We start from the raw sequence: 121425 nt of genomic DNA on the forward strand, positions 1-121425 counted from the left end.
GAGCCTCATGCACAGCAAGCACTCAGGAAGCGGCTGACTTGGTAACTGAAGAGAGCTGTAAACTGGTTTGGTTTGTATTCTGCTTCTCTCCTGCTATTTTCTATCCACACTAGCAGCCCTCACATATTTCAATATATTTTAATATGGAACTCCTTGTGAATTTGCATTTCATCCTTGCACAGGGATTATTTTAAAATTTTTAATTAAATCTGTGCATATGTGGTATATATGTGGATACAGGAGTACTACAACATGTGTGTGGAGGTCAGGGAACTTTCTGGGGCTAGTTCTTTCCCTCAACCATATGGTGAACTTATGTGGTACACGCCTTTAATCCCAGCAACTCGGGAGGCAGAGGCAGGCAGAGCACTGTGAGTTTGAGGCCAGCCTGGTCTACAAAGCAAGTTCTAGGACCGTCAAAGAAAAGAAAAAATTGTCATGTTCAAGGGCAAGCACCATCAGCGACTGAGCTCTCTTGCTGGCCCCTCATTCTTTCTAATGCCAAGTTTATTTTCATATATCAGAGCTGGGGATGGAATCCAGGGATGTACACACACTTGGTATGTGCTTGTCAACAGTCCTGGAACTCACTCTGTACACCAGGCTGGCCTTGAACTCACAGAGATCCACCTGCCTCTGCCTCCTGAGTACTGGAATTAAAGGTGTGTGCCACCACCACCTGGCTTGGAATGGACTGTTTTTAAGATTTATTTTTATTCTATTGTATGAGTGTTTTGTTTGTATGTACATATGTGTTTAAGTGTTACAGCTCAGAAAGGTATCCTGGCAGTTAGGAGCCAGGGAACACCACAAAGCAACACAGCACAACAAACCTCACACCAGAGATTTATTGGAGGAGAAGAACCCAGAAGGGTGGCTGCCTCTGGTTGGGTGTGAAGCAGCAGAGAACTGAGCAGAAGACAGGGCTTATAGCGTTTCCTGGGGGTAAGTGAGCTTTTCAGGGTGATTTTCAGGGCGGGGATTGGTGGGATCTCAAGTCCTTGACTCTGTAGGGTGAAAGCTGGATCCAGTCGTTTGGACAGTAGTGTTCTGTGGGTGGCAGGTCCTGGCCACTGGAGTGCCTTGAGGAGCCCACAGTGTGTACCACATGTGACCTGATGACAAAAGAGGTGAAGAGGGTGTGGGACCCCCTGCAACTCAAATTACAGATGGTTGTGAGTGGCCACTGGTGCTGGGCACAGAACTCAGGTCCTTTGTAAGATCAGTTAACCATCTTTCCAGCCCATTTGACTTTGGAGACGGTCCCACTACACAGCCCAGCTTTGCTCAGAATACGCTGTGGAGGCCAACATGGCCTGGAACTCTAGGATCCTGCCTCAGTCTCTGAAACACCTGCTTTAAGTAGCTTTAAAAAACAAGTAACAAAACCCACCCAGCTTCTAGTGGAGGACAACAGAATGAACCAGAGACAAGTCAGGTTTCCTAGGGATGTAAGTAAGAAAGGCAAGGAGGAGTAGACCTAGAGCTGTAGCAAGGGCCCAGGAGGAGAAGGGTTCAAAAGCTGGCAAGAAGGTAAGTCAACAAGGTGTGCGATTAATGAGGAAGCAGTAGCTATGCCTACCAGGTCCTCCCCTTGCTCTGCAGTCCTTGCCCTCCCTGTGGCTAGAGCCAGCAGCTTCCCTCTACATGTCAGATGCCACAATGGCTGCTGGTGCAACCACCTAGCAAGGCATGTCTGACGGTGCCAGCCCAGAGCTTCCTATTGTACTGGACTGCCTGCTCACCAGTCCTGTGCAGAAGGATCCTTGCTCCTGCCCTAGGGCTTTTGAAAAGAAACCTATCAAGTTGATTCATAGCCAGACTCCAGACCAGTGAGCCCTGAAGCCCTCTTGCCACCTGAGGTGACCTCACTAGCCTGGCTGTCCAGCCAGGATGGGACTGCTACTAGGAACAAGGCTGGGAACAGACACTGTGTAGGCGACTTTATTTGCTTCTTCTATGTACACATATGTACACCTGGTATGAGCCAATGGTACACTATGTCACAGATTATGTTATACACGCACGCTCCCAGGCAGGAATCGGGAGGTTCTGTTCTGAAAATCCCACTGCTGGTAAAGGAAAAGGACCCTAATGGAAGCTGCCTACCCCATTCCCAGACACTGACTCCCTCCCACGGACAATCTGTGCCTCCCCTGCCATGGGCACATGATGGCGGGATCTGGGTGGTGGTAGTGGCAGCAGCTGCTTCCAGTTTTCTCCTCTCTCACACTTGTGCAAAGGCCAGAAAGCAGCAGTGGCCACGCTCACTGACAGTAGCAGCCTGATGCCCGGGGCCTAACTGGATGGCCAGTCCTAGAATGCCCACAACCTCCTAAGTCAAGCAGCTTGGTTTCACGGGGCACTGGCATGCATCTTCTCCAGGCAGTTTGTCCAGAACATAACCAGACGGTTGTCACGGTTGATGCAGAAGTCTGTGAAGTCCTTCAGCAGCCGATCGGCAAACTTCTCATCCCCCGTGGCACTAGAGCGCCATGTCTTGGTCAGCATGGTGTTATAGGCCCAGTTGTAGCCAACCCGCTCCTCGCAGAACATGTTTTGGTTGGTGGAGCTAGTGGAGTTCCGTCGCCGACGCTGCTGCCCGGAAAACTTGCGCTTGGAGTAAGGCAGTTGAAGAAACACTGTTCCTGAAGGGAGAGAGCAGGCCTGAGTAGAAGCCACTGGTGAACACCTGCAGTTGGTTGGGGTGGTCCGGCGTGGGCAGGCGTGGGCAGGGCTCATGCGCCTGAGGCAGGGACTCGTGCACCCACCCAATTTTTTTGCCCACTGTTCCTCACCTGTAACATGGATATACTGAGGCTTATTCTCAGCAGGGAAGTTAAAAGCAGAGGCAGAATATTTATCTTGTACAAATCCAAACCTATAGTAACGACAGAAACACATGCATGGTCTCATTAGCTGGAGAAACAGGGCAGTGTGCAGCTAAGATTCCGACAGCCCGATGCTGGAATATGGAAAAGCCTCCTGTGTGGAACATGCAGGCTGCTTACTTTTTCCTCAGCACTTCTCAACACCTGCCTTCCAGCCCTGAGGATCCTGGCTCTCCTGTCACTGCAGACTGCAGCCCTCTACCCAGCCTCCGTCCCACCCAGCACCTTCCTTCCCCACATGCCCTCCCCACTCTAAACCTTCACTTTGCCTGCTGTGGCATCTGTCCTAGCAGGCTGCTCACCAATCCACAGCTGCCCCTTGTCTTATGTTTTCTTAGCCACATCTGTCTCCACGGTCATCATGCTAAGCATTTAATGGCCTTTGCTGAAACGGAACGAGGCATCTTAACTAAACTTTCCTTAAAGGTGAGGATCAGCAACCAAAGGCCCTTGGCTGTGCTGTGCTCCAGATGGGAAACGAGCAGAAGCCATTTCTCATCTGTGACTTGTCCTGTCCTACTTCTTATCTATAGCTTGTTCTATTCCTGGTTTTTCTATTTCCATAAAGCACACTCATCCTAGCCCCACCTGCTAAGAGCTGTAAAGGACGTGCTAACAGATGTGCCCAGTTCTGCCCTCGGTGTCTGCGGGCTTTATGTAATGAAGGCAGTGACGGAGGAGGTAAAATGAGTCTTCTTTCCTGGACTGAGCTCACTGGGGAAGCGCTGTGCTGGATCCAAGCTGCCAGCTCTATGCTGGCGCCCTACATTGTCTACAGGACACTTCTGGATTCCCTCCGTGCTTTCCAACCAAGCCAACTGATTTACTTAGCATGATCATCTGGACTGGAGGCTTCTTGCCTCATTTTCCCTTACCATCAGTAAAGACCCTTTCTATTCATCTATTATTTACTTTTGAGACAGGGTCTTAGGTATCCCAGGCTGACCTCAAAATCATAATTTAGCAGAGGACAACCTTCAACCACTGACCTTCCGTCTCTACCTCTTGAGTTTTAGCTCACAGCCGTGCACTAGTGTACCTGGCTTAACATGGTGATTGGTGCACACTAGGTAAGCATTCTACCAACTGACCCACATATCCAACCTAAGACAAAATTTTAATTTAAAAATTTTTATCATACAGACATACTTGCTTGTCTGTATGTGTGCACATGAGTAGACGCGCCTCTGGAGGCCAGAAAAGGGAGCTGGATCCTCTGGAGCTGGAGTTACAGGCAGTTGTGAGCTGCCTAAGGCGGGTGCTGGAAACCAAATCTGAGTCTTCTACAAGGGGCAGCCATCACTAAATCAAACCCAAAGGCCCCAAATCCTCAGAAAACCTACAATTCATCCAAGTGATTTTCCATTTGGGGCAGGCTGGGATTGCAGTGCAGACAAGGGGTATCCACTGCAGAGTTGTTGTACTGTCTCACCCCAACTACCCAGAATGAGTAGAAGGAACCCTTAGGTGTCACTGCAGAGGGTCTATGGGAGGAAGGAGAGCATTCCCAGCCTTTCTGAGATGGGCCTTTTTGGGCAGGGTGTCATTTCGGAGTCACATCTCCACCTGGATTCCACTCCACACACAACCACAGCAGGACCAGGGATGCAGCCCAGTGGATGGACGACTGCTTGCCTAGCACCCTCAAGGCTCTGGGCTCAGTCCCAGCACTGCACAGAAGCTATGTGTAGAACAAATACTCTGGAAAAGGCATTTTGCTGGCTCTATGAATGGGAATTAAATTTCTGCCCTCCAAGGGCCTACAAACTTGTCTAGTTTATAGTTTTTTGGTTGTTGTCTTATTTTATTTTATTTTTGTTTGTTTTGTTTTTTCGAGACAAGGTTTCTCTGTGGTTTTGGAGCCTTCCTGCAACTAGCTCTTGTAGACCAGGCCAGAAGATTGGGAGTTCATGGCCAGCCTGAGCCACACAGTAAAGCCTTATGAGGAAAAAAAGAGAAAGAGAGAGAGGAATTCAAAATAGAGGGAGCAGAAAGTCTCTGGTGGATAGTCGCTGACAGGGGCTTAGGCAAAGGGTCACACACAGCAATCCGCTGCGTCACACACAGGGCAGCTTTGGAGACACGGGAGAAGTCGGAGTTAGAAAAGATGCTGAAGGACAAAGGGCAGCGGTTTAGAAAATATGTCCAGGACCTGGGTTGAGGAGGAGTAGGAGAACAAGATACTGAGAAGAAAAATGCTGATTTGGCAACTAAGGTCACATCCAGGAGACACCTAGTCAAGAAGTATAGTGACCGGCCAAGGAAATGCTTACCAGCTGTGAGCAGCTGCGACATCCAAGCTACTGTCTCTTGAAGATTTACCAGCTGAGCCCAGAAACACCCAGGGGGAGAGAAAAGCAAGACTATAAGCTCTAAGACTTCCACTGTTCTTTGGCAGTGTGAGTGGGGGTGAACCAGACCTGTCTACTTCCTGCAGGAAGGCGTCCCTCTGCTCAGATCTATACCCCTTTAGTTACCACTGCATCCATTCCATACCCTTTACCCAACACATAGGTAAGGTCCAGATCTCAGGGCAGGGTCTAAGGTGGGAGCGGTTAGAGACCCGAGGCCTTGTGAAAGACCCGAGGCCTTGTGAAAGACCCGAGGCCTTGTGAATAAATGGTGAGTGCAGGGTCAAGCAGAGGGTCACTGAAACAACAGCGGCTTTGTTTCACCATGAGGAACAAACATGAAGTAGCAAGTGGACGTCAGCTGAGAGATGCTTGGAAACAATGTGGTTTGTCGCACTGGTGGAGGAGACAGCTAATCAGAGCAGCCAGGAAAGGCTTCTCCTGGGCCACAGAGCCAATGCTAAGAAAGAATGACTCTCATCCATGCTTTTAAACATCCATTGTCTTTCTAACACGTGGGGAAGGTTTACTGACAAAATTTACAATGTTTGGCTTTACCATCTCCTTCCCAGCAGAGCTCTCCCTTCACAGCCTAACAGAGCAATGAGGTCTGGAAGGCAACAGCCACAGGACTGGCAGTGCAGTGTCCATCTCCAAGGCTAAGTGGAGGCGAGCAGTGAGTCTGTCACTAGAAGGACAGATCCTTCGGGATCAGGAACAGAATGAACTGGGTTTCATTTTGGTAACCGCTATTGGAAAAAATACTGATTTGGTCACTGTTCCTTCTTGCTAACGGACAAACCTGTGAGCAATGGCTTCCTGGAAAAGGTGCATTCGATCCCAATACGTTTCCGGTTCAAAGCCTGAAAGGAATAAGGAATAAATGCTGAGCTGTGATCACAAGTTTTGTAATACACTCACACTGCTCTCTTCATTGCTCCTGACAATTCTTGTCTCTCGTTTCTGAACAAGTTATAGGAAGGACAGAAAGGTGTAGTTCTCGGAAGCCACTGTAAGCATCAGAATGAGGCTTATGTAATGTCTTATTCAAAAGCTGACAAGAAGCTGGACAGTGGTGGTGCACACCTTTAATCCCAGCACTTGGGAGGCAGAGGCAGGCGGATCTCTGTGAGTTTGAGACCAGCCTGATCTACAAAGTGAGTTCTAGGACAGTCGGACCTGTAACACAAAAAAACCTGTCTCAAGAAACAAACAAAACTAAAGCTGAAAAGACTCCAGTATTTTTATTTGTTTCTGAGACAGGTCTCGCATAGCCCAGGCTGGCCTCAAACTCTAGGCAGCCAGAGATCACTTTGAACTCTCGATACTCCTGCCTCTATGTACAGGTATTCACCACTATATCTGGCTTTGAAAGTATACTGAACACAAACCTGGAGTGTAAATTAGCTACTTCTGAAAATGTTTCTAATATCACTAATCTTCCATTTCCCTGTAAAGAAAGACAATATTACAAGCTCCATTTTAAAGGTAGGGAAATTGAAGTAAATAAATATAAAACAAATTCTTGAGAAGTCATGAGCTGCCGAGGGGAGAACAGAGCAGAATTTGCTCCTCCATCACTGACTGAATTGCTCCAGTCTCCTCTTCCACACGGCAGCTGCTGAGGACCAAATGCAGAGAGGAGGGAAGTTTGAGCACTCTGTCATACAGCAACAGGAAGCAGAGCTGGATTGCTCTCTGGATGGAGGTTTTGAGTCTCCCCAAAACAGTATAGACAACCCAGAGACTAGGGATGCAGTGGCTTTGTTACTTTGTCCATAATTAGAACTTTATTTCAAATAAATTGGAGAGACAGTCCCCCCCCCACAACTACAGATACATACACATGCATACACATACCCCACAGACACCCAGACATACACACATACAATCACACAAATACAGGTATAGGCACACAGACACAAACACACATGTAGCCAGCGCGCACACACACACACACATCACAATTGTGCCAGATTTTAAGATTTAGACTCAACTGCTACAGGAAGTGGAGATAAGAAGAAAAGAGGAGACACAGAATCTAGAAAATTGAGTTTTAGATCTGGGTCCTTATTCCTTTAAACTAGGACTTTTCTCTGTTACCATAGTAACCAACTGACGTTGATGACTTAGAAGACCAGGTCAGAATTGGCAGGGAAACCATCAGTTCTATGCCAGCCCTGTGAGTAATCCTGTTACAACGAGGAGAGCATCTCTGGACGCTGTAAGGTGACTGTAGCCCCTCAAGGTACTGACAATAATACAAGGAGCTGCCTGGCTTAAAACTTTGGAAGGATCATAACCAATCCCATTTCGGGACTGCACAAATGGTCCTCCTCAGCCACGCTGTGAGGCAGACAGAATGTTATGTGTGCAAAGGATTTTGTAAGCTCTGTGCAGCTCAGAATCTCTGGCCGCCGATGCAGAGGGACTGCAGGGCGCAGGTAAAAAAATGCCTTCTGCATTGTAAGCGGAGAGTACAGACTGTTGGAACTAGAAACCACAGGATTACTAAACTTAGCCTGCCCTACCTAGAAGCCCTCCTCACCCTCTGCCGTCTAGTGTAACACAAACTTACAAGCAAGTGGGAAGAAAATATTTCTCTTACACCCAAGCTGTGTCTTTCACATTTATAATCTCTCTGTCGGATAACTCCTGGCACATGAGCATCAGCTGCAGCCTTTTGCGTTTGAAAATGTCATCCCGAATGCATAGAGAGCTTTTTAGGAGATATTCATGCATTCATCTGCAGGAGTGCTTGGTGATAGCAATGGCAGGTGTGGATGGGGAACAGCGCTCAACATCCAGGTGGGTAAAGGGCACATCAGGGTGGTCCCTGTGCTCCCTTCCTCACAGAAGGACGGGGTCTAATCTGAGTCCTCAAGATCCAGTGCTGGAGATACACGCAGGAAACCTGGGACTTACAAAGCTGGTCCCAGCTTTGCACAGTAGAGCAATGCTTCCTGTTTGGTTTTTGATGGCCTCTCTAGGGCATTTTTTCATGGACTAGCATACCAAAGGCTCTCCTCAAATTCAAACGATCATTGCGGGTGATGAGGTGAATGGGAACACACAGGACATGGCAGAGCAATGGGGTGGAGATGGACAGTGCACAAACCTCTCTCCACTGCCGGCTTCACTCTGGCCTTCCAGAGCTGGCAGATAGGCTCCAGCCAGCATACACAAGAAAAAACATCAAAGCTCAGAAGCATTAGGGAATCTGTCCCAGGTTACCCAGTCACTGCCCAGTGGTTCAGAGTCTTGGTTGCTCTTGCAGAAGACTTAAGTTTGGTTCCCAGCACCCTCGAGGTGGCTCACAACCATCCAGAACTGCAGTTCTCGGAGATCCAACTCCTTTTTCTGGCCTCTGTGGGCACCAGGTGCACATGCGGCGCACAGACATAAATGCAGGCAAAACATTCACACACATAAAATAAAACGAAATTGAAAAATTTAAAAAAAAAATCCAGGGCAAAAGCCCAGTGCTGTGGGATAATACTTCTGTACACTGTGAATATATATTGCTCTCATTAGTTGATAACAAAAACTGCTTTGGCCTATAGCAAGGTGGAAAAGCCAAACTGGGTTAAAAGAAGGGCAGAGTTGAGGGAGACACAAGCAGCTGTTCAAAAGACATGCTGTCAGTAGACTGGTAAAAGCCACGTCCATGTGGCAATACTTAAATTAATAGAAATGGGTTAAGTTCAATGTAAGATCTAGTTAGTAATAAGCCTGAACTATAGGCAAACTCCTGTAATTAGTATTAAGCCTCTGAGTGATTATTTAGAAGTAGCTACAGGACGGGGTGGGACAGAGAAACCTCTGTTTACAATCCAGATTATTTCACCCTTTGTCGATGGCTCTCTTAACCAGCCTGTGGTTTCTGTGGTTTGCTTTCCTCAGGCATGTGTTCACTGACAGTGATGGGCTTCATTATGGCATTTCATACAAGTATCCTCATTCCTCTCTCTCATCCCACTTCCCACTCATCCTTTTTCTCTTTCTAGATGGTCAGTCTCCTTCTGCTTTCTGTTTCTTACTAACCTCTCCATTTTCCATCTAGATTCTACTTATGAGAGAGCACAGGGGGCTGTTCTTGGGATGGGGGTCGGAATCAGGGAGACAGCCCCTTCAGAAGGGAGTAGCTCTTACTGTCGAACAGGTGCTCGCTGCCGTCCTTGAGCAAGCAGCTGAGGTTGAGTGGGATGAAGAGCTGGGCCCGCAGAGGATCGCCATAGAGGTAACTGGGCAGTGCAAAAGGACCCTCCAAAACTGGGACTAACAAGAAGCCGCAGGAGGTAGCTTTTCGATGCCAACCTTGGACCTGGAAGGAAGCACAAAAACAGCATCATCTCCAGGTTCCTTTAGATCAGAGAAAATGCCTCCAAAGAGCACCCCTGCTGGAGTGGCAGCATCCGCACCAGCAGGCATGCTCGCTCACTCACAATCTCTGGCTCTAGCCAGCCCTGTCAGGAACAAGCACAGTTCGCTTCCTGGTGAGTGCTAGAGAAACTGAATGAGCACACAGCTGCTCTTCCAGGCCCCAGCTTCTCACCTTCAGTTTCTTTTGCAAGGAACTAACTTATGATAGCTAACACCCTCCTTATTCTGTGGAATGTCAGAAGCAAGGTCACAGGACAAAGGCTGAATCTTCCTATTTTGTTGCATAGCAAGTTCAGTGTATGCAATAAGAAAATAACCCACAGATATTTGATGTAGTGTGGGAGATGACTGTGGCAGCTTCTTGCCAAGTGACCAGCTCTTGCATACAGGAGAGTATACTCTGGGGAGCTCTCAAAACTATCTTCCTGAAAACCAGAGTTCCTGTAAATAACAACCAATGTTTCCTCAGGGGACTTTGTAAGGTTTTTTAAAATATGGTTTAAAAAACATAAAATGGATATTTAAAACAAACTAACTAAACCAGTGGGCTGGTGAGATGGCTCAGTGTTTCATAAAAGCACTTGCCATCAATGCTGATGACCTAAGCTTTATATCTCTGGAAGCCATATAGTGGAAAGCCAGAACCACTCCCTCGACTTGTCCCCTGTCCTCCACATCGTGACCATATGGTCCATACACACACAGGTAAATTAAAAACCTCCTGAACCTCACGATAGAAACCCCAGGCTAAAGGTGTGTGCTAGTGATGGGAGTGCCCGTCCAGAGCGAGGTCCTGGCTATCCTCCTGAGAATGCACGCTCCACACCACAAACAAAAGAAACAAGAATTCATGGATGTGGCTCTGGCATACAGGTGCCATCTGATGAGAACGACATCCATTTTTTTTTCTCAGATAGGGTGTCAGAATGCTGCCCAGGCTTGTCTGAACTCTGGGCTCCTCTTCTTCAGTCAAGCGTTGAGAGATACAGGCTGAGGGTGGTGGCACATATTCATAGTCCCAATTACTTGGGTGGCTAAGGCAGGATGACCACTTATGCCAGGGTTCTAGGCACTATATCAAGATTCCCATCCGTAAAAAAGATACAGTTTAGCCGTAGCTTGACTTAAACAAACAATTCTTTAAAAACTTAAAAGGTGCTGTGTAAAGGGTTCAGTTGGTAAAGTATCTAATATACAAGCATGAGAATCTGATTTTAAATACCCAGAGCACATACCAAAGACTCTTTTTATTTTTATGTGTGTGTGTGGAACTGGGGTTATAGGCAGTTCAGATCTGCCACATGGGTGCTAGGAATGGAGCCTCCAGTGCTAACCTCTGAGCTATCATCTCCCCAGGCCCTGGGACCCACTTTTACAAAGGCTGGGGCGGAAGCATGGGTCTGCAATCCTGTGCTCCTGCATGTGGTTGTTGCACATGCATGCATGCACCAGAAAACACTTAGACATACATCATACGTAAATGTTGCATACATGCAAAAACAGAAGACAACTACTCTTAGTTCCTTCAGAGGCACGAATACAAACGCAATAGTCAGGAGCTGCAGGGATGGCTCCGTGGCTAAACGCACTAACCGCTCTTCCAGAGGACCTGCATTTGATTCCCAGCACTCCAGTTTCAGGGAATCCAACATCTTCTTTCAGGCATGCATGCAGGCAAAATACCCATACACACAAAATGACAAAGTAAAATTTTTAAAAAATTAAAAAAAAAAAAAAACACAAGTAAAGCCAAAATCTCTAGTTTGGAAGGCTGAATTTGTGAGCATCAAGGGAGTAGCAGACTGTGGTGACTGCTAAGGAGGGCTCTGAGAAGACACTGACAGCTAAGGAGTGCCTTGGCTGGGGATGGGCAGTGGTTTGCGTTGGCTTCACAGCACAGCATACACAGGTGACCAAGATAGACTAGCAGAAAGAAGACAGGCAAGGCCAGCTAACACTTGGGACACTGTGGGTCAGTTACTTCTTTGAGGGACTCCATTGAGGGACACTCTGGTTGCTGTCCATTAAATGCTAATAATACATCCAACTCTTCCCCTGTTGTGGGATTGACAAAGATATCTGTAAATACTGCCAAATGCCCCAGAAGACAAACTCACCTTTGTTCGAGGAACAGCAAGTTAAAATGTGATATTTGCCAACTAGGAATTGGTGAGGCAAACTATGGAATAAATAAATACTAGAATATTCTGTAGCCATTAAAAACAATGAGGTAAAAAAAATTTAAATCCAACAAGTAAAAAAAGGCAGATTTATTTCTTTTGGTATAGAAGATACACAAGTAACAGAAAAAACCCAATGTAAATACTATGCATCCAGCATGTGAGCATAAGTGTGTCCTCAGCATGAATTCTAGGCTGATCTGAGATGTGAGAATGTAGCTGAGTGGCCTTGAATTTGTGGTGATCCTTCACCTCAGCATCCCAAGTGATGAGACATTTTTTCTTTAGGGGTGAGCCACCATGGTCAGCTTACCACCTGTCTTGTATATACACACAGAAACCCTGTAGTGTTTTAAACATGGATATAGTGATGGTTGCTTTTAGATGGAAGTCCCAGGACACAAGGGAGAGACAGAGATTTGCTCTTCATTCTGGACCAGTGGTTCCAAGTTTTGGAAAATGTTTGGTTAGCACAGCCAGTGGTGTGCTACTGGTGTTTAACAACCTACAGTGGGCACGACATCACTCACAACAGATAATTATTTGGCCCCAAGTCAGTAATGCCAAGGCGAAGAAACACCAATCTAAACTCTGCACTCCTATGTTTAATGTTCTAAGGTCAAAGGTTATGTGAAAACAACAGGAGCCTCTACAGAGCACCCCCTTGCCTTAAAGTAGGTGATGGTCTCACCATCTCAAAGAGTACTGTGGCAGTCACCGCCATCCAGTGTAGCTTGATCTCAAAGGCTGCATTGAGAGAGAAGTTTCCGTGGTAGTAACAGCTGCACCACTCCAGCCGGTCGGTTCGGTTGTTCACATCGACATCCAGGGTCACAGTCCTCTGCTCTGGGACAGTGGCAGCTGTGTGAGCACGCAGCAGGGGGTGGGGACACAGAGAGAGAGGCATAGGAGTGGGACAATGTAGAAGAATGAATAAGCACCATAAATATGAAACTGCACAAGTGTTCAATAGAGCTTCCTATCTCTGAAAATCACTAGTTAACAATCCAGGAGTCCACAAAAATCTTGTTCTGCTTGCTGTTAGATAATATGAGAATGGGTTCAGATATGTTTCAATAAAACTTTATAAAAAACACATGAAATTCTAGGGTGATAAGCTACTCTGTATATTATACCACCTTAAATGTATACACATCCACAGAATATACAATACCAAGAGTAAATAGTGGATTTTGGGTGATGATAGTGCATCCATGTAGGTTTGTGGATCAGAACAAATGTCATTCTGGTGGGGACTGACAGTGAAGGAGGCTGGGTGCGAGAGGAGCAGGGGACCTATGGGGAGTCTTTGTTCAGCTGTACTGGAGAGCTAAAAATCCTTTTAAGAAAATTAATTATAGCCACACATTGTAGTTTAAACCTATAATGCTAGCATTCAGAAGGCTGAGGCAGGAAAATATGTTAGAGGACATCTTGCTACATAGTCAAACCTCATCTCAAAAAAACACAATCTGGGGGTTGGAGAAACGGCTTATCACTTAAGAGTGTTTGCTGCGGGGGGTGGGGGGGTGGGGGGGTGGAGAGATGGCTCAGTCGTTGAGAGCACTGCCTGCTCTTCCAAAGATCCTGAGTTCAATTCCCAGCAACCACATGGTGGCTCACAACCATCTGTAATGGGATCTGGTGCCCTCTTCTGGCCTGCAGGCATACATGCAGACAGAATACTGAGAATACTGTATACATAATAAATAAATAAATAAATAAAATCTTTTTTTTTTTTAAAAGAGTGTGCTGCATAATCAGTGAAGCCTGGAGTTCAGATCCCAGTGCCCCCACATACTTGTAACCAGCTCCAAAGGAGACAGAGACATTGAGGCTTGCTGGCTTGCAGCCTAGCTGAGAAAACACAAGCCCCAGGGAGAGATCCTGCCTCAAAGGACTGGAGAGTCACACAGTGATACATAAGATACCCAGTGTCCTCTTGTAGCATCCATGTATGCACACACACACACGAAAATCAAGAGCAGTGTAGAAGGGTCAGTTATAAACAAACCATAAGCCAGATTTAGCCAATTATAAAGCAGTTTGACTCCTTAGTCAAGCCATCCCTTCTTGTAAAAGGGAGAGATGTCATCTTAACTAGGATCATAAACTCAGATACCCAACCAGGATGTACCTAAGATGTTCAGGATCAGTGACCCACAAACAGAACAAGGGAAAAACAGCCTAGACCACAACGAGGAGGAAGTATGACTTCTTTTTTTTTTTTTTAGTTTTTCAAGACAAGGTTTCTTGTAGCTTTGGAGCCTGTCCTGGCACTAGCTCTTGTAGACCAGGCTGGCCTAGAACTCACAAGAGATCCGCCTGCCTCTGCCTCCCGAGTTCTGGGATTAAAGGCATGCGCCACCACCGCCCGGCTAAGCATGACTTTTCTGCTTTTATCCTAGGAAGGCCTTAGTCCTACAGTATTTTCTCAGTAAATGGGAGCTCACAATGAAGCCTATCCCACTGCAGACATGTCAGTCAGGGCTCTGACCTCAGTGGACACTAACCACACTCAGCACACCAGGTTTTCTATAAATCAGGATCTGCTCTTATATCCCTACTCCTCACAAATGTTCTTTCTCTGAGTCAGTTAGGCTCTGGGTTTTGCTCCTAAGTCAACAAATTTAATGAGCTTCTGTTGGAAGGCAGGAGAGCATGAGGAAGGGCACTGAATGATACTCTCCCGATACTAGAACAGGCAGAATGGGCAACATTCTTGATTTGGAGCTGGAAGGGCCAAGCGCCTGCGATTCCAGCCACACTCGCATGTTTCTGAAAACCTTGCTTCCTTGTCTGCAAACTGATATGGCAGCCCAGGCAGGAAACATGTGGCTGAGAAAGGGTTATAGACTCTCTTAATTGCCTTCTCCTCTGGTCACTTTGTGTCTCCTCTTTTCTCTGTTCCCATTAAGCCTGCCTTCCAGCTTATGACATGAGGTTCACTAATGCTCAAAGTGAGGCCTATCCGTGGCTTGAGGGACACTTGAGGCACATTTGGTTCCCTTACTGGTCACTCTGATACTAAAATGTTCATTAAAGCTAGGTTCTGTCTGGACTTCATGTTCCTGATTTATGACACTCTCAGGAACCCTTTACTCAACAGTCCACATCAAAGAAAGCTGTGTTCTCTGGACTTGCACACTATATATTTATTCCTCCAGGTAAAAAGACCTGTCACAAAACCAAAGGCATGTGATAAACCTCAGCAGTGACTTGGAACATCTTCTATTATCAGGTTTGTTAAGTGCAGAATAGGTGAGTCTAGGGGACACCCAAGTGGAAATCACTCTATCACTGGCTTTGTGTTTCCAGGGTAAGATTTGATAATGCAGATGTGTCTAGCAGGCTTTTAGTATGGACAAAGGTAGAGCCAGCTCCGTGGGAAGTCTAATCAATATGCAGAGGCCCAGAAGAGAAACAAGCTCAGCATTTTAGGGGGCTATTAATGACCTAGGAGAGCAGATCAGTATCACTAGAGGAGAAGGAACACTGAAGCTGAGCCCTCACAATGAAGCAAGTCTCAACAGCGAGTGCCAAGTTGAAGGAATTTTTCAAAAAGAAGCTAGCTCCATGTTCATCAGGGCTTTGGAAAAAGTTCAGGGGTCAGTCTGGATAGAGGAATGCAACAGTCTCTCGTGACTCTGAGATCTAACAGACTGCCATAACAGACCTGAGAAGAAGGCCCGAGCATGAGCCTGAGCGGAAGGCATGTGGTACTGCATCTGCAGGACTCTCAGGTGGCTTTGTAGCTTCCCAGCTCAGTGACACAGGATAAGGATAGGAAGTGGGAGCCACAACAGGCCAAGGCAAATGTCTATGTATAACATTAGACATTTCAAAACAGCTTTCTGCTGCTACCTCCAAAGGAGAATCACAAGTTTTAAAAAAAGAGAACAAGCAAACAAACAAAAAGCCACCCCCAAACAACAGTAAAACACACAAATAAAACCCAACCGAATCACAGGCAATGGTGAAACTCAGGTGTTTCTCTTCCATAAGTCATCTTAGTTTTTTTCTGAGGAAGAATTCAAATGTTGAGGTTATGACCTGTTTGTTTATTTATTTAGCAAATAAATAAAATTGGTTAGTTATTTGAGATAGGGCCTTACTATGCAGCCTGGGATGGCCTCAAACTCACAATCCCTTCAATAAAAAAAAAAAAAAAGGAAAAAAAAACCTCACAATCCCTGCTTCTGCCTCTTAAATGCTAGAATTACTGATCTGTACCACCAACTACACCTGGCCAGAAAGATTATCTTTGTGTGTGTGTGTGTGTGTGTGTGTGTGTGTGTGTGTGTTGAGCCAGATCTCTCTTTTCAGTCCTGGCTGTCCTTGAACTCACAGAGATCCACCGCCTCTGCTTCCCAAGTACTAGGATTAAAAGCAAGCCCACCACACCCAATCATAAGCTACCTTAATTTACTCTTGTTTTTTACTTAGAAACATATTTTTTCTTGCTAGGCATGGTGGTACATGCATGCCTTTAAGCCATACAGTTCCTCATGCTGTGGTGACCCCAACCATAAACTAGTTTTGTCGCTACTTCATAACTGTAATTTTGCTACGGTTATAAATCTTAATGTAAGTATCTGTATTTTCTGGTGGTCTTAGGTGACCCCTATAAAAGGGGTCACAATCCACAGGTTAAGAGCCTCTGCTTTAAATCCAGCAGAGGCTAGTAGACAGGCCAGTCAGGACCGCACAGTAAGACCCTCTCTCAAATAAACAATTTTCCAGTGGTTTTAAGTAGGTCCTTGTACATGCTAGATGTCTAGTGACTACCCTTCCCCAACCACCTGCTATTCCCAGACTCCAACCTGGTCGAGAACTTACCCAACAGTGCAGCTGCCTGGCTCCGTCCTCCAAAACTTCGGCTGAAGGAGCTGTGCCTGCTCGCGTAAGAGGCTGGCCGACTGGGTAGCCAGGGCAGGAGGAAGGCAGGAATCTCAGAGTGCACAAGCTCTTCGGCCACAAAGGCCACTTCAAACCACTTGCGCTGGAAGCTGGCAAAGTCGTCCACTCCTGTTGTGTGCCAGGGAGCAGTGGGCTGCTGCATAGCCACTGGGAAAAAGCAGGGGGAGTAAAGGATCTCCTGTAACAACGCTGCTCTTCTGACACATGGCGCAATACAGATAGACCATAAAACACTATGCTAAGGGAAAGGAAGCGGTATAAAGCCTGCCTATTATGTAACCACACATATGACATTTGTAGAACGAAACACAAAACCTGTAACTGCTTGTTCAGGGAGTGTTTGGAAAGGGAGGAGTTGGGCAGTAAAAGCTAACAAGAAAGAGGTGGTGGTTGCACAATACTGTGAATGGCTTTTGTTATGTAGGCTAATTTTATGTTATATAAGATTTAATTCAATTTAAAAAATCTTATCAGTTTTATAATATTTCAGAAAATAAAAAGTTGTGGGCTTTTAGTTTTCTTTTTTCTAATAGAAGGTAAAAATCGATACTAAACTAACAAAAGTACACAGTGAATGTCACTAACTATACCACATCATGTATGGACCCAGAGATGAAGAAGTGATTTACCACAATATGGCAGTCTCTTCCAACCAGTTCAAGCACCTGAAATTCACACACTATGAAGGCTGCTTTGAATCCTTGGTGCCTCCAGAGCCATGGCAGCCAGAAATTATGTTAGAAATTGCTCCCCATGGGAGAATTCCCTTTTTTCATTAAAAGGGGATGGAATTACAGTATTGCTAAGTAGCAGAATGTTTGCCTAATGTGCAGAGGCCTTGAGTTCGATCCCAGAACCACAGTAAAAAAAAAAAAAAAAAAAAAAAAACACATGCAGTTAGCTTCCTGAACTCATGAGCTATATATACAGTTACAGACTTGATCACACACACAAAACTATTGCAGGGGGGCAGGAGAGTATTTATACTGAATATGACCAAAAGTTTTCTTGCTTCTTGAACAATATAGTACAATACAGCAGTGTCTTACTATCAGTTACTATAAATAATTTGGGGATGATTTAAAGAATATAAGAGAAGAGGCTAGAGAGATGGGCTTAGTGGTTAAGAGCACTGGCTGTTCTTGCAGAGGACCTGGGTTCAGTTCCTAGCATCTACATGGTAGCTCACAACTGCCTGTAACTCTAGTTCCAGGGTATCTAACACCTTCTTTTGGTCTCTGCTGGCACCTTCACACACATGGGGTACACATATAAACACACACACACCATACACACACACAAAGAAAAGCAAATCATTAAAAGTAATATGAGGGTATATGTGAAACCATGCCAAAGAATGACTATTTAAAACATGTCTTGGAAAACAAGGTAGACTTGGTAGTCTTCTTGAAGGAGTATGTGGGAACTGGAAGCCCAGTAAGTATGAAGCACTATTGGAGGCATCGCACTGTCATCAAAGCCAACTCAGAAGAAGGGAGGCAAGGTGCAAGTTACAGCACCAATATAGGATCCATAGAAAATTGTGCTGGGCGGTGGTGGTGCACGCCTTTCACCCGCACTTGGAGGCAGAGGAAGGTGAATTAGTTCAGGCCAGCCTGGCCTACAGAGAGAATTCCAGGACAGGCTCTAAAGCTACACAAAGAAACTCTGTCTCAATTTTTTTTTTTTTTTTTTTTTTGCTGGGCAGTGGTGGTCATGCCTTTAATCCCAGCACTTGGGAGGCAGAGGTAGGCAGATCTATGTGAGTTCAAGGTCAACCTGACCTACAAAGCGAGTTCCAGGACAGCCAGGGCTGTTACATAGAGAAACCCTGTTTTGGGGGAAAAAAAAACCCACAATAAACAAAAAAAGAAAAAAAAAACCCAAGTAACTTGGCCTCTTTTTTAAAAAATATTTTAAAAACATGTATGTATGTATGTATGTATGTATGTATGTATGTATGTATGTATACAGTGTTCTGTCTATATGCTTGCTGGCCAGAAGAAGGCACCATATCTCATTACAGATGGCTGTGAGCCACCATGTGGCTGCTGGGAATTGATCTCAGGAACTCTGGAAAAGCAGTCAGTGCTCTTAACCTCTGAGCCATCTCTCTAGCCCCTACCTTGGCCTCTTTTAGGTTTATTTCCACCAACACTGTCCTCAGTAAAAACATCGCCTGGACTAGAGAGATGGTTGTGTGGTTAAAAGTGCATGCTGCTCTTAGAGAAGACTAGTTTGGTTCCCAGCACCCAAATCAGAGGTCTTACAACTGTCTATAACTCCAGCTCCAGGAAGATCCAACACCTCTAGCCTCTGAAGGTACCTGAATTCATACACTCACACGCGCGCGCGCACACACACACACACTCTCTCTCTCTCTCTCTCTCTCTCTCTCTAAAATAGCTAAATAAATCATCTTTTTAAATAAACAGCATTGTCTTCAGTCGTGCGTAAACATGTAGAGATGCTGCAAGAGGCTGTCGGTGTCAACTGAAAACACAAAGCCACACATGGAGCTCAAGATGCATGGAGATGTGAGAGATTAGGAAAAGTACTCGCCCCTGCATGTGCTTTGGCTCTGACCTCGATCGGGCTCTTTGTCCATTACTATCTTGTAGAAATAGAAGCCATAGATGAAGGTCCGCCAGGCTTCACCAGATGCATGTGTTATGAGCTGCTCTTCCAGCATTTTCTAGGAGAGACAAGGAAAACCTGAAATTCCTACAGGTAACATCTCAAAGAGGCAACCCTTGCTTGTGCACAGCAGTCAAGGCAGTAAGTGACCAGAGAACTGAGGTCACACCGCTGGTCCCCATTAGACATTGAGAATATGCTATATGAAAATGAACCTGTTCCAAGTTATAAACTAATGTATTTCATCAAACATTTCAAACATACAGAAAGTAGAGAAAAACTCCAAGTACATAACCATCTAACTTCAATAAATTTAACATTCTGCTAGGCAGTCTGTTCCTCTTCATCTGAGGGAATGTCTCCCGAGACACCTAAAGGAAAGTGAGTTGTGGTACACACCCCTATAATCCCACTGGGAAGGTAGAGGCAGGAGGATGAGGGCTCAAGGTCATCTTGACTCACTGACGACTTACCAGACCTTTGAAGAACTAATACCAGTGTGCCTGCTCCCTTCCACCTCCCCGTCCCCTTTTCGAGACAGGGTTTCTCTGTAGCTCTGGAGCCTGTCCTAGAACTAGCTCTTGTAGACCAGGCTGGCCTTGAACTCATAGAGATCCATCTGCCTCTGCCTCCTGAGTGCTGGGATTAAAGGCATGTGCCACCACAGCCCAGGACCAGTGAGTCTTAAACCATTCCTAAAAACAAAAAAGGAAATATGTCACCAAATTCTTCTTATAAATTTTAATCCTATGCTCATGGATTACAAGAATTAATATGAAAAGTGCCTACCTTACCAAAAGCAATTTATAGACTCAATGCAATCCCCATTAAATTCCAATGAGATTCTTCACAGAATTAGGAAATATGGAAGCACAGACAGTCAATGGAATCCTGAGCAAAAAGAATAATGCTACAGGGATCTCCACACCTGGCTTCAAGTTATACTGTCATACCTCACTGGCACAAGAAAACACCGACCGGTGGGATACAATAAAAGGTCCAAATAGAAACCCACACAGTTACAGTCATCTGATTTTTGCAAAGATGGCAAAACAAACAAACAAAATGCACTGAAGACAGTCTTCAACAAATAGTGCGGGACAACTGTATCTCCACATGTAGATTCCTATCTCACTCTGCACAAAACTCTCAATGGGTCAGAGCTTTAAAGCAAGACTTGGAATTCTGAAACTCTTAGAGGAAAAGGCAGGGAAAATCCTAAGATCTAGCTAGGCATAGGTGAGGACTTCCTGAAACAGACTCAGTAAATAACGCCAACAACTGACACCAGAACCTCAGGAAACTACAAACAGCACTAGAAAGCCTCTGCACAGCACAGGGCAGGTAGTGAAGGGGCGGCCCACAGACAGAAGAAAGCCTTTGTTGTCACACATCCGACTGAGAACTAACGTCTAAAATTTGAAAGGAACTAAAGGTAAAAAATAGACAACAACAAATAAAACAACCCCATCAATAAATAATAATGAAATGAACAGAGAATTCTCAAAAAATGAAATACAAATGGCCAATAAATGTCAAAAGATGTTTAGAGAAATATGAATTAAAACTACATGGGGAGTGGCTGGAGAGACCAATGGCTCTTGTTAAGAATGGTTAAGTGTAGCCGGGCGGTGGTGGTCAGCCTGGTCTACAAGAGCTAGTTCCAGGACAGGCTCCAAAGCCACAGAAAAACCCTGTCTCGAAAAACAAAAACAAAACAAAACAAACAAACAACAACAAAAAAACCATCAAAACCAAACCAAACCAAAATGGCTGTTTTTTTTTTTCCCCAGAAGACTGGGGTTCGGTTCCCAGCACCCACATGGCAGTTCACAACTGCCTGTAACTCCAGTTGCAGGGGATCTGACTTCCTCTTCTGGCCTCCACTGACACTAGGTGCATATGGGGTGCACAGACATACAGTAAGGAAAACACCCAGACACATAAAATGTTTTACATTAAAAAACAAACAACAAAAACTACATATAGAGTCTACCTTGCCCTGGTGAGCAGGCAGTCTTTATGAGTAGGTCTGGTGCACGCCCCTGCCATCCAGTGTTTGGGGAGGCAGAGGCAGGAGGTAATGAGCTGAAGAAACCCACGCTCAGCCCTAGCACTCATGTCAGGTGACCTAACATCCTCTTCTGGCCTCTGTGAGTACCTGCATCCATCTGCCTACAGACAGACACACAAAGAAGAATAAATAAATCTTAAGAAAAAAATCACAAGTATAAGGAAAAACAGGCAAAGGTTCTCTAAAGATGGCTCAGTGGTTAAGGTGGCTTTTGCAGAAGACCTGGGTTTGAATCCCAGCACCCACATGGCAGTTCACAACTACCTGTAACCCCAATTCCAGATGTGACACCCTCTTCTGGCATCTGCACACATGTGGCACACATACATATATTAACTCACACACACACACATACACACACACAAAACACAGATTAAAATTTGATAAAAACAAGTAACAAACGCTGACAAAGATGAGGGCAAAGGGGACCCTATACACTGCTGGGAGAAGGAAACCTACTCCAGCCACTGTGGAAATCCGTATGGAGGGTCTACCATATGACCCAGCTACACCACTTGTGGAGATTTACCCAAAGGACCCCAAGGCAGCACAGCATAGCACAGCATAGCACCTGCACAGCAATGATTACTGCAGCGCCATTCACAGAAGCTGAGTTAAAGACACATGAAGTGTCCACCAGTGGAGAACTACATAAAGAAATGTGGTATGTATACACAACGGAACTAATACAAGCAATATTCTCAAGCATATTTTTAATATTTAAGTTTTTCTGTTTTATTTGTTTTAAAGATTTATTTATATGTATTGGATCCTCTCGAGCTGGAGTCATAGGTAGTTGCAAGCCCCCTGATGTGGATGCTGGGAACCAAATTTTGGTCCTCTGGAAGAGCAACAAGAACTCTGAACCAATGAGCCATCTCTCTTCAGTCCCAAGATTTGTTTATTTTATGTTACTGTTACTTTATGTATCTAAATACTTTTAAAAAGGTTTTATATAGATATGTGTTGACATGAGAATGAGGTGTTTTACAGTATTTTAAATTTAAATAATCCTTATATTTTACCAACTTGTTATTGATAGCATGCTTCTGACATTTTTATCCATGTTGGTCTATGTACTTCCAGCTTACTTCACTTTATCAATAAGAAGATTATGTTCTCAAGGAGACGGGGTTTACCAGGGGAAAGCTATGAAAAATAGCGTGTCAAGGCCTATAAAGAGCGAAACAACAGCCACATTCTTATTCAGATAGTTATTAAGTTTCCAGTGCAATGATGACAAGACAGCTGGCCAACAAACTATCCGGCTTTCTACTATAAACCTCAGTATGGACAGGACACCTAGAACCAGCTCAGTCAACCTGACCTAATTCATTCCTCTGCTTAGTTCACTCAACAGTGAATTGAACAGTGGCAATAATATCCTAAGTGTCTACTATGTGTATATGGAAATGAGCAGTTAGGGGAGACCCATCCAGGCATAAAACACACAAGATGAAGTGACTCCTAAGTCTGGTGCCTTGTACTACTTACTATGTGAAGAAGCCTCTGATGCAGACAGAACCTGGAATTTAGCCTTGGGACTTGGACACACAGGCATAATCAGGACAAAACTGGGCTTGGGTAGCCAGGTGGTGGTGGCGCACGCCTTTAATCCCAGCACTTGGAAGGCAGAGGCAGGCGGATCTCTGTGAGTTCAAGACCAGCCTGGTCTACAAGAGCTAGTTCCAGGACAGGCTCCAAAACCACAGAGAAACCCTGTCTTGAAAAAAATCAAAAAACAAAACAAAACAAAAACAAAAACAAAACTGGGCTTGGGGTTGGGGAGCACACCTTTAATCCCAGCACTTGGGAGGCAGAGGCAGAGGCGGATCTCTGTGAGTTTGAGGTCAGCCTGGTCTACAGAGTGGGTTCCAGGACAGGCTCCAAAGCTACAGACAAACCCTGTCCCGAAAAATCAATAAAGAAAGAGAGAGAGAGAGGGAGGGAGGGAGGAATGGAGGGAGGAGGGAAGGAAGGAGGGAAGAAAAGAAGGAAGGAAGTCCTTCATAGATATTTATCTGAGAGACAAGAACATAGAGACTCTGTCCAGAATTTGTCAATGCAGACAATAAATCCTAGCAGATTTTAAAGTCAAAACACGTGTGCATGCACGTGACCTGTTTATACATTTCTAAGACAGAGTCTTACCATGTAGACTAGGATGGCTTCTAGCTTATGATCCTCCTGCCTCCACTTCCTCAGTGCTGTAGGGGGCTTGTGCTACCGCGGCTAACCCTAAGGTCTTCAAAGTATCTCTGCAAGGAGACTTGTCCTTTCCTTAGCTCCAGACAGGCCTCAGCCCAACCTGAAAGCCTCTTTACTGTCATGGCTGAATACTTCCATGACAGACCCTCATTACAATGATCTGGGCAGATGAGCCCTCCCCGCTGTCTCACCTGCATGATGTCGATGGCCATCGCCTGCGTCTGGACCCCCTCCACATTGTTCATCAGCCAATGCACCACCTCAGCACTGATGAAGCAGCAGGGTGCAAGGCCTTTCTGCTCAGAGAGCAGCTGGACTCCTGTCCTGAATTCCATGAGCAAGCAGGAAATACGTGCCCAGCGGCAATAAGGAAAAAGAAAAGATGAGACGTAAGGGCTCTCCACAAGAGCATGTACTGTCTGAAAGGAGGATTCTCCATAGAACTCCTAGGCTGAGGGAAATCTCCATGATCTGTCAGGCATTATACTAGGTACTTCATGTAAGAATTTAATCATTTCATTAATCATGTGTGTAAAAACTCATGGTAAGGACTGGCAAAATAATCAGTACATAAAGGTGCCTGCCACCAAACCTGACAACTTAAGTTCAATTTCCGGTAGCCACATCTGGATGGAAAGGATCAACTCCTGCAAGTTGTGCTCTGACTTCCATATATACTGTGGCATACAGCTCCTCACAAATCAGTACATAACATGTAACTTAAAAAAAAAATCTCATTTTACACCTTTAATCCCAGCACTGGGGAGGCAGACACAGGCAGATCTCTGTGAGTTCGAGGGCAGTCTGGTCTACAGAGCGATCTCCAGGACAGCCAGGGCTGTTTCACAGAGTAAACCCTGTCTTGAAAAACAAAAACAAAAACCAACCAAACAAAATCTCATTGTATAACCAAGGTAGCAGAGGCTCAGGGAAGTCAGGTGACTTGTCCAAATCTCACAGATGGTAAGTGGCAGAGTAAGGTGTAATCTACCCACCCACACCATCATGGCAACCCTTCCCTCAGGTACCTTCTGCCCTTGCTTCATAAATGTGCTTAGTCACTTACGAGGGGTGCTTCATGGCTTCCAGAATCTCCACCAGGGTAGAGGATGATGTCAGAGAGCTTGCTGCGTGCTGCTGAGAGCTGTGACACAGAATGTAACAAAGCAACAAGAGTGGGTTTTGGTTTCAGTGCTGTGGGCTGTGGTGAACAAGTGTTCTTCCTCTACATGAAACTAGCCCACATTACCTCTGCTTCTTCTGGAGTCAGATACCAGGACAGTATTGAAACTGAAGACAGTCAGGGAAAATTCTGGATTGTTGTATCCAGAGGCTAGTTCACAATGCATTCCTATTTCCAAGTATGTATACACATTTTAAAAAGGCAAAAGTGATTTTGTATCTAAACACAGCACCCTTTTAAAAAAAAGCATCTCCCTCTCAATCAATTTCTCTTTCATTTTTATTCTTTTATTTATATTCTTGCCTGTGGAAGTCAGAGGAAGGCTCTGGATCCCCTGAAACTGAGTTACAGGCAGCCCTGGGCCACCTATCTGGGTACTGGGACTCAGCTTATGTCCTCTGAAGAGCATCACAGCTCCTAAGCAGAGACACATCTTTACCTCCGTTAATATTGCTTCCTAGAAGGCTTAGGCTGCTCTGATTTTGCCTGCAGCCTCTCACATGTTACTTAGCCTAGGCCAATCAAAGAGTTTCAGCATGATAATTTAATTGAGAATTTATAGGAAAGAACCTAAGAATTATCACTAATCAGCTGTAGGACCCCTGGATTTTCTTGATTTTTATTTCTTTACCTGAAAACAGGGACAGTGTTGTTCATGTCTTTCAGGATAGTGTAGGGCTACCATATGTAAAACAAGGCACAAGACTGATATACGTGGTGCCTAAAATGTAGTCAACACTGAAGCGAGTCAGATTAGCTAACCGAACTAGTGAAGGTCCAAGAGTTGGGAAGCACTGGAATCCAGATTTCATTCAAGTGAGTCACACCAAAGTCCTGCTCTTTGCATCACCTGCTGCCCAAGTTCTGTCTTGATGGTGACAGTGCTTAAAACATGCTTAAGCCAGCTGTGGTGGCGCCTGCCTATAATCCCAGCACTCCAGAGGTTGGGCTGGGAGAATCATGAGTTTGAGATCAACTTAGGCTACGTGGGAAGATCTATTATATCAATGGGGGTGAAGAGGTAAGAGATTAATATTCAGCAGCTGAATGGCCCCACCAACCTAACTAGTTAGTTCTGGGTCTCAATCAGAAACTCCTCAAACTCCTCCCTTTCTTCTCTTCCTCAGTCTTCTGGATGCTTATTTTGGGAGGCAGGGGGTTCAGCAGCATTTCAGATTCTCAGACCCTGTGTTAATCCCCAGCATGACAATAAAAACCTAAAAGCAAAATCTCAGGGCTAGAAAGCCTTCAAAAGCCTTTGAAGAGAATTTCCTTCAAATCCTGCATCTGAGTTCAAGTGTCTAGTCAAGAGAAGGCCTTCCATTTGCGAACACCTTCAAAGGCAGGGAACTCAGCTTCTCCCAATGCAGCTGAATCCACTGCTACTAAGTTCCTACCATGACAAGGAGTGTACACAGTATCACTTTCGGTCAGGGGTCCTGCTTTTGCAGGTTTTCTCACCTCTAGCCTACACTCCAGGCCTTCTTTTCTTCCAAAAGCAGACAAAAGCCTCCCTCTCTACCCTCCTGAGCAGTGAGGAAGCACACAGCTATACTCTCCTCACGCACACTGAGCAACCACTCCAATCTCCTTCATGGCCAGGACTAAAGGCAGCCGGGAGAGACCTAGAGCAGGAAAGTCAGGACTGAGCAGGCATCACCTCTCCTAGCCAGAATGACCACTCAGTGGTGGATGCAGTGGCGGCAGAAGCAGTCCAGAGCTTACGGCATAAGGAAAATCAGAGATTGCCGATTAGGGACCAACTTGAGGGTATCCATCCAAGAGCACTGGCTGCTCTCAGGGAAAGCGGTGTAAAAGTCAAGTTTCTCAGATTATATAGCTAAATTTGCTCAGTCAGTACAGAGAGGCACGAAGAACAGAGTAAGTAGACCTGCCACCCACAGCCAAGAAAGAAAGAACGTTTCTCAAAACTGACAATGGCAGCTGGGCGATGGTGGCGCACGCCTTTAATCCCAGCACTTGGGAGGCAGAGGCAGGCGGTTTTCTGTGAGTTCGAGACCAGCCTGGTCTACAATAGCTAGTTCTAGGACAGGCTCCAAAACCACAGAGAAACCCTGTCTCGAAAAACCAAAAAAAAAAAAACAAAAAAAAAACCTGACAATGGCATCAAAACCTAGGGCCATAAACATGTACAATTACCCTGTGGGTGGGTGTCTTTTTTGTTTTTTTGGTTTTTTTTTTTTCATTTTTTTTTCCCTTGAGACAAGTCTCATACACCCCATGTTGACCTTAAACGCACTATGCAGCCAGGAATGATCCTGAACTGCCCCTCCTGCTTTTGTTTGACAAGTGCAGGAATTATAGCTACGTGACACCATGCCTAATTTAAGAAAACACAGGGGCTAGAACTCAGAGCTTCATGTGTGCTAGGAAAGCACTCTACCAAATGAGGTGTATTCCCAAGACCCTGACTGAAAAAAAAAAAAAAAAAAACAACTGTGGGGTGGAGGAGGATCTCAAGACAGAATTTCTCTGTATAGCCCAGGCTATCCTGAAACTCACTCTGTAGACTAGGCTGGCCTTTGAACTCAGAGATCCATAAACCTCTGCCTTCTAAATCCTGAAACTAAAGGTGTGCACTACATGCCTAGATCCTGATTAAAAATTTAAAAAATTCTTTTACCTTAAAAAAAAAATCACAAAATCACTCTGTGTGTGTGTGTGTGTGTATGTGTGTAGAGTTTGAGGTCAGCCTGGTCTATGTAGTGAGTGACTTCTAGGACAGCCAGAGCTACATAATAAAGAGACCCTGACTTAAAAAAAAAAAAAAAAGCCAGAACATTTACTAAGCAAATGAGGAACAGGCAGTACCCTTCCCCTATGGATTCTTAGGAACAGGAAGAGAAAGGCCTCGTTCACGCACAGCATGTGACTCACCCGGTGTTAGTGCATTTCCTTGCTGACTGCGTGCCATCCTGTGCAAAGAGCCATGCTTTGGGCACCATCATGACTAGGACTGACATCGTGTCTGACACTTTCTGCATCGCTCAGAGAACACAGATCTCCCGCCTTGCCACTTGGCTGTAAAGACTGACCCCTTCAGGGTCCCACATATTATCTGTGGCAGCTAGAACATGACCCAGAGCTCTGGACTCGCAACCTCTGCGCTCTTGGTTGAACTTGCCCCAACCAACAGTACAGTCAGTCTGTCGTTCTGAAGCTCACCTGCAGTCAGAGTTTGCAGAGGGAAAGGCCAGTTCTCCTATGTTCTGGGAGTTCCCAAGGGTCTGGTTGCTACCTCTATCCAGGGACTGGCATGTGCTGACCCCCAAACTGGCACCGTCTGATACCAGAGCAGCTGTTTGGTCCACAGATGCCTGCAAAAGGGTAAAAAATTAGCAGATAGATCTAAAATTAATCAAAAGTAACAGTAAATAAACTATCCTGGTTTATTAAGTCAACAGACATTAGCTAGATATTCATTCCCATACTTTAAAGCTATTTCACATATGGTTTGTCCCACTCCTCCCATTCTCAGTCCCCATTGGTCCCTGCTGGGAAAGTCAAAGGAGTCTAGGGACCAAACCCAGTCCTGGTGCATTGCCTTGTCAGAGAAATTAAGGATTTACACCCTCTAAACCAAGGCAGACAGAGGCCAGGCAATCACAATAATCCTAAAACCAAAGCAACCACTTCAGTACCAGATTCAAACCAAAAAACTGGCAGACACCAAAGGAAATTCCCCATAAAAAGAACACAGAAGGCTAGGCAAAGCAGTGCACCCCTTTAATCCCAGCATTTGTTGGCAGGCATTTTAAGGTGGAACACCCACTGAGATGAGGTTTTAGCCAGTGAGATAAGGAGCCACAGGACAACAGAACTCACAGTGCTATACAGATAAGGTTATTTGATTGGAAGGTAGACTTGATGAACAGTTGGTGTTGTGTTGAGATCACAAGTCAGCTATATGTTCTGTTGAGTTCACAGCGTGATAGTGCAGAGATGTTCAAGATTTCAGAGTAGCAGGTTAGCAAGGTTGGAACTGTTTTTTAGGAAGATGCAAATGGGCGTGGCTCATAGGTGGTTTTCAGGAAAAGGGATGCTCTTGTAGTGCCAGTTAGGATCCTGTCCAGCCTTCTCAGATGGAGGGGGAACCTGGCCTAGTGCATGGAATTTCCCAAGAGGAGGACAGAGGACTAGGCCTCTCAGGATGAAGCTAGAGGAGAGAACTTACAGATGCCTCTGAGGTTTGAACCTGGGCTGTCAGAAAGCTGAATGCACCACTGACAGATCCAGGAAAGGGGTGGGAAGGCTGAGTCCCTTTCATGGGACTGATTGGGGAGCAGAGGTGTGGCTAAGCAGTCATCACTAAATCTTCCAGATAATAAGCACATAGGATTTTGTGAGCTGGTGTGGGACAATTGTCTATATTCTGCCAATTCTGTTTTAAATAAATGCTGATTGGCCAGTAGTCAGGCAGGAAGTATAGGTGGGGACAACCAGACAGGAAGTAGAGGCGGGTCAATGAAAACAGGAGATTTCTGGGAAGGAGGAAGCCCATTCCTCTTGAGTCCTGTCTCAACCACAGAAGGAAGATGTGACTACCCTGCTGAAAAAGGTACTGAGCCATGTGGCTAACATAGACAAGAATAATGGGTTAATATAAGTTATATGAGTTAATAAGAAGCCTGAGCTAATGGGCCAATCAGTTTATGATTAAGGTAGACCTCTGAGTGATTTCTTTGGGGCAAAACAGCTGTGGGACCTGGTGGGAGGACAGAAACCTCAGACAACAGTGAGCAACATCTCTGTTGTCACTACTACTCAGCCCTTCACAAGAACACTGAAGCAGCCATATGTGAACAAAAAACCAACCAACCTTAGAAAACAAAAAGTGCTGGGCACGGTGATGAACACATGTAATTCCATCACTCAGGAAGCAGAGACGGGAGATCAATCGGTCAGTACCATCCTCTGCTACATGGTAAGCAAGCTCTAGGCCAGACTGGATGTGCTATGTCAGACCATGTCTTAAGAAAAAAAAAAAAGAGGGCAGGGTAGGAGGAGGCTCTTTTCCAATAAAACTTTACTTAAAAAGCAAATGGTGGGCCAGATTCCCGCTCTGTATTACACAGTCTATCTTTCGTGGATGCACATTTTGCTCAGAGTGTAATACCAAAAAAAGTTGTTTTCCTGTCATTTTTGTCTGACTACTCCGAGTCTTAGAAAGATGGTTCCCATATTCTTCGGCTACTGGAGGCTTAGAGTTGAATTTAGTACAACGTTCTAGCTGCTTTACAAGGTCTTACCCTATAATGCTTTTTCTTTTCTTGAATTTCCCTCATCTAGGCACATTTTTATGTGGGGAGGGAGGAAGCACTAATTGGATTTGATAGGTTATTTTAAAAAAGGACTTTGACATGAAAGTTACAAGGGGGATGAAGAGGGAAGGGGAGAATGAATGGCTATGACCTAAATATACTATATTCATATATGAAATTACCAACGAGTAATAAACAAATACACATTAACTTGACATAATTCAGCTTCAATACTAATAGTTATCCTTTGGTGCCAAGTCACCAATATCCCTGGAAATAAAATCCCATGGATGGCCGGAAGGTGGTGGCACACACCTTTAATTCCAGCACTTGGGAGGCAGAGGCAGGTGGATCTCTTGAGTTTGAAGCCAGCCTGGTCTACAGAGTGTGTTTCAGCCCAGCCTGGGCGACAAAGAGAAACCATGTCTCAAAAAACCAAAACCAAAACCAAACCAAACAAATCCCGTGATGATCATAGTATTTGCATACCTTTGCAAATCATCCTGCATGAGTTACATGTCAACCTTCTGATATTTCAATATAGCACTGTCGTCCTCAAAGCCACACTCTAGACTCACACAGCACAGTTACAAAACAAAACACAGAATTTTAAAAAATTAAAAATCTCCTAATGCTTCAGGTTTCTGACTTTGTGTCGGATGGAACTCATCCACAGCTGTCCTGCAGCATAGGCAGCCACGGGCTGCAGGCTGGACACACATGCATGAGTTTACATCATCTCTAATGACGGAGAGTACCTATACAGAAAACAGCTATAACAGCGGCTGCTGCACTACACTTAGAGGTCTGTACGTGTTCAGAATAGACATAATTTTTCTCCCAGTATTTTTGATCCATAGTTGATTGATTGTGGGTGGATGTAGAGGGTCAATTATACAAATTCTAATAATGGCTGCTGATGACCGTATACTGACCCCCTGCCCAGCACCATGCTGCTTATTTACATATGCCAATTACATATGCAAGATTAGAAGTATGCTCATTTCTAAGCATATAGGTATTTTCCTTCTATAATTTCTTTAACTTTATTTCATGTGCATTGGTGTGCGGGTGTCAGATTCCCTGGAACTAGAGTTACAGACAGTTGTGAGCTGCCAAGTGCTCTGGAAGAGCAGCCACTGCTCTTAACCACTGAGTCATCTAGCCAGCCCACATATAGGTATTTTCTATTGTTTTTAATGACTGGCGAAAAACTTACTTGCACTATTATCAAAAATGTGTTCATTATGATTTCTTTCCCTTATAATTTGTTAAAAACATTTGTTATTTCTAACATTCAAATAACTAATAAAACATTTTAAATTAATATTAAAATAAATTACAATTTCCTCTTACAATGAAGAACTAGGTTCTAAAGCATAATTAGTTCTAAGCATAGTCAGTTCCAAACACCTCCTTGGCATTGAAGCCAAGATTTGAAAGCAGGTCTCTCTCCGCTGTATGTTGGAAAATTAACATAAAATGTGTTTTTATATTTTATAATAATAAAAATAACAAAGGCGCCGGGGGTGATGGCGCATACCTTTAATCCCAACACTTGGGAGGCAGAGGCAGGCGGATCTTTGTGAGTTCGAGACCAGTCTGGTCTACAAGAGCTAGTTCCAGGACAGGCTCCAAGCTACAGAGAAACTCTGTCTCGAAAACCAAACCAAACCAAACAAACAAACAAAAAAGGCATGCAATTTAATTGTGTGTATATACAGGAAGATCCCTTAGTGCCTCTGGTAAGATAAGAATTTTTAAAAAATATGTAATTTATTTTATTTTATATTCACTGGTGTATGTGTGAGGGTGTTGGATCCCCTGAAACTGGAGTTACAGGCAGGTGTGAGCTGTCATGTGGGTGCTGGGAATGGAAACTGGGTCCCCTGGAAGAACAGCCAGTGCTCTTAACCTCTGAATCTTTACAGACCAAGAGTTGAATTTTTAACTTACATATTTTTTTTGTTGTTGCTTGTTTTTTGAGACAGTGTCCCTCTCTATAGCTCTGGCTGCTCTAGAACTCATTCTATAGACCAGGCTATCTCGAACTCAGAGGAGATCTACCTGCTTCTGCCTCAAATGTAAGCCGCCACGCACGGCTTACTTTATATGTATCTTTACAACACCAGGAGAGACATTCATTCCTATGCACTCTCTATGGAATTGTCCTCTATTTACTATTTCTAGTTGTAGAACTTGTCCACCTTTGTTTTATAGGTAAATTTCACCACACAAAATAGACCTATTCGACTCTGTTGACTTTTCTTATATTAAATTCTAAGTCTAACTCTAAGACTCATCAATGAAGAGTCTCCTTAGTCCAAAGTAAAAGACTTTGGGACTAGAGAGATGGCGGCTCAGTGGTTAGGAGCACTTGCTGTCCTTCCTAAGGATGTGGGTTGTATTCCTATCATCCTCATGTAGTCCACAACTGTCTGTAACTCCAGTTCTGCAAGATCCAGAGCATTCTTCTGGCCTCCAAGGCCACTGGGCACACATGCGGTACACAGCATACACACAGGCAAAACAACACCCACAGACATAAAATAAAATTAAAAGTTAAAAAATATATATATTATGGGCTGGAGATATGGCTCAGTGGTTAAGAGCACTTGTTGCTCTTACAGAGCCCAAGTTCAAATACCAGCATTCACACAGTGGTTCACAACCACCTGCAATTCCAGTTCCAAGGGACCCAATGCCCTCTGACAGGCATGCATGTGGTGCACAGATACACACTCAGTCAAAACACTCAATACACATAACTCAATACACATAAAACAGTCAATACATATAAAATAATAAAATTAAAAAATTAAAGAAAAAAAGAAAGTAATCCGACTAACGAAATCAGCCGAGTCTGATTTTAATTCAAAATACAGTGTACCTACTACACTCGGATGAGAAATGCTTGGTTGACGGAAACCGCGCATGGCTATTTGAGTCACAGGTAAGGGCTGTAGACAGGTATGGCAATGTCCATTCTTGGAAAACCAAGATTCCAAAGAGGCAAAGTGGGAGCTCAGGGAGCTGCTTTTCTGACTCCCACTAAATAAAGACTCTTTAACTCCTCCCACCTCACAAGTCCCCTCCTCTTAGCCAGACCCACTCTGTATAACCCTGGTTCATCAGATCTCTGTAGCTAGTTCTCTACAGCTAGTCAATTTCACACAGTCCTTAGAAGCCTCCATAAACACCAGGGAGCCCTGTCTGCCTCCAAAGACCAGTCAAAACAGTAATTACTAATGCTAATTACAGAGCGGGTTTTGAGTCAAGCCTTGAAGGTCATGAATGTAAATCCCAGTTCTACTCTGTACTCTAGAAAGCAACTTCTCTGTTCTTTATTTCTCCACATACAGAACTGAATAAAGCTTTTAACTTAACTGACAGGCTATACTACAAGGTGCAATGAGATAATGTGGTAAGTGAAGAATTGTAAGGCCTGGAAGGCCCTCCGTGACCTCGCCCAAACCTTTCATCTGACAAATAACTGGAGCCCAGAAGGTAAGGGAGCTGCCCAGGGCCACACACCATTAGCCTCAACATAGGCTCAGGCCTACTTACAGATGCTGGTTGTTTTTTTTTCCCTACCACTTCCAGTCATGCTTTTTTAAAAAAAAGATTTATTTATTATATATACAGTGTTCCGTCTGCATGCATGCCTGCATGCCAGAAGAGGGCGCCAGATCACTTTACAGATGGTTATGAGCCACCATGTGGTTGCAGGGAACTGAACTCAGGACCTCTGGAAGAGCTCTTAACCTCTGAGCCATCTCTCCAGGCCCCCTGCCATACTGTTATAAACTTATCTTGGCTTTACAAGGAGGAGAAAAATAAGTGTTCAATCCTTAAATATACACATTTCAAGATGCTTGTAAAATTTAAAAGGACAGACGCTGCAATGTAGTGATAATGAGATTTGTGGCAATCAGGTGAACCACACAAGCAGCAATGAAAACTGGTTCAGCATTGGTGTGTTAGGCTGCCCTCTTACACGAATCTCTCCCATTCCCCTTTGCTGCTCTGAACACCAAGGCACCTAAAGCCAAATTCAATTTCAGCTGTCCCTCAAATCCAGATTCAGTCCAATTTCATCTGCCTAGAGGTAAACAGAAGCCAGTTTGTGCCAATGGGATGGGCATGCACAGGCTGGAGTTTGGACTAACCTGAGGGTAGAAGGCAGATGATGCCGTGCGTGGGCTGCGAACAAACTCCATAAAGAAGGCCCCGTCCTGAAGTCAGAGGAGGAGGAAGCAGCAGCAGCAGCAGCAGGTGTAAGGTAGCCAAGAAATGGATTGTGTATGAGAATAGGAGAAGGGGATCAAAAATAAGCAAATAATAAATGAAAACAAGGAGGCAAGGAGAAAACCAGGACATGAGGGAATGGGGTGGGGGCGGAATAGGGAGCCCAGAAAGACAATCTCCAAATGCAAAGCACGAGCAAGAAATCACACTTCAATTCGCAGAACACCATCTACGTGGGCGAAAGAAAGGTACAGCCAAGCTCCTTGTGTGTACCTATGTCTTGGTGCTTTTAACTTCCTTCAGACCTACGGCAAGAAGAGGGAATGGCCCCAGAGCAGTGTTGGGAACAGCACGGTAAAGGCAGCAGTGAAATCTTGTCCTTCAGTCTGTCTGGGAACAAACAGCTCTCTGAGAGAGAGACACTGAAGCCTAAGATTTCTTCTGCCTGATAGTTATTAAATGTGGCAGCAAAGAATCAAGGAGGAGTCTTGCTTAATCTTCTGTGAACATGGGGGTGCAGAGGCAGCAGTATCTGCTCCTCTACTGTTTGTGTAACAAAATCAAGAAACAAAGACATTTATAAAGTCAGGCACATTAGCACCAATGCAGCGGGCTTCCTGAAGAACACCCTGCTCACATTTATAAAGTCAGGCACTAGCACCAATGCAGCGGGCTTCCTGAAGAACACCCTGCTCACATTTATAAAGTCAGGCACTAGCACCAATGCAGCAGGCTTCCTGAAGAACACCCTGCTCTACTTGTGGCTATGTATTTGTGGCTGCCCATGTACTTGAAGCAAAGATGACAAAGAGGACATTTCGAAGAGCTTGTGATCCTTCAGAGCCTTTTCATTCTGCATGCATGATTATTGCTGCAATGCAGGAGTGGCAACAGCGCAATCAAGGCATCTGCTCTCCTTCAGATCTAAAAGTAAAACAGTGAGATATCTGGATGTTCACTGTATCACCATTGCCAGCATCTTCCAGGAGCCACCGCAAACTCATGCAGCACACCCTGGAAGGGCATGACTGAAGATGCAGACGCATCACACCCTCCGTAAGAGGCACTGCCTCCAGACATGCCAGCTGAACATCTCATAGCAGTTTTGCTTCCCACTCCCTAAACCTGGAGTTCACAGCCAGCACCATAGCTTTCAGAAGTCAGAGGAGTACAGGGTGCATCCAGAACAGCAACTAGTGTGTGGTCTCTAGGGTATTTCAACTTCCTATAATTTTTCTGCTTGTCCATCTTGCCTTTGGCACCATCCCTAATGCTGAGAAATGACAATGTAGAAAGGTCAGGAAAGGGCTGGGAGGCGTTAGCCCATCCCAGACCGTGACTGCTAAGGCACTGATGATACTGAGAGAGCTATGCCAAAGAACTGAGACCAAGTTGTTGTTGTTTGGCCAACAGAACTTCTGTTTTGTACACAGACTCCCTTTGGGACCCACAGCTCTCCCCTTGGGCAGGAGTCAGCAAACTACAGTTTGTAAAGTAAGTAATCTGGCCACTCCCCTGATCTGCACAGGCTATGAGCAAATAATGGCTTTTTATTTTAAATGGATATAGAAGAACTTAGGAAGGACCCTTATTTTTCCCATGAAGCCTGAACTCCACACACAGGGTTGTTGATCTCTGGTTCACAGTCTCCAAACTGCCTATAGCTTTGGTTGATACTTTTCTCATATTTTAATCCCTAGAGTATAATCCTAGTGATTTATACCAAGGTAATTAATCATACCTGTAGTCAAATAACTGCCACAAGGAAATCCATGAGCATCATTTACAACTTCATGATATAGATTAAATTCTATAGTACTGGTAAGAAAGTTTCCTTCCAAGACAGTTGTTGTTATGTCACCCTGGCTGTCCTGGAACCCTGTAGAGCATCTAACACACAGAGATCTGCCTGTCTCTCTCCTCAGTGCTGGGATTAAAGGTGTGTCCTGTAACATTCAGCTAAAATTTATCTTGAAAATGAGAAACCATTTACATTTTAAATAAACTTTCTGTGTGAATGTAGTATTGGAATCAAACCCAAGGCCTTAAGTATGTAAACTAAACTCTCTACTTCTGAGCCAGACTTCCAGCCCATAGCTACTTTAAATACATTTTAGGGATTGAGAGTTTAGTGCAGTTGTTCTAGAGTACCTACCTGCCTACCATGTTAAAGGCCTTGGTTGAATTCCTAAAACTTAAAACAGAAAAAAAAAACCCACAAAATCCCATGTAGTAATATTTCATTTGCATTTTAATAAATAAAGCTTGCCTGGAGATCAGAGAAAATAGCCACAGTGGTGACACAAACCTTTAATCCCAGCAGCCACAGTGACAGACACCTTTAATCCCAGCACTAGAGAGGACTATAAAACGAGAGAAGACAGCTCTCAGACACAGTCTCATTCTGAGACTCCTGGAGGCAGGATCACCATTTTGGACTGAGGCAGAGGTTTAAGAGTCAGTGGCTGGCTTTTTTGCTTTTCTAATCTTCAGGCTGAACCTCAATTTCTGTCTCTGGGTTTTTATTAATCCTGCTACAAACCTAAACATAACTTTTAAAACATGACATGGGAAACCTTTATAATATGAGTAAAATTAATAAATACAAAGTTAGATTTGCTTGCATTTTTTTCTTTCCCAATATGTCTCAGGAGCCTTAAAGAAAAAAAAAAAGTAGGAATTCCATTATCAAAAAAGAACAGGCTTGTGTGGGCACTGCTTCAGGAATTTCCAATTCCCCTCTGGTCGAGTGACGGTGGCCCTGAAGGGAAACTAGATGGCAAATTCCACAGCTGAGAGTGAGATCTCAGGCCTGGAGCAATAGCACTCTACGTGGCTGTTCCCAGGCTGCACCTGAGCAGAAATCCACGTATCACTACCATCAACAGGGAGATTCCTCAACGAGGGATAAGAGAACCTTAAGATAGTTTGTGGTAGAACTTCTCTACAGTTTCAGTACAATTGATTCTGCATTCGTGGCGATAGATCATGCTTTCATTTGGGCTCCTGGGACTACACAGCAACAGTCCCCGACTGGTGAGCCCCTTTTACCTTTCGTGGGCTGTCCACATAGGTGGGAGTCATAGCAACACTGCTGCTCTCAGCTGCCTGAGTGGAACTTTTTCCATGCACAGTTGCCTGCTGCTCTCCTAGGCACCTGAAGGAAAGAAAACACATGACTGCAGCTTGCTGGAAGATCTCTAGGGAAGGACCAAGTTAGTCTACACGAAGACAGCACAGCTGTTTCCACCTGTGAAATACGCTTCTGCCTTGCTTTTCCTTCAGGCCCTACATGGCACTCTTAACATCATTAAATTGTCCTAAACAGCCATTGTCCCCCACAGTATTTCAGAAAACACCCTAGGGCTGGTGAGAGGGCTCATTGGGTAAGGGAGCTTGCCACTAAACCTACCAGCCTGAGTTTGATCACTGAATGCACACGGTGGAAGAAAAGAACTCACTTGTATAAGTTGTCCTCTGATCTCCCCACACACTGTGCCATCCCACACAAACAAACATGGTAAAAATAAAAAGCATTCCCAGAAGCAGGGTGCAGTGTCACACATCTTTAATTCCAGGTGGCGCTCCGTGAGTCTGAGGACAGCCTGGTCTACACAGAGTTCCAGGACAGCCAGAGCTGCATATTAGAGAGCTTGTCTCAAAAACAACAAAAAATAAAAAACAAGCAGTCCAAGAAAGACAAAATATTATGTTTCCACTCATACACAGACCCTAGATTTTAAAGCACATGCACACACACACATCTATATATACACGGCACAGAAGCAGAAAGAGCACAACGAAGGAAAAAAGAGGACCAGAGGAAGGGAAGGGGGAGGAGGGAGGGCAGGGAGTGGAGAGATAGGCAAGGGATAACGACACATATATTATTATTTCCTAATAAAACCCATGTTTCTCTCTCTCTCTCTCTCTCTCTCTCTCTCTCTCTCTCTCTCTCTCTCTCAATTCATTTTACAAACCAACCAGAGCTCCCCCTCTTTCTCCTCCTCCCACTCCTCCCCACCTGGCCCCCATACACTCCTCAGAGAGGGTAAGGCCTCTCACATGCAGTCAACTAAGCCTGGCACGTCGAGTTGAGGCAGGACTACAGCAAGGCTGAGCAAGATATCCCACCACAGGGAATGGGCTCCAAAAACTCAGTTCATGCACCAGGGATAAATCCTGGTCCCACTGCCAGGGGTCCCACAAACAGACCAAGCCATACAACTGTCACCCACATTCAGAGGGCCTAGTTCAGTCCGATGCAGGCTTCTCAGCTGTCAAAAACTCATGTTTTTTTTTTTTTAAACCATTGTTTTGACTACTAAAAGTTTAGTTTAAAAAGAAAATCACTGGTTGGGAATGTTGCTAGCCGGTAGTGACTGTATAACTTTAATCCCAGAACTCAGGAGGCAGAGGCAGGCTGGTCTCTGTGAGTTCGAGGCCGAGCTACAGAGTGAGTGAGATCCAGGACAGGATCCAAAGCTACATAGGGAAAACCTATCTTGAAAAACCAAAAAAAAAAAAAAAAAAAAAAAAAAAAAAAAAAAAAAAAAAAAAAGAGAGAAAAAAGAAGAAAGACAATCAGCTGGAAGAATGACTCATTGATTAAGAGCACCGAATGCTCTTCCAGAAGACGTGTGTGGATTTGATACCTAGCACTCACATGGTGACTTAACTTCAGTTCCACAGGATACAAAGCCCTCTTCTTACCTCCTTGAACACCAGGCATGCATGAGGTACACAGACATGTAGGCAAAATACCCATATACATTAAAAAAATATGTCATTGTGGGCTGGCATGTGCTTACAGTCCCAGCTCTTTGAAAGGCTAACCAAGATGATCATTTGAGCCTAGGAATTTCAGGACAGTCTAAGGAACAGAATAAGACCTCATTCGCTCAACAAAAACACATTCTGGAAATCAATATTGTAGTAGCATGCAGCATCAACTAACTAGGGGGATATGTATTAGTTCTATATACTTTAAAGGGATTGATGTCAGTTTTTGTGACATAATTATATTCCTTCCTTTCCAAGCCATTAGGTAAGACAAGAAAGATTTCCTTAGAATATATCATCTTATCTCAGTTCTGATGTATATTTAATGCACAGCTTTGTGTTCATTTTCCAATCTTTCCCCAACTACGACAAATGGAATGCAGTGTATCCTAGGTAATATAAAGGTGGTCTAAAGTATATGAAAGATAAAAAAACCCAGCTTTAACCCTCTTTATACTATATATGATATCCAATATAAATATTTATCGCACAGCACAGTTTAGGGGATAAGAAAAAAGTCTATACATTTAGTACAGACTTTATTTAAAAGAAAAAACATTACATTTATTTATTTGGGGTGGGGTGTGACTCATGCCACAACACCCATGGAAATCAAAGTTAGAAGACAACTCACAAGAGTTGGTTCTCTTCTTCTATCATGCTGGTTCTGGGGAACACAGTATATCAGGCTTGGCAGCAAAAGCCTTTACCCACAGAGCCATCTTGCCAGCCACAGGCTCAATTTTAGATCAGTGGGAGATGAATCCACAAATACATCACCCACAGACAAGGAGGACCAATTCCACTGCTGCTACTCGATACTTCAAAGCCAAATCCTTAGTTCTGGCCTATTTTCTTCAGCAGCTGGGAGCAATATTTAAGGGGGTGGGGCAGCTCCAACAGCAGAGCAGGTTGGTCTAAGTCAGTGAACGGTTTGTGTGCTGTCAAAACCCAGATTACCTCTGAAAACTGCCCCACCTAGCTCTAGTGCTCCTGTAGGGCCCTGGAGGCTGTCACTGGGCATGTGATAGTACTCCCTCCCACAGGTGTTGAGCCCAAGAACACTCCTTAATAAACAGTTTACATACGAAATTCTTTTTTTTTTGTTGTTGTTGTTGTTGTTGTTTTTGTTTTTCGAGACAGGGTTTCTCTGTGGTTTTGGAGCCTGTCCTGACACTAGCTCTTGTAGACCAGGCTGGGATTAAAGGCGTGCGCCACCACCGCCCGGCTTTACATACGAAATTCTATCTTGGTCTGTTTCCCTGGCAACCTAATCTGTTATGTTTCTCTTATTCTGACTCTGTGTGTGTGGTACGCATGTGCTGCAGAGATCAAACCCATTCTCTCACCACTTTTGTTACTTGACTGTGAGATAAACAAATATAAGTAAGTAAAAGATAAACTAAAACAAAGAGAACAAAGAGGTTAATTTATATTAAATGCAGAGACCCTGCATATTTAGCCAGGAAATATCCACACTCAGAGACAGTTCTGTTTTCTCTAGCTCCCTGTCTACTCACACCACTTACCTTGGAACAACGCTCATGCATCATTTTATCTGTAACAGCAGTATCTCTAAAAGAAAATACCTTTTTTTTTTTTTTTTTTTTTGGATTTTTGAGACAAGGTTTCTTTATGTAGCCCTGGCTATCCTGGAACTCACTCTGTAGACGAGGCTGGCCTAGAACTCAAGAGATCCGCCTGCCTCTGCCTCCCAAGTGCTGGGATTAAAGGCGTGTGCCATCACTGCCTGGCTGAAAATAACTTTTAAAAAAACATAATCACAATCTAAGATTACTCCATGTGTTTAAAAAATATTAGTGTGTCCAAAATAAGATTCTCTGAAGGCCTCTGTTTTGCTGTAAATAATCTCTTAGGTCTCCTTTAAGGTCTACACACCTCTTCTTTCTCCTTATCCTTGTAGCTCATCTATCCCATAAATGTATATAATCTATATGTGCTGAGTTCATTCCTTTATTATTCCATGTTTTCCTCTCTGTGCCCTGTACTTCCTGAGAACTTTAAGCTTTACCTAAAAGTTTAGTCGGATTTAGGTTGAACTGGGAACACAGATTCCTCTGCGGTGCTGTGTACTGCTATCTGGGGTCCGTGGCAGGCTGCCGATGCTGACCATTCCTAGTTCCTTTAATGCTTTAGTGACCACACAGAGTAATAGTCCATCATCCCTTGTTACTTATTAGCGAGAATATTTTAGAAAGAAAAAATCTTGAACTGCTTGGTTATTCTGGGGTATAATTTATAGAGGAAAAGCAAAAAGCACACTTGCTTTTCTTCTTTGTCCACCAATATCAAACTGTCTTTCTCTTATTACACTGTAACACATTCTGCTTTCAGTGTTCTTCTGAGTTACAACCATAAACAACACTATGACTTTCTCTGGCACGTCTTTACGGCTGCAGCAACTGTACATGCACACACAGTATGTGTTCCCTCATATGCACATAGCCATCCACTTTCACTGAACTGCCTTCCAGCTGCTAGCCCCCACATCAGGAACAGGCATTCGTATCTGGGTGAGACTACTCCTGTCTACTCCTGTCTAATAGCTCAGAACCTTCTACAGCAAACACATCTGGATGTGAGACCATAAACAGGGCACACTGTATTCTAAGGAAGGAGGGAGCAGCCAATCCCACACAAAAGCTGATTGGTAGGCCTTAAAGGGATGGCAGGAGCAAGTCAGCTTACACTAACAGCAAGACACAAATAGGCAAACATCTTTTGACATATCTGTAGGATGGGGCACTATCACACCGTTAGCCTGCTTTTTAGCATGGAGCCATCCTGCATGGGACATAAGAACATCTGTCTAATGTCTGCTTTTACTCCAATTTGGATACACTGGATTATTCTCATCTAATAAAAGCAGAAGAGCCTGCAGGTCAACATCTGTGTTAGTCAACACAGAGCTAACTCCACAGAGCCTGATAAAGGGTGTGTGCCTATAGATAAAGACCAGCAGGGAACTGGAGGAAATGGTGACAGTAAGATAAGACTATAACAACGTACGGCCCTTTCTCAAGTTGCTGTAACCTTGGTTTCCACAACAAATACAACTGAATCTATTTAGTATAATAGAAAAAAAAATAAAGCAAACAAGCTGAGCAGTGGTGGTGCATGCCTTTAATTCCAGCACTTGGGAGAGAGAGGTGGGCAGATTTCTTTGGGTTCGAGGCCAGGCTAGTCTACAGAGCGAATTCCAGGATAGCTAAGACTACACAAAGTAACCCTGTCTTGGAAAAACCCAACAAACAAAACAAAACAAACAAACAAAAAGCACTGTGTAAATAAATACTATATTAACGTCTAGCTCTATAACCTCTAATAATCTACCTTGGGCCTCTTCAAAACTAGCACAACAGCCAGGAGCAGTCACCTGGGGCATGGAAAGGCCTCAGGTCCCTGACCTGGCTCTTGTCCCAGGCTAACGGAAAGCCTCATCATTCATACTGAGGAAGGCTACAAGCACAAGATGGCTTTCTTTTCCCAGCAGAAAGAGGCTCACTGGTGCATACTAAACAGTGACTCACTGACAAATTAAAATAAGATCTTTTTACCTCCATCTTCACACCACTCCCAGAAACATATGTTCCTTGTTCTTTTCTGCAGTCAAGGAGAACCTGCTGGCAGAATCCTGAGGCCTTCCCTACAAGAACCCAGCCCTCTCAGGAGAGCTCTGTCTACAGTCCTTCCTTTCCACCCAAACTCTAGCTCCTGGTACTCACCAACCAAGCCATTCTAGGCATGGGACTCATCTCTGAAAACACACTGTGCTAGATAGTTTGATGTTGATAACACAGGCTAGAGATCTCTGAGAAGAAGGAACTGCGATTGAGAAAATGCTCCATAAAATGGGGCTGTAGGCATGTCTGTAGGGCATTTCCTTAATTAGTGATCGATGTGGGAGGGCCCAACATATTGTGAATTGTGAGTGATACCATCACTGGGCTGCTGGTCCCGGGTTCTATAAGAAAGCAGGCTGAGCAAGCCATGATGAGCAAGCCAGTAAGCAATACCCTTCCATGGCCTGTGCATCAGCTCTTGACCTGCTTGAGTTTCCATTCGGACTCCCTTTAATAATAAACAGTGATGTGGAAGCATAAGCCAAGTAAATCTCCCCATGTTGCTTTCAATCATGGTATTTCACCACAGCAATAGTAGCCATAACTAAGACACACATTTTCACCAAAGACACTAAAAATATATTTCATGATATTAAGGAACTGTAACAACATTATGATTAAATTGTTTTAAAGTTACCCTAAATGGGGAGCACACATGCCACAGTCCAAGTGTAGAAGTCAGAGGACAACCTCCATGGTCAATTCTCTTCTTCCACAAAGTGGGTCCTGGGGCTCACACTCAGACTGTCAGTCTTGGTAGCAAATACTTTCATACATTGAGCCATCCCGCCAGTCTTATTTGGTATTTTTTTTTAAAAGAAGACTAATTTTTCAGAGACACATGATGAAATGTTACAGATAACAAGAGTACAATGTCTGGGTTTTGAGAAATAAAATAAAAGATAACACCTATGGACTATGAATCAAACACAAGTAGCTAAGAACCGACGATCACTGAAAATCAGATGACTGTAGAGAGGGTCTTACTACCTTACTACACTGGTCAGTCCACATCTTGTCATCTGTTTGAAAATTTCCATTATAACAAAACCAAATCAAATGACTACCAAGCGATTCCTCCTGCTAGGAGACCATGTGAGGGTGGCCTGGCTTCCCGCTCTCCACACTGTCCCCAAAGGCATTTGCCCCACACCTCATGCTTTCTTGCCCACTCAACTTTACTTTCTTTTTTTTCCCCCCCATTTTTTGAGATAGGGTTTCTCTGTGTAGCCTTGGTTGTCCTGGAACTACCTCTTCATGCGATGCTGGCCTCTAACTCTGGGGTGCTGGGATTAAAGGTGTGTGTCACCAGGGCCAAGCCAGACTATTTTCTAATTGCAGGCCTATTTTGTTATGTGACAGTCACCAGGTGTGAGCTTCACCTTTTTGTCATGTAAATGTCTTCTTTAAAAAAATTTAGTTTTATTAAATGTATATGCCTGTTTGCCTGCATGTGAGTCTGTACTCTATGTGTGTGTAGTATCAACAGAGGCCACAAGAGGGAGCTGGAACCCTTGGAACTGCAATTACAGACAGCTGGGTGCCATCATGGGCGCTGCTCTTAATGGTGAGATGTCTCTCCAGCCCTGTAATATCTTCTTAATTGCATACAGAAACCCCTTCCAGCTTACAGGGTGGGGAGGAGTCTCTTAACCAGGCACTTACTTCTGACTAGCTTCCATCTCCAACAGGGCAGACAGAGCTGAGGTTCCTTTCTTCCCAACAGGGGGCCCAGTTGACTCGAGGGAGTGTGCAGAGATGGGCCCGGTCATCTGCAAGCCTTTCATGGCAGTCCCTTTCTAAATCACAGGAGAGGAGACAGCTCATTAGCCCAGGCAGACCCTGAGATGGCACTCACTCTGGCATCTTTGGGCCCGGGAACCCAATTAACCCAGCAGAGGAACACAGGTTCTCCGTGTTTACCAAATGATGGAAGAAGCTAAGACGCAGAGAGGTTGGTTAACTAAGTAACTCCAAATCCCTGGAGCTGGAATTCAAACTGAAGTTGGCTCTTTTCACATAAGCATTCTAAATGCTCTAATCACAAGTGATCTTGTACACAGGAGGTAGCTGGTGTGAGAAAAAGAGCCTAAGGTTAAAAACAGGGCCAAAGAAGAAACACTATCAGGAAATTAAAAATAATGAACTACTAATACAATATCTTGAATGAATCCTAAGGCATAATGCTATGTGGAATAAGCAAGCCTCAAGTGGATTTGTATCATATGATAGCATTTTAAAACACCTGGAAAAGACTAGCAGTTGCTAGAAGATAAAGATGGAAGAATGGGACTGCCAAGGGTAGCATGATGTTTTTGTGTTTTTCCTTTTAGTTCTGGGGATCAAACTCAGAGTTTCTCAAATGTTAGCCAGAAGGTCTACCTCTGAGGAACCTTTTGATTGTGGTGGTTGGTAACATAAGTCCCTGTATTTTATATATACCTGTATATAAGCACACACACACACACACACAGATAGATAGAGAGAGAGACAGAGAGAGAGAGAGTCAATTATATTATATGTTAATTTAAGCAAAACAATGCTGAATCACATGTGTGCCCTTCATGGCCTGGGTAGCCTCAGATAGATCCTATAACCTTCATAAGCCTCAGTTTCTCCACTGAGTGGCAGTGTATGACCAAAATGAAAGAGCTGGAAACTCTAAAAGGAAGGCCTGCTGCTGTCAACCTCTTAAGAGCTTTTACTTAGCAATTCAGTGACATAAAACACAACAGCTGTGCCCAACTGGTCCCACTTGGAGAGTGCACAATAGGTGCTATGTCCTCAGCTAGAAGGGGCAGCTCAAGCCATAAGGCAAAGTTCAGCCATTGCTGAACGCCCTCTCCTTCATCCTACAATAGACAAGAGCACATTGATTGGAATTTCAGACATGTTGGGTAGTCATGGGATAAATCATCTGGCTGAAGACAGGCCTCTGAGAGAACAGGAGGTACAGCCTGCATTCCAGGCTAGGTACAGTCCCTGGGAGCTCTAAGAGCCCTCATCCCAGTGGTTCTCAACCTTCCTAATGCTGCAACCCTTTAATACAGTTCCTCGGGTTGTGGTGACCCCCAACCATAAATTATTTTCATTGCTACTTCAAACTATAATTTTATAGGGGAGCAGTGTCTCGGTTTCAAAGACCACTAGAAACGTGTGTTTTCCGAAGGTCCTGACCCACAGGTTGAGAACTGATGCCTTACCCGAATCATGCGGTCTGAGCGATGGCGCCTGCGGATGCGGTTTAAGCCTTCCACAAAGCGGATGAAGCCATCTAAGAGCTGCCACTCATCTTCATCTGCACGGGGTCTGTCCCCATAGATGTCACAGTGCACCTCCCCTTCTGTGATGCGCTTAGTGGCAGTGACACAGGCTGGGAGAAGTAGGAATCGGGTTCTCCAGAACTTCAGAGACTCAATTAAACTACAGAGGACCAAGGAAATCAGAGTGGTGGTGAGAAAAAGTAGGTTATAAAAGCCTTCCTGGAGAGCTCTCTCTGAAGCTCATGCAAGACAAGACATCCTGTTCTGCTGCCCCAGATGGCTTTGCTTAAGACACAACACAAAACTGAAGACAACAAGGTGGCTTCTGCTTTAATCCCAGCATCAAGACAATACTTCTGTGAACCCAGTGAAGCAATTGTCCACCATCAATTACAAAGCAGACAGGAAAGCTAAAACATTATAAATGAGACACCACAGCCACGAGGCTACTAAGCAGCAAGGGAATCCTAAGATGCTGAAAGCACATGTTAACAGGAAGCCTTGCATTTGCTAAAACCCATATAGACCTGTATATAATCATACATGTGAACACACACACACACAAAGGCAATTCTACTACTTATTAACTTAAATAAAACAATACTGAATGTATTCCATACAATACTGATGTGTTCCATACAATACATACAATACTGAATGTATTCCATACAATACTGATGTGTTCCATATTAGCTGGCAGCCTCAGGTGCAACCTCTGTGATCCTGAGGTTCCTCCACTGAGTTCGTGCTCAGGGCTGACCCTTGCACCAAAAGGAGCACTGTGCCTGAGTTCTGCTTTATTTTTCCATAAAATACACATGATAAAATATATCACTTTAGCCCATTTTAAGTGTATGTCACATGGCACTGAATGCATTCACACTGCTACATAACCTCCAGCCAGAGTTTTAACCCGTGCAGGTGTGCTCTGTTCTTCCAATTTTAGAGAAAACAGAACAGACACCAGACAAAAGCACAGATGTGGTCAAAGATGAGGTATCTACCCAAGGCAGACGGGTGGGGAGTTAAGGCCTCTCTCTAACCTGAAATCTTCAGAGCCAGCAGAACAAATATACTGATCTAAGTAATTCCACTTGTACTCCTCCAGCCGTTCGTGGCAGAATTCCACCCAGCAGGAGACAAACTCTGAGTCGGAGTGGGAGGGGCAGAGGCTGTAGGTGTAATGAATCTGGGCAGACTCGTAAGGGTACCTGAAAAACAAGGGAGATGCCTGGTATTTAAAAGCAGTCTGTACCCACCACCACCACCACCCTCTCTCTGTCTCCGCGTATTTGGCACTATCCTGGTTCAGTTCCCAACTACAGTAATTAGCTCATCCTAGAAAACTATAATGGAAATTTCTCATATCTTCTTAAACTTTTCATTCTTTTCTACATTTATCCTCTGATTTTTAATATGCTTGATGTGAATCACGCTAAGCTTTATAAGCTGAATCAACTCCTTTTTGGAAGTAGCGAGCTGTAAACCTAAAGCTATTTTAAAGCAAGCCAAAAGTCTAAAGGAATCATTCAACTTCTTATACATATATTATATTATACACAAAATTTAGTGTATGACAAAATTTAAGATGGCCACCAAAGTCTGTGAACACCCAAGGACTCACTTGGGAAGGTATCGGGTTACTGTGATCATCTTGTCCTTGAGTGTCACCTTATGGAAAGTTCTGCCCATACTCAGCCAATACTGGCCTTCCTCCTCAGGGCGGTTTCTGGACACAAGGCCTAGTAGAAAAAATAATGATTGCATTTATCTGGTAAAGGCTCATTTTTTACCACCGTCTTGCTTTTTATAAACGGAGATACAGATAAAGAGAAAAAAAGAAACAATGTTTTGAGAGGCTGTTCACAGAAGCATTATTCTTGGTTAAAAAACAAAATTCCAGAAACGGTCAGATTTTTAAGCCAACTAGCAGCAAATGAGAGAGTAGGGACTGGCAGCATCTGGATGCTGCACTCCAACCCTGACGCCCAGTCCTCTGGATAAACATTAACAGGTCAGGGAATACGTGTGGGATCACAATAAAGCTCCGGCCTACCCGAGTCCGTCTAAGTCCTCGTGCCGACTGGCAGCCAACACAGCCTCCGTCTGAAAGGAGCACTGACTTGTTTTATGCAGTTTCTGCCCCTACATATCTGCTTGTGATACTGCTTCCGCCTTCTCTTCCCGAGCCACTAACTAAAATCTTACAGATTAAAAAAATGAAGTGTTTCCATTTATTTACTTTGTGTGTATGTATACGCACACAAGCACAAGTACACATGCATATTATAGCACACATGTGTGGGAGTCGGACAACAGTTTGCAGGATTAGGCCTCTCCATGTGGATTCTAGGGGGTCAAGCTTAGGTCATCAGGCATGGCAGTAAGTGCCCTTATCAGCTGAGTCACCTCTCCAGCCCATTTATAGATCACTTAATACCACCACCAAAGGTTACTTCCTCGGGAAAGCTGTCAGACACCATCAGTCATACGAACATCTTATATGTACCCCTTAGGTATGCATCTCTCCAAATATAAACTCTTATAAAAAGTTCCAAGGACTCAGGTACAGCAGTGATTGATTAACTATGGCTCCAGCCACACAAAGTCACTAAGACAGGCAGATCCATTGAGTCTTTAAGTTTGATGCAAGACTAGGAAACATAGTGAATCCTTGCCTCAAGACCAAATTAAATTAAAATTTAAAGTAAAATTCCAAGAGGGCAGAGCTAAATACTGTTTATGTTTTCAATTAGCTCCTGATAAAAGGGCCATGCCCAGAATAGTGTTCAAAAACTTAATTTAGCTAAATTAAATACAGCAAAGGGGGAATAATGAAAATCGGGAAGATTCTCTAAAGAGAAAAATTGTGCCATAAAAAAACAAAAGAGCCTAAGCAAGATCCTCATGACCTAGAAACAAAGTGTGCTGCTCTTTTGTTCAGCTCAGGGAGATGGTCACATGGTGGCAGGTGGCCTGGAGGCTCTCAGGAGGAGAAAGGACAGTAGTCTGAGAGGCTCTTCACTGTGAATGGGATAATCTCCCAGGGCAGCCCTGCAGCATATACAAAGAGGCTTCAATTTGGGACCCTGCATTCAACCCCAACCTCTTTACCAGCCAGGGCATGATCTCTAGCAGCAAGTTTCTCCAGGTCTTGCTTTCTGCAAAAAGTGAGAAGCATGCCCAGTGAGGTGCTCCTTCATTTCACTATAAGTACCCTGCTGGTTGTCAGGAAGAGTGTCAGGGGACAAGGTTCATGAGCATCCAGCTTTGTTGCCCAAGTCATTCTAAACTAGGTGTACCCCAGTACTCAAACTTGTATCTGTGGTTAAGTTAATGTGTGCCTCTCCTAGTGTACAATAAACTCCAAGAGTCTGCTGGAACAAGTCCTACCTTACCTTTATAATCAATAAATCTGAAACAAGGGAGCAGCATGAGCTTGGCTATGAAAGCAATTTTGCCAATAACAATAGTAAGAGGATACCAGGGAATTCAGCATGTCCCTCTGACAACTAGTTAGAAAGAATAAGGCTCACGATTTCATCAGGACCAGCACGCGACACTAGAATTACAGACTCACAATGGACATTCACCATCCATTCAAGAGCAGACTATGCAGGCTAGATGTGGCCAGTGCCATCTAAAGGTAAATTCATCACTGTTCCCTGGGTTAAAGAAGTAAATAAACTTCCTGCAGCCTCATGAGACCTAACGTCGTCTCTGGCCACACCCCCAGTTCATTCTGTGCTCTGTAACACTAGCTTTCTTTTTGGTCTGCAAAAATTATCAGTGTCTCCTGCTAAAGGCTTTTGCACACACCAGTTCCTCTGCCTGCATGGTCTTCCCTTCAACTTGGCCTCCTTTTTTGTTCCTAATGACTGCTACTTATTTTAGATCTAAGGTCAAACATCACCGCCCCAAGGAAGCCATACCTGACCCTCCAAACCAGATCAAACCCAAATTAAAGAGGTGTTGTGGGCCTTTAATTAGCTTTTCCTTCCCACTCTGTATCACAGCAGATCCATTTTTCATAGTTTGACAAAAGCTGTTTTCTCTCTTTGAGCTATAAATTTCTTCTTTAGACTAGGAGTGTCAAAAACATTGAGTGAATGAGTGAATAAGCACATATATTTATTTAATGTTTGCTATATGCCCAGGCACTGCAGCTCCACTGTGGAGATACTAAGCAGGTGTGACAGTACATACCTTTAACCCTAACCCTTAGGGTTAGGAGGTGAAGCAAGAAGAACGCTTGAGTTCAAGAACCTCTCCCAAAAAACAATAATAAAAAGTAGGATGTACAATAAGAACAGAAGGCAACAAGCAACAACCCTCACACGGAGCTTCCTAAGGAAACACGGAAGAGACCCACAGCTTCATCTATTCGGCCTGGACTGGCTGACAACTAAGCCCACCCAATAGATGCACACTTCTTTAAATTCTCTGCCCAGAGGAGCTTTACTAGAACCAACAGCGATCTCAAGTTTTGCAGCAGACAAATAGGGAAGTAGAGTAGCAAGAAGCTCACTGGCTGCTTCAGGAAATGATTACTGCTTTCCAATTCCAGGCACCCACACTTAACTCCCTCCACCACACTCATTCTAGAAGAGTTCTCTACAGCTTGGCTCTTCCCCAATTAGTGTCACTTATTAGTCTCTGCCACCAATGGGTGACTCATTCTTGAATTAGGTCACTAAACTTCAGGGACTAGGGAGAAAGAGGAACACAGACTAAGGGAACAAGAACAAATGTACAAATGAGATGTAGTTCCGTGGTAAAGGTCCTGGGTTTGATCCCCAGCGACAAAAAGGAAAAAAGACAAATAGACACACATAAAAAAATGTAAACTTGGCTAGGCGGTGGTGGCACAAGCCTTTAATCCCAGTGCCTGGGAGGCAGAGGCAAGCGGCTGAGTTTGAAGTCAGCCTGGTCTACACAATGAGTTCCAGGATGGTCAGGGATACACAGAGAAGCCCTGTCTTGAAAAACCATGTAGCCCAGGCTGGCCTCAAAAAAACAAAACAAAACAAAAAACAATAACAAAAAAAAGAAGGTTTAAAAAACTATTTTATGTTTATTTGTATGAGTGCTTGCTTGAATGTATTGATGGACCAGACTGACTCCATCTTAATGATGGAGACTATTTTGTTATAAGGTCAGAATAAGTTCATTCCTGTTTGCTTCAAAATTCAAGTTGACCTAAACACTTTAACCTGTTTCTGGAATTTGACATGCTCCTACACCATGGAGTTTGACTCACACTTTGAATATACCCTGATTAAGATGTTCTATCAAATACTTTTGAAATATTCAGCCCATTTGGTTCCTTTGTAGCCAAAATTCCTTCAGAAATCCCCCAATCCTTGAAACCCCACTAGTCTTGCCGTTTTTTGGACTATATAAACCCTACCTCCTCCTGTGATGCTATTTTTTTTTTAACTCTGCTTTAGGGAGATAGTCCCGTCTCACAGAAAATAAAGTTGGCTTAATTTGACCAAAAAATTTGGGGACTAATCTTTATTCTGGCTCTGTGGGATTAACAGTATGTGTACCATTGGGAGGGAGCCACTAGCTGAGTGCTAAGAACCAGACCAGTGTTCTCTGCAAGAACAACTGGTGCCCTTAACCACTGAGTCATCTCTCCAGGTCCTAGAGTAGGGTTGTTTTGTTTTTTATTTTTAAAGCGGGAATTACTTTGTAGCAGAGGCTGACCTAGAACTCACCATGTAGTCCAGGCTGGCCTCAAACTCATTATAATCCTCCTACCTCAAGCTACTAAGTACTGGATCATAGGTTTGGGCCACCGAGCCTGGCTTACATGGTTTTCCTTACCATCGCTGTTTCTCTGTGTTTGGGTGCTAGTGATGGACCAGAGGGCTAGATAAGCACTCTGCCACTAGGCTGCACCACTCTCAAAAGGGTTGAAGATAAATTTGTACCTGTGCCAGCTGGGTTTTATGTCACCCTAACAAAAGCTACCTACAGTTGTCAGAGAGGAAGCGCCTCCAGTGAGGAAATGGCTCCATAAGACCTGGCTGTAAGCAAGCCTATTAAAATCTTAATTAGTGACCGATGTGGGAGGCCCAGCCCATTGTGGGTGTGCTGCCTTTGGGTTGGTGGTCCTGGATTCTAAAGTAAGCAGCACTCTTCCATGGCCTCTGCATCAGCTCCTGCCTCCAGGTTCCTACCCTCTGTGAGTTCCTGTCCTGATTTCCTTCAGTGATGAGCAGTGACTTGGAAGTGTTAGGCAAACAAACCCTTTCCTCCCCAGTTGCTTTGGTCATGGTGTGTCATCACAGCAACAGTAACTCTAAAACAATAACATAACAAAAAAAAAAAACCTACCCTCACAGACTTATTAGAAAAGAAGACACATCATTTTAAGAAGAATCACTTACCTCTGCTATAGAGTGGGCTACTGCTCAGCGGGGGTGGGACCGTGGTACTAGGTTTCTGAGCCTTTGGCTGTACTATGATTTGGTAGCCCTGCATGAGACGCTGGCAAATGAACTCTTCAAACACTTGCTGGGCTGTCATTTGAACACCCTCCTCATCTCTCCTGGAAAGAAATGACTGAGCATGTGAATATGCTTGGCCTTGGGCAGTGACACCTAACGGTCACTCCGACTCTTCTCTTTTGCTTCATCCCAGATTATCATTCTACAACAGCTCATAAAATCCATAATATGTACGCCAGCTTTAGAAGATGATCAATTCAACAAGGCAGGAAAAAAGAATAGAAATTAGAAATCAGGTTCAGTGTGCCAAAATCATTGCACTAGCAAATATGTTATCAATGGAGACAACTGTTAATGTCAACAAAACCTGAAAGTAACAGCTCTTGCATCATCAGATTTCCCAAATACTTAAGGAGGACATGAAAGGTTTAAAAGTTCAATGCTCTTCTATACATGTGATCCAAAATACCCAAACCCTCATATACAAAACTAACTGCTTTTCTCTTCGGCACTGACCTGTCCATGTCTGCTTCTGGGAGGAGATCATAGCAGCCCTCTGTGTAGTCATTCTGCAGGCCCTGACGGTCCGGGAAGTAGTCAGTGGTGAGGGGAAGGCATGCAGGAGTAGTAAGAGACTTCCAGTCCACTCCAACTGTGCAACAGAAGCCTGGCACTACAGGGGGAGCAGACAGTGTCAGAACTGCCTCGCATAATGGGGAAAAGGTATATGTGGTCACCATGGCAGGTTTGGGATATGGAGGGGGAGGAGTTTGTGGTAAAAGGTGATAGAAATTGCCAGGATAGAGAAGGAGCAGAAGGAAAGGGATGGGGGAGGGAGAAAGAGAGAGAAACAGAGTTTGTTAGATAATGCAACTCATGCTTATCCAATCCCATCATGCAAATGGGATTCACAGCCGCTATTTTTCATTTTCTGCTGATCATGAGCTACAGCTGAAATGCCAGTGAGGTTACTGCAGGGCAGGCAAGGTTACATATCAAAGCAAATTAATATTCTGAGAGCAGAAGAGAGGCTCAGGCCAGAGCTTCTCCTTTTGAGGACTGCAGAGTGTCTGGGTAGGAAAGGAAGAAAGCTCAGTCTAATTGGGAGCAAAATAGCATATAGCAGCAGAAACAGGAACACTTTCAGAATCACAACAAGTAACAGATTCAAGAATAGGAGGGAAAACCAAAGGAGGATGTCTGGGACAGTTACAAGGCTGGGATTTTGGAGACATGAGTTTGATACCTGCTTCTTGTGTAAAGCAGACTTTCAATACCAGTAAGTCCTGACATTTTCAAAATGTTACAGAGGGCTGTGCTGGGCTCTGAGAGATGCTGAGGAGTGACACCGGACTCTTATCACAAGATGCCAATGGTTCACTCTACTGTGCAAATTGCTGTGTCTACAGATATTGCTGTGTCTGCTTGGGTGTTTGCCCCTTCCCGCTAACTTAAAATGCTAAGGCAGCACTATGGTCTGGCTGCTGTTTGTTTCACGAGACTCAGGCACATGGGGCTTGGTCCCCAGTGTGGAAATATGAGAAATATGGAGCCTAAAGAAAGGTCCTTGGAGGTGTGTCCTCAGGAAGGTCGGGTTGTTCTGGAACTTGAGGCAGTTCTTGCCCCAGCCTGCTCTCTAGCCTCCATTTTTCTTTGCACGTGATCTCTCTGCTTCACTCTAGAAAATCACGATGCCATCCACCATGTGATGCAGTTGGTGAGCTCTTGCCAGAGCCAGCACCACAGTAACCTCTCTCTCTCTCTCTCTCTCTCTCTCTCTCTCTCTCTCTCTCTCTCTCTCTCTCTCTCTCTAATCCTTTCTTCTCTCATAGCCTTGCTATGAATCCCAGGTTAGCCTTGAATTTGTAGTCTTTCTCCTTTAGCTTCCAGAAGACTGAGATTACAATGTACACTGTACACTGGCCTTTAAACTACCTTTTCTTATAGTCTTATCCCCCCTCTGGTATTCCATTTAGATAGCTATCTCCCAAAGTAAAACTTAATCTGTAAGACCTTTAAGGTAAAGACTACCTTTTTAAAATCTCTGTAAGAGGAAACAACAACAAAAGACTCTATACTTTGCCTTTGAGTATTGATGGGATGCTTATACCCTATATATGGTAAATGCACGTGTATGAGCAGTAACAAATTTACAACACAATGTATCCCCTGTGGTTTTTTCAGCCTCACATCATCCTCACAGGGGTAAAAAAGTCTTATGTGCTAAATATGGGGACCCACCATGAGAAAGTCAGAAATGGAAGCCAACTACCTCTTTATGTTGTCTTAGATCGTCACGCTAGACCTCACTACCTTTCTGACTCTTATATCAGTGATTTCCACTGGGCATGATAGCATATGTCTGTAGTCCCAGCACTGGGCAAGCAGAGACAGGAGAATTGCTACAAGTTCACAATAGCTGGGCTACAGAGAGAAACCTTGTTAAAAAAAAAAAATCAAAATACTCTTCCCCGAGAAAAATATGGAAACTATACAAATGGTCACTAATAAAAAATGATTACTAAAACCTCAGATATAATCATATGTTTGATGATATGATTAAAAATAACTTCAGACACTTTTGGTTAGTTTGTTTGTTTGGAGACTGTGTCTCACTATGTAGCTCTGGCTGGCCTGGAACTTCTACTTATACCAGTGTTGGGATTAAAGCCATGTGTTACCATACTCAGCTTAATAAAACTTTAAAAAAAAAAATTTTTTTTTTGGGTTGGCATGATGGCTTAATAGGTAAAAGCACTTGCCACCAAACCTGATAACTTGAGTTTGATCCCCGATCCGCCCAGCAGGACAGAGCCAACTCCCTCTGGGTGTCCTCTGGCGCCCGCGCACATGTGCTATGGCATATGTGTGTCATCACACAAACACATATATTTTTTTAATTTTTGAGAGTAATAGAGGGGCCAGGCAGTGTGGTGCATGCTTTTAAACCCAGCATTTGGGAGGCAGAGGCAGGTGAATCTCATTTTGAGTTCAAGGCCAGCCTGGTCTACAAAGCTTTAGGACAGTCAGGACTATTACACAGAGTAACCCTGTCTTGAAAAACAAACAAGCAAACAAACAAAACAAAACAAAAGAGTAATAGAGGGGCTGGAGAGATGACTCAGAAGTCCTCTTCCGGGACACAGGTCAATTCCTGGGACCCACGTAGCAGCTTACCCCAGTTCCAGGGCATCTGACACCCTCACACCAATGCACGTAACATTAACATAAATAAATAATTTTTAAAAAGAACAGGGACGTGAAACCTAGGAAGAGGACTAAGCTGGCCATCAGCTACACACCGCAGCCACATAATGAAGCATGTGCAGTGGCAGGACTGCGCCCCTGCCACCGTGTTGGTACAGATGCTAAGGTTAGCTGTTTAAATAGACAAACGAAATGTGACCAGAACAAATGCTAACTAGCCAAACGGTCTCACTATGGGTGTCTGGAGGGCTCTAATAATAGCCCCTTATTTCTGGTTCCCTCCCCCCAGAGGCTTCTGCCTGGCACGAGGGTCTTTCGCACGTGTCCTGAATCACACATTCTGGAGCGGGTCATCCGGCCATACTTCTCTCCCTGGCATCGGAGAGACTCGAGTCCCTCCCATCACCTGTCTATACCACAACACAAGTGTATTTCTAGACTGTTCTCTTCCCACAGGGCATCCTCACCATCCCATACTGCCTATCCTTGTCCCCTACTAGTCAGCTGTCTCCTCTTACTTGGGTCTGGAGAGGTAGAAACACCATCCTCTGGCGAATCCTTATTCTGGGTCCTAGGATTCAGACCTAGAGAAAGAAAAAGTAGCTTGTCTAAATCAAAAATTACGATACAAAAAAGTGCTGACAGTTGTGGTTGAAAAAGCTCAAAAGCAAAGCTAAAAATAAAACACAAACCAGGATCGGCAGTGGTGGCACACTCCTTTAATCCCAGCACTCGGGAGGCAGAGGCAGGCGGATCTCTGTGAGTTCGAGGCCAGCCTGGTCTACAAGAGCTAGTTCTAGGATAGTCTCCAAAGCTACAGACTTTGGTTTTCCTGTCTCAAAAAAAAAAAAAACAAAAAAACAAAAAACAAAAAACAAACAAACAAACAAAAAAACCCCACAAACCAAGTGCCAGTTCTGAACTGGATATTTCAAACAGCACAAAATAATCAACTAAAGAAAAATATGAATAACCTAAAATTTGGGAATGAACCAGAACTTCAAAGTTTTCAATACCACTCTCTTTGTCTGATAAAATATTTTTTGCAAAGAAAACTGCTACTTATTTTAAGAAAACTAACACATCTTAAAGTCATTTCAACTAATTAATTTTTAGCAAACATAAAATAACCTAATTACATTTTGTACAGTTATTATTTAACCTTACCTTCTAGAATGCTTTCCAAATCATAGCTTTCAAGAATATAACATAAGGATTAGTGAGACGGCTCATGGTTAAGAGCACTGACTGTTCTTACAGAGGATCTGGGTTCAATTCCCAGCACCTACATGGCAGTTCACAACTGTCTGTAATTCCATGATCTGACATCCTCACTCAGACATACATGTAGGCAAAACACCAATGCACATAAAATTAAAAATAAAAAAAATTTAAAAAGAAAAAGTATATAACATAAAGTCAGGAATTGGTGGAATATGCCTTTGATCCCAGCACTCGGGATCAAAGAGCAGTCTTGTCTACAAAGCGAGTTCCAAGACAGCCAGAGTTGTTACACAGACAAACCCTGCCTTGGAAAGAAAGAAAAAGAATACAGCATAAGACATCAAAGTTTACTATGTTTAACAAAATAACAAAGAATCTACCTAGATATTATTAGTCTGAAAAAGATTCAAAATGAAACTTGAATATGAAATGACAGAGCTAATTGGAAAACATGCATAACTAAACATCACTTGGAAAATATACATATTTATTAGAAAATCATACTATAGGAAGGATTGGAAAGAGCCTCCAAAGATTAACTGTCTCCGAATACAAAGCTAAGGGAGGAGGTAGGTGAGAAACAGAACTTCGTTGTCGTTTTTAGAGACATATTTTATGTGTATGAGTGTCTACTCATATCTATGTGCATCTGTGTGCACCTGGTGCACGTGGAGGCCAGCAGAGGACACCAGATCGTGAGCTACCATGTGGTCCAGGGAATGGAGCCCAGGTCCTCTGGAGGAGCATCACATGCTCCTAACTGCTGACACATCTCTCTAGCCCCAGAACTTGTACCTTCTACTCTATATGTATCTGCACCACTTGAATCTAATTTAAGGATAACAAATATTTATAAATTCCTTGTGAAATCTTTGAAAAAAACAAAAGCAATGACCTGGGGATAAAATGCTGGAAATCACATAATCTGGGATAAGGAGAGTTCTCTCAAAACTCAAAAGGAAGAAAATTAACAACCAATAAATAAGTGAACAAAATATTTGAACACCACCTACAGAAGGCAAGTGAGGGCATGAAGAGATCCCACGCCCGTATCATTAGGGAACAGTGAATGGAGGAGCGAAAGGCCCCAAAGCCGGTTTTTGTTCATCTGTCGTTTCAGGACACGGTCTCACATATTCTACGCTGGCCTCAGACTTGGTACATAGCAGAGGATGATCTCCAATTTATGACCCTCCTTCCTCTATCCCAGTGCCAAAATTATAGGTCTGTACCACCAAGCCCAGTTTTTGCTTGCGTGTTTACTGATTCAAGTTTATAAATGTTCTGCCGACATGTATGTCTGTGCTGTGCACATTTGTGCCTGGTACCCACATAAATCAGAAGAGGGCACTAGAACCAGAGTTACAAATGGTTATGAGCTACTATATGGGTGCCCTAGTCCACTGTAAAAGCAACAAGTACTCCTAAATGCTGAGCCAACTCTATCCCCCAAACCCAGTTTTTCCTTCTTCTGTCTTTTGTTTTTGCTTCTGCTTGGATTTTTTTTTCTTTTTTATTGAAAATAAAACCCGGGGGCAGGCAATGGTGCTGCATGCCTTTAATCCCAGCATCGGGAGGCAGAGGCAGGTGGATCTCTTTGAGTTCAAGTCCAGGCTGTCTACAGAGTGAGTTACAGGACAGGCTCCAAACTACAGATAAACCCTATCTCGAACTCCCACCCCCCCTCAAAAAAAAAAAAAAAAAAAGAAAGAAAGAAAGAAAAGAAGGGGCTGGAGAGATGGCTCAGTGGTTAAGAGCACTGGCTGCTCTTCCAGAGGTCCTGAGTTCAATTCCCAGCAACCACATGGTGGCTCACAACCATCTGTAATGAGATCTGGAGCCCTCTTCTGGCATGAAAACATACATGGAGGCAGAATGTAGTATACATAATAAATAAATAAATCTTTTTAAAAAGAAAAAAGGAAAGAAAAGAAAAAAGAAAAGTCAGGCATGGTAGAGCATGTCTTTAATCTTAGCACTTGGGGAAAAGGCAGGTAGATCTCAGAGATCAGAGCCAGCTGGTCACAGAGACAAAAAGAGAAACCCTGCCTCTCACCCCAAAACAGCCCCTCCCCCATATAATATACCTTGATTATGGTTTCCCCTCCTTCCCATCTGGATCTGTATCTTTTTTGTCTCTCATTAGAAAACACACATGCCCCAGGCAGTGGTGGCACACACCTTTAATCCCAACACTCAGGAGGCAGAGGCAGGCGGATCTCTGTGAGCCTGAGGCCAGCCTGGTCTACAGAGAGAATTCCAGGATGGTCACGGTACACAGAAAAACCCTGTCCTGAAAAACCAAAAACGAAAAAGAACAAAAACAAAAAACAAACAAAATGCTTCTAAGGAATAATATAACAAGATAAAACAAAAACTAACACATCAAAATAGGACAAAACAAACAGAGGGAAAGAGCCTAAGAAAAGGCGTAAGAAACAGAAAGAGCTGCAGAGACCGCTCATTCACATACTCAGGAATCTCATGAAAACACTAAACTGGAGTAATAATATATACAAAGGACCTACAGGGTAAAAAGAAAGAAAATATTTATATTTATTTAGATATTTATATAGAAATATTTATATAGAAACATCATATGTAATAAATTAATATAACATTAATATAAAACTTTTTAAAGTCCTGACATGACAAAGATGTAATTGGGTTCCTTTTCTATCTAACTGTTGGTCATCTACTACAGCCAAGCCCAGTTTTTCATGCAGTGCTAGGGACGGGACCCAGGACCCAGCACTCTAACAGCTGAGCTACACTGCGATCCTGCTTATTGTCTAAATAGACTACCAATAAGTAATTCAGGTAGATATGTGCTTGGTACACACAAAGTTCTAGCTTCAGTCTACTGTACCAAAAAGCAAAAAGGCAGAAGGATAAAAAGGTGATCTGCCAAGACCCCTAGCTGCCATGACACTGCCGGAAAACAGAGAGAAGTGAACAATACAGCTACAAAGTCTTACAACTGTGCTTAAAACAAAATCCTGCAGAGGCGAAGGGAAACCCACAGAGACATTATTCCTGAGAAGCATGACTCATGTATGAATCAGGTCCAAAGGCAGGAAGTCTGAGTCACACTTGGGTACCTGCAGATGGCAGAAGCTTCAAGCCAAGAGAGGTAGAGGTAGGGCCACAGAAGTGTTTTTCTTGCCTTTTCTGTTGTTTTTTAATAAGTGAAATGTTGATTAGCTATGTATTTCAACTCTATCTTGTACCAAAACAAGGATAATTTGTTTTTTGTGTTTTTTGAGAAAGGGTTTCTCTGTGTTAACAGTCCTGGCTGTCCTGGAACTTGATTTGTAGATCTGCCTGCCTCTGCCTAATTGCTGGGACTAAAGAATGCAAAATGATGCCCAGCTCCAAAACAAGGATTCTAAGTTTTATTCTTAACAAGCGCAACCTACTTTTGACCATCATGCTGGGGGGACACCAAACCAGGTTGGTGGGTTTTGTTTATTTTGGTTCACGTTATACTTTAACAGGAAAGAAAATGTATTACATCAAATTGATAAAATACCTTTGATCATATAATTTCTTTAGAAGCTTCATATATTCTTGATTTGTTTCCAAAAGTCAATTTTAGTAGAACCTAAGGCAGATTTCTGTAAGACTCATATACAAACTCAGATACAGCACTCTAATTCTCTGGTAATACTTTTTGAGAGTCCTGAGGCTAAACTTTTGCCTAGCAGGAAGGAGTGTTATAAAATGTTACATGGTTATGGCGATGCGGAGAGAGCTGTGGGTACATGGCACTGGCTACATGGCATCCTCTTTCTCCCCACATGAGTGGTGTTCTTGACTGCCTTGACCTTTGGCAGTAACTGCTGCAGTGGTGGCTGTGGGGCACCCCTAGGAGGTAAGGAACTGCAGGAGGTGGAGAGATGCATTCGGCCCTAGCCTGAGGTATATCTTCATGTTGTGGCCCACACCTAATACTCTTCCTCAGTTATATTCTTTGCATATGCTTCCATCGGTACTGGGAAAAGGCTCTCTGATGACAATCAGAGCAGTCAGCAATCATTACAGGGGAAGGCCAGCTCAGGCACCCTCTCCACTATTGCTAGGAGTCTTATCTGGGGTCATCCTTGTGGATTCCTGGTAGTTTCCCTGGCACTTGGTTCTCCCTAACTTCAAAATGCCCCCCCATCAAGACATCTCTTTTGTTACTCTCCCTTCAGTCCTGCCCCTAACCTGCCTCTGGCACCCCACCTGCCCAACCAGCTTCCTCAAGTTCCCATCCACCAACCCCAACCTCTCACTAGGGAGAAACAAATGGGTAAACAGATGAGATCTGAAGCTAACCTGGGAAGCCTGACCCTAGGGCTCTGTTGCAACTGCAATGCCTTAGCTACTAAATGTTAGTTGAGACGCCCTTAGAGGGCTCTATATAAGCTTCCTGATCTGATGTCCACGTTAGAATATTTACCCTGAATCAACCTGTTATTGTCACATAAATAATATAAAGGGCTGGAGAGATGGCTCAGCACGTAAGAACACTGTTCTGCAATCACGAGAGCTGGAGTTCAGATTCCAGCACCGCATAAAGCCAGACATTCCTTCCTGCAAATAAATACCTATAACCCCAGCTCCAAGAGGGGCTTCTAACCTAGCTGAAAAGGCCCAGGTTCAAGGACAGATCCAGCTACAAAGATACAGACGGACAAAGAGAACAGAGGAGGACACCTGATGCCCTTTCCTTCCTCTGATTGCACACAATCGTGTGCATGTCCCCCAACATATGCTCATATGCTCACACAGACACAGATACACACAAACACAAATGACAAACACATCTTTAAAAAAAAATAAGCACTGGGTGGTGGTGGCGCACGCCTTTAACCCCAGCACTCAGGAGGTAGAGGCAGGCGGATCTCTGTGAGTTTGAGGCCAGCCTGGTCTACAAAGTGAGTTCTAGGAGAGTCAGGGCTGTTACACAGAAAAACCCTGTAAAGAAAGGAAAGAAAGAAAGAAAGAAAGAAAGAAAGAAAGAAAGGAAGGAAGGAAGGAAGGAAGGAAGGAAGGAAGGAAGGAAGGAAGGAAGGAAGGAAGGAAGGAAGGAGCAGGGGGAAAGAGCAAAAGAAAGAGCTAAGACTAGTTAACAGACTACTATGCCCAAGTAAAACAAAACACCTTAGACTAGGCTAGGACAACAAAGATAAGATTCTAACTGGAAAGTGGTAGCACATGCCTTTAATCCCAGCACTCGGAAGGAAGAGACAGGAGGATCTCTGTGAGTTTGAGGCCAGCCTGGTCTACAAGAGCTAGTTCTAGGGAGCTGGAGAGATGGCTCAGAGGTTAAGAGCATTGCCTGCTCTTCCAAAAGTCCTGAGTTCAATTCCCAGCAACCACATGGTGGCTCACAGCCATCTGTAATGGAGTCTGGTGCCCTCTTCTGGCCTGCAGACATACAGACAGACAGAGTATTGTATACATAATAAATAAATGTTTAAAAAAAAGTTATTAAAAAAAAAAGAGCTAGTTCTAGGACAGGCTCCAAAGCAACATAGAAACCCTGCTTCAAAATACAAAAAAAAAAAAAAAAAAAAAAACCTAGACATACCCTAAGAGAGACTAGACTCTAACTGATTATTGTATATGAGAATAAAAATTCAAAAGATTTAATCTAATTTCCTTCTGTGCTCATTAATATAATTTATCAGGTAGCCTAGGTTCAAAAATGAAACTTAATTCCCATGTGGTTATAGACTACTTCCTTACGACCTCCGGCCCTTTTCAAAACTTCTGTTACAGGTCATAAGGGAATAGGCAAGAAAAGAGTAACCCCATATAACTGTATCACCCCAACTAGAAAAATAACCCAAGGAACCTATTGTTTCTAAGAAGCTAAATACTGTAGAATACACATGAATACACACACACACACACACACACACAAACATTTAAAGATGAATTAAACAATTTTGTAAGTTATTCTAAAGCTTCTCACGTGACAGTATATTCTTTGAAATAAAACTTCATTTGTCAATGAGCACGCCAAACACTGGAGAGACAAGTACTTTAAGTCCGTGGAGAGAGGGAGATGGAAACAGTGGGTCATGATGGGCCACGGTGTGCGAATGGGATCGGGTAGGAGCTGTGTGGGAGCATGACGAGCATCTCTTAGGGAAGCACGGCATGGGAAGGAAAAGCTTCAAACAAGGAGGCACCCTTGGAGCTGGACCAACATGGAGAGTGGATGTTTTCAGGCAGAATGGGGCTTGCAGACAGCATGTTCTAAATGGCGAGGACGAGATGACACAGAGAAATATGAAGACCATAGCTGGGGTATAAGAAAAACCCATGTGCTGGGTGGTGGCGCACGCCTTTAATCCCAGCATTCAGGAGGCAGAGGCAGGCGGATCTCTGTGAGTTTGAGGTCAGCCTGGTCTACAGAGTGAGTTCCAGGAAAACCCTGTCTCAAAAAAACAACACAAAACAACAACAAAAAAAAAAAAAAAAAGAAAAGAAAAACCCATGTATTATTAACACCACCCCCCATCTGTTGACCACCCATGTCTGACTGGCATTATTCTAAGAATTCATATGAGTTATCACATTTATTTTTAGTTTTTGTTTACATTTTCATAATATTCCCTTCACAATGAAGAAAGTGAGGTATAAGAAGTTAGTGGTGGCGCATCCCTTTAATACCAGCACTCGTAAGACAGAGGTAGGCAAATCTCTGAGTTCAGGCCAGCCTGGTCTACAGAGTGAGTTCCAGGACAGGCTCCAAAGCTACACAGAGAAACCCTGCCTCAGAAAAACAAAAGAAAAAAAAAAGTAGTAACTGGCCCAAAGGACTCACTACTCATTAGAGGTGGAGCGAGTCTCATGTCCTAAGATTCTAAGCTTGTACTCTTTCCATACTCAACATCTTGTTAAAGTGGAGTCACGTGAAGACACAAAGGGACACAGGAGACAGGTGATTGGTGTCAAAAGCCATGAGGAGTCACTGAAGGCTGTGCACACGGACAGGAGCTGGTCAGACCTGCATTTTGAAACACCTTACTGGAGACAGCATGGGTAGTTCCCTAAAGGAGAAAGGGACAGAGCAGCAAGAGCTATTGTGATGATCCTAAACACAGACAGCAAAGGATGAACAAAAGCCTCAAGGGGCCAGCATTAGAACAAAAGGGCAGCAGAGAAGGAAGGGCAGGCTAACAGTTAAGCACAAGTCCAGATGATATCACAGCCACAGTGGGTCAGTCAGCCAAGCAGTTAGGCAAACAACTTAGTCCAAGAGGAAAAGGTGGGCTAGAAAGCTGGGCTCCAAGCAAGTGTCTTTCCAATGCCTGCCTGTCTGTGTGCACACGTGCACAGGAAACTCGCAGTAAGATATGACAATGTCACCTAAAGATCTTGCACACGCATCCTCAAATCAACTCCCTTTGAAAGCTCACTCCTTTCTCAACTGGAAACTAAAATTCCAAAACCTACATGTAGGGAGTCATGTGGTATCATCTCTGGGATACTCCAGGTCACTGGGCTCTTCTGGGTAGATCCTGGGGCTGGCTGCTACCATCTGGGTTCAATTAAATCTTCCTACTTCAGGTCACTGGTCAAGCTAGCTCAGGGAACAACGGTCCAGGGAACCCCGGAGTAGTACTCCTTAGTAACCTTCTTACCCCCCCCCCCCCACCGCCAAAGCCTGGAAACTCAAATTTTGGTGCCTAAAAACAAACATCCTAATTTAGCAAAGTGATAAAAATGTTGCCTTTGTAACACTCTGTAGGCAACTTTAGGAAATCTTGCAGAACGTAAAATTTAAGCACCCTGAATATATGACATAAAAATACCTCCTCCACAGCCCTAAACTTTTATTTGTTTCTCATTTAAAATGAATGACTTGAATAAGAATGAAAATCATTTGGGGATTCTTTCACTGCCAACTCACTCTCCAGGTCTCATCACTTATCCATGCGCTACAGGAATTTGGTCAGTCATCTACTAGTGACCAAAGAAGAGTATCATTAACCACCCGCCTTTCTTCTTCTTTTTCTTTTATGTGCATTGGCATTTTGCCATGGATGTTGAGTTCCCTGAAACTGGAGTTACGGCAGTGATGAGCTGCCACGTGGGTGCTAGGATTTGAACCCAGGTCCTATGGAAGAGCAGCCAATTGTTCTTAATCACTGAGTCATCTCTCCAGTCCCCATTAGCCCTCTTTACATAGCTTTAGTTTACAAATCTTAAGCCAAGTTCTAGAAATGCAAGTCACTTTGTAGGTCACAGACATGATAAAGAAACCCTATTTTGTTGTTTAGGTCTTTCCACACTTATCTTGTAAAATACTTGCTTTGCAGAAGGTATTCCCCTAACACCCTTAAAAGGCACTCTGAGGAGAGCTGAAAGGAGAACTCCTGCACTGTCTCTGACCTCTCGCCATTCAACTGACCACGTGATCTGTAGCTAGTAATATATGCCTTATTGAGATTATTAGATAATTAAAGTGTTTTCAGAGAGTAAAAGCCAAGCTTGGCTCCATCCATCCATCACCTGCATTTGGAATCTGTACCTTCTAACTTTCTGTCCAATCAGTTTCTATCCCTGTAAGCCTGAAATACTACTCAACGAAACTACATCACCTTCCTCCATCCTCTCTTTTTTGATAGTATCTTATTATATAGCTTTGGTTGGCCTAGTACTCACTATGTAGACCAGGCTGGCCTCAGACTCACAGGGCTCTACCTGGCTTTGCCTCTGGAGTGCTGGGATTAAAGGTGTGGGCCACCACGCACAGGCATCTCTCTTTGTGATGTTATGATGGTTTCTACAGGAGGGTGCATTATTTCCAGGCCTGGCAGTCCAAAGCCTTAAACCAGACTCCTCCTAGCTGGTCTCTGGTGCTGCCCTCAACACCTCACAGCTCAGTCAGGACTCCCTGACGAAACAATGATAAATCTGTCCTCAGCTAAAAACGTAATGGGCAGTCCATTTATAATTCCATGCATTATACAGTATTGCTTCTAAATAGGTCACTCCAAATTGTGGCTGAAATGATCCCAAAATGGACATGGTCTGCTTTTCTGGCCTTTGTGTCATTTCTAGATGTGTTCCTACTCTGAGCTTCCCAACTCTATTACTTCTTGGATGAGTTACCTGCACCACTGTTGCTAAGCAGGCTGGCAGAAAGCTCTTCAGTTGCACCGAAGTTCAAGGACATGCTGTCACTAGGGTGGCGGGAAGTGCTGTGCCTGCAGAGAACAAAGCCGGGTCACCTGCTTAATTAATGTAGATCATCACGATTTTTCCTGCTCACCTGTACCCTAGTGTGTAGGGGAGAGGGTAAGAAGAGAGGGAAGGACTCATGAAAAACAGGCTGGATATTCAGTCACACAGGCTGGCAGCCCTTAGGATCCATACCTCAAACCACCCTGTGGTAGTTTTATTTGTGTGCCAAGCCCCAGACACCCTGACTGCTCACCTACCACCATTAGACCACTTCCCCTTTCTGCACTATGCCTCTCCCTTAAAAACAAAGGAAGGACATAAAATGCTTGAATGGATGGACAGAGCTAACCTAATGAAGAGGCCCATACCCTGTCTAGACCTCACATGAACACCCCCCCCCCCGCCAGCAAAGAGGACATCCAGTGCCCAAAGAATGGGGCCAAGGCTGCTTTTTGAAAAGTGCTTCCTGAAGCAATTTCGGACCAGTGAGTCCAGGTTTAAAGCAGGGTCACACTCATCAAGGCTTAAATGGCTTTCTGCCTATACTGACTCTTCAGATACTCTGTAAGACATTCAGAGCTTCTGTTCAAAAACGAGTATGCCAAGTCACAGAGAAGCTGTTAAGAGAACAGCATGTACCACCTGTCCCGGCATCCCATAGGCAAACCCTAAGACAAAAAAGAGATATCTCATTTTTATCCTTGACCAGTTCGGAAGAATATTAAGAAGTTTACAAAATGTGAGTTCAAAACAAACCTAAAGCAGGGTCTTGGTAATGTTACAGGCGCACTATCAGGCTACCTGCATTCACCCTTTGCCCAGGGATGCAGGACCTGATGGGAGTGTTCTAAGTCACAAATGTGTCATTTCATCAGCTGTTCAGCGCTGTCTTGGGCTACCTTCCAGAGCCCTGTGCAAACCCTCACCTTCCAGCAGCTTCATGATACGCCAACTCCAACAGCTCTGCAGAGGAGTGGGTGGGGTCCCTCTGCCTGCTGCCCTGAAGCTCTGCCATGTTCTGCCGCGTTTGATGATGGATCTGAATGGCCTCTCCAGATGGTCCTACCCAGACAAAGAACCACTGAATGTTATTCCAACCTGAACAAAAACATACTCTTCCTTCTCTCCAACTGCTGGGACAATGGAGAGGCCCGACAATGAGCACAGCAGGAGGAATATTATACAAGGCTTCTGCCCACACTGTATCTGGGACTATATGCTGGAACTCTCGGTTTCAGAAATACTATGGAGATGCCATACAGAAATAGACAAGTATAAGAGGATAAAAAGATGAAAAGAGAAGGAAAATAAAAGTGAAATAACAAGCCAGGTGGTGGTGGTGCACACCTTCAATCCCAGCACTCAGGAGGCAGAGGCAGGCAGATCTCTGTGGGCTCCAAGGAAAAGAAAGAAAGAAAGAAAGAAAGAAAGAAAGAAAGAAAGAAAGAAAGAAAGAAAGAAAGAGACAGACAGACAACAATCTTGGTAAGGTGGTGTACACTCTAGCTCTAGTACTTGGGAGGCAGAGGCTGGCAGATCTCTGTGCTACAGGGTACAGAGTGAGTTCCAGGATAGTCAGAGCTACACAGAGAAAACCTGTCTCAAAAAAAGAAAAAAGTCAGAAAGTAACAGTGTCACTCTAAAAATCTAGGGTGCTCATGCACAAAAAAGACAGAGCACGAGAGGCTAGATTAGTCTTGTCTATTAAAATGCGCTTCCTGAAAACATATGCGTTAAAGGGTTAAATAAGGTTACCAAGAAGGAAAATTTATCTGGGTAGAAGAAATATCCACGAAACCCAAATGTGAAAGAGGTAGAAGTGTGTGTGGAGATCAAGAGACTGGGTAAGAAGGGAAAGACCCTCTGAAGGGAGTGAGGAGTCAGAAGGGCAGGCTGCCTGGTGAAGAAGGGTCTTAGTGACCAGAGGATCAGTGCTCAAGAGGACAAACGAGGGAGCAGTGTCTGCAGACCAGCTGCAGCTGCTGCTGTTCTTCAGTAATGTGGGCATGAAGGGTGCGTTAGGAAAACAGAAGAGCTGAAGGCCGTAAGAGAAAGTTCTCTTAGGAGGTTTTAGCCTAGGAGCTAGTGAGATGGCTCAATCAGTAAAACGCCTGCAAAGCAAGCACAAGGCCCTGAGTTCAGATCCCCAGCACCCATGAGCTAGGCACGACATAATGTACCTATAATTCCAGTGCTGGGAAGACAGAACAGGAGAATTCTTGGGGCTTGTTGGGAAGCTAGTGAGCTCTAGTGAGCATCAGTGAGATCTAGGTTCAATAAGAGGGCCTGTCCCCAAAACTAGAGTAGTAGAAGACACTCTGGCCTCTATATGCATGTACATGCATGAGCATACAAAAGCACACATACACAGAGAGAGAGAGAGAGAGAGAGAGAGAGAGAGAGAGAGAGAGAGAGAGAGGATTGATTGATTGATTGATTGATTGATTTCAGCCTGGTCTGGAGCTGGAGATGAACAAGCAGTGGTTGTAGTGATCCTAAATTCAAGGTCATCCTCCTTACAGGGCAAGTTCAATGCTACTCTGGGCTATATGAGACCCTGTCTCAAAAATAAATAAAAAGCAAGAGCAAGTACAAAAGTGAGAAACAGAGATACCTCAAAATAAAACTGGTAGGAATAACAAAAAAAGAGAACAAAACCAGAAAGAAATAATTTGTGTGATTCTAACAGAAATAAGGGACAAAAGAGGTTTGGAATGGCCTCCAGTTACAGCCAAATAAACCAGATTTATTTCACATTTTTTAATTTAACTTTAAACAGTAAAATCAAATGTAAAAGAAAACAACTAGGCATTTCTAATCATTCAGTAAGATCATTCCTAGTTAAAAAAAAATAAAACAAACAAACAAACAAAAAAAACACATCTGTTCCTTCCTGGCCCTGCAAGAACCCATTAAGCTGAAGGTTCATTTTATCTAAGCTTTATAAACCCTTACTGCCATCTTCTTGAGGCCAGAACAGAGTAAAAAGATTGGCTAGGAAAAATAGTGAAGTAAAAGTAATTATTTTTTTTTCCTTCACCCCTCAGAGACTCCTGAGAAATGACAAAGTAGCACAGATGCAGCTTGGAGGAGCAATGGTGAAAATGAGGGACAGGAAAGCACAGTCCCTTTCAAAGGGACAAACAAAAAAGGAAAACCCATTAGTTAACACAGCTGGTTACTTACAAAGTTTGTTCTCAAGTGTGTCTTCAAAGATCCTCCTGAAGACCCCGTAAAAAGCCCAGCAGGCATGTCCCCCTCACTGATGGGGCCAAGAGGTTCACAAACGTTGAGGCACTTGACCCACGGCTGATCAGTGCTAAGGACCAGAGCTCGGAACTCAGAGTCCAAGGCTCTTTCCTGAGCAGCCAACTTACCTACAGGAAAAGTGTGCATCCAGCGCCTTCTATTGGATGTGAGCTTCATGGGCATTCTTGAGGGGGCAAAGGGGTTAATCAGTGCTCTCTGAGGTGTGTATCCACCAGGCCGAACATGTAGCATAGACTCTGCACTGCCCACATGGAATCTTCCTGGTGCACTGGAGTCCCGCTGTGGGGGTTCTATCATGTTCTCCAGGACATCTGCTGCAAATCATGGGGTTGAAAGCAAAGACAAAGCACAAATCCACAATGAAATCAGAGTTAAGAAGACCGATGAGTCAAGACTAGCAAAAATCTAGGACGTCATAATTATCAGGAAGTAAGAGTAATGAATAAAACATGCTTAGATTTGTTGTTGTTTTTTTTTCTCAAATATTTTGGAGACAAGACCCAATGAAGAAACACACAAACTTAATACAGTCCCATATTTTGCAGGGGGACCATGAACACTGAGCTGAATGCAATGAGTAAGGACTATAATAGGAATGGGGTGAATATATTCTCTCTGAGGGCAAGACAGCAAAAATAAATGTTTGAGCCAGCTGTGACAGCCACACGCTTTAGTCAGAGCACTTGAGAGGCACAGACAGGCAGATCTGAGCTCAAGGCCAGGCTGATCTACAGAGAGTTACAGGTCAGCCAAGGCTGCATAACAAGACACTGCATGACAAATAAGTAAGTGAAAGGTATGTCTGGTGAACAGACTAGCTCACTACACCCATTAGGTTCTGAGTACACAAGGCTAGAATCCCTCTCTATCTGCACTGAAAGCAAATGACACGAGTTCCAGCAAAAAGAATAGTTAGCTTATTTAAGGACTATACAACAGCTATTGATAAGCATTGATGGAGGAAGGTCATTGGTTAATTATAATAAAGAAACTGCTTGGCCTCACAGGTTAAAATATAGGTGGGAGGAGTAAACAGAACAGAATACTGGGAGGAAGAGGAAGTGAGCTCAGAGACGTCATGCTCCCCTCTCCTGGGTAGACGTGATAGCTCTGCTCTCTGAGTCACTTGCGATGAAGCTCCAACCCAGGATGGACGTAGGCTAGAATCTTTCCCGGTAGGACTGATGCTACACAGATTATTAGAGATGGGTTGATCGGGATATGAGAATTAGCCTGTAAGGGCTAAAGCTAATGGGCCAAGCAGTGTTTAAAAGAATATAGTTTGTGTGTTGTTATTTCGGGGCATAAGCTAGCCGGCAGCCGGGGTGCTGGGGACGCAGCCCGCCGTTCCTATTACAACAAAGCATCATCTTCATTATCTTTTCCTCTTTTGTGGCAATTCTGGAAATCAATGTTGAAGATGATGGCATCATAGGATAAGAGGAATCAAGTTCCTCAATGATTAAGAAGATTCCCCCCATTGAGTCTGTGTACTGAGAGAAGTGTAAGCAATCATGTCATTGTGTTCAATTGAAGAAATGTTCTTAAGAAAAAAGAATAAAGAATGTGTTCATGCTTGGCTAGGCCAGGAAAAGCAATATTTAGATTCAACTTGTCCTGTGCAATGGCCTAGAAGAGCAATGAAGGCAGCAAGTTATGTAACCCAATCTAAGGACCTAAAAACTGAAACCCATGGGAACAAAGTCCGTTTCTGTGCATGTTCAGAAAACAACTATGTTGATTAGAAAGTGGCATCAAGGGAGGCTGGAGAGAAGGCTTAGCAATTAAGAGCACTGTCTACTGTTCCATGGAACCAGGATTCAATTCCCAGCACCCAAATGGCAGCTCACAACTGTCTATAATTCAGTTCCATGGAACCTGACACCCTCACATAGACATACATGCAGGAAAAATACCAATGTGCATAGGATAAATAAACAACTTTAAAAATGTGGCATCGAGTAATATCTGGCATGGTGGCTTCCATCTGTAATCTCAACACCTGGTAGGCTGAGGCAGAAGGACCCTCATGAATTTGAGGCTACAGTGTGACCCTGTCTTAAAACGGATGAGAACAACAAGGATTCCTAAGAACATGGCTCAGTGCTTGCCCCACAAGTATTCAGATCTGAATTTGGATCTCTGTGCCAACAGGTTCAGTGGTACATGCTTGCAATCCTAGCAATGGTGAGATGGGAAATGGAGACAGATACCTGGAGCTACTGGCCAACTAGCCTAGCTTGTTTGGCAAAGTTCAAGCTAATCAAAAGCCATACTGTTTTTTAATTTTATTTATTATTATAGTGTGTGAGGGCATGAGTGTCAGAGTACACACGCAGAGAATCAAAGGTAAATTCTGTGGAGTTGGTTCTCTCCTTTAATCTTTATCTGAGCTCTAGGAATAGAATTCAGGGCATCAGAAAAATCCCTTTACTAGCTGGCCATCTTGCCAGCTCCAAAAAACACGTTTAGGGCCTGGAGAGATGGCTCAGTGGTTAAGAACTCTAACTGTTCTTCCAGAGGACCTGGGTTCAATTCCCAGCAACCACACGGCAGCTTACAACTGTCTGAAAATCCAGTTCCAGGGGATCTGACACCTTCACACTGATTCACATAAAAGAAAGTTAAATAAATCATAAAATTTATTTAAAAAAAAACAAGTTTAAACAAAAAGTAGAAGGTACATTAAAAACAAAATTCAAGGTTGTCTTCTGACCTCCACACGTGAACACGCACATACCCACAAAGGTGTCCTCTAAACATACATACTCATTCACACATAATTTTTAAATAAATGGTTCGATCACCATTATCTAATATCTAGCATGAAACCTTCTATATCATTGTAATATTTCACCTTTGAACCTGATTTGTAATTTGCATACAATTATGGAATAATCAAATCACCATCAAATAACCACAAAAATCCTGTCACTAGACATAGTGGTGTATTTCCAACATCAGGAGTGTAGCAGGCAGAAAAATAGCCAATTAAAAGACCAGTCTTTTAATTAAAAGGCAGTGGTGGTGCACACCTTGAATCCCAGCACTCTGGAGGAAGAGGCAGGTGGATCTTAGTGAGTTTGAGGCCAGCCTGGTCTACAAAGTGAGTTCCAGGGCAGTCAGGGCTACACTGAGAAACCCTGCCTCAAACAAACAAACAAACAAAAATCTGTAGCAGGAACAGAAAACCAAAAGCTCATCTATAGACTGAACTGGGAATTCCCACTGATTGCCTCAACTTCCCCAGCTGATTTCTGCTGGATGTGTGCAAACCTTTGATGATGGTATCCTTGTTTGTTCTCTTAATCAGGTTACTCCCATGGTTTGCTGGATGTTGCAAACTGATTTGAAAATATTTTGCTGTCTGTCTGGTGCTTCTATCTACTTGTTATTTACTCTTTTACTTTTCCAGCTTACTTAATAAACTCACTCATAACTGAAAGTACAGCTGCCACAGATCACTCTCTCAACCACACAGAATGAATACACTGTAAATTAACAAACTGGTGCTGGGATTTAGCAAATAAGAAAGAATATGGCCTAACTAATTACTATAGAAATGAAAGAAGACACTCAGCTGGGTAGGATGGTACACATCTATAATCCCAGCGCTGAAGAGGTGAAGGCAGGAGGAGATTGCAGTAAGCTCAAGGCTAACCTGGGGGATAGTAAAATGAGACTGTCTCAAAAAGGGGCCAGCAAGATGGCTCAGCAAAGGTACTTGCCACTAAGTTTGAGTTTGAGGCACAAAACACAAAGCGTGGCACATACTGAGATGAAAAAATAACAAACCCCTTTGACCCTAGGCCTAAAAAAGACTGTAGATAACGTACAAAAGGTTAGAGATGACAGAATAGTATAGTACACATCCAACACCTCATATGATTTGCACTCGTTCACTGGCATGAAAGTAACAAAAATATGAAACTTACACCCCACTCCATCTGGCCCTGTCACTCCCACGCCTCCCCAGCCGTCTGTGCTCTAGCACTCTGACCTCGGGTGCTGGTGTAGCCCAATGAGCTGCTGACTTCATACTGGTGCAGGTGGGGGTTAGGGATCATCAGGATGTTGGTGCTCTTGCCCAGGGAGCTGTCATCAGAAGCCTGGCTCCTCACTTCCTCAGTGGGCAGTGCACGGCTTGGTAGGGAAGGGCTGGATGAGACATCACAGGAGCTGGCACTTTTGCGACTATGATTCTCCTGCTCCCTCACAGACCTAATATGCAGGAGACAAATTACTACCATGAAAACGACACTTCAACTTTGAGTTAAAATATCAGTGATGATCAACAGCTACATATACTCGAGAAACCAATATTAAAACTCTCAATATGGGAAATAACGCTGGCCTGAACAACGAAGATTTCATCTCAAGAGCAGGGGGGGAAGAAAAGGGCATGGTGATTTACATTTAGTCCTGGCAGTTGAGAGGCTGAAGCTGGAGGATCACTAGGAGTTCAAGGCCATTCTAGGCTACGGTGAATCCCTGAGCTATAGAATGAGACCCTGTATCAAAACAAGATTTTTTTTTTTTTTCTGAGACAGGGTTTCTCTGTGTAACAGTTCTGGCTGTCCTGGAACTCTCTTTGTAGATGAGGCTGGCCTCAAACTCACAGAGATCTGCCTGCCTCTGCTCCTGAATGCTGGGATTACAGGAGTGCACCACCACTGCCCAGCAAAAAAAAAAAAATAAGAAAACCACATTAGATCCAAAGGTGGTTAAATGTATCACAATTAGAAACTTATTTGGCCAAAACAACACAGAGCAAATTTATTTATTTATTTTTTTTATTTTCAAGACAGGGTTTCTCTGTAGTTTTTGCCTCTGCCTCCCGAGTGTTGGGATTAAAGGCGTGTGCCACCACTGCCCTGCTCACAGAGCAAATTTAAATAGTGAGAGTTAAAGAAAGAAAAATTCTGTCCTTGGAATAGTAAACCTAAAAGATCAGTATTAGTGCCAGCCAAGGAAGAGCCTGTGCTTTGTGAATTGCATTTCTTGGCTGCAATGTCTGAGAACCTTCCTGTATCTTGAGACAATACTTCACGACAAACAAAATAGGTAGACCCAAGAGTCTGAGAATGGAATCACCAACAATCTCTACAACATAGCTTTCCTGAGGGTAATTTTAATTTAAAACTCCTTTAAATTTTTTATAATTTTTTTTATGTAAGTAAATATTCTGCCTGCATGTACGTAGGTGCATGCAGTGTACCCCTAGTGCCCAAGGACATCAGAAGAAAGCTTTGGAGCTCCTAGAACCTGGAATTCTAAATGGATGTATACCACCATATATGCTAAGAACTGAATTGAACCTGGGCCCTCTGAAAGAGTAACAAGTGCTCTTAACCACTGAGCTATCCCTTCAGCCCCAATTTAAATATTTTTAAGGTTGCTCTCATAAAGGTCCCTCAGGTTTTCTTTTGCTTTCTAATACTCTGTTTTAATATAAACAAATGCTGTAATTAAAAAAATATATATGGAAGCCTTCATGAATTTGTGTGTTACCCCTGCACAGAGGCTATGCTAACCTCTGTGCTGTTCCAATGCAGTGAATGTGCTGAAGCATGCACCTCTCAGGTTTTCTGAACTGCTCTTTCTTCCTAAAATATAGCCTCACTATATAGTTGAGGCTGGCTTTGAATTTGGAATCCCTCCATCTTTGCCTCCTGAGTGTCAGGTTATTGACTTGTGGCACAGGCCTTGGGTCCCTAAATCATTTTATATGCACCCCCAGAGGAATATGACAGAAAACCTGCAGGTGGCAAGGCGCTGAGCCCGGGATGGACCAGGCAGCCTGAATACTTGAGCATCGTAGGCATCATAATCTACTTGGATGGGCAGGGTGTTCTCAGATTCCTTTGGAGTCCCAAGAGCTGTAAAACACAAATAATACAATTAAAACACAGTTCTAACAGAGACACCTATAGAGGATCATCAAAATCTGCAAGGCATTTGGGCTATCTACCAAGGATAAGATGGAATAACCCAACCATCAGGTTAAGACTGAATGACATAAATGTCAAAGTGACACTAAAATAGTACAGCAGTAGCCGGGCAGCGTTCAGCGCTAGTCTTACTGGTCCTGCTTGAAAGACTACCTGAGCATCCCCAGTTCTTTCCACCTGACCCATGCACTGCAGCTGACAAGGCACAGCTGCAAGGTGGCTAAGCACCCTTCCTAGGGTGACACAGGAATGTGGGTTACTGACTTTAATATGAACCTTCTTACAATACTTCCCATTATTTTGTGACCACGAATTACCTATTCCTAAAAGTGATGAGAAAGCATCTCAAAAATACTCACATGTGGCCAGACGGTGGTGGCACATGCCTTTGATCCCATCACTCAGGAGGCAGAGGCAGGGGGATCTCTGTGAGTTCAAGGGTAGCCTGATCTACAGAGCAAGTTCCAGGACAGCCAGGGCTACACTGAGAAACCCTGTCTTAAAAAACAAATGAAAAAAACAAAAAACTCACATGTATCTCGGCCATTTTTGGTTTTCTCAGAAGCAGGCTGAAAAATTAAATAGATACTTTATCACTCCTCTGACAGAAGCAAATGGAACACAGTATGTTATGTACTACTCCTTAGGGCAAAGACCGCGTCCTGGCTATCTAGTAACTGGGTGTTAACACTTGACACCGGCCTACTGCAGTGGCAAGCTCTGCTAAGTCTTTAGTTTCCACTTTACATCTTTTTCTCAGAAGCTTATCCAGTGGGGCATGGACCCCAGTTCCTGCCGGGGACTGAATCCCAGGCGTGAATCCCAGGCATGCGTATGCTCTACACTGGGCTACAGCCCCAGCTTCTCCATGAAGTTTCAACACAAAAATGTTGAAACCCTATTATGACCCTAGAGATGGGAGAAGGGAGCTGACAGTACACACAGCTGTGTGCAGCCCCTGAACGCTGTTCAGACTGGGGAAACATACCTTCTTTCCTGCCAGTTTGATCCGTGGGGTGAAACTGTTGCAAAACAGCTGGCTTTTGGATGTGTAGAAACTATTAAAAAAAAAGTTATTAATCTATAATTTACTTTTTTATTTTTATGTACATTTGGTGTTTGGCCTACATATATGTCGGTGTGAGGGTATCAGATCCCCTAGAACTGGAGTTACAAAAAGTTGGACAGTTATAAACTGCCACGTGGGTGCTAAGAATTGAACCCAGGTCCTCTGGAAGAACAACCAATATTTGGTTTTTTGAGAAAGGGTTTCTCTGTAGCTTTGGAGCCTGTCCTGGAACTAGCGTATAGACCAGGCTGGCCTTGAACTCACAGAGATCCACCTGCCTCTGCCTGCTAGTACTGGGATTAAAGGCACGTGCCACCACTGCCCAGCTACAATCAATATTCTTAACTGCTGAGGCATCTCTCCAGTAACAATTTTTTTGTTTTTGTTTTTTTGTTTTTCAAGACAGGGTTTCTCTGTATAATCCTAGTTGTTCTTAAACTCAGATTCGCCTACCTCTTCCTCCAAAGTGCTGGAATAAAAGGTGAGCTCGACTAAGCCCAGATTCTTTAATCTAAACCTTAAAACAAACTGCAGGTGCTGGAGAGATGGCTCAGAGGTTAAGAGCACAGGCTGTTCTTCCAGAGGTCCTGAGTTCATTCCCAGCAACCACGTCTTTACAAGTCTTTAATCCTAGCACTTGAGAGACAGGGGCAGGCGGATATCTGTGAGTTCAAGGCCAGCCTGGCCTACTAGAGCTAGCTCCAAGACAGGCCCCAAAGAGAAATCCTGTCTTAAAAAAAAAAAAAAACGAAAGAGGGGCTGGAGAGATGGCTCAGAGGTTAAGAGCATTGCCTGCTCTTCCAAAGGTCCTGAGTTCAATTCCTAGCAACCACATGGTGGCTTACAACCCTCTGTAATGAGGTCTGGTGCCCTCTTCTGGCCTGCAGGCATACATACAGAGAGATATTATATACATAATAAATAAATATTTTAAAAAAAAAACGAAAGGAAGGAAGGAAGGAAGGAAGGAAGGAAGGAAGGAAGGAAGGAAGGAAGGAAGGAAAATTCCCCCAAAATATCATGATGGAGAAGGAAAGGCTGCCAGTGTGGGACTTGTCCCCTGGGAAGAAATTTCTAACAGTTCTAACAATCCATCAAACCACCTGACAGGATGAGACTAAACCCCAGATGGTGATGGGTCACTGGTGGGCAGGACCACACCTTGACTAGCATAGCTTAGGTGTGGACATCCTTGATCCTCTATTTAAATTTTGATCTTGCTTTAGGAACTGGAAAAGAGTGGAGGGGTTTGCTGGATCTCTTTATCCATCTTGCCAATGCTGCTACACCGAATCAATCTTTTTCTGCTTTCTACTGTTTTGCCCCTCAGAGCTACAGATCAAAATGGGGGCTGGACAGATGGCTCCAGGATTAAGAGTACTGGCTACTTTTCCAGAGGACCAGGTTTGATTCCTAGCTCCCACACGATGGCTCACAATCTCTAACTCCAGTTTCAGGGGACCCAATGCCGTCTTCTGACCTCTGGGGACACATGGCAAGCATGTAGTGCACATACAGGCAAAAGACCCAGGTAAATAAAGCTTTTTTTTAAGTATGATATCTGTGCTAAATGTGATAGCTTATAGTTTTAATATTAGCCTTGCTGAGGCAGAACAACCAACAGTTTTTAGCTTGGCTACATAACAAGACCTCAAAAAAAAGTACAAATTTTCTTTTCTTTCTTTCTTTTTTTTTTTTTCTTTCTCTTTTCTTTCTTAAGGCTGGGTTTCTCTGTGTAGCCTTGGCTGTCTTGGAACTCACTCTGTAGACCAGGCTGGCCTTGAACCCAAAGAGATCTGCCTGTCTCTGCTTCCCAAGTATGGGCATTAAAGGCATGTACCACCATTGCCTATCTCCCAGCTTACAATTTTTCATAAAAAACCATCCATACAAAATTTTATGGGTTCTGAGAGAAGTAAGGGACATTCACTGAACAGAATAATTGTAATGGGACCATAATATCCTTACAGGTGGCTAAACAAGTAATCCTTGCTCACTTCTGGTTCTTCATCTATGAATATAGGTGACCAGCAACAATCACTGCACCAATAGGAACACAGCTTGTGACAAAGATAAAGGACACATACACAAGGCTAACATCTGTATTTGTTGTGAGTTTCCAAGCTGGTCTCTAGTATATATTTGAAACTTAAATACTGTAGAAGCCAGACCAGCAAGACTGCTCTGTAAAATTGCTTGCGATGATCTGAGTTGGCTCCCCAGGAACTACATGGAGGAAGGAAGGAAAAAGCAAACCTTACAAATGGTCCTCTGACCTACACAAGTGTGCCATGGCATGAGCAGGCATATGAGCATGCACACAGACACATAAATAAATAAGGATAATATTACTTTTTTAAAAAAAATATGCTTGAGCTAGAGGTATAAGCCAAGTAGTCTGCCCCTCATGGAGCCCAGCCCATGACAAACAACACAAAGAACAGAAAGCACCAAAGGAAAAGCATCTACTGCCACTGGGGAGGAGTCACAGGGGAGAAGAGTTGGAGCTGGGTCTTGAAGAAAAGCACCTGCAAGAAAATAACTGGCAAAGGCCCTCTATGTCAACAACAAAAACAACAAAAAAGCGCAGACCTGAGGTAAGTTGAGAGTGTCTGCCACCCATAGCAAGAAAAAGAAATAGTAGCAGGAGAGGAGGCTGCAGGAGTCAGCCACGTTAGCCCTTATTAAGCTCTTTTGAAGAGCTGGACCAAACACACAGAGCAGTATTTTAAAGACCACTGTCTCCAGATCCCAAGGATTCTGACATATCATACCTGCCCTGTGAGGGCAGAGAAGAACACTAATACTTTTTTACTTCTTGAGAGTCAAACTAAGACTAAAAAAACCATCTTGTTACTCAGGAATAAAATGAAAAATGAAAGAAAGAAGAAAATAATTGAGAGCTGTGCTGAGCAATTGCGTACTATGTATAAAGCCCTGGGTGTGGACTGGAGAGACTGTTCAATGCTTGAGAGAACTTGAGCTTGGTTCCCAGCACCCACATCAGGCAGCTCTGTAACTCCAGCTCCAGATGATCCAACACTTTCACCTGGTCTTTGTGTGCATCCATATACAGATGACATGTGCATACATAGAAATAAAAGTAAATATTAAAACAATAACAACCAAATAGAACCAAGCCCTTGGTACAACTCCCAGTACAACCAACTAGCCAAGAAATAAATAAGCAAGTAAATAAGACAGGTTTGGATGGCTCACAATATGATCCCAGCATTCAGGAAGCTGAGGCAGGTCTGCCAGGAATCTGTGCCCAGGCCACACAGAGAAACCATCTCAAAAAAAAAAAAAAAAAATAAAGAGCCAATACCAAGGAAACTATTTAAAACATTCATCTTCCACTCGTGATGACACCCACCTGTGGTTTATCCAGTGAGGGATATTATAATCATCACCCAGCCGAGAGTCCCTCGGAACACTCCGGTTATGCAGCTGCAAGGAAAAAGCCGGAGCACAAATAAGCTAGAAACTTCCAATCTTTCTATTTTTAATTATTGTTCAACTGGTCTTTCAGAAGGAAGCCGAAATTCTATTACCTTGAATAATGGCACAGCATGTAAAGGCTGCTCTCCCATACATACTAGGTCCACCCCGATTCCTAAAAAGGGAAGGACAAAAAAGGCAGGTCAAGAGGACAACAGCAGAGGTGAGTATTCTAATCTGTTAGTATTACTGAACATTGTACGAGGTAAAACTGACTTGCTGTGCTGCAGTTTATAAACTCATCATTGCTACCTACACTGAAAGGAAATACATGCATTTTCTTTTTTCTCTAATGTGCTTTAGGTTAGACATTAACCCAGATCTGTAAAAAGAGAAACAAGACCTCCACAATTCAATTCTAGTGACACTCCTGATCACCATGTAAAGCCCTTTATCATTGTAAAGAGACAATGAGAGCACCACACTTACAGGACAAGGGAGGGTATTAACACAGGGAGACAGGAGAAACCAAGGACTGTTACCATTATCAATCATGCGCTGCTTGGTCAGTATCATGAGTAGGCGGTCCACTTCAAAGACACCCACCCCGGGTGTGATCACCACAGACATCTGTCCAGTTCGGTCAAAGTTGCGGTTGATGTAGTGTTTGTCAAACACTTTAGAGAAAACAAAAATCCCCCAGAGACGATGTCACAGCTTTTCAGAAACCAGACACAGGCAAACAACACAGCTTTTGGTGCACTTTGCACTCATTCCAGTCATACCAAGTGACTCGTTCTGACCTGAATTTTACCATGTCATACACACATGTACCTTTCCCTTTTACTTTAGCACTGTCTTAAAAACATTCACTTTACCCTTTAGAAATCATGCTCACTGGTGCCCAATAGTGGCCCACAGTTTAATTTTTATGAGATAATCTTACATCATCCATCAATGAGTCTATACTTAAAGTTCCAAGAATCAAATAAGATACATATGCCATACTTATTTATGTATTGTGTACACTCAAGTGCCACAGTGCACACGTAAAAGTCAGAGAACAACTTGCAGGAGTTTTCTCCTTCTAAGATCTCAGGGATCAAACCCAGGTCCTCAACTTGGTATCAGGTGCCTTTACCCACTAAGTCATTTCATTGCCGTGTGTTTGTGTTTGTGCTTTGATGGACAGAGTCTCTAATAGCTCACTTTCTCTATATCCCTCATGCTTCTTATTCTCCTATCTCAGGCTCTACACTCAAGAATATATGTATTTTCTTTTAAAAAGCAGAATGGAGCCAGGTGGTGGCAAACACCTTTAATCCCAGCACTCAGGAGGCAGAGGCAGGTGGATCTCTGTGAGTTGTGGCCAGCCTGGTCTACTGAGTGAGTTTCAAGACAAGCTCCAAAGTTACACAGAGAAACCATGTCTCAACCCCCTGCTCCCCCCAAAAAAAAGAAAGAAAGAAAGAAAAAAGTAGAATCTAAAATTTAAAAAATTAGCTAAAATCAGCTGAGGGATGAAATGAGAAATAAACAGTCTACCAGGCAGGAGCCCTGTCAGCTCCTTACCACAGGAGGCTGATTGCCAACAGAAGGCCCACGGGCCAAAGAACAGTCATTATGACCATTCAATTAGAATGGACTACTTTGAGTTAATTTGAAGTGTAGATGGGAAGAAGGCCTCCAAGTCTGGGGCTTTGGGCATCAGCATCGAGCTGTCTATGGCCACATGGGAAGCAAGAGGTCGGCTTACTGCGGTCTTACTCACCGTTGAAGGACAAATTGATGGCCTCTAGGTAGTTTCCTTGTGCTGAGGTAGAATTGTCTCCTTGAGGAAAGCCCCCTAAAGCAAAAATACAAAACAAGGAAAAACATTTCATGAAAAACGAACTCTTAAAAACTAACAGGAAGGTGCCAGGTGGTGGTGGTGGTGGCACATGCCTTTAATCCCAGGACTCAGGAGGCAGAGGTGGGTGGATAGCTGAGTTTCAGGCCTCTTGGTCTACAGAGCGAACTCCAGGACAGCCAGGCTTACACAGAGAAACTCTGTCTAGAGACATATCCCACCCCTCAAGAAAACTCCAAAAAAACAAAATCAAACCAGGAAGGCATCTGGCTCACACTGTGTTAGTTGGGAACATTGTAGGAGCTGGTAGCATATATAACAAACAACTGGCTCCAACTGACCAGACCTGACCAGAAGCAGAAACTATCTACAGCAACACAAGGGAATGGAGCATGAGCTGCTTCTCTGTCTCCAGCCTCCATTCTACATGCCATTTCCCCACTGCACCTCTGACACATGGATGCAGTACCTGCCTGTTCCAGTCGCACCAACACTGGATACTGGATGAAGAGTTTTTTAATGGTCACAAGGAGCGATGTCCACTCTTCCCTCCTCTCATTCTGAGCCACCACTCTGAAAGGAATATGATCATGAAAGAGAAATCGAGCACCTATTGTAGTAGGAGCTATGGGCTGCATTCCCACCCAGCTCCTGCACGGCTAGCTTAGCCCCGGAAATAACAACACACAAACTGTATTCTTTTAAACACTGCCTGGTCCATTAGTTTCAGCCTCTTATTGGCTAATTATTACATCTTGCTTTAACCCATACTTAATAATGTGTGTAGCACCACGAGATGGTGGCTTATCAGGAAGGATCTTAACCTGCGTCCATCTTGGAGAGGAGAGCTATATCGTCTCACTCACGTCCCTTCTTCCCAGCATTCTGTTCTGTCTACTCCGCCTATCTAAATTCTGCCCTATCAGGCCAAGCAGTTTTCTTTATTAATTAACCAATGAAAGTAACAGATAGATAGAAAACACTCCCGCATCAACCGAATATCCCATTCATTACAAAGTTTCAAGGAGGGAGGAAAACGTGGCTCGTAGTAGTAATAAGCAGGGGATAAAAGATAAAGGGATAAACATGCCTACAATTCAAGGACTGAAGACTAAGGTAGGTAGACCCACAAGTTCAAGGCTAGGCTAGGAACATGGTAAGGTTCAGAAAAGCCAGGGTCAAAACAACAAGCGAGTTGTGGTGTCGCAAGACTTTGATTCCAGCATTCTTGAGGCAGAGGCAGAAGGATCTCTGTGAGTTATGGGCCAACCTGGTCTATAGAGGGAATTCTAGGCCAGCCTAGGCTACAGAGAAAGACCCTGTCTCAAAACAAAAAAACAAATGAACAAAGATGGCTCATCAGATAAAGGCATCAGCCACAGACCCTGATACATTGTTCATATTAGGGATCCACAAGGTACAAAGAGGGAACAGACACTCACAAGCTGTCCTCCAACCGCCACAAATAGTGTTCCCCTGAGTACATCATATGCCATAAATAAATAAGTAAATCAGGGCTAGAGAGATGGTTCAGTGGTCAAGAGCACTGGCTAATTTCCAAGAGGACCCAGGTTCAATTCTAAACACCCACATGGCAGCTCACAGCTCTCTGTAACTCCAGTTCCAGGGGATTTGACATACTCACACAGACAAAACGGTTTACTGAAACACCTGCATGGTTATGCGGTGGCCTTTAATAACGGACAAACTGGAGGCTTTTAGAAGAGCTGGTACAGGAGCAACTAGATGCTCAGCATATTGAAGAATCACCCATCCCTTGGAATTCTCCTGTATTTGTTGTTAAAAAGAAATCTAGAAAATGGAGAATGGTAACAGATCTAAGAGTTATAATAAGGTGATTCAGCCAATGGGCTCTCTACAGTCTCACATTCCTTTGCCTTCCCTATTACCTAAAGGATGGCCTCCTATAGTTATTGGTTTAAAAGACTGTCTCTTCACTGTACCTTTACAAGAAAAAGACAGAGAAAAATTTGTTTTCATACATGGTTGTGAGCCACCACGTGATTACTGGAAATTGAACTCAGGACCTCTGGAAGAGCAGCCAATGCTCTTAATTGCTGAGCCATCTCTCCAGTTCCCGCCCACAGGAATTTTAATGTAGAAGGATTATCTTAGAATGAATCTTTTCACCACATAAACTGAGTAAAAAATGAAAAACTTATGTGGAAAAGGTTTCTGAGTTAATTCTAAAAGGAAAATTGAGACTTTGTCAATAAGCAGAAATAGACCCAGCAAAAATTATAGTACCTTTAAATAATGACGAAATTGAAAAATTGTGGGTGAACCCTGGCAAAGAGCTTGTGGCAAATTTTTGGGAGAGATTAATAACTACCTCATAAGCAAGATAATTCAACTGGATTCTTCTTCACATTGTACGGGGGAGCCCTTACATTCTTTTTTATTTTTTTAAGCCAGTGGCTGGCTGCTTTGCTTTAGGAATCTTCAGGCTGAACCCCAATTTCTCTCTCTGAATTTTGTTAATTGTTCTTCAGGCATCAGATCCCATTACAGATGGTTGTGAACCATCATATGGGCGCTGGGAATTGAACTCGGGACTTCTGGAAAAGCAGTCAGTGCTCTTAACCACTGAGCCATCACTCCAGCCCCAAACCCTTACATTCTACTCTGATGCAAAAAAATTCAAGGAAGGCAGGTTACAAATCAGAAAATTTAAGTAAAGTAGAAATTAAAGCCCTTATGATTCTGTCCAAAAGTCAGAATTATATGCTTTTCTTGTGGGACTAAGGGATTCCAAAGAACCCCTAGTTACGAATTCACAATATGCAGAAAGGGTTGTTCTGCATAATGAAACAAATTACTTTATACCAGATGGTACAGAATTGACTTTATTATTTATTCAGTTACAAGATACAACCAGGAAAAGGCATCATCCCATATGCATAACACATCTGACCCCATACGAGTCTGCCAAGCCCTCTGGCACAAGATAATGCAGAAATCAATCAATTATTGTGAGGCAATTTCATTAAAAAGAATCATGTCAATAGCAAAGGATTCAAAAGAGACTTTTCTAATACATGGCAACAAGCCAAGGAAATTATAAGGAAATGTCCTACTTGTTCTTTATACAACCAAACACCACTACCTACAGGAAGTAACCCAAAGGGTACTCAAAGGGATGAAATCTGGCAGACAGACGTATTTCATTTTGTAGAATTTGGAAATTCTAAAATATATAAACCACACCACTGATAACTACTCAGGTTTTCAAGGGGCAACTGCTTGGAGTTCAAAAAAGGCTCACTGGGTAACCACACATTTGCTAAAGGTTATGGCCATCATGGGTATACCTGTACACATGAAGACAGGCAATGCTCCAGCACAATCCTACAGGCCAGGCAGTTATAGAAACAGCAATCAAACTCTAAAGGATATGTTAAATAAACAGAAAGGAATGAAGATAAAGGCTCCCAGAAATAGACTGCATAATGCCTTATTAACTTTGAATTTTCAAAATATTAATGAGATAGGAACAACAGCAGTGTAGAGACATTGGATAGCAGGAAAAACTTCGAAACTGAATCAGTGAATATACTTTAAAGATGCACTGACCTCAGAATGGAAACCAGGACATGTGTTACACTGGGGAAGGGGTTTTGCTTTTGTTTCCATAGGAGAAGAAAAGCTATGAATGCCATCAAAACTGATAAAGACTAATTTGAACAAGAGACACCTCTTAATGGGAAGAGGTGATAATTCATTAAGCACCAATGCCATTTAATTTAAACTAACCTATAAAACTAACTAATGCTTTTCATTTGATCAGATACAACTTGCCAAAAAGAGAATCTCCCCAAAATTAGGTTTTGTTTCTGTCTTTTCAGGAGAATAAAGGTATCCAGCTTAAGAATCTGAAGGCCACTGGACAAATGAGACATCTGAAGGAAAAGACCAGTCTTTCAGAAAGAAAAATATCTCAAGAAAAAAAGTAAGTTGGCCAATATTATATCACATTTCCAACAGGATAAAATTTCATAATTTTTCATATAATGCAAATGGTCTTTTTGTAATTCCAGTCCAATTAAAGATTAATGCTGAGCCGGGTGATGGTGGCGCATGCCTTTAATCCCAGCACTCGGGAAGCAGAGGCAGGCGGATCTCTGTGATCTCTGTGAGTTCGAGACCAGCCTGGTCTACAGAGCTAGTGCCAGTACAGGCCTTAAAGCCACAGAGAAACCCTGTCTCGAAAAACAAAACAAAAAAAAAAAAGGGCTGGAGAGATGGCTCAGAGGTTAAGAGCATTGCCTGCTCTTCCAAAGGTCCTGAGTTCAATTCCCAGCAACCACATGGTGGCTCACAACCATCTGTAATGGGATCTGGTGCCCTCTTCTGGCCTGCAGTCATACACACAGAATATTGTATACATAATAAATAAATAAATATTAAAAAAAAAAGATTAAAGCTGGTTTTGGAGTTGGAGTATGGTTCTCTTCTTCTCTAAACCCACGCATGCTAGTTAAAGTAAAATCCAAAATCTCTGTCTCATGTCAGAAGAGACACCTGATATGACACAGAAGAAAAACAAATATTTAAAGACTACTTTATTGCTACTAATCTAATAACCCTTTGGTTTTATATTGACTCTTTAACAGCTTTCCTTAAGGTTTAAGATTTATAAGATTTATATATTTTTCTTAAGCTTTTTGTAAGATATTAATGGTCATATAGAGTATTAACTAATTTTTTAAAAAGTTTCATCTACCTTTCTGAACATAATTTCAGGTTTGAGTTTCTATCAGTTTTCTGCAGTGAATCATGAACACACCTAACAGCAACCTTTAAGGTCTCCAAAAGTAGGAGGGGTCCCACAACGCGATTCCTCCAGGACTATGATAACACCACCAAGCTGAAAAACACCACCTAAACATTGGCTCTGGACTACACACTGCTCACAACAATTTTGAGGTGGCTAGCTGAGATGATCTAGCCTAACTGACTACTCTAGCCAGGGCTTCTAAAGCCCTACACTTTCTCATTACAGAGACTGGACAACAGCTACCTCTCCCAGGACTTGACAATTAACCCAAATTTTTCTTTCCAGGATACCCTAAAGGTAGGTGGGTTGTTGTAGGAGGCCGCTTGTTTGTTCCTGGGTGCTCAGCCCTGAAATAACTACACAGAAACTATTAATTAAATCACTGCTTGGCCTATTAGCTCTAGCTTCTTATTGACTAGCTCTTACATCTTAATTTAACCCATTTTTATTAATCTGTGTATTGTCATGAGACTGGCTTACTGACAAGGTTCCATCCAGCATCTGTCTCTGGTGCAGCTACATGGCTTCTCCTTGACTCCACCTTCTTTCTCCCAGCATTCAGTTTAGTTTTCCCCGCCTAGCTCTGTTCTGCCCTGCTATGCTCAAAGCAATTTCTTTATTCATTAACTAATAAAAGCAAAACATAGACAGAAGGACTTCCCATATTAGTTATTGGTTTTTCAATAGGTTTATGGATATTTGTCATTGTTTAAGGTGGCTGGTTACAAGTTGTTATTGGTTATGGTCAGGAGAAAAGTTGGACAAAGGAATTTAGATTCAGGGTTCTTGTTTTGAAAAGAAAAAAGGGGATGTAGATATGGTAGGATAAAAGGGTAGATTATTGAACCTACTCTGATCAGAAAAAAGGGAGGATATGGATATAAAATAAAAAGATAGATCATCGGGGGCTGGAGAGATAGCTCAGTGGTTAAGAGCATTGCCTGCTCTTCCAAAGGTCCTGAGTTCAATTCCCGGCAACCACATGGTGGCTCACAACCATCTGTAAAGAGGTCTGGTGCCCTCTTCCGGCCTGCAGGCATACACACAGACAGAATATTGTATACATAATAAATAAATAAAAAAAATATTAAAAAAAAAAGATAGATCATTGACTTTGAAAAAGCAGCTACTAGCTTTAAATTGAATTGGATAAAACTTTTATATATTGTATACAAATTTTATATATCGATACAAATTTGAGATTGATTTTGTTAGAACATACTGTACATATATTTCTACTCTTGTTCAAGTATCTATACAATTCACTCAAAAATGTAATGCAAATTTCTAGTCCTTAAAAATTATTATTACCAACTGTTTAGGATAATAAGGAAATTCGGATTAGCAGTTAATCACCTATTATAAACTTGTCACATTAAGTATGTTTTCAAGGTCAAACAAAGATATGTTTTAGATAGACAGATCATCTTCAAACACTTCAGAAATCTACAGAATATAGTATTTAGGATGTTTTAATAACATAGGTTCTTTTTTTTGTTTTTATGACAATGAGACATGTCTGCTCCTGGCAGCACCATTCTACTTCAGAGAAGATAATGGGCATCAAAGAAACTCCACATGGAACTTACTTTCTTTGTGACAAAAGTAAGAGTTTGGGAACTCCTTTAGCCAAAAGCTTTCTAGATACTAGTCCATTTTGGGCATGGTCTAAGGTACTATAAGCTCAGACAAAAAGCATACACAGCCCTGTTTATGTTGGATTTATGTATATATATGTAGCTATTATACTTATTGCATATAGTTTTCTTATATTAGTTATAGCATTTTTTAATTTTAGACAAAAAAAGGGTATATAGTGGTATATTGTTTGTGTTTTAATAAATAAAGTTTGCCTGAAGATCAGTGCAAAGCAGTCACACTAGTCAGCCATAAAGGCCAGGCAGTGGGGGACACACCTTTAATCCCAGCAGCCACACTATTCAGTCGTAGAGGCAAGGTAGGTTGGTAGTGCACACCTTTAATCCAAGCACTAGAGAGGAATATAAAATAGGAAGATACCGGGTGGTGGCGCACGCCTTTAATCCCAGCACTGGGAGGCAGAGGCAGGCGGATCTCTGTGAGTTCAAGGCCAACCTGGTCTACAAGAGCTAGTTCCAGGACAGGCTCCAAAGCTACAGAGAAACCCCGTCTAGAAAAAACTAAAAAAATAAAATAAAATAAAATGGGAGAAGATGGGTCTCACTCTCAGTCTCAATCTGAGGATTCTTGGAGGCAGAATCTCCCATTTTTGGTCTGAGGTAGAGGTAAGAGCCAGTGGCCGGCTGCTTAGCTTTTCTGATCTTCAGGTTGAATCCCAATATCTGTCTCTGGGTTTTTGCTTTGTTTTGATTTGGTGGTTTGGTTTTTTTGAGATAGGGTTTCTCTATAGTGGTAAGACTGTCCTGGAACTAGCTCTTGTAGATCAGGCTGGCCTCGAACTCAGAGATCCACCTGCCTCTGCCTTCCAAGTGCTAGGATTAAAGGCATGTGCCACCATCACCCAGCTGTCTCTGGATTTTTATTATACATGATACACACTGTTAATTTTATTAAATGACATTATGGTTTTATATAAAATGATCTTATTATGCATAGGAATAAAATATTGTAAGAGGTATAATTTAAGCTAAAATCTAGTCAAAGGCAGAGAAAACAAATATGGCAAGATATTACCTGCAAATTCAGACAGTGGACAGCCAGGGTTTTTAGTTACCTACTCACTTAGTATTACCTTTGAACACTAAAATACTTTACAATTAAAAAAATAATAATAATTTGGAAGCTGTGATGGTTCGCAACAACAACCCCAGCACCTTGTAGGCAGAAACAAGGAATGTTACAAGTTCAAAACTAGTATGGTCTATATAGTGAGTTCCAGACTAACCAAAGCTGAATAGCAAGACTCTGTTCAAAACAGCAAAAACAAATAAAAATTCTAAACACAATATGGTATCCTCTATCACAGAATTTGAAAAATACAAGAATAAAAACTGATGAAATCTAAAAAAAGTTTTTTAAGTTAAGAAGAAACAACCAATAAAGACACAGCAAAGCACCAAAACATACTTGTAAAAGTCCTCATAGAATCTCCCTTTGTGATCCTGTTGAATTGATGCTCGGTTTACTTCAGGAAATTCATCTGAAATACAGAAAATTCAAATCATATTGAAAATTGAATTGTACAGTGTTGCTGGATTCCTCTTTTGGGTTGAAGATCTATATCATCAAAATGTAAGCCAGGAGTGGTGGTGCACGCCTTTAATCCCAGCACTTGGGAGGCAGAGGCAGGTGGATCTCTCTGGGTCTGAGGCCAGCCTGGTCTACACAAAGTGTTCTAGGAAGGCCAGAGCTACACAATAAGACCCTGTCTCAAAAAAAACAGAAAGAAGGAAGTAAGTAAATAAACAAGTAAATGAAGATAATTGTATATCTGTTATGTGGGTTTTAGGTGGTCACAATCCAGCTATCTTATATAAATTAAGATGTATTATTATTTTCCATTTTACTTGGGATCCCTCCTAGCAAAGATGGGAAAGACAAAAAGTACAAAAGCAAAGAAGATGAAAATTAATTGTTTGAGAAGAAGGTGAGGGACCCAACAGAAAATAACTGGAAGAAACTAGTTGTAGGGGTGTGTACTGGCAGTCTGGCTATTCAGGAGCCGCAGGCAGGAGGTTTGTTTTAAACCAGAAGTTCATGGCCAGCCTGAAAAATATAACAATATCCTGTCTATTAAGAAATGAAAAATTTAGCTGTCTTAATGGCACACACCTCCCAGCACGTGGAAGGCACAGGCAGAAGATCTCTGTGAGCTTGAGGCTAGCCTGGTTATATAGTGAGTCCCAGAACAGCCAGAATATAATAAGTCATCAAAATGTAAGCCAGGAGTGGTGGCACATGCCTTTAATTCCAGCACTTGGGGAAAAACAAAACAGAAGAAATAACAAACAAATAAATAAATACAAATAAAATTTAAAAGTATAATCAAAATATAGTGCATTAAAAAAGTCTACCAAAATTGTTTAAATTCTCAAACAAATATATATAATATATATGAGAAAAATTTACTCACCAATAGATTTTGCATCATAAAAAGTTCTAGAAAACAGGACCACAGTCACTTCGTGACTACAGTTCTTCTCCTAGGCATGAACACAGAAAAAGGAGGTACAAGTTTATTCTATTTCCTTCACTGTAAAGCAACCCATGCACACTAATATCCGCAATCCTAAGAGGCTCAATGGCTGAGCACTGTGAAGGGGACAGAACACTTGCTGCCAAAAGATTTGTTCTCGCCAGGCTGTGGTCCTTTAATCCCAGCACTCAGAGGCAGAGACACGCTGAGTTCGAGGCCAGCCTGATCTACAGAGCAGGTTCCAGGATAGGTTCCAAGGCTACACAGAGAAACCCTATCTCAAAAAAACAAACAACAACAGTAAAAGACTTGTTCTCAATTCTGGCTCTTAAGCTTACCACCCTGTAACTTCAGGTAGGTTACTTTAAGTTCTAAGGATGTGCAAAAATGCTTGGAAAGCTACAAAAAGAAAGGGTCCTGTCACCCAATTCTTGATTTGACATAAACCTGACCAACTGAATGTTAGAGCTTGATTATATCCCTATCCACTTTTAATTCATTAGAACTGCAAGTTTAAGGAAAAATAACAGTGCCTATAGTGGTGGTTTAAAGAACCAAAGATGTTCCTACACATCACAGGATGAGGCCCAGAAGCTTTGGGGAGAGGAAGGAATGCAAGCCAAAATCACAAATTACCTTTTGGATGCAGATGGGAGCTAGTAAGAATAAACATTTCCATGAAGTCTTGAGATCAAAATCCTGGGAACAGGGTAATAACTGGTGGACATGACATGTAGCTTGTTTACTGAGCCAACGAACTTGTTTCAGTTCCTGCCAGACTCAACCTCATCTCTCCCAACCACACTAACACAATTCAGCACTTGACATAAAAGAATACAACTTAATGTACCATATGCCACCTTTCATTTTTCCTTGGATATATTGCAAGTGGATAGAAATTCCTGAGTACAAGTCAAAGTACAAGAAGTACACTGCTGGGGAAAAGCAGACCTGAGGCACCAACTGGGGACTGGACTTCACATCCCCCAAATCAAGCATCCTTATCCAACTTTGATGGATAGAAAAAGTGTCACAGAGACACTTTTTACAGAGAGCAGAGAGTCTCTCAACTCCTGTGGAAAGGAGATAGAGACTATTATCATCTCCACTTTGCAGAAAAGAAAACCAAGGCTATCCATGACCAAAAAGCTAATTGGAAGGGACCCCTAATTTTAAACTAATTTTGTTTTACTCCAAACTCTGTGACGTTAAATACTGTATATGTGAGGATGATGTTTTCATTGATAGAAAGGTCAAGTGAGCTATAGCCCTAGTTTCCTAAGACTTTAATTATAAAAAGTTCAATTTATTTTCTTTATTTTGCTTTGTTTTTTGAGACAAGATTTCTTGGTATAACAGCTCTGGCTGTCCTGAAACTAGCTCTGTAGACCAGGCTGGCCTCAAACTCAGAGATCTGCCTGCCTCTGCCTCCCGAGTGCTGGGATTAAAAGCATGCGTCACCACCACCCGGCCCACATTCATTCTTTTGCATATAAATATTCAGTTGTCCCAAAATGCATAGAGTATTTTTCCCCTCAAATGGACTTCATTGTCCTTGTCTAAAAGCACCAGACTGCAGATGTATGAGTAGTACATGGACTTTTATTCAATTGTATTGATCTATGTCTATTCTAATGCCAGTATCACACTAGCACTATTTTGCTGTCTCCAAGGAGAAATCAAATTCTTTATTCTTTTACAAGGCTGTTTATTCCCAATTTCTTACAATTACATAGAAACTTGAGGATCAGATTTTTATTTCTATAAAAAATGTGTAAAGGAATTTGACACAGACACACTGTGTTGCAAACTGCTCTGTACATATTTTATTTTGGTCTTATCATTTTGAGACTTCTGCCTCCCAAATCCTGAGATTACAAGCATGTAATCTCATTGTCTGCATTGTCATTTTAATCCTATTAAGACTAGACATGGTGGGCCGTGCCTGTGATTCCAACTATTTGAGAAGCCAGGGCAAAAGCATTTGTAGTTCCAATATAGCTTTACCAAGATCCCAATCAAAAAACATCAGGAATTTTATCTGTCTGTCTGTCTGTCTAGTGTGTATGAGTGTTTTGCCTGGCTGAATGTTGAGTTTTCTAAATGCATATGTACCATACATGTGGGTCCTGAGAACCAAAGCCAGTTCCTATGCAAACACAAGAAGTGCTCGTAAGCACTGAGACAGCTCTCTCTCCAGCCACTGATTTGTTTTTTTTTGGGGGGGGGTTGTTTTTTTTTCCTTTATTTTTATTTTTATAGGTATAGGTATTTTGTCAGTATGTATGTCTGTGCACCACATGTGTGCTGAGTCTTTGCCAAAATACTGCATCAGATCCCCCAGGACTGGAATCACAGACAGTTGTAGGCGATCCCCATAGGTGCTGAGACTCAAATGCAGGGCTTCTGGAAGAGCAGCCAGTACTTTTAAACACTTAACCATGTCCCTAGCCTCCTACCCTATTTTTTTTTTTAAGATTTACTTCTATTTATATGTGGGTGCCTAGAGTAACAAAGAAAGCATCCATAATACTGATCTTAGGAAAAAGTTTTCAGTCTTTCACCACTGAGGGCGATCTGTAAAGTCAGCTCTGTTGTTTTTCATAAATACTGTTTATTATGTTGAGGTGGTTAGCATAACTTAAATCTCAAGTCCACATTTCAGCTAAAGTAGCTCAAGATAAGGCAAACAGAAAAAACTGCATTCAGAAAACTCAACAATCAGCCAGGTGGTAGCACACGCCTTTAATTCCACCAATTGGGAGGCAGAGGCAGGTAGATCTCTATGAGATCAAGGCCAGCCTGGTCTACAGAGATAGTTCCAGGACAGTTAGGGCTATTTCTTGAGAAATCCTGTCTCAAGAAATTAAAAATCTAAAAACAAAAACCAAAAAAAGAAAGAGAGAGAGAGAGAGAGAGAGAGAGAGAGAGAGAGAGGGAGGGAGGGAGGGAGGGAGGGGAGGAAGGAAGGAAGGAAGGAAGGAAGGAAAGAAAGAAAGAAAGAAAGAAAGAAAGAAAGAAAGAAAGAAAGAAAGAAAGAAAGAAAAAACTCACATTCAGGAGCTAAGGAGAAAACTCAGTTTGTAAAGTGCTTGCCACATAAGCATGAGGACCTGAATTCAATCTACACTAAAAGGTCACAGTGGCACACGCATTTAATCCCAGCACTCAGTAGGTAGAAGGCAGATCTCTGTGAGTTTGAAGCCAGCCTGGTCTACAGAGCAAGTTCCAGGCCATCAAGAGGTACACAGAGAAATCCCGTCACAAGAAATAAAAATAAAAAAATACAAAATAAAGAAAAACTGAAAAATTAAAAATCTAATGAGTGCTATCTACTTAGATTATAATGTAGAAAAATACATACCTTCCACTTAGTAAACAGGTCAGCAAGGAAACCATTCACAGCTTTCTCAAAGTACAAATCCCCTGAAACAAACGGGGAGAAAAGGGTGAGGATGTCATATTTTTCCTATTCTTTTTTGGCTTGAACTATCTCTTCTAAATACAGTGAAGGAATCAGACCAAATAGAAAACAATGGATCAGCTATATAAATATATATGTAAATATATACATAAATATATATACTTATTTATATCTATATTTATATGTGTATATGTTCATATGTATATATAAAGATAGTAAAAGTAGAGTATAAAAACTAGAGTACAGATGTGGTGGTGAACACCTTTAATCCCAGCACTGGAGGCAGAGGCAGGCGGACCTCTGAGAGTTCAAGGCCAGCCTGGTCTACAAAGCAAGTTCTAGCCAGCCAGGGTTACATATTGAGACCCAGTCTCAAAAAAGGGGCTGGGGGGGGGGGAGCAAAAGGACAAAGTGAAAAATAAATGAAGGAGGGGGCTGCTTGCATACACTAGACAAACTAGACAAAACCCTACCATTGGGTTACATCCTCAATTCTATCAAATTAAATTTAATTATGGAGGTTCAGTGCTTCATTCATTAGCACAGAAAGTACAGTCAAATCTCATAATTAGAGTCTCAGCTTCAAGGTGAACTCCAAATGTTTAAAAAGGAAGATGACTGGTTAATATGATGTGTATTTCTAAACTCCAAATATGATGATTTTTATAGCCATGCTTAAAGTGTCTTAGAAGATAATTGGGGGAGGGGGGGTGCCAAACCTAATGACCTGTGTTTGATTCCCCAGACCCTCCACAGGAGAAAGAAAACTGATGGGGTGGAGAGATGGCTCAGCGGGTAAGAGCATTGCCTGTTCTTCCAAAGGTCCTGAGTTCAATTCCCAGCAACCACATGGTGGCTCACAACCATCTGTAATGGGGTCTGGTGCCCTCTTCTGGCCTGCAGGCACACACACAGACAGAATGTTGTATACATAATAAACAAATAAATATTAAAAAAAAAAACTGATTCCTGAAAGATGTAGGTACACATGCTCTCTCTCTCTCTCTCTCTCTCTCTCTCTCTCTCTCTCTCTCTCTCTCTCTTTCCCTCTCTCGCTCCAAGTAATGGAAGTTCAACAACAAAATGATTTAGTAAACCCTAGGCATTCATTGTAGTTCCTCCTAGCCATAATTTCCTCACTGATGCACAGCAAGCACTAATTTGCAATAAAAATTTGAACTGTGCAAATCATGAAACTGGTGGGGTAGTCACAGCACCGGTACCTCATAGTAGTTTTAGCATTCTCTGCTCATTATGTCATAATTCAAAGACAATGAAGCTGAAGCAAACTTGTTTTTCTGTGATTGATAGAGAACTAAGTGAAAGACACCAAGTTGAGGGTAGTTAGTAAATGCCTGCTCATAGGAGGCTGGGTAGAAAGATTGTGAATTTGAAGACAGTCTGGGTTATAGATCAAGATCCTATGAAAGCATAGAAAGTAGAAAAAGAAATTGGTGGTACCTAATCATACTAGAAGTGAAGCTCTGAGAATTCAGGATTTTCATTAATACTTTACGGCACTTCCTGGAATTCATATTCTGCTTCTGCATCTGTCTCTCCAGATATCTACGCAGTTTATATAAATAAAATAGAGGAACTAGTAAGATGGCTCCGTGGATAAAAGCATTTGTTCCCTAGAATCTATGCATGAAATCAAGAAAGAACAGACCCTCTACAAAGCTGTCCTCTGACCTTCATCTGGGAATGTGGGCATACATGAACACACAAAATATTAATAAAAGAAAAATGTCTAAAAATAAATAAAATAGCGAAGAAGTGTGCACGGCAGTACATTCTTGAAATCACAGCACTTTGGAGGTAGAAGGAGAATCAGTTCAAGGTTATTCTTGGCTATAGGGTCTCACTATCTAGCTCTGACAGGAATTTGCTGTGTAGACCAGGCTGCTCGTGAACTCACAGAAATCAACAAGCCTCTGTCTCCTGAGTGCTGGGATTAAGCATGCACCTCCACCCCTAAGCTGTATCTCTGTTAGGTAAAGGGCTTGTTTAGCATACACTGACTCCAGGTTTGGTCTCCACAGCACAGCATAAACTGGGCAGAGACATGAACACCTTTAATCATAGCACTTGGGGGACAGAAGCAGGAGAATGGGAAGTTCAAGGCCATCCTCACCTATATGAGACCTTTTCCCAAAAAACAAACAGTAATAAAAAGAACATTGAAAAATGATAGTAAAAGAGAACTAAAGAGGTTTGTCAAGAAAGCAGGACACATCTTTAGAGAACATCAAATGCTTACTATAAAATGATACAGACTTGGGGGAAACCAAAAAATTCTCTCCAGTGGCAGTTACAATCAGTACTTAGGGAACAGTACCATAAATATCAAAATCCCACATTTCACAGCTCATCTGAATAAATATGTAAACCATAGCCGACGTAGAACGGAACACCACCTGTAACAAATAAAAACATAATTGCATTAAAAAGCAAATGATTCATATACAATTTCAGTTCTACAGAATGAATAGGGTGTCAAAGTCTGCCACAACAGTAATACACTCAACATATCTGCCTATATTTAGTCGTTACTATTTAGAGAGAGAATGTGTGGTATGTATGTATGTATCCATGTCTGTGAACACACGTGGAGGTCAGAGAACAACTTGCAGAGTCAGTCCTCCCCTTCCACTATGTAGGACCCAGGAACTCAGACTCGAGTTATCAGGGTTGGTGGTAAGCACCTTTACTCACTAAGCCATCTCACTAAGTAGGTTATTTATGCAATAACTTACTTAGTGAGTTAATTATGCAATTAAAAATAGTGTACATGCCAGGACATGGTGCACACCTTTAATCCCAGCACTTGGGAGGCAGAGGCAAGCAGATCTCCAAGTTTGAAGCCAGCCTGGTCTACAAAACAAGTTCCAGGACAACCAGAGCTGTTATTCAAAGAAACCCTGTCTTGAAAAACAACAACAACAACAAAACAGCAAAAAAAGTGCACACATATTGAAAGCTTAAAAGCTAACATCTACAAGTCCTATAACCTATAACAGCAACCTGCATACAAAATATTCTAGTCAATAGTGGGACAATGTTATAGGAAGAACCAACTACCACGGGGAGGGGGGCTTTTTGTTTTGTTTAAGGACCACTACATGAGATAGAACCCATACCTGACATCACTAAAGTGGCCAGGATCCTGCAACTAGATATGTCATGGGCCTATGGAAAAAACTATTATTATTCCACTAATGGAACACGGGAATAAAATGACTCTTGATGATACACTGCTATATCCACAGTTAACAAGCTCACCAATCCTCATCAGAGATGCTTCTTGCAGTAGATAGGCATTAACAGAGACCTACAACTAGACAATGTGCAAAGAGTGAGAGACTGGAGCAGTCTTAAATGGGATGCCCTTTCCCTTAGAGCTCAGGGCCTATTCGGAAGAAGTGGAAAGATTGTAAGAGCCAGAGGTGGTGGATGATTCCAAGGAAATCATGTCTTTCAGATACAACAGCGCCGATACACACATGAGCTCACAGAGATTGCAGTAGCACACAAAAGACCTGTAAAAGTCTGTACATGCTCAAGCAAGATCCCAGCAATGAAAGGTCCCACCCCCAACCAACAAGTTATTTGCAATTGATATCTACTCGCAATGGGAAAATCAGTTTCCTCCAATGAAGTTTAACAGTTATATCAACCATATTCCAAGGGAGGATCCATGCCCAGTAGTAGTGGACCATGGACCAACACAAAACAAATTATATGTTTTGTGTGAGTGCTTTTTGTTTAGTTTTGTTTGGGCTTTTTTTTTTTTTGTCTTATTGATTTTTTCATCATTTTGATTTTCATTTTTGTTTTTGAGAGAGAGAAAGAATATAAAGTTGGCAGATAGGGAGGTGAGATGGTTTGGAAAGACTTGAGGGAGGCAGAGAAACCTGATCAAAATATAGTACATAATCTGTCTTGAAGCAAAACAAAATACATTACACAAAATTTTTTTTAAATAAATTATTTTTACTTGCATTGCTGTTTTGTCTGCATGTTTGTCTGTGTGAAGATGTCAGATCTTGGAGTTACATACAGTTGCTAGCTGCCATGTGGGTGCTGGGAATGAACCCAGGTTCCCTAGAAGAACAGTCAGGGTGCTCTTAATCACTGGGCCATCTTTCCAGCCCCATTATACAAAGTTTTAACAAAAATAACAATAAATAGAGCAAACTCTGATATGGTGGCTAATGCCTGTAATCCTGTAACTCAGGAAAGTGAGGCAGGAATACAGTCAGTTCAAAGACAACATAGGCTAAATAGCAAAATCCTGTGTAAAAAATCAAACAAAACATTACTACTTGGAGTAAATCTTGGGGTTGGGGTTTTTATTAAAAGAATTCTCTTAACTATGAAGTGGTACTTGGTCCTTTTTTTTTCCTTTTGGTTTTTTGAGACAGGGTTTCTCTGTGTAGCAGTCCTAGCTGTCCTAGACCTCGCTGTGTAAACCAGAGATCTGCCTGCCTCTGCGTCCCTAGTGCTGGGATTAAAAGTGTGCGCCCGGCAAAGTGGTACTTCTAATTACCCATGCATTCTTTCACTTAGCTGACAGAATGCCCAGTGGTGAACTACCTGTCCAGTATTCAAGAAGCTCTGATACCCAATACTATACAAGACTGAGTGTGGGGAGGGGAGGCATGTGTTTACAATCCCAGCACATGGAATGTGGGGACAGGACTGTTGGGAATTAAAGGTGATCCTTGGATACATAACCAGCATGGACTACATGAAACCCTATTCAAAAAACCAGAAGCAGGGGCTGGAGAAATGAAGCAGTAGTTAAAGCACTTGATGCTCTTGCAGATGACCCAGGTCAAGTTCTCAGCACCCACATCAAGGCTCACAACTGTCTTTAACTCCAGTTCTAGGAGATCCAACGACCTCTTCTGGTCTCCGTGGGCATGTACATGGTACACACATACGTATGTGACAGGCAAAACACTCATACACACAGAAATATGGCATAAGGAAATAAAACCAAAAAGGTCACTTTGTAATCTTACCCTGGTCTCTTCACTGATGTAACCACACATGACCTTCTCATTCTTGACCCAGAGCTCACCAGCCTGCGCTCTGAAAGGAGATACACATACAAGTTATTGTTACCACTCTCTTCAGGTGGCTCACTCGCTGTCTTCTAAGTGGTACGAGCTAGCCTCCTGTGTCTGTCATCTAGGTTCACATGCACTCAAACGTCTGATCAGTTATATCTCTCCAAAGAGAGTTCCATGAGCAACTTATCTACTATAAGCAGCTGTTGTGTGTGAACACACACAACAGGAGTCCACAGAAAACATACAGGTCTAGAAACTGGGCCTTTAGAGCACAGAGACCCTCAGAAATAATACACAAATTATCCAGGTACAGATTTTATAGTTTTGACCAATCCTCAAAAAACAAGTGTCAATAACAACTGGCTTTTTTTTTCTTCTTGTTTTTGGGGTTTTTCAAGACAAGATTTTTTAATGTAGCCCTGGCTGGCCTGTAACTCACTCTGTAGACCAGGGTGTCCTGGAATTCACAGACATCCACCTGCCTCTGACTCTCAAGTGCTGTGATTAAAGGCGTGCGCCACCCTGCCCAGCAGTTCCTTTCTTCTGCTTTCATGGTTCCCCTTCCTAGTTTCATGATTTACAAATACACACTGAAACAGTTTCTGTGACTGAGACACTTTATTTGTCCAAGTCTAGCTTGTTTTGCTTTACATAAAGTTATCTGAGTTCATGCATTTCCTGCAAAATGTCATGATTTTATCTCATTATTTTGTTTGTTTGGTTTGGTTTTTAGAAACAGGGTTTCTTTGTGTAGCCTTGGTTATCCTAGAAGTCACACTGTAGACCAGGCTGGCCTTGATCTCACAGAAATCCACATGCTTCTGCCTACCAAGTGCTGAGATTACGGCATGTGCCACCATCACTTGGCAATTTTATTTTTAGTGGTTTCATCAAAATCCCATTAGGCATGTATGCTATTTTCTTTAGCCATTCATCTGTAGATGGACATATAAGATGACTCCATTTCTTAGCTACTGTGACTACAGCAACAATACAATTGGATATGCAAGTATGTATGAGTAGGGATTAAGAGTCCTTCAGATAGCAGGGTGACTGGTGGCACACCTTTAATCCCAGCGCTTGGAAGGCAGAGACAAGCAGATCTCTCTGAGTTCAAAGAGAGTCTGGTCTACAGAGAAAGTTCCAGAACAGCTCTGTTAAACAGAGAAACCCTGTCTTGCAAAACAGAAAAAAAAAAAANAAAAAAAAAAAAAAAAAGGAAACTGAGGTTGGAAAGAAAACTCAGCAGTTAAGAGCACTTGTTGCTCTTACAGAGGACCTGGGCTCAAGTCCCAGTACCCACGTGGTGGCTCACAACTATCCATATCTCCAGTTCCCAGAAATCTTTTGGCTTCTGGGAGCACCAGTGTGCATATGGTACACATACACAAATGCAGGGAAAACACACAGACAGACTAAACTTAAAAAACAATTTAAAAAATAGCCAACTAATTAAAATAAACTGGTATATCCGTACAGCAGAATATCATGGAATCATTACAATATTGCTTACACTGAGCTGTAAATGCACAAGAACTATATATAGCCAGCATAGACTACATGGTGAGTTCCAAGCTAATCTAGGCTAATGTGATACTCTGTATCCAAAAAATAAAAATAAAAATAAATTAAAAATGGGAATGAAGATTTGTGGCAGAGTACTTTCCCAGCATGTGTGCGGCCATTCCCACCACAAAACAAATAAGACAGTAAAGAAATGGCAACAGTAGGCAGGGAGTGTTTCAGGGCTGGAGCTGTTGCGAGGGGGGAGATGGGGGAGACGTGATTGACTAGTATACATGAGGCCCTGGATTCCAACTCTAGTACTGAAAAAAAAAAACATGGGGGAGAGATTTGAAAAGTCTCTTTTACTAAGATACAGAAATCATTTTAAATACAGTGATAGTGAAGCAGTCCAGGTAGAAGAGCAACACATGACAATACTGTGCTGGTTGTTCTATACCTGTAAACAAGTATCCTAATCTGTAAGACATGTTAATATAAAACAGTTCCACTTCTAAATTATGTAATTCGCACCTCGTGTTACAGCAGTAATTCTGAAAGCAGCCAGGTGTGGGGCCAGCGCCTGTCTCCTAGCACTAGAGAAGTCGGAGCAGAAGGCTCAGGGGCTAAAAGCCAGTGCTGACAACACTGAAACTGAGGCCAGCCTGGCTACATGAAACCAGGTCCCAACATTACAAAAAGCAAACTCGCAAAGCAATCCTAAAACTGCCATCATGCACTTTGGTTCTTCTTCGCTTGTATCGTGCAAGTTAGCATGTGCAACACTTGTGCCCTTTACTGCAGAGACCCACGGGCCTTAGGTGTCTTATTCAGCTGACTTCCTGCACTAAAGCCCACTTCTGTTTACCATCCAGTAAGCCGAGAATGCCACGATACTTACCTGATGCCAGCAAATTCCACTTTCTGAGTGATATAGGCACAGGTGCTCACCTAAGGGAAGGAGAAAACAAAAGGACTCAACCCATCAGGCCACAGAAAGTCACACACAAGAGCTCCTCTTGGCTTTAAAATCTCCTCCAACAACAAAATGCTGGGCATGGTGGTGCACACCCTTATCCCAGCACTCGGGAGGTAGAGACAGGTGGATCTCAGTGAGTTTGAGGCCAGCTTGGTTCCAGGACAGACTCCAAAGCTACACAGAGAAACTTTGTCTTGCAAAAAAAAAAAAATACTAAAGAGTTTTCAGTACAGGGTTACAATTCTGATGAACTAGGCATTTTAAATGAAAAAGGTTCAATAAAAATAAGTAAGTGGGTCTGATGGTACATGTCTTTGGTTCCAACACTCAGAAGGCAGAGGCAGAATTGTCAGTTCCAGGGTAACAAGGATTACACAGCATGTTCTAGGCCAGCTAAGTCCACATACTGAGACCCTTCTCAAAAGCGGGAAGAGGAGTGGGGATGGGGTTGAAAGAGTGTTCTTAAAGAGGAACCAGGTTTGGTTCCCAGCACTCACAGGGAAGCTCAGTCTGTAACTCCCGTTCTAGAGGATCCACTATGCTCTTCTGACTGGTGAAAGCACTAGGCATGCATAGAGCCATACACACAAAAATAAAAAAGAAAAAAGAAAAGGATATAGCCAAATATGTACAGTAAGTACCTGTGGATGCTACAATCAGAAGGTATTTGGACGGCTCTAAATTTATATGATAAACAAGGACAATCCGTGTCATAGAAAAGACAATATGCTGGTTTTTAAAAGACCATATCTTACCAAACTCTTCTTTAGTCGCCACATATCCCCACGGCCAATGTACTGATCCTTAAAAGTCAATTCCACTAGGTCAAGAGTCACATCCTAAAAGAGGATAATCACACTTTTGTATTCCTTTGTCACACTTTATAGTCAAAATATGATATCCACACACTGTGAAAAAAAGTGCAAAAAAAAGAAAACCTTTGGACAATCACTCAACAGCAGAACTCACTCTCTGCAGCAAAGGCAACTCAACCACGCCCTTGGCATTTGTACAGCACATACTATGGCAGCAGCCCATGAAAAGGAGCCCCCGAGGACCACTTGTGTGCCTCAATCCTGCTGCTGCTGCTGCTGTTTGACAAAGGGTGTTACTGCTTTGCTGCGAGGCTGCCTCACATTGATGAGCTCCAGCAGGCCTCTCTGCCTGGAACTACAGATGCATGCACCCATGTCCTTTTGTTTTAGTCTTGAAAGATACCATTGGTCTGTCCGCTTTATTTCACTATAGAATGCACATCATACCCTATGGATAATTATTTTGCCTATCAAGTATCAATTAATAAAGAAAAATGCAAATCTGGATGTGGTGCTGCACGCCTTTAATCCCAGCACTGTGGAGGCAGAGGCAGGCAGATCTATCTCTGTGAGTTCGTGGAGTAGGAAGGTCTTTTGTCTATGTGTTACTTTAATTGGTTAAATAAAGAGACTGCCTTGGCCTTTTGATAGGACAGCAGCTTAGATAGGCGGAGTAAACAGAACAGAACTCTGGGAGGAAGAAGGCAGTGTGGCAAATGCCATGGCTCTCTTCTCTGAGATGGATATTGGTTAGACTCATGTCGGTAAGCCACAGTCAAGTGGTGATACACATTAATGGAGATGGGTTAAACAAATATGTAAGAGTTAGCCAATAAGGGCTGGAGAGGTGGCTCAGCGGTTAAGAGCATTGCCTGCTATTCCAAAGGTCCTGAGTTCAATTCCCAGCAACCACATGATGGCTCACAACCATCTGTAATGAGGTCTGGTGCCCTCTTCTGGCTTTCAGCCGTACACACAGAAAGAATATTGTATACATAATAAATAAAAAAAAAAAAAAAGAGTTAGCCAATAAGAGGTTAAAACTAATGGGCCAGGCAGTAATTTAATTAATACTGTTTGGTGTGGTTATTTTGGGTATAAACTAGCCACATGGCGGGGAAGCAGACCACCGCTCCTATTACTACAGAGTGCTATTCTGCAGACCAGTCTGGTCTACATTGTTAGTTCCAGGACAGCCAGGGTTACAAAGTGAGACCCTGACTCAAACAAACAAAAGAAAAAAACTCAGAGCCAGATACAGTGATGCATCTTACACTCCCAGGAAGCTGAGGGAGGAGTGCTAGCAGGTCTAGGCATGCCTGGGCTATATATCAAGTTCTATGTCAGCTGAGCTAAACAACAGACTCTGCCTAAAAAAAGAAAATAAGCATGAAGGGCTGAAAAGATGGCTCAGAGATAAGAGCACTGACTGCTCTTCCAGAAGACCCAGGTTCAACTCCCAGTACCCATATGGTGACTCACAACTATCTAATTCCAGCTTCAGGGGAATCCAACATCCTTTTATGGCCTCTCTGGCCATCAGGCATACATGCAAGCAAACACTCAAATAGATAATAAACTAAGACAAGCTTTTTGGGAGGGGGGTTGGTTTTTTGTTTGTTTTTTTGAGACATGGTTTTTCTGTAGCTTCGGCGCCTGTCCTGGAACTATCTCTTGTAGACCAGGCTGGCCTTGAACTCACAGAGATCCACCTGTCTCTGTCATCCAAGTGTTGGGATTAAAGGCAGGTACCACCATCGCCCAGCAAGACAAGCTTTAAAAAGTGAGGACTTAAATGCAGCCTACATACCAATAATATTTAAATGACCTATATCTGACCACTTAACAATATAGCACTACACTTAACAACCTCATTTCCATCGTCACCTAACCTTTGAGGATAGGTGTTAATCACTATAAAAAGAAATTTCCAAACCAAAAAAAAAAAAAAAAAAAAAAAAAAAAAAAAAAAAAAAAAAAAAAAAAAAAAAAAAAAAATTAAAGTCCAAAACAAAAACTTACTTTGGGGTCTACAACATTCACATAGACATCTTGGTAAGGTCTTAGCCGGAATACTTGAGTCACAGTCTGGTCCACACTGATAGTTTCTAAAACAGAAAAAAAAAAATTGGTTCAGTTAACACATTTTGATCATTTGCTTTGGCCTCTGCCTTTCAGGACATGAAATTTTAAACAGTTCTCTACAGGTGATACAAGCCCAAGCAGTAACACTTGATTTAAAATAATGAAAAGCACCCGGTGTCAGGGCCCTTTGTAATTCCAGCATTTGGAGGCTGAGGCAGGAGGACTGAAAAGCCTGACCGGGCTACTTCAGCAGTTCTTGCATCAAAAAAGAGCTGGAGCTGGAGAGATGGCTCAGTGGTTAAGAGAAGCTGTTGCTCTTGCAGTGGACCTGAGCTGGGTCCACTCCCAGCACCTACATGGTGGCTCACAACCATCTGTAACCCCAGTTTCAGGGGATCCAGCAGCAATGAGCATGGTACACATATATGCATACAGGTAGAACATCCATACACAAAGCAAGATAAATCAATCAAAAAATTAGAAGAGAAAGGTGTAACTTGGTGGTTGCAAACATGCTCAGCACACGAGTCCCTGAGTTTGCTGGTGGAGGGAAGAAGGAAGAAAATGAGAGAAAAAGGAGTGGAGAAACCAGAAGAGACAGGAGAGAAAGAGACGAACACAGATCTTGCATGTGGGGGACTAGAGAGGTGGCTGTCAATAAACTGCTTGCTCCATGAGCAGGAGAACCCGGATCCTGATCTTAAGCACGCATGTAAGATCCGAGCATGGCGGCACACACCTGAACTTTAGCAATGGGTTCAGAAACAAGTGGATCCCTGGACTTGTGGCCAGTTAGCCTAGCCAAGACAGAGCACTTTGGGCTCATCAAAAGACTGTCTTGCCAACATGGTGGTGTATGGCTGCAATCCCAGCACTTAGGAGGCAAAGGCAGATGGATCTCTGTGAATTCAAAGCCAGTCTCTTCTACATAGTGTGTTCCATGTTAGCAAATGTCACAAGGTGAGACCCTGTCTCAAAAATAAACCAAACAAAAAGACCATTGCAGAAAAATTGAGATGGCGATAGAAGACACCTGACATCCACCTCCGCCTTTACATATTCAGGCATGAGTAGCACATGTGCATGTACACACACACGAGAAAAATTTTAGTACTTAGGACACTGAGACATGGGAATTGTCCTGAACTGGAAACCAACAGGGATTACACAGTGAGTTTAAGGTCAGGCAGGGCACAGGAAAAAATGAGAAGTAGTAAGTGCCTTTGATTCCAGCACTCTGGAGGTAGAGGGCGGAGGATCAGAAATTCAAAGTCATCCTCGCTACACAGCAAGTTCAGCCTGGACCATGAGACCTTTATCACCAAAAAACAAAAACATTTAAAAATGAAAAGTATTTTTTAAAAAAAATCCGAGCCAGGTATGATGGTACATGTCTTTAATCCCAGCACTTGGGAGGCAGACAAGTAGACCTCAGCCTGGTCTACATAAAGAAATCAAATCAACCAGGGCTTCTGTCTCAAAAAAAAAAAAAAAAAAAGGATCTGGCGGCTGGGCTGGGAAATGTAACTCAGCAGCACGGAACTTGTTTTAGTACACACCAGGCCCTGGGTGGAGGTGGGAGGAGCAACCTAAGAAAAGTTCAAATCCCAGTGGCAGAAGTAAGCTACTCCATAGATTCTCAAAACAATACAAGCAATTGCCACCACTGTTGGTTGTTCCCCAAAACGAGACAATAATAAACTGACCTTATTTCGGAAAGCACTGCTGGCCTGGGGCAATGAGCAGAAACAAACCCAGCTGGAACGGAGCTGAAAGCTTTCTCCTGGCTGACTAGCCGTCATGGTGGTGAAGGATCACCAACTGTCTTACTCAGCTACGGAGTCTATATGCAACAACACAAACCAGCCAGGCAGGATGAATCCAATGGAGCAATAGTAAAAGTCTGTTATAGAGTCAATCTGACACAATACAGTAAGAGGGAATTCATTTCTGATACTGTAAACCTTGGCAAAAACCTGTGGTTGCAGTTTTACTAAATGAATACAATGTGCCTTTCAAAACTGGCTTCTTCCAAGTAATAACTGGGCCTAATACTGCTTAGCTTCTAAGATCTGAAGAAACTGAGAACATCTGCAGATGTTCAGCCATAGACTGTACCATCAGCCACAGACTGTACCATCAGCCATAGACTCAGATTGCTTTCTAAATTACTATATTTTTATTTTATTCTATTTATTATTATCTTGATTTTGGAGACAGAGTCTCACTATGTAGTCATAAACTGCCTTAGAACCTTACTCTGCAGCACAGGCTGGTTTTAACTCACAAGGATCTACATGCCTCCATTGGAATTAAAAGTATACAGTACTGAAACTGGCTGAATAACTATGTGTATGCCCATAGATTCGCGTTTCTACTAGCTTTGACCAGAGAAGCTTCTTTCTGCATTGGCCAGCAATGACTGCAGAGATTCATAACTGGCCAGAATAAATGATTGCTGCATGCCCAAGCCACAGGCTCAGGGAAGATGCAACACAGGAGCCAGAGAAGTGGGAAGAACAGTGTGGGATGCTAACTTCTGGATATGACATGACAATTTCACTGTATAACTCACAGTAGCTATGATTACCTGCAGAAGATCGGGCCTGTCAACATTCCTTGATGAAAGGAGGAGAGGCTCATGAGGCCCCAGTCATCTCTGCAGATTTAAACAGTCAATGGTTGAAGAGGGAAGAAAACACATTTTCCCAGTGGAGTAGCCATGGGTAAGGTGCCTATGCTCCTGTACATACATCCTCCCCATGCTCATGTAAACAACCCTAATAAAACTCACTGGGTCACACACAGAGTCCTGAAAGCAGGGGAGCTACACTGGAAGAGGACAAGATTATCAGATGTGAGAGACAAGAGAGGGTACTAAGGAATATATAATAGAAATACGCGTGTGTGCGTGTGTGTGTGTATGCATACGTGCACATACACACACATATAAAATGTCATATGACCCATTATTTGGGCTGGCAAAGTGATTTGGTGGTAAAGTCACTTGCCACCAAGCCTGACAACCTGAGTTCAATCCTTGGGACCCACATGGTGAAATGAGAGAAGTGACTCCCTGAAGTTGTCCACACATTCATCCTGCCCAATGTGTGTGTTCACACGCATACTTACATAAGTAAATTTAGGAAGAACTTTTTCTTTGAGACAGGGTCTCACATACAGAAACCCACAACTGGTCAAAATGCAGAGAACAAGAGGCTGGGTGGTGCCCAGTCACAACTGATACATCTACATCACAATTCCTGCACGTAAGGCTCTGAGATCACTGTGGAAGAGTGATCAGAAAGATTTTAAGAGCCAGGAGAACAGGAAGTTAGTTGTTAGATTGTGTGTCCTAGAAATAAATGTCAGAAAGGCTCCCCATATGAAGCTCCATCAACATGGATGCAAACAAGACCTGAACAATGATACACCAAAGAATATGCTAATATGGAAGGGGAAAGTTTGAGGGACCTCAACCATAGACCATAAACAGCAGGCCACTATGGAATGCTAAGAGCAAGAGAACTGGTCTTCCACAGGGAAGAGCCCTCCATTTGCTTATCCAATACCAGTGCTCATCCCTGAAATCATGTTCATACAGGTAACATTCTATGGACTGAGCGGGTTGAACTTAAGAATTTAGGAATGTGTATGTATGTATAACAACAATAAAGATTCAGGAAGAAGAAAACTGCATGCTCTTTCTCAAGCGGAATCTAGCCAATAATATATGTATATATGTAAACAAATGTACACGTGGCTACAGTAAAGCAGGAAGAGAATAAGAAAGGTTGAATATCAGGGGTGAGGAAGGACTGGATGCAGGTGACAAACAATTACAAAACAGAATAGGAAGTTACTTGGTTTTCTAAGTTTAATTTGGCCACAGACCTTTTTGTTTTGTTTTAATGATGGCAAAGTACATAAAATATATTTAGTAATAAACGTGAAAAATTTAATGTGACATTTCCCAGTTTCCCTCCCAAATTCCTATTTTAACAGTAAAGTTCATTGAGTACAGATTTTGGATCTGGTTAATTCTGGTGTGTGATCATTTTTATTTATTTGCAAATGGTTTTTGTTTGTTTGTTTATTTGGTTGGTTGGTTGGTTGGTTTGGTTTTATTGAGACAGGGTTTCTCTGTGTAACAGTCCTCGTTGTCCTGGAAAAAACTTTGTACACCATGATGGTCTTGAACTAACAGAGATCCACCTGCCTCTCTGCCTCCAGAGTACTGGGAGTAAAGGCCTTTGATACTACACATGGCTTTTCTTTCTTTCTTATTAAAACAGAGAGAGATTCAAGGCCAGCACCATCACATCAGTTTTTTTTAAAATATTTATTGATTGATTTGTTATGTATTCAATAGTCTATCTGTGTGTATGCCTGCAGGCCAGAAGAGGGCACCAGACCTTATTCCAGATGGTTGTGAGCCACCATGTGGTTGCTGGGAATTGAACTCAGGACCTTTGGAAGAGCAGGCAATGCTCTTAACCACTGAGCCATCTCTCCAGCCCCATCACATCTGTTTTATACAGTTCCAGAGATGGATGGAAGCCAGGGCTCAGTGTATTCTGGGCAGGCTGACTAACTGAGCTACATCTCTTGGCCCCTCCCCTTTCTTGAGGTCCCTAAAGTGCAGGAACAGTAAGCAAACTGTTTTAGGAGGAAACATTTAGAGAAAAGAGCCTATTTATCACCTCATGCCTATGTACAAGTAGGTACACATATGATCAAAGTCAGATGCATTATACAAGAAGACAGGAGCAGTTACACAACCTAAGCCTAACACTCAAGACAGAAAGCTACCCTTTCTTGACAGACTCTTCCCTTGGACCCACAAAAGCAAACCCTGGTTAGTAACCAGGTACTTGCAGTCCCATGCTTGCTCAGGCTTTTGCAATTGACTTATCTACTCTCCACCTTCACTTTCTCTTTGAATAAAATCCCTTGCTACTTTTTGATTTGCATGCAACTCTCTTATTCTTTGAAAAATGACAGGAAGAATCTAGAAACACAAAGACCAGAGAACACTGGCAACACACTCATCCCAGAAAATACTTAAATATTACTTAGAAAATATACCATCAATTTTTTAAGAGCTAAATATAAAACTTCCCATGTTCAAATTACCTTTTCCTCTGGCTCTAAATGTAGTTTCTTCAATGCCTGCAACATGCTAACAAAAATGAGATTCTTTGGCAATTTTCATCTGACTCGGTGTCTGGACGAGATTAAAGCTTAGTCAGCTGTAAAGGTAAATGAAGACAGCAAACGTACCAACTCTTGCTCCTGGGGTAGTGTCTGAATATGCAGTCACTGACCCCCAAAAGCTTGATTTGTCTTCTTTTTTGCTAGAGGAAACTCAATATGCTAGGCACTTATTCCCTGAGATTTCCAAGAGAAGTTTCAAAGGTTTTGCAGGCAGTAACTATAAAAGTCTCAGAGAGAGATAATATTTACCTTTCTGTAAATCTTCCTTAAGAGACTTGACTTGCAAAAGCAGAGGACTGGAAAAGAAAGCAACAAAGATGAGCGAGACTACAGGAGATAAGCTTGCCCTACCTACAACCAAAATGTGAACTAATAATGTAGTATATATTGTATCTTGGCCGGGCGGTAGTGGGCCACACCTTTAATCCCAGCACTTGGGAAGCAGAGGCAGATGGATCTCTGTAAGTTCGAGGCCAGGCTGGTCTACAAGAGCTACGTCCAAGACAGGCACCAAAGCTACAGAGAAACCTTGTCTCAAAAAAAAAAAAAAAAAAAAAAAAAAAAAAAAAAAAAAAAAAAAAAAAAAAAAAAANCAAAAAAAAAAAAAAAAAAAAAAAAAAAAAAAAAAAAAAAAAAAAACACCCAAAATACATTGTAACTTGTGCCACAACCAGAGAAAACTTCCTTAGAAACAAAGATACTAGTACACTTGACCTGAAAGGAAATGAAGGAAAGCAACAAAAGACTTTCCAGAGTTGTTATAGCAACGCTATAAACAAAAATGGGCCACTTTAAAAAAAAAAAAAAACCTGTTGTTGGGACTGAACACGTGGTTTAAGAGCACCAGTCTTCCAGAAGATTCAAGTTTGGTTTCCAGCTACCACTTCAAGTGGCTCCCAACTGTCTATAACTACAGAGCCAGGGGCTCTTCATCTGAGGGCACTTGTACTCATATGCACAGACATACAATTAATTGTTTTTAAAAATTGCTTTTTTTTTTTCTTTCTTACTTGTTTTTGTTTTTTGAGACTGGGTTTCTCTGTGTAGCTTTGGAGCTTGTGCTGGAACTCACTCTGTAGACCAGGCTCATAGAGATCTGCCTACCTCTGCCTCCCAAGTGCTGGGATTGAAGGTATGCACCGCCACCACCACTCAGCTAAAATTTTATTTTTTCGAGACAGTTTCTCTCTGTAGCCGTGGCTATCCTGGAACTCACTCTGTAGACCAGGCTAGCCATGAACTCAAGAGATCCACCTGGTTCTATCTCCCAGCTGCTGGAATTAAAGCGGGTACCACCACACCTAACCATAATTTAAAAAAAAAAAATCTTTAAATATATATATATATATTTTTTAAAATTGTCTATGTATATGAGTGTTTTACCCTGCACATAAGTCTGTGCACCACATGCATGCCTGGTGCCCTAGAAGGCCAGAAGAAGGTATCAGATGCCCTGGGACTACAATTACAGATGGTTGTGGCATGCCACATGCTAGAAATCAAACTCAGGTCCTCTAGAAGAGCAGTCAGTGCTCTTAACCACTGAGCCACTTCTTCAGCCTAGACATGAGCTTTTTTCTGTTCATTTGTTTTCAAGGCAGGGTTTCTCTGTGTGACAGTTCTTACTCTCTCCGACTCTCTTTGAACTCACAGAGATCCGCCTGCCTCCGCTTCTGAGTTCTGGAATTAAAAGTGTACGCCACCACATCAGGCACATGAGCATTTTTTGTTTTGTTCTGAGATAGGATCTTACAATGTAGCCCTGACCAGACTGAAATAGTATTTGAAAACAACAGGGTGCCTAGTTCCCTTAATCCTTGAATTGCTCACCTGTATTCATCATTGGGGTGAGCAATCTCCACAATATCTCCAAGCTTGATGTGAGGAAACACTTTAGGGTTCACGACTAACTCATCATCTGAAAGACAATTCAGTGACTTTAAAAGCAAATGGGCTTAGTAGTTGACCACAGGCTTAGCACGTATGAGGTGTGGGGGTGAATCTCTACCACATACCTCTAAAAAAATAAAAGCAACAGAGAAAAAACACAGAGCATCCCCATCATGTTGGTGTTACTACTAGGACTCACATTTGAACTCTGGCACTATTTTTACTTTTTTTACTGACATAAGTGTCTTAGGATAGCATCAAACTCATCCTATAAGGTAGTTTTGAATCCTTTCACCTTCCTCTCTTGGTGGTCCCAGACTGGCGAGACCACAGGGCAGGCTATACTACGCTCAATGTTTATTTTTATTTTTGTTGTTATATTGAGGTTCCATTTGGATTTTTGTTTTCTGGGTTGTTGGACCTTTTTTTTTGGGGGGGGGGAGGTTAAGTGTGTGTGTGGAGGCCAGAGGACAACTTGCAAATATTGGTTCATTCCCTTCACCATTTGGGGCCCAGGGATTGAACTCAGGTCAGGTTTGGCAGCAAGTGCCCTTACCCACTGAGCCGTCTCACCAGCCCCCATTTGTCCTGTTTGTTTTCCTATTTTATAAGGTCCTAACTTAACCTAGGGGCTCATGCATAGGTAAGCAAGTGTTCTGCCTTTTCTCTGAGGGTCCATTTTAAATCTAGTTTTAGAACAAATAAAGGATTTGCATAGGGCAGCAGACGTAACTCAAGAGATAAAGTACTTATCTAGCATGCTTGAGAGCCTGGTTTCCATCCTCAGTTCAGAAGAAAAAAATAAGTGAAAAAGATTTTTGCAAAGGTATCTAGAGCCATGACAGTAAAGGGCTGCAGTGGACAGAGATCAGAGGCCTGTCTCCAAGCACATGCTCTTTCTACTATCTTACTGGACAGAGCTCAGAGGCCTGTCTCCAAGCACATGTTTCTTAATGTTTCTATGGAAAAAGCAGCCCACGGTTCGGGGAATTACATCTCTGGCATATCACTACACTCTCTAAAATACTTGTGAATCTGTCATACACATGATGGAAACAGCCTAGGTCCCGCTTATATTTATGTAATATGCAATGAATTCCCTTAAAAACACTGTCTTAAACCCTCACAATAAATCTTTTGGAGCTATTGTTAGAGCAAGGAAAAACCTGGAAGACAAACTGGCTTATCTAAAGGTAGACAGCCAGTAAAATCTCATTACTGGCAATGAGTTCCTTCTGTCTAAATTAGGCTCACCACCTCTTATATGTTATAAAACGCAGGCCATATAGTCTAGACTTCAAGTGTTAGTTCACATGGGGGTTCAAAACAACCTTTAAACTATAGGGGTTGGGGTAAGGGCATAGAGTAAATGCTTAGCATGAGAACTTGGCTGCAATCCCAATCCTCAGTACAAATAAATAAATAAACCCACCCGCCCCAAAATAAGGGTAGACTACAAGTATACTTGATAAAATACTTGATAAAATTCAGCCTAGTAAAGGACTGATTTATTTAGAATGTTCCATTGTCAATTTTAGGTCCAATCTCTGTGAAGTACCCATGACAAACTTCCATTGTTTAAGCTCCCTGAGTACACGGTTTGTTTGGCTTTTTAGGGTTTTTTTGTTGGGTTTTTTTTTTTTTTTCCGAGACAGGGTTTCTCTGTAGCTTTGGAGCCTGTCCTGAACTAGCTCTTGTAAACCAGGCTGGCCTCGAACTCACAGAGATCCACCTGCCTCTGCCTCTCGAGTGCTGGGATTAAAGGTGTGTGCCACCACTGCCCGGTAAGTATACGGTTTTTATTTCTTTCATTTCTTTTCTCCTTCTTCTTTCTCTCCATCTTTACTTACTGCTTTTTCTTCTTTTTTTGTTTGCATTTTTGTTTGTTTTCAGACAGAGTCTAGAGCTGTTTTCGGACATGGTGAACTGGCCTAGAGCTCACCATGTAAACCAGGGTGGCCGTAAACTCAGAGATCTGCCTGCCTCTGCCTCCCGTGTGCTGGGATTTAAAGCACACACCACCACATCTAGATCCTTACTGTTTCCTCTGAAACAGTTTCATTCTGCAGCAGGGTGGCTTCAAACTTTAAGCAATCCTCCTGTCTCAACCTTGGAAAGTTCTGTGTCAAAGTCACAAGTCACTACAGCTAGCTAATCATTTCATAAAGTTAAGAACTCCTTTGGGACAAGAGATTTTGCCATATTCACAACCTTTATATTTGATAGGTATACTGGTTAGAATTTTATTTGTATTCCTAGGTATATCACCAAGCTACCTCTGTCTTGTATACACACACCAAAATAAAAATAAATCACAGACCTATATACCTACACAGTACAGTATATATATATATAATGTAAACATATATTATATATATATACCATATACACTGTATTCTTGTTATTTCCTCTGCTGAAGGAGGGGAAAAAAAAGGGAAAACTAAGTCAGGTGTGGTAGAACATTTCCACACAGACACGCAGACAGGAAGATAATGGGTTCAAGGCCAGCCTGGGCTACAAGAGGAGTTCCAGATGAGCCTGGGACACCCAGTAAGACCAAGATTCAAAATAAAACCAAACAAAACCTGAATGTGAATGCTTTTCAGAGTTCTTGTCGACTCCGGTGCAACCAATTCTCCTGATAGCTGTTATGGCTTCACTCATTTACCTGCCCACCTCAATTTGTGATATTCGTAATTGTTAAGGCATTGATTGTATTGTACTGGGCACATCATAACTTTGGCCAATTTACACAATCCCCAAAGACCAATCAATACTGACCACTGCCCCCAAAGCCCTTCTTGTGGATGACAAGTTTGTAGACCTTTGTAGTTCTCATTTTGTCTTGTGGTTTCTTCAGCTGTTCCAATCTTGGAGCAGGGAAGTCATCTTGCCTTCCTGCCATTGAAACACAAACAAAACAGCCAGATGTCAGGCTTCCTAAAATTGCTCTTTAATTTTAGTCCTTGAAGATACTGGTTATTGTTCAGCCGAGAGGCCTGCCAACCCTTAAACTAAATCAGTCCTCCAATTACCAAGGAAGAAAAACAAACAGAAGTGTGCTTTAGGAATTAAAGTGATTTGGGGCTGAGATCCAGTCAATCCTCTGAAAAAATACTCTCTCTGCCGCATACCTAGCAGACACTTGTAGTGACAGGGACATTGCCTAGTTTCTGTCTGCATTAGTAACACCAGAATAGTACAGGGATATTAGGTTAGTCCATCACATCTGTAAAGAAACGTCAAAACAGGGGACTGGCCCAAGGTCACTCAAACTCTTAAGCACTCCCGTGATTCACGTTTCACTAACAATGTCCTGGGGAAGAGAGCAGAGAGAAGGCTGGGGTTTCTTTGCCGAACCTTTCTATGTGTACCAACTCTCAGCGGACCCATTTCGTCGTCGTGGTAGCAGAAGCTCGGGGAGGGTAAGACTTATCCAAGGTCACACGGGGGCTGAGGGAAGAGTCGGGCCTCGAACCTGGCTCAGAGCCCCCTCCTTCAAACCCCTCAAGTCTCAGCCCGGGGCGGGCGCTCGACTCGCCCCCAGTTCCACAGCCCCTCCCCTCCTCGGGCCCGGCCCGAGGCCAGATCCTCGCCAGAGATTCCGGACCTCCTCAGGATAGCCCACCTGAGCCCCCACAGCTCGCGCAGCTTCCGCACCAGAGCTCTAGGCGCCCTCCAGCCAGCACCGCCGAGGAGCGCTCACCTGAGCCCGCGCCGCTCCGGAGGCTCCGCCCCGAGTCCCCGCCCCTTGCCGCTCCCCGCTCCGCCGGGCCTGGCCGCTCTAGCCCAGCCGCCGCCTCGTCTCGGTGTCCTCGCCACTTCCTCCTCCGGGGCTTGGGAGGGGGGGCGTGGCGTCGAGTCTGACTTCATTCTCTGAGTCCTGCTGGAGTTTCCCGCCTCGAGCTACCGTATTGTATGCTTTGCAAAGAAATTTTGAAAACAGAGCCAGGACCTTCGTTTCAGACAGTGATCTCGTAATACGGGAAACTCATGAGAGTCGACTCCTATCTCGTTGAGCTGTTTTTCCGTCTGTTTGACAGTGTAAATAACTCATCCTGGGTTCAGAGGGCTATTGAAAGACACAACAGTCTCAGGCAGAAGCTGAATGTGGTGATGCACCCTGGTAACTCAGGTACTCTGGAGACAGAGATAGGTCCCTGTAGTTCAAGGCTAGATTGGGCTATGCAGCAAGAAAACGGGGCTGTGTATAACTTATGAGAGAGTTAACTGATTTATTGTAAACTGTTAAGTATGATTGAGAAATACAAGTTAATAGTAAATCATGCAAAGTACAAATGTCACATTTACAGAAACAAGCTTGGAGGAAGAGACCAATCTGTATTTCTTATTATATAGTCTTCTGTTGTCAAAATTAAGCCTAATGCAAGTAACTCAAAACAAGTTTAAAGTAAACTTAGTTTGACTAATATAAAATAATAGTCAAAATCAGATTTATAGAAAAGCTGATTATAAAATATTGAATGCTTGAGTAAAATGAATTAAGTTTACAATAAGCTTGATTGGCAGGAAGTCCCCAGGCCCAAGTAGTTCCCTTGTTTGGGGCACAGATATCCAACCAGAGTATGTGGCATCTTAGCCTCATTATGGAACAAGGATGCATGGGGAATAAGACCTGTCAGAAGCCGGCTGCTTCTGCCTCCAGCTGCATATGGCTATGCAGGCCTGGCCAAACCAGAAAAAAAAAAAAAAACTTTCTTATCCAAAGATTAATTACTCCTTATGTCTCACGTGACAGGGGGATGGTTTCTCTTGCCCACTGGAGGACCTCAGAGCCTCCACCCACATCCTAAATGTCCCAGACTTCAGAGAGGCAAGTAGCAATTACACTCTGCCCTTAATGTCTCCCAAATGGACATGTGAGGACGCTGTGAGGAGGGGAACCTTGTGACACAGGTTTGAGACCTGCATATTGGTTTAATTGGCCATACCCTCTACCCTGGCATTGTTCTTCCTCTTAGTAAAAGCTGATTCCAGGGCCCTCACTCTAACCACCCATGTTCTCTCACTAAAGGAAGATGTCAGATACTTTGTCATCAAACTCACAGCTTTGCATAGTTAGTAGATAGAACAAGCCATGTCTTTGACAGTTGGTTTTATATCTGTAGAGTCAACAAATGATTCTATTTGATGACGCCCCACACCTGAAGGAGATTATCTCTGACCTGGGCTGACCTGTAGTGCTTTGGGACTATAGGATTGAACGCTCCAGGGCCGGTGCCTGTAAGGAGTATACAGGCTTTGGAAGTGGTATTTGTGGATGTTTTCACAGAAATCCCAAAACTTGTTTAATATAATTATCTTGCTTTACAAATTATGCCTCTAAACCAATCTATTTTTAAATAAAAAGTTAAAAAATTTCTTCTACCAGACAGTGGTGGCGCACATCTTTAATCCCAGCACTTGGGAGACAGAGGCAGATAGACTTCTGTGAGTTCAAGACCAGCCTGGTCACAGAGTGAGATCCAATACAGCCAGGACTAAACAACAAAATAAAACCCTGTCCCAAAAACCAAACGACCAGGTGGTGGTGGTGCACAGCTTTAATCCTAGCACTTGGGAGGCAGAAGCAGGCAGCTCTCCATGATTTTTGAGTCCCACTTGGTCTACAAAGCAAGTTCCAGGACAGTCAGAACTGCAGAACTGTTACACAAAGAAACCCTGTCTCTAAATAAATAAATATTTTAAAAAAAAAGGAAAGAAAGATACTTCTGCTTAGCACAAGACACAAGATGAAAATTCCTTTGAAAGACCCTACAGACCCCCCCCCCCAAAAAAAAAAACCTGCAGCTGCTAGCCGGCTCTCATGAGAACATCCTGTTTGCTTGAGACCCTCAGGACCCTCTCAGGACCTGCAGCTAGCCACTCTCATGAGAACATCCCGTGTTTGCCTAGGGAAACAGGATACATGTGCCAAACCTAAAATATCAGCAGTTTACAAAAGAAATAATTCCCCCTATATAGGACCCCAGCTTAACTGCTATAACATCATTTTACAAGGCTCTTGACAAACAAATGTAAGTGCAGAATGAGGTCAAGGCCTCTGGCTGCAAAGCAGGATATTTATGAGGTCAGGGTCTCTGGCTACAAGCAGGATACATCTGTATGGGAAAAGGAAAAACCACTTATGCCCCCTGCCCCATTCTAATCAGACCGATAACCACGCATCTGCTTCTTCTGCTTCTGTAATTTGCTTCTTGGCCATCCCCCAGTCTGCAGGCGCGCAAGTCCTCCAAAAGACTTTGTCGCCGCAGGTACCTGTGTTTACCCAATAAACCTCTTGCTATTTGCATCCGTGTGGTCTTGGCCTGTTCCTTGGCTTCGGGGGAGTGTCCTCTCGAGGGAAGTCCTCTCCGAGGGTCTTTCACCTTTTGGTTCCTTCTCACTCTGGCTCCTTCCCTTGGTCACATCAGCCCTCCTTATTATACTCATGTGTGATGTATTACCCTGTCTTTTACATGTTTTACTGACTTTCACCCTATACCCAAGCAAAATGTTCCATGTAGGCTCTCCCGGCGACTTTCACCCGACAACAGCTCCATTTGTTCCGGACATAGCTACAAAAAGACCTTTCACACGACGTGGAGAAACTGGCTGAGAAGGAACTTCATCCCTTTCATCCCGCTCCAAGTAATATTATTCTTGACATTAGTCCTCTTCCCTTCCTTTGACGCTCTCTAGTTCCCTGCTACGTCTGCTAGCTCATTGGGCGCAGGAGTCCTGGCATGGGACCAATCCCTGTCACCCTGAATCAAGTCCGTGCCCACTTAGTCTCACTGACCCACTCTGTCTCCCTTGCCTTGGCTCCTTCTCCTCCCTCAACCTTCCTTCCAGGGAAATCTCTCCGTTTTATTCGGTAACCAAATCAACTGTTTACAGCCCTTTAACAATTCTGTTTCAAAAGTCTCATTAGGAGTGCAGGACGACAATCGTCGCATAATCCATCACAGCTGATCAAGTTAAACTCTCCTGCTAAGAGACAGGAGGACTGACCCTTCAATGCACCTATAAGTAACCCCCCTCCAACAACAGGCTCCATCACAGACGATCAAGTAGAACTCTTCTCCTGCTAAGTGACCAGGGGACCCCTCCCCCACTTCAGTGTGCCCATAACTACCTCATCTGACAAAGACCCTCTTCAGCAAACAGCTTCTCTTTTCTCTATATATTGGAGCTTTGAACGATAGTTTCCTGCTGAAAGACTACACCTCCCAAGTGCCATTGCGGCAGGGAACTACGGAACTGAGAAACCACAGGAGGGAACTTTTAGTAGGTGAGGTAGTCATTTATGGCCCTATAAAAGTCGTAGCCTTCTTCTTCCTGGGGTATCCTCTCATGTGTCTGCATGAACTGGGCCATTTTATTATTTTATTCTCTTATACTATGAGGCGTTCTCTCATTCCCCCCCATAGCGTGGGATTTATGGCTCATCCCCTCACGTGGGTGAGATTGTATTCCCTAGCAGTGTGTCCTTCAATAAACACCGTCCTGCCTAAACAGACTTTCCTCTCTCTGCCTTTCCGTCTCCTTTAAGCCACTATCAGATATCTACCAGTGTGTGTGTGTGTGTGTGTGTGTGTGTGTGTGTTATTATAAACTTAAGTCGATGCAATAGCTCTTGCTTGGAAGTGTCCACTGTGCAAGTCTCTACAAACTCAAATCCTAAAACATTCCTAGGCTTCTACGATCCTTTGGATGTTGATAGTCAATTCTGAGGATTGAACCCAGGGACTTTGTCATGCAAGGCCAGCTTTTGTTCCATAGAGCTAGGGACTGAAAACTAAATCAGCGATGCTAATCAAATACCATTGAAACTATTCCAATAACTAGTGATAATAGCCATGGTTTTATGCTAATTTAATTTTTTATTTTTTATTGTTTTTATTGAGCTATACATTTTTCTCTGCTCCCCTTCCTTCCTGCTCCCCTCTGCTTCTACCCTCTCCCATGACCCCGTGCTCCCAGTTTACTCAGGAGATCTTATCTTTTTATCCTTCCTATGCAGATGCATGTATGTCCCTATTAGAGTCTTTTTTGTTGTCTAGGTTGTCTGGGATTGTAGACTGTAGGTTGTTTTGTTTTGTTTTAGATTTATGTCTAGAAGCCCCTTATAAGTGAGTACTTATATTTGTCTTTCTGTGTCTGGGTTACCTCTCTCAATATAGCTTTTCCTAGATCCATTTATTTGCATTCAAATGTCCCTCAACCGAAGAATGGATAAAGAAAATGTGGTACATTTACACAGTGGAGTACTACACAGCAGTTAAAATTTTATTTTATTTTATTTTTTTGATTTTTCGAGACAGGGTTTCTCTGTGGTTTGGAGCCTGTCCTGGAACTAGCTCTGTAGACCAGGCTGGTCTCGAACTCACCTGCCTCTGCCTCCCGAGTGCTGGGATTAAAGGCATGCACCACCACTGCCAGGCAAACTTTATTTTTCTTGACCAAAAATAAATCCAAAGGCTCTCATTTCTTGTGGAAACAAAAGCAAAACTTCTTCTCCAAAGTAACATACCTTTTGACTTAAAATTTTGAAGTCAAGGCATTTTCAAAATATATAGATTGGATTAATCCAGCAGCATTTATAATCAAATATCTTTTAGCAGCTGTTGCTCCTTCCTTTGCAGTCAAACAATTGAAAGACAATACAGTAACATACAGTATCTAGACTGTCTATATATTTTCCATCTTTACGTGGCTTTTTTAAAACTCTATTTCTATTTTATTTTTAATTTTTTTTTTTGAGACAAGGTTTCTCTGTGTATCTTAGACTATCCTGGAACTCACTCTGTAGACCAGGATGGCTTCAAACTCACTGACATTCGCCTTCCTCTGCCTCCCAAGTGCTGGGATTAAAGGCCTATGCCACCACACCCGACTACTCTATTTCTTTTTTCTAAGGACTTTCTCTATCCTTTTTCTTTTCTCTCCTAGGTGTATCTATATTTTTAAACACACTGTAAAGCATTTGAAGTTTATTTTGGTCTGAATTTGTCTTTACAGTATGTCTCTGTCTTTTTCTGACTGCATGAGTCTTTAATCTTGTAAGCAATATGGCTAAGATTAGAGCTGTATCTTTGGTGGCTGGTTCTGCTCCATTCCTTGACCTCCCTAGAGTCTAGCTTGATGGCAGAGGCACTGCCAGGAGTCATATCTATTGCCACAACTCTGTAGAGTTTCTAGGTCCATGCCGCCGCCAAGAAGCATGCCACTGGTTGCTCACAAATACCATTTATGTCTTTGGTGGCAGGGTTTCTCTTAAAAACCTGGTTTTGCTGCTAATGCTGAGTCAGAAAGCCATTCTTACAGCAAACAGAGCCCACCCAAGAAAATGCTGCTACCAAGAAGCTGCACTTGGCTGTGCTCTTTTATGTCTAGAATCCCTTCTCAAGATCTCTCAGGTTTTATGTGTATGTAATTGCTGAACATTGGGTGCCATTTCTAGTTGGAAGTTTCTGTCCTGCCAAGTCCCACAGCCATTCAGTCCCAAAGAAACACACAGAGACTTATATTAATTAGAAACTGTTTGGCCTATTATCTTAGGCTTATTATTAACTAGCTCTTACAACTTAAATTAACCCATAATTCTTATCTTTGTTTAGCCACACGAGAAAAGGTATCTTTTCTCAGTGAGACATTCTCATCTTGCTTCTTTTGCGTCTGGATGGTAACTGACTGCCTTTCCTTTTCCCAGAATTCTCCTAGTCTGGTCATCCCACCTCTACTTCCTGCCTATCTACTGTCCAATTAGTGTTTTATTAAACTAATAAGAGTGA

The 121425-nt window shown here is 42.9% G+C and overlaps 2 protein-coding genes across 11 annotated transcripts; one reads left to right on the forward strand and one right to left on the reverse strand.

The window, feature by feature from the left end:
• Positions 1-1926: 1926 nt before the first annotated feature.
• On the reverse strand, positions 1927-115407 carry Depdc5 (DEP domain containing 5, GATOR1 subcomplex subunit). Of its 10 annotated transcripts, none has more exons than XM_050141024.1 (42): positions 115335-115407; positions 114410-114526; positions 111569-111656; positions 109988-110034; positions 104459-104544; positions 102377-102460; positions 101544-101593; positions 99089-99158; positions 96400-96478; positions 94002-94063; positions 90575-90644; positions 89569-89641; positions 82174-82277; positions 81627-81701; positions 80398-80532; positions 79969-80030; positions 79791-79864; positions 76334-76403; positions 75878-75914; positions 75153-75273; positions 73395-73615; positions 69502-69708; positions 67051-67186; positions 66053-66147; positions 56230-56295; positions 53021-53204; positions 52445-52605; positions 47671-47788; positions 47090-47257; positions 45987-46206; positions 44449-44582; positions 37409-37514; positions 28014-28165; positions 24711-24788; positions 23836-23968; positions 19312-19420; positions 16645-16872; positions 12497-12666; positions 9395-9566; positions 6045-6105; positions 2799-2881; positions 1927-2648 (listed from the first exon to the last, which is right to left on the reverse strand). In XM_050141024.1, the coding sequence occupies exons 2-42, from the start codon at positions 114465-114467 to the stop codon at positions 2356-2358; spliced, it is 4740 nt and encodes a 1579-aa protein (XP_049996981.1). In that variant the 5' UTR covers positions 114468-114526; positions 115335-115407; the 3' UTR covers positions 1927-2355. The 10 variants fall into 10 exon arrangements, with proteins under 10 accessions (XP_049996981.1, XP_049996980.1, XP_049996982.1 ...); XM_050141023.1 differs by having other exon boundaries at positions 115257-115361; XM_050141025.1 differs by having other exon boundaries at positions 115289-115351.
• LOC126500834 (uncharacterized) lies at positions 114995-115495 on the forward strand. The gene is made up of 2 exons (XM_050141066.1): positions 114995-115053; positions 115141-115495. Exons 1-2 carry the CDS (start codon positions 114995-114997, stop codon positions 115493-115495), a joined length of 414 nt encoding a protein of 137 aa, XP_049997023.1.
• The last annotated feature ends 5930 nt before the right edge of the window (positions 115496-121425 follow it).

This window comes from Alexandromys fortis, unplaced genomic scaffold (genome assembly GCF_014885135.2).
Source record: "Alexandromys fortis isolate MF-2015 unplaced genomic scaffold, M_Fortis_MF-2015_v1.1 scaffold_7, whole genome shotgun sequence".
Classification (NCBI taxonomy): domain Eukaryota; kingdom Metazoa; phylum Chordata; class Mammalia; order Rodentia; family Cricetidae; genus Alexandromys; species Alexandromys fortis.

Coding starts and splice junctions, on each gene's coding strand:
- Depdc5 (XM_050141024.1), bottom strand. CDS start 114,467: ATGAGAACTACAAAGGTCTACAAACTTGTCATCCACAAGAAGGGCTTT. Junction 110,035..111,568: donor CACCCCAATGATGAATACAG/GTGAGCAATTCA, acceptor TTTCTTTTCCAG/TCCTCTGCTTTTGCAAGTCA. Junction 89,642..90,574: donor TTATGATGCAAAATCTATTG/GTGAGTAAATTT, acceptor TCTGTATTTCAG/ATGAATTTCCTGAAGTAAAC.
- LOC126500834 (XM_050141066.1), top strand. CDS start 114,995: ATGTGTACCAACTCTCAGCGGACCCATTTCGTCGTCGTGGTAGCAGAA. Junction 115,054..115,140: donor GTAGCAGAAGCTCGGGGAGG/GTAAGACTTATC, acceptor AAACCCCTCAAG/TCTCAGCCCGGGGCGGGCGC.